Source organism: Phascolarctos cinereus, unplaced genomic scaffold, assembly GCF_003287225.1.
Source record: "Phascolarctos cinereus isolate Bilbo 61053 unplaced genomic scaffold, phaCin_HiC Scaffold_2;HRSCAF=192, whole genome shotgun sequence".
Classification (NCBI taxonomy): domain Eukaryota; kingdom Metazoa; phylum Chordata; class Mammalia; order Diprotodontia; family Phascolarctidae; genus Phascolarctos; species Phascolarctos cinereus.
Window position 1 is genome coordinate 139,142,195 of NW_027555625.1, and position 144,179 is coordinate 139,286,373.

General features: G+C 40.3%; 2 protein-coding genes across 2 annotated transcripts; one reads left to right on the forward strand and one right to left on the reverse strand.

Annotated features, from left to right (window-relative positions):
• Positions 1–3,280: 3,280 nt before the first annotated feature.
• On the reverse strand, positions 3,281–115,010 carry LOC144455599 (uncharacterized). The gene is made up of 4 exons (XM_078149062.1): positions 114,834–115,010; positions 51,188–51,302; positions 44,617–44,796; positions 3,281–3,492 (listed from the first exon to the last, which is right to left on the reverse strand). Exons 1-4 carry the CDS (start codon positions 114,841–114,843, stop codon positions 3,420–3,422), a joined length of 378 nt encoding a protein of 125 aa, XP_078005188.1. The 5' UTR covers positions 114,844–115,010; the 3' UTR covers positions 3,281–3,419.
• LOC110200437 (tripartite motif-containing protein 43-like) lies at positions 96,975–98,183 on the forward strand. Its single transcript, XM_020975779.1, is given in 1 exon segment — positions 96,975–98,183. A coding segment is annotated over 1 exon segment (1,209 nt).
• Positions 115,011–144,179: the final 29,169 nt, after the last annotated feature.

Below are 144,179 nucleotides of genomic sequence, written 5' to 3' on the forward strand. Positions count from 1 at the left end.
GAGTCCTTGGGTCACTTAAATTCGTCTTCAGTTTCTTCCTCTGTAAAATGAAGGGAAGGGACTGGATGGCCTTAGAGGACCCTATCAGTTCTAGATCCGTGATTCGAAGACCTGAAACCTCTGCTGGCAGCACATTCTACTGAAGTCATCCTAGGCCTGCTAAATCCCATCTAGTAGAATTTCATTTTGCTAATTAATCAACAAGCACTTCTTAAGCTCGTTCTCTGTGCCACTCACAGTGCAAAGGGCTGGCGATACAGAAAGGCAAAGACAGTGTGTGCCCTCAAGAAGCTCACATCCTAATGGGAGAGACAGCATGAGAAAAAATTTACATAGAAGATATTATAAATATATGTGTGCAGACATCTGTGTACATATACACACATAAAAGTGTATCTCCATATTGCGGTTCTTCTTTCATTTCAAGGAAGACCAATGACATCATGGATGTCTTGACTTGCTTGTGATTTGTATTTAAGTGAGGCAGAGTTGTACAAAGTCGTCAGCCTTACTTTCTCAATCACCAAAGTCCAGTGGCAAGATAAAAGTCAAGACCCCTGGTGATGGTGAGGGGATGTAATAGATGGCCTTGAAATATTCAGTGTTTCTAAGCACTCCACAGCACCTTCTTCAGCTGCCTTAATGGCCATTGGGGGAAAAAAATGTTCTCATCCACCCATTCTGTCAGGGGAAGTTTTCGTATAGTTGGCGTAGACATCCCTCTGACTTACTGACAGGTTTGAGGCCGATTGAGTACTCTCAATTTGGTTTAACCCATCTGCTGAGATGGTCTTACTGGAGTGTGGGGACTGTACTTGCTACAGGGTCTTGGAGCCACAGGTGAGAGTTGGGTGAAGGTGGATACCAAAGGTGGGTGAGCAATCCTGAAAAAAGCTTGGCAAGCCCTCCTATCAGAGCAGCATGAACACCACATACATACATACATGCATATATATGTATATGTATGTGTGTTTTAATTAAATGGGAAGTAATTTTAGAGGGAAGGGATGGGCAGAGGGTTGAGAAAGGCCTCCTGCAGAAGATGGAATTTGAGCTGAGTCTTGAAAAAAGGGAAGATAGGAGGTAGAGATAAGGAGGGAGGACATTCTAGGCATGGGGGAGAGCCAATAAAGGCACCAAGTGGAAGTTGGAGTGTTGTGTTCAAAGTACAGCAAAACCTTAGACCCCTTATTACTCTTGATCAGCACTGCTCCCTTGCACTCCCCTGGGTGTCTTTCTCGGTACTGTCTCACTTCAGTTCCGTCCTACCACTCACTACAGATTAATTCCATGTCCATGTCTAAGACTTTGACTCTCTCTACCTTGTCTAGTCATCAAATTAGGCTACTTTGGGTCAAAACACTGAGGAATCATTGAAAAATTCAGAAAAGTCAAGGAATGTTATAATGAAAGGGATATTTAAGGAAGAGTATTCTGGAATCCTTAGGCAGAAAGGATTGGAACAAGTGGCAAGTAGTAGCAGTACTACTAGTAGTAGTAGCAGTAGTAGTAGTAGTAGTAGTAGTAGTAGTAGTAGTAGTAGTAGCAGTAGCAGCAATAGTAGGAATAGGAGTAGTAATAGTAGTGGTTGTTGCAGCAGAAGCAGCAACAGTATTAGCAACAGCTAGCATTTATAGAACATTTTAAGGTTGGTAAAGCATTTTACATATTCATTCATTCAATAAACACTTACTAAGAGCCTGTGTGCCAGGTATTGTGCTAAGTGCTGGGGATACAAAGAGAAGTAAAAGACAGTCCCTGCCCTCAAGGAGCTTATAATTTGTCATCTCATCTGATCCTCAGATCTACCTTATGAGGTAGGTACTATTATTATGCCCATTTTACAGATAAGGAAATTGGGGCTAAAAGAGTTTGGGGAGATTATTCAAATAGTCTGAGTTTGAGGTGATAAAGGATACTCTTTTCCTTCTTTCATAACTCCCCTTAAAAGGCAAGCCTAAAGAGGTACTATTGAACAAACCTTTATTAAGCATCCACCCTGTGACAGGTCCTTGACACTGGTCTACATAACTTCAGCCTAATTGCCTCTAGTGTTGGTTGAGGCCAGACTTTTAACTCTTTTCTCCCACTACTGCTTTACCCTGCAACCTTTACTCCCTTTGGGACAACATCTGTTGACTGTGTTTATGGCACTACCCCAGGGAGTATGAACTGGTTTACTCGTTGCTAGCACCTATACTTTGGAGAAACGTGGGATTTTTCTATTGCCAAATGTGGCCAATTAGAGCTGATCATGGGCTGAGTTATGGTGGTGGGTCTTCCCTGTCAGGCACAAAATGTAGGCAGGAATGAAATTGGGGAAAGCAAAGCTAGGGTCTATTTGGGAGAAGGTGACAATACTCAGAGAGGACTTATCCAGGGATTCTTTTAATTACAGGAATCCTAGGTACTGCCAGTAAGCAACGAATGGTCTACAAAACTAAGGTGGAATATGTAGATTTTTAGATGGACCCAATGCACTTTGGACCTTTTATGAATTCAAAGTACTAAGGCCAGGAAGCATATGCAATGTGTTGCTCGAAAAATTAGAAAACAACAGCAAAGGTAAGAAGTAAAGATGATAAATGCTTAGAAGACAGGGGTGTCCCCCTTCCCAAATGAACAGACCTGACATCTGTCCTATCTTAAAGACTCAGCATGCATTTGGCCTCTATATGATAAGCGTCTGCTCAAAACCCTTTCTCACGTCTTTGGCTTCCTCCTGTTACTGGCTGGCTTCGTCCACGGAATTATCAGACAAAGGGAGGGAGTTAAGATTGAATGCTTTCTACTCCCTCTCAATCACAGGGCTGCCCTTTCCAGAGGCAGCTCATGAACATGCCCAGAAAAACACCTAAATGCACATTCTGCATTCTGCAAGGTTCCTAGGGATGAAAGAGCTTGCTCACTAATAAAATAGAAACACTCACTATGCAAATAATGGTCATTGTTTAACACTCCCTCTTTCTTCATATATGATATACATGTGTTTATCTGTATTTTTTTTACACATCAACAAAAACATAGTCAATGCACATGTCCTGAACGGCTGTATTATCATTTAATTCATTGTGTGTATGTATGTATAGTATGTATATATTTCCTGTCTCTCCAACTAAATCATGAATGTGTAAAAAGCAAACACAAGCCCTAATTTTTTTGCCTAGCATAGATTTGGGTATACAGTAGATGCTTAGCAAAGGAGGTAGGAGGCCAGAAGAACACAGTTGAGGTCACACCAGGAATAAGTCATACAAGCTTTACTGAGCCTAGGTTGGGGAATAGGAAATATGTAAGCCAGGTTCCGATTTTGTTCAGCACTGGTTTACAATTGTTAAATTGGTCCACCTTTAATGAGATTTGTACTACAGTATGTGGGAGAGCGCTGGAATAAATGATCAAAAAAAGTTTGGGCCTGTTTACAGCCACTTGGCTATAGTGGTCTGGGTCTTCTTTCCTGTTTTTCTCGAAGTTTGTACTATGAATCCTTTCCTGTAAGGAAAAATTATACACATAAGAGCATATACATACACATGTTTGTGTGTAACAAATATTTGCAAACTTGGACATGCATATTTTTACTAGCCTCTGTAACATAATAAAATTCCTATTACCCTATATAGGCAAAGCATGGGGTAGGCTAGGAGAAGCAATGTGAGCTAATGGAAAGAATACTGGAGTAAAAAGCCAGTGGAAATGAGGGAATATGGATTCCAGTATTAGCACTGTTCACAGACTCTGCTGCCTTCAGACAAATCCCTTTCTTTTTCTGGTCTCAGTTTTCTCCTCTGTAAATAAAGGTGTTAGCCTAGATGGTTTTGTAAGGTCCTTTTCCAGTTCTCATAATATATCTGCATCCACACAGGTACCAATCATAATCTATCTGGACACACTATAACTGACCGGTGCCATATGTGTGAGTGAGGTAGGGTGCTCTCATCCTGCTGCGATGAAGCATATCAGTCAGGCAAAGTTCTATAAATAAGTGATGGGTGGCCTAGGGGAGAGGGAGGAGAGAAACAAGGCAAGTGAGATGAGCTATTGAAGGGACAAATTCAAGTTCAAGGTAACACAGTAAGGTGGGCTGGTTGATTATTCATGAATTTAGCTTACATAGGTAGGTACATCCTCAGGCTAAAAAGAAATCCGCAGCTTCTACCTAATCCTTCATTCTCTGGCTGTCCGTCTACATTTTCTTCTCATTTCTCTCTGTTTGCTGTTGGGTCAAATCTGGGCTTTAGACTCCTTGGGCAGGTGCTCTCTTGAGGTCTGAAGCCCCAGGGAGAGTGAGCCTTTAATGGCACAGTGCAAACAGTGATAGGATTGGAAATCCAGCCCCCCATACAGAGAACTCTTCCAGGCAAAGTATAGGCAATGTGGCTGTGGCTAGAGCTTTTACAAATATGGATTAAAATGGATTTTTCTACCACTGCTCAGAAATTTTCAGTAGTTCCTTATTCTCTACTAAAAATAGTCCTTCACCTATTCCTTCATCTAGCTTCAAGGCTTTTTACAGTTTGGCTCCAGCTTGCCTCACCACCTACTCCACCATCTTATACTCTACAGACAAAGTAGACCACTGTTTGTTCCATAAACAGCCTATGTTCTCATGCCTCTAAACCTCTTATCATTTCACTTCCTATGTCTGGACTACCTTCCCCCTTCCCTGTCTCCCACCCTACCCCACCTGTTGAACTCCTACTCATTTTTAACTGACCAGTTCAAATGGCTTCTGTTACATTTTTAGGATTTTACTGATTCTTCCCCCTCAACACTGGCCAAAAATTATCTTTGCCACTAATAAATTATCTTAGCATCTTCAATAAAGAAACATTTAAGTGCTTGCTCTGTGCCAGACACTTGTTCTCATTGATGAAGATACAAAGACAAGGCAAAAACAGTCCCAGTCATACAAAGTAGATACAAGATAAACTTGGAGAACTCATGAGAAGGAACACCTTCATTTCCCAATATATCCCTAAGTTGAGAGAGAGAGAGAGAGAGAGAGAGAGAGAGAGAGAGAGAGAGAGAGAGAGAGAGAAAGAAAGAGAGAGAGAGAGAGAGAGAGAGAGAGAAAGAAGAGAGAGAGAGAGAGAGAGAGAGAGAGAGAGAGAGAGAAGAAGAAGAAGGGGTAAGGGATGGAGAGGGAGGGAAAGGAAGAGGGAAAGGAGAACAGAGAAGGAAAGAGCAGGGAGGGAGAAAAGGAAAGTGAGAGAGGAAGAGAGAGGATGTGAGGAGGGAGGTGGGAAAGGGGAAGAAGAGAGGGAGAAGCATATCAGTAAAACTAATCAGTATACCAACCAAACCCAACACCAAAGGCAATACTTCACATTGATGGTATGTCTGGTTTTAATATCATAATAATTCCTGATATATACTCCACACCACCTACCACCACTAAACCCTTTCTACAAAGGCAGCTGTGTGGCTGAATGTATGGACCATTAGGCCTGGATTCAGGAAGACCTGAATCCAAATCCAGCCTCAGACACATTCTAGCTGGGTGACCCTGGGCAAGTCACTTAATCTGTGTTCGCCTCAGTTTCCTGAACTATAAACTGGGGGTAATAACAGCAGCCACCTCACAGGTCTGTTGTGAGGATTAAATGAGATAATATTTGTAAAAGCACTTAATGTCTGGCACATAGTAGGTGGTATATAAATGTGCTATATAAATGTTCCCTTCCCTTCCCCTCTTTTGAAACACAGAAAAACAGTTAAGTAAAACCAAATGAGAGAGACTGTATCTGATGCCAGTCTCTGGACTCCTTTTCACTGCTTGTCTCTGCTGTTCTGTGGTTTTTGCCCCTACGTCCTCTGTGTTTAACTAAAATGTAACTGCTGCCCTGTCTCCCACTACCAGTTGTGGTCTTTCCCAGTTGTCCCCTAAAGAACCAGGTGTGGCTGTCCCAATTTCATAAATTAATTATCAATTAGCTCTCCATTGCCCTGTCTAGGTTTTCCCTCTATCAATCATCACTCAGTAACCTCTCTTATTTTGAAGGTCATTCAATACATAAAAATTCTGGTAGCTGTTGTCTTCAGACCTCCAGGATGCTGGCGGTGTTTTCTTTCTTCAGAGGTCATTGCCTGGATCACAGTCTTCTCTCCTCACCAACTTTTACACTCATCCTAGAGGACTTCAAAATACATATTGATACTCCCTCAAATACCCTAATCTCCCAATTCTTCAATTTACTAATTTTTTTTTGTAACTTACATCTCTACTCTACCTGAGCTACACAACAGAGATGGTCATATTCTTGATCTTGCTATTACCTGAAAATGGTCCATTTTCACATTTATGAATTCTGAAATTCTTTTGTCTAATCCTAGGTTGTTATTTTGCCTCTTACAATCCCAAACATGAGTTTCATCTTAATCATGACACCAATCCCTCAACCCCTTAGTTCTTTCCAATGCTATCACTTCTGCAATGGCTGCACTCTCTTCCCTTCTTCATTTTGATCCCTTGGTGAACTAGTTCAATTCTATGCTGCCCTCTTCTCTTGAATTCCTTGTCCCCTTATTTATTGAAGTTCTTGTCCTGCCAAACCTCAGCAATGGATTACTCTCACCACCTGATAGCTTCACTTCTAGTCATGGTCTGATGAATGAATATGGAGAAAAAAATTAAGAAACCATGCTGATTAGGTCCAGTACAAATTAATGTTACATACTGCAATCTCAACTGGACCCTCACTGAATCATTTTAACATCTCTATAATTGATTCACTATCCCATTCACTACAGCAGTTTTTCAAAACTTTTTCACCTCTTCTCTAATCTCTCATACCTTCCCCTTTCTTCCCCCATCCTCTCAGCTGCTAACTTTGCCTCATATTTCACTAAAAAAAATAGGGTCATTCACTGAGAACTTCCTCTTCTCTCCTCCTCAATTTACATTTCCTAGAGGTCTTCTGCCACTATCTCTGCCTTTACCCCCATTTCACATAATGAGATGAGTCTTCTCTTTGCCAAGGCAAATACTTCTTCAGGAACAAGTGATTCCATTCCATCCTGTCTTCTCTAGCAGATTATTCCCTCTATCATCTCCATACTTTCACTTATTTTCAATCTCTTCCTGTCTACTGGCTGCTTCCTTATTGCTTAAAAACACAGGTATCTTAAAAACTTCACTTGATCCATCATCCCTGCTAACTGTTGTCCCATATCTCTCCTCCCCTTTTGTGGCTAAAATACTCGAGAAGGCCACCTACAACGAGTGCCTCTACTTCCTTTCCTCTCACTTTCCTCTTACTCTCTGCAATCTGGCCTTCCTAATTCATCATTCAGCCAAATCTCCTCTCTCCGAACTTATTAATGATTTCTTAATTGCCAAATGTGATGGTTTCTTCTAAATCCTCATCCTTCTGGACCTCTCTGCAATCTTTAACATTGGTGAGCACCCTCTTCTCCTTCATAATTTTCTCTCTCTAGGTTTTCATTACATTGCTCTCTCCTGTTTCTCCTCCTACTTATCTGACCAGTCCTTTCTAGTTTACTTTGCTAGCTCTTCACTCATGTCATGCCCACTAACTGGAAATCCCAAAGGGCTCTGTTCTACGGACCTTTTGTTTCTCCCTCTGTAATATATCACTTGGTAATCTCATCAGCTCACATGGATTCAAACACCACCTCTGTGTAGATGATTCCCAGATTATTTATCCAGCCCTAACCTCCAATTTCATATCTCTGTCAATTTTATCTTTAAAACATCTCCATCTTTCCTCTAATACTGCCCTCCTGCTGGTGCAAGCTCTTATCACCTTACACCAGGAATATTATAATAGCCAGCTGGTTGGTCTCTATGCCACACAAGTCTTTCACTCTTCCAGTGTTTCCTCCATTCATTTACCAAAGTGATCTGACTATGTCATTCCACCCCACCACTCCTAACTCAATAAACTCTCTATCATCTCCAGGATCAAATTTAAAATCCTGTTTGGCATGCAAAGCCCCTTATAACCTGTCCCAGTAATAAGATCACTGAATCTAAGGGTATGAACAGTTCAGAGAATTTTTTCACATAATTAATTTTTTTTTACAGAATGGATCAATGCAACATCAACAGTGTATTCATTGCCTATTTTCAAATGAGGATCAAAATGTGATATTAACTGTTTATCTTCTGTTTTGAAGAGGACCAACAATATCACAAATAATGTCTTGACTTTTGTTTGAATTGGATTTAAGTGAGGCAGAGTTGCACAAAGTTATCAGCCTCACTCTCTCAGTCACTGAAGACCATTGGCAAGATGAAATTCAGGATGACTGGTGATGGCCCAGGATGCGATGGATGACCTTGGAGTCTTTGACATTTGACCAAGCTCTAAGCGCTCTACAGCACTTGCTTCAGCCACCATCATAGCTGTCATAATAAATTGTTCTTATCTGCCCATTCCACTGGGGGAAGTCTTCACATGCTTGAGGAAGACATCCCCCTAACTTACTGACAGGTTTGAGACCCACTAATTACCCTCAACCTGGTTAAGCCTGTCTGCTGAGATGGTCTTACTGGGATGTTGCAGCTGCACATGCTACAGCTTCTTGGAGCCACACGTGAGAGTTGGGTGAAAGGTGGACACCAAAGGTGGATGAGCAGCTGTAAAAAGAGTTCACACCAGAGGTTCTAGTCCTCCATAAACACCCCATATGCTTTATTATTTGTAAGGCACTTAGCACAGTTCCCAGCCCATAGTAGGTATTTAGTAAATGCTTTTCTCTCCCACTTCGCCTTACTCCCCACTATCGTAGCCCTTCCAATATTGGTTCTTTCCATCTTTCCTTATCTTTGCCACTTTGATGGGGATGAGGTGAAGTTTCAATTATTTTGATTTGCATTTCTATTATTATTAGTGCTTTGGAACTTTTTTTTTCATATGGCTGCTGTTCATAATTTACAAATCTTCTTTTCACACAGCCACTTCTAATCCACGGTCTTAAAGTAAACACTGCATAGGAATCTTGAATCTTGACAATTCACAATTGAACTAGTTTAAGGTTATAGTTTATATCTGAGCAGAAGGTTAATCTGGATACAAAGAGGAACTATCAAAGCATAAACGTGTGCCTTTCTGCACTGTGTTTTTCTCAAAGATGAATAGAGACTGATGGAGAGTAGTTTAAACATTCGATTCCTTAAACTATGACCAGCACTTATTCTTATTTTCATTCCAATTCAATATGTTGATGACTCAAGTACGTACGATCTGCTGCTAAGCAGTGTACATTCTACCATGTGCCTAATGTGGTGGCAGCAGGAATCAAGATATCCAAGTTGAAATTGGGGCAAGGCAACTGGGACCATACCTCAGAGATGACAAATTTGAACATATGCACTACTTCAGCCTAGAAGGCACTAAAATAATGAATTCTTCTTTCTCCTCTACCTAATTTGTCTTAATTACTTTTTTGTATTATTTTTACATAATAAATTGCAAAGTTGTTTTGAGTGGATGTCCCATAGTACTTACTAGGCAAAAAGGAAGGAAGGAAGAAAGAAAGAAAGAAAGAAAGAAAGAAAGAAAGAAAGAAAGAAAGAAAGAAAGAAAGAAAGAAAGAAAGAAAGAAAGAAAGAAAGAAAGAAAGAAAGAAAGGAAAGAAGAAAGAAAGAAAGGAAGAAAGAAGGAAGGAAGGAAAGAAGGAAGGAAGGAAGGAAGGAAAGAAATGCTAGCTATAGTTCTATAAATTTCCCCTGCATTTCATTCCCTAAGGATTTCCTCCTCTCCTCTCCTAAACCTAAGCCCATCCTCTCTCTTCCCAATGGGAAGAAAAATAATCCTTATAAGTATGTCATGTAGAGAGAGGAGAATTTCATTCCAACCTAAAACTACAGAAATCTAAGGCAATAAGTTCTATTACATGAATTGCTAAGTTTGCATGGAAAAAAAATGAAACATCATCACATAAAAAGAGAGAAACTGGTAGGAGAAAATTAATGCAAGCTACAAGAAAAACATCTAATAATAATATTTGAATATTAGTGTTCTGTTTGCAAAGTGTTTTCTATGCATTATTTCAACCTCATAATAACTCTATTAAGTAAGTAGTATATTTATCTCCATTTTATAGATTAGGAAACTGGGGCATAGAAAGGCTAAGTAACTTAACAGACTGTTGATACAGTACATATAACTGACACTCCATCCCAACCCAAAAGGATGGACTCCACATTTTGTGCTATTTACACTTGATTGCATTGCCTCTCAATGAAGTACCATTAGGGATAGGATCAACCCATGAATCCCTTGAATGGAATCCAGGGTGAGCAGCATTTCTCCTTTGTACTTTTGGGGACAAAAGAGAGAATTGCTGAACAGATAAATCATCTACCACCCAGACGGCTTAAGCCTCTGCTCAAAATTCCTCCATTGTCTCCTCTGAAAACTCCACTGGATGCTGTGTCCCCGTAGACCAGGAGTTCAGGCACACAGGGACGCTAGGTAAGTGTAGAAGGATTCCAGTTGCTTATTTAACAGGCTGTAATATTACAGATTTGTATATGTCATGAGGTCTCAAGTTACAGGGGAAAGGAGATATATGGGCCTCCTTCCTAAGAGGGAAGAGAACAATCCTTTTCAATGCTCCAGTACTTTTACTTAAGAGGACACAAGAATATGCCAAGATTCAGTTCAACGAATTCAGTAAGCATTATATATCAATTCAATTTGATTCAGTTCAAGGCCCTATACTTAGTTATTTAGTGATGGGGATAGAAAGATGAACTATGTGTGTGTGTGTGTGTGTGTGTGTGTGTGTGTGTGTGTGTGTGTACACACACATATATGTATATACACATGCATATGTACATACATATATGTATGTATATGCATACTATATATGTATGCATATGTATAAACATATTTGCACCACACATACTATATATGAACATGCATATGTGTATACATACTATATGTCTATGTATATAAAGAAAAATATTGCCTCTATATACTGCACATGTATAAATGTACATATGTATGTGTATGTACATGCAATGTATGTGTACATATGCATATAGCATATAAGCTATATATACACATGTATGTATGTATGTTGTATGTATGTGTATGTGTGTGTTTATATTCTGGCTTCAAGGAGTTTTTACATTCTAAGAGGATACCATGTTGGCCTGTGATTTCATATTTTATGCAGCCACCTAAAGTGCCCTCCTTTATAATATTTCAATATTTTAAAATATGTATGTTTTCATTATGTGTATTCCCTCCACTGTTACAGATAACAACCCCTCCATGCCTTAGTCAAAAATTTCATGAATTGCTCTGGCCAAAAAATTTTATCACCTTATGGCCAGCTTTATGGTAACTTGCTCCTTTGGTCCTTGGAAGACAGACATAATCTATCACCAGGTCTGTATTAAAAGGCACAGCTTGTCATCAGCTGGCATAGCAGCATCCTTCTAATCCAAAATGAGTCAGCAAGGAAACCCTCAGTGGAGATTGGGAAGGCAGGATGTACCTAACTATAGGGAAGTGGAGGAAGAGTAAGAGCAAAAGCAAAGTGGAAGGAATATATATACACACACACACACACACACACACATATATACACATACACACACATATACATATACATATGTATGTATGTATGTATGTATGTGTGTGTAAATATATATATATACACACATATACTAAAAGTCTGATTAACCATCTAAGTAAACCCTTGACGGTTCCTAAGCCAAGGAAACAGTGGCAAAGGTGCAGGGAAGGGTGTCAGAGAAGCCCATATGTTATATTTTCTCAGAAGTCTTGAATTCAATACATGCTATTGGTTGGATACATTTTGAAAACAAAGTGCCCCTTGGGTCATTAATTTGGTTGACTTATAACTGAGAATCCCTGATTTGTTTTAACTTTTCTCCTCAGATATAAATGAAAAAACTTTGCTTCTTCCTCTCCCAGGAGAGAAGGCAGAGCAGATCCCTGGCATCTTAAGGCCTAGGCTTCAATGATGAGGTGACTTGGAAACCTAGAGACACAAACTCTGATGGGCAAGGAAATGAGCATTATGAGTGATTCCTCAGTGGCATCTCTCCTCAGTGGGTTACTGTAACAGGACTGAAGGCCCTTTGTGAGTACCTCACATGACATTATCAGACATTGTTTAGAAATTGGCACGGTGTAGTAAATAATATCTGTTAATGGACATACACATACATGTATAGAGTTCATATAATTAAGTTGCATTTTGTTTTCCTGTTTCATTTCTCTTTCTGTCTCTATCTCTCTGTCTCCCTCTCTGTCTCTGTCTTTCCGTGTCTTTCTGTGCACCTGTGTGTCTCTGTCTTCTCTCCTCTCTCTGTCTCTGTCTCTGTCATTGAAATTCTCACTTTGATAGTCATTTCTTTTTTAAAATTTTACTTGTAATTTATGGAATAAAACATGACATAGTACAATAAAAAGATGATTGTACGTGAAACTTCAAATCTACTATCAAATATACAACAAAATTATCGTGTAAGTTTCTTTCTTCCCCCCTCACCCTAGACATGGCAACCATTAGACACAAATAGGTATATATGCGTAAAATTATTCTATATATAGTTCTATTTGTCAGTTCTTTCTCTAGATGCAGATAATGTTTTCTTCATATGTCCTTTATTGTTAATTTAGGTATTTATAATAGTAAAAATAATTTATTTGCTCAGTTATTCTTAAAACAATATTGCTGCTGCTGTATACAGTGTTCTCTTGGTTCTGCTCATTTCGCTCTTAAGTATCCAATTTGATGTTTGATATATCATTATTTGATATCCATTTCACAGAATGTGAAACTTGGAAGGGATTTCAGTGGCTATCTAGACTTGTTTCCCTAACAACCCCCTAGTTAAGTGACCAGAAACACCCATTCTGGCCAAGTCCCTCCCAGGCACCTTCCAGCTCTTAAAAAATGTGTGAACATATGATGGAGAATTGTCTGGTGGAGGAACAGTGCTTAGAGCCTTCTCAGAATCAGAGCCTGAGCCTGAGTCTGTCATTCCCTTCCGTCCCACTTGTTCTGGTTACGTGTATCTCACAGACGCTCCAATTTAAGCAAAGATAGGGAGGAGCATAGTCATACCTTGTGCCAGCAGAAAAGAGACAGAAAGCTAAACAAGTCTGTTCTCTCAAAGCCATTTGCTTCCTTTATTTTTGCTCTGGCTCAGCTCCTGCCCTTCCCTTAATATCTTTCTTTGGAAACATTGGCATCTATCTCTTGCTTGTCCCCTAGCTTGTCCCCGACTGGACCTCTTCCTACTGCCTCTGCTTTCATATCTGGTAGCTAGCTGCCCTACTTTTAATGGACAACCTTCAAATTTGGATAAATACCTTGCTCTGCACTGCCTTTACATAACCCAAGCTGTACAAGACAATATATTTGTGCATGAGAAAGAGCTGTGAATTTGGAGTCAGAGGACCTGAGTTCAAATCCTATTCTTTTACAACCTTCCTAAGCCTCAGTTTTCTCCAGCGTTGGGCTAGACAGCCTCTCAAGTCACTTCTAGCTCTAAACCTATAACCCTTTGGCTAGAGACTGCTTTCCTCCTGACCCAGCTCCAACTGCCTCATTTTTAGAGCTCAAAGCCAATAGTCCAGGCTCTCACCAGCAGGTAGCTTAATTTGTCCGGCTTCACTTAAGCCATTAACCTGCAGTAACGATCCAGGGGGGTCCAGGTTATAACAAGGACATTAAAATTACAAGTAAGATTCACCACTGACTTCATAGCCTCTAACGGTGTGGTTCCCGCCACAAACAGATGGGAAGGAAGTCTGAGTCTGGGCAAAGAAAGCGTCTGGATAGTCTGCCACCCAGGAGGCCTCCGTCCCAGCCGGAAACAGGCAAGAGCTCTGATAAAGAACCCCGGCAAAATGAAACATTAAAACACCCCATAAAACCTAAGTGCTTCATCACCATCACTAATGAAAATATATGATTGCCTAATAAAATGCTCTGCACAGGCAGGCGGCAGGAGCAGGCAGCGGGCGGAGGACCCTGCTCTTATGAGCACCTGTTAGTTGGCACGCGCTGGCTGTAGCATCCTTCCCTGCAAGGGTAGCCTCGGGGCACGAGGCAGAGGAGAGGGGTGGGAGGCAGGGCAGTCAAGCTCCAGGGCCTTGGTGAGTCTAGGGAAGGAGGGTCATCCAGGCGGGCGAAGGTGATGCCCAGAGGCCAGGCAGACAGACTCAACTGCAGGCCTTCACCTCCTGCTATGCTACAGCCATAAAGAGACAAGCGCAGGAGTTGCGGAGGAAAGCAGGTTAATAAAACCGCCGCAGCTTCCACCGCGGCCGCTGCAGTCTGGCTCTGCCGTGCTCGCTCCCCTGGGATCGGGGCCGCCTGGCTGCGTTATAAAGCCAGGGAACAAAAACCTCGGGTTTTTCATGGCGCTTTAGCAAGGGAGACAGGTTTCTTATTGGGCATAAAAGAAATAATTGAATTTGGCCCCCTCCTCCCCCTACATTTCCTTTTATTTGATTTTCATTCATTGTTAACACCAGAGTGAATCCACAATGTGAATGCTTTTAATGAAGTGGATTTAGCCTAGCTATGAAAGTTGGACATGTTCTATTGTTCACTGACACCACTGCCTTTCACTCTGATCTTATCTACTTGTTATCACTCTAGTCCCTTCCTTCCTTCTTTCCTTCCTTCCTTCCTTCCTTCCTTCCTTCCTTCCTTCCTTCCTTCCTTCCTTCCTTCCTTCCTTCCTTCCTTCCTTCCTTCCTTCCTTCCTTCCTTCCTTCCTTTCTTCCTTCCTTCCTTCCTTCCTTCCTTCCTTCCTTCCTTCCTTCCTTCCTTCCTTCCTTTCCACCCTCTTTCCCTCTCCTTCCTTCCTACCTAACTTCCTTCCTGTCTTCTTTCTTTCCCTCTCTTTCCTTCCTTCCCTCCTTCCCTCTCCTTCCTTCCTTCCTTTCCACTCTTCCTTTCCTTCCCTTTCTTTCCTTCTCTTCTTCTTTCCTTATCTCTGTTTCCTTCCTACCTAACTTCCTTCCTTCCTTCTCACTTCATAGATAAGCAATCATGACCCAAAAAGACAGTGACATCTACTAAAAAGAGCTTTGTCTGCCATGTGCTGTGATATGTACTAGGCAACAGAGATACAATGTCACATCAGTAGTCAGCTTCAAAATAGCACTGGATTCAGTCCTAGAACCATTCTGACTTCAAGTCTATTGTTTCTCCTCTTACACTAAGTGAAGTGACTTGTCCATGGTGATAGTCTTCCTGTCAACAAATTCTGCATGTGATTAGCGCTTACCATGAGCAGAAACACTGTACCAAGTAAGCATCAGGATACAAAGAAAGGCAAAAATAGACCCTGGCCTCAGGTCAGTGTCACCAAAGTGGGTGAACCTGCACTTGTTCCGAAGTCCTTATGTGGGAATCTACCTATATTCTTTGCTTTATCAGACAGTAGACAAAACAGACAAATATTTACTCATTTTTATGTTCATACTCTGGTGAGGAAGGTGTGTGTGTGCATATAATTTTACAAGTTTGCAATAGGTGGCTTTTTCTGTAGTACAACTTAAAATAAAAGCACATATGTACATATACATACATATAATATATAATATAATTATATATAATGTTTATATGTGTGTATTTCCTCTTTTGACACTTATTCTTTGCTATGAGGAATTCCAGAATACCACTGGAGAGCAGGGAGTCATGTAATAGATTGTAAATTTTGTATAGTTTTGTGGCATGCTAGTCTTTTGTGTCATATCCTTGAAGAAAAGAACATTGGGTAAGATCTTCCTCCCTGCCTGCCCTGATCCCTGTCGAGTTCATGCCAAGAACGATCATTTCTTTTTTTCCCTTTTATTTTTTTAGTATAAATTTATTTACTTTTAGTTTTCAACATTTACATCCACAAGATTTTGAGTACCAAATCTTCACCCCATCTCACCCCTCCCTCACCCCAAGGTGGCATGCATTCTGAATACCCCTTCCCCTAGTCTGCCTCTCTTCTATCTCTCTCCCCCTTCTCTTATCCCTTCCCTTTTTCCTGTAGGCAGGATAGACTTCTGTACCCCATTTCCTGTATTTCTTATTTCCCAGTAGCATGTGAAAACATTTTTTTAAACATATGTTTTTAGAACTTTGGGTTCCAAATTTTCTCCCTTCCTCCCTCCCCACCCACCCTCATTGAAAAGGCAAGCAACTCAATATAAGTTATACATGTGCAGTTATGTAAAACACTTCCATAGTAGACATGTTGTGAAAAACTAACTCTATTTCCCTTAATCCTATCCTGCCCTTTCATTTATTCTATTCTTTCTTTTGACCCTGTCCCTCCTCAGAAGTATTTGCTTCTGATTACCCTTTCCCAATCTGCCCTCCTCTCTATCATCCCCCTGCTCTCTTGTCCCCTTCTCCCCCTATTTTCCTGTAGGGTAAGACAGATTTCCATACCCAATTGAATGTGTATGTTATTCCCCCTTAAGCCAAATCCTATGAGAATAAGATTCTCATTCCTCTCACCTTCCCCTTTCCCCTCCACTGTAAGAGCTTTTCTTTTCTGTTTTTTTTGTGAGATAATTTACCCCATTCTACCTCTCCCTTTCTTCTTCTCCAGTATAATCCTCTCTCATCCCTTAATTTTATTCTCCAGATATGACCCCTTAATCTTCAACTCACCCTGTGCCTATCTATCTATCATCTATCTATCTATCTATCTATCTATACATATAATTTTTTTCCTCCAACTACCCTAATACTGACAAAGGTCTCATGAGTTATAAATATCATCTTTCCATGCAGGAATGTAAACAGTTCAACTTAATAAGTCTCTTATGATTTCTCTTTCCTGTTTACCTCTTCATGTTCCACTTGAGTCTGTATTTGAAAGTCAAATTTTCTATTCAGCTCTGGTCTTTTCATCAGAATGCTTGAAAGTCCTCTATTTCACTGAATGACCATTTTTTCCCCTGAAGGATTATACTCAGTTTTGCTGGGTAGGTGATTCTTGGTTGTAATCCTATCTCCTTTGCCCTCCGAATATTATATTCCATGCCCTGCGGTCCTTTAATGTAGAAGCTGCTAAATCTTGTGTTATCCTGATTGTGTTTCCACAGTACTTGAATTGTTTCTTCTGGCAGCTTGTAATATTTTCTCCTTGACCTGGGAACTCTGGAATTTGGCTACAATATTCCTAGGAGTTTTTCTTTAGGGATCTCTTTCAGGGGGAGATCTGTGGATTCTTTCAATTTCTATTTTGCCCTCTGGTTCTAATATATCAGGGCAGTTTTCCTTGATAATTTCTTGAAAGATGATGTCTAGGCTCTTTTTTTGATCATGGCTTTCAGATAGTCCAATAATTTTTAAATTCTCTCTCCTGGATCTATTTTCCAGGTCAGTTGTTTTTCCAATGAGATATTTCACATTGTTTTCTAATTTTTCATTCTTTTGGATTTGTTTTACAGTGTCTTGATTTCTCATAAAGTCACTGCTTCCAATTGCTCTATTCTAATTTTTAAGGAAGTATTTTCTTCAGTAATCTTTTGGACTTCCTTTTCCATTTGGCCAATTTTTCTTTTTAGGGCATTCTTCTCCTCATTGGCTTTTTGGACCTCTTTTGCCATTTGGGTTAGGCTATTTTTTAAGGTGTTATTTTCTTCAGTATTTTTTTGGGTCTCCTTTAGCAAGCTGTTGACTTGTTTTTCATGATTTTCTTGCATCACTCTCATTTCTCTTCCCAGTTTTTCCTCTACTTCCTTACTTGCTTTTCAAAATCCCTTTTGAGCTCTTCCAAGGCCTGGACTGATTCATATTTTTCTTGGAGGCTTTGGATGTAGGAGCTTTGACTTTGTTGTCTTCTTCTGGTTGTATATTTTGATCTTCTTTTTCACCAAAGTAAGATAACATAGTCTGACTCTTTTTGCGCTGCTTGCTCATGATCCCAGCCAATTACTTGAGTTTTAAACTTTGTTAAGGTAAGAGTCTGCTTCCAATGTGGAGAATGTACTGTCCCAAGCTTTGGGGGTTTGTATAGCTGTTTTCAGCGATACTTGTAGGGACCTGTAAATTTTCAGTTCTTCCAAGGTGGTATGATAAGGGGTGAGGTGTTTACTCCTTTCCTGGCCTGTGCTCTGGTCTATTAGTGACCACAAGCACTCCTTTCTGTCCTGGAACTGTGAGGAGGGTTTCTTCTTCACAGCCACTACAAGCTCCCCCATGCCAGTGCTCCTCCTCACCCCAGGACCGCTGCCCAGAACTATGACCCAGATCCAAGCACAGGCAAAGCAAGAGATTACTGCCTCAGCACTGGCAAAGAGATTCCTGCAATCCCCCTCTGATCAGCCACTGGATTCCCCTTCAGTTTGTGGGCTGGAAGCTCAGGAGGCAGCCCTTGCCCCGGGCCATGCTCGGGGAATGGAGCTGAGACCCCATGCTTCTCTCTCAGCATGGCAGAAACAGATTTTTCCCACTGACCTTCTAAGTAGTGTTTGGTGTTTGTGGGTTGAGAAGTCTGGAAACCACCACAGCTGCCCATGATTCAGTCCTCTGAGGCCTGCTCCAGGTTCGCTGTGGCCTGCGTGCCCACATCAAGCTGTGCTCCCTCAAAGCCCGGCTCAATATACCTTTCTGAACAATCATCCAGGTTGTCTTGGGCTGGAAATTTGCTACACTTTGTCTTTTTGTGGGTTCTGCTGCTTTAGAATTTGTTTAGAGCCATTTTTTGTAGGTATTTGGAAGGGTTTGGGGGAGAGCTCAAGCAAGTCACTGTTTTCACACCACCATCTTGGCTCTGCCCCCTCTAGAACCATCATTTCATGAAGAACTCAAGCCATCCATGCTCTCTTATATCCCAGTTCCACTCCTCTCTCTCTCTCTCTCTCTTCACTTTTCCACCTTCCCCTCTTTCCAGTTCCACTCTATGAGTTGTCTTCCTCTATGAGAATGTAATCCTTTTGAGGATAGGGACTAACTTTTTGTTTGTATTTGTATTCCCAGGGCTTATCACAGTGTCTGACACATTAATAAATCTATCTGTTGGTCTATCTATCTATCTATCTATCTATCTATCTATCTATCTATCTATCATCTATCTCTCTATCTATCTATCTGTCTATATATTTTCTTATTAGAGATTTATTCCTTGGAGTATTTTGGGAGCTGGAGGGGATTCTAGAGATTTTTAGTTCATTTCACAGTTGAGAAGATTAAGGCTCACCAATATTATCTTGACAAAGGTCAAGCAATCTGACTAATGGAGGTAGCTAGGTGGTGCAGTGGGTAGCGAGTTGGGTTTGGAGTCAGGAAGACCTGACTTCAAATCCAGCCTCAGACACTTACTAGCTGTATGACCCTGGGTAAGCCACTTAACCTCTGTCTGCCTCAGTGTCCTCAACTATAAAATGGGGATAATAATAGCACCTACCTCCCATGGTTATTTTGACAGTTTTTGAATGAGATAATTTTAAAGTGTTAAGCATAGTACCTGACACTTAGTAGGTACTTAATAAATGCTTATTCCCTTCTTTCTAATAAAGTACACTAATCTATGCTAAGGTGTTGATGGCTCGTTAATGTGTTCATATATTTCTCCTTCCAGGGATATTTGCATTTTAATTTGGGCCTGTTGGAGGAATGATACTTAAACTGAAATAACAGATCTCAGGTAATAGAATGTTCGGCAGGCTTGTTCAGGACACATTTGGGTCTTTTTAGCAGGATCCCTCAGATGACATGCATAAAATCTCCCTGGTGCTGAAAGCATTCAAATGTTTGTTAAAAGAATAACTGGATTATCAATCGACACCCAATCCAAATGTGTTTGAAAAATAGAGAATGAATTTTGGTACTGATTTTTACTTGTTCCCAGTTTGGGAAATCAGCCTTTTGGAAGCTATATTCCAAAGTATGCATTGGGCTGTCCTTCCTTGGTCAGGGCACAATCACTACAGAAACCCATGTGCTGTCAATTTGGGAATCCAAAGTGGATGGATAATAGCTGACATTTACATAGCATTTTATATACACTATCTTGTTTAAGACTCACATCAACCCTGTAAGGGAGATGCCACAGGGATCATTGTCACTCTCATTTTCCAAAAAAAGAAATTGTTACTCAGAGAGATTAAGGGACTTTTTCACTTCACCTTTACTAGGTCACCTACCCAACAAATGTCAGAGTAGGATTCAAATCTAAATATTTCTCAGTTCCAATTCCAACACTTTGCCCTGACTGAATGAATATCTGTAGTGAGGAGTGCATCGTGGGGCTTTGGCAATAGGAATCCTTCGAGGATATGCATAAGGAAAGGGGATGGTGTCAGTGTTATAGAGTCAATGAAAATGAAGCCCAGCTGAAGAAATGAGGCTGACAACTCCTTTCTGTTGTGAAACGGATAGTGGCCAGAAAGTAAAAATCACAGTTTTTCACTGAGCATACAGTCAGTAATAAAGTGCCTTCACCAGGAAATAAGCTGTGAGAAAAGAGACATCATAAGATAGATAATAGTGTAAGAGATCCAGCAGCTACTCTATCAGAGACCAGGAAATTCAAGATGGGAATGTCAGAGGATGATGCGCAAGTATATATGGGAGGAGGGGAGGAGGGACAGTAGTTCACTGGACTTAACTGGACCTAACCCAGGACCAAGATATAACAATGATCCCCTCCCAGCAGAATTGGGAAATAGGCAAATTTTACTTTAATTATCTATCCCACCTCCCCTCTACCCTTCCAGTCACCTCCGCTATGTCCCAGTGCCATAAGAAAAGCTTAGGTTGGATTCTTTTCAGAGATATTTTTATTTTAATAGGAGACTCTTGAAAACAGAAAAGTCTGGATTCTGACTCCAATGAGATCATGTGCACTAAGAGGCAATAGCCATAAGATGTCAGAAAATTGGGGAGAAAGACATCAGGGGAGGAAGGAAAGAAAGAGATGGGCTGTATATGATAAAATGTAACATTCAGGAATACGATATTTGACAAGGATGATCGCATAGCTAAGGGGAGAGCAGCAGGGAAGACACATGGAAATCCAGAACTGTCAGGCCTAGGGCAGAACTGGAATGATGGACTGCTAAACTCCTGGCTTTGGAGATGCAATCAGTTACCATGTAGCACAGAGACAAGAGCATCAGGGTGAGGAATGTGAGTCAGATCCTCACCTAGAGCATTTTCTTTTCTTAAGAAATGAAGAGAGGATTAGAAGTGATCAAAAAAGCTGTGAGACTTATGTGGGAGGTAGGATGGTATAGCGAAAAGTGAACTGAAGTCAGCATATGTGGACATCCCAGCTTTTCTATTTACTATCTGTGTCTTTGGGCAAATTACCTTAGGCTTCCAGGCCTCATTTTCTTCATCTGCCCTATTTTGGTCTGTGATCCTATGACATGTAAAGTTGAGTATCTCCTTCTTAAGTCTATGACCATTAAATAATAATAACAAAAATTATTGTTGAGTTGTTTTTCAGTTGCATCTGACTCTTCATAACCCCATTCGGGGTTTTCTTGGTGGAGATACTGGAGTGATTTGTCATTTCCTTCTCTAGCTCATTTTACAGATAAGGAAATTGAGGCAAACAGGGTTCAGTGACTTGTCCAGGGTCACCCACCTAGTAAGTGTCTGAGGTCAGATTTGAAATCAGGAAGATAAGTCTTCTTGACTTCAGGCCCAACACTCTATCCACTACACCACCTACCTGCCCTAAAAACAAAAATGCCTAACATTTATATAGTGTTTTTAAGGCTTATGAAACACTTCATATATCTAATCTCATTTGATCTTCACAACAATCAGGGGAGGTATGTGCTATTATTACTCCCATTTTACAGATGGGGAAACTGAGGCACAGGGGGAGGAGTATAAGGGGCTTGCCCAGAGTCACACTGCTAGTAAGTGTGTTAAAGGCTGGATTCAAAATCAGGTCTTTCTGAAATCAGAAGGAAACCTATCTCTTATTTTACAAACAAGGTAACTGAGGCCCAGAGAGGGGAAGCAACTTAGTAAGTTAGGGAGGAAGTCAGGATTAGAACCCAGATCTTCTGACTCCTAAGCCCAGGGCTTTTTCCAACTGTTTCTTTAATGATTCCCTCACCTCTTCCTAAGCCGCCCTTCACTTCTTTGTAAGGATATTAAAATTGTATCATTTAAAATCCTGGAAGCCTCTCCATGAAGTTACTACATTCTCAGATGCTGGGCACCCCTCCCCACTCTGGTCACTGCCAGTTCTATGAGGACTTGTTAGCTTTATTTTTCTTGGCTGGACTGACCATGGGTAGGTCTCCAAGGCACTAAGAGAGGATGAGAATGATTTCAGAGACCATTCAGTCTATCTTTGTCTTACAAATGAGGAAAATGAGGCCCAGAGAAATTAAGCATTATGTCCCAGTCACACAGCTAGCTGGAGCCAAAGACAGTACTAGAACCCTAGACTAGACTCCCAGTTCAGCATTCTTTCCATTCTATTGTGCTGCCTCTCAATGACGGTGAAAAACAGCTCACAGAGGCAAAATATTATGGGCTTGTGAACTCACGGGGCAGGAGCTTTGCTTGTTTCTGTGCTGTGCATGGCACCACATGCCCTGTTTTGTGCTTAATAAATGTTTATTATTATTATTGTTAATAATAGCAACACCATAAAACCGCAGCACAATGGAAGCAGCTGCGTTGCAGGGTTTGCTCTCACACCTGCTTGAATGGCAATGCATTCTACAGCCATCCCCCAGGACCACTGAAATTTCTGAGCCTTGGAAAGGGCCTGGGTAAAATCTCTGGATAGAACTGTAATTAGAACAGTTGCGTGTGGGGCCACTCACTCAGAGGGTTAGGGAATGGCATAGGGGCTGCAGACCAAATCTCTTCAACGAATCTTTGGAAGAGGAGATGAAGTATCCAGGCTCTTCAAAACTGTGGCTTTTTCCTCTGGGCTCTGTGATTGGTCCAGCCTGGGGAGGACTATAATGTAACATATGAACATTCTTCCTTGGATAGAAGAAGCAGATCTCACCCAGTCTCATCTCTCAGACAGCCTGCAAGTGGTCAGCCAGGTGCATCAACAAAGGCCTCAGCCAGATGTCCCTCTCAGCAAAAGCAAACTATATTTGGTCTATACCCCTACATGCAATGAGAGATTTGGAAAACCATGCAACATTCTCTGCCTGCTCTCAAGTACAAGCATGTAGGTACACACATACACAGACAAACTTTTGTCAACTTGCGCAAATGATGTATCCTGACTTTTGGGAGCGATTTCACAAAGCATCAGTGGTTTTCTCATTTGTATTTGGTCCAGGGAAGGTGGAGAAAGTAGTCGTAAAACAAGTAAGTTGAGTTCATAAAATAATTACCCTTAAGTGTTCTACCTCAACAAGAGGGCAGGAACAATATCTGATATTCCCAAATCACCTCACAGTAGATGCATATGTGCAAGAATGAATGAACAAATGAGTGAATGAAAAATACTGTATTAAGTATGTAATATGCCAGGTAATATTCGAAGTGTTTAGGACATAAACCCCAAACCAAGACAGTTCTTGCCCTTGAGAAGCTTATATTAGAGGGTGACCACATATATTCCTATTTACCCCCTCCCCCTGATCCAGGACCTTTAGAACTATCCAGGATGGAAGGGAAGTGGGAAGACCCACTGCCATTGGGAATGCCTTCTCCTCTTGCCTCCTTACTCATTCCTGGACCAGAGTCACCCAGAACCCAACTAGGCATCTTGAATCTTCACGTGGCTTGTGGAGGTGAGAGCAGAAATTCTATTCCTTCCAATGGATCACCAGGCCTTACCCTCTGCCCTGCCTCTATACCTTCTAGTCCTTGGCATTGTTATCTATTCCAAGGACCCCTATACTGTGCTATCATCCCAGTACTATAACAACATGCCTTTTTGACTTTTCCATTCACCTAGAAGGTGAACATTCTTTTATGTATTGTCTCTTCCAATTAGACTTCCTTTTTCTGTTTGTATACCTAGCATTTAGTACAATGATTAGCTCACAGTCAGCACATAACATATGTTTTTCCATTCATTCATTCCTTCATTTAGGAAAGAGAGTCTGGTCTGAAGAGTTACAGGGATGGTGAGTTAATTCATAGGCAGACCATTGGCATGCCCTTTCCAGAGGCAATGGTACCATTAGTTAGAATACTTTGCTCAAAGCAAAGGCAGGTAGGGGCATGTCACTCATGTACTGGCAGGTGCAAGGTCTGGGATCAGCTAGGTATAATGTTGTTCAGTTGTTTCAATAGTGTCTGACTCATTGTGATCCCATTTAGGGGTTTCTTGGCAAAGATACTGGAGTAGTTTGTCATTTCCTTCTCTAGTTCATTTTACTGATGAGGAAACTGAGACAAACAGTGTTAAGTGACTTGCCCAGGGTCACACAGTTAGTAAGTATCTGAGGCCAAATTTGAACTCAGGAAGATGAGTCCTCCTGCCTCCAGGCCTGGCACTCTATCCATTCTATCCACCTAAAACAGTACTTTGGGTAGTTTTGTGTGTTATTTTTCATTTTATATTGTTTTTCAGTTAACAGATAGCAATTCCTTCTCCCTCCCACTTGCCCCCAATTTCAAAGAAAGAAAGAAAAACAGAACCCTTGTACCAAATATGCACAGCCAAGCAAAACAAATCCCCACATCATCCATGTCCAAAATGTATTCATTCTGTATCTTGAATCCATCACCTCTGTGTCAGAAGGGGGGCTACCCTGTTTAATCTGTAATTGTGCTTGGTCAGTACATTGATCAGAGATCTCAAGTCTGTCAAAGTGGTTTGTCTTTACAATGCTTTTATTTTATAATTTGTTCCCTGGTTCTGCTTACTTCTCTCTGTACTGGTGTATACAAGCGTTTCCAGGTTTATCTAAATGAATTCCTTTCCTCATTCCTTAAGGCACAATAGTATTCCATTACAGTCATATATCATAATTTGTTCAGCCATTGCACAATTCATGGACATCCCTTTAACTTGCAGGTTGTTGCCACCACAGAAAGGGCTATGTATACGTATAGCTGGTGCAGAGAATAGAGTACCGGTATTAGAGTCAGGAAGACTCATTTTCCTGAGTTCAAATCTGGCCTCAGACATTTACTGTCCATGTGACCTTGGGCAAGTCACTTAACGCTACTTGCCTCAGTTTCTTCATCTATAAAATGAGCTGGAGAAGGAAATGGCAAACCGCTCCAGTATCTCTGCCAAGAAAACCCAAATGGGGTCATGAAGAGTCAGACACAACTGAACAAGTACCTTTTTACAGTAATAGAACTGAGGTCGAATCTTTGCCCAGCTCCTGGCTGGTGAAATAACTTTGGGCATAAGAAGGCAGAGGCATGTATGTATGTGTGCATGCATGTATGGATGCATGCATGTATGCATGTGTACATATATACACACATGGGTGTGTGTATATAGGTGTATACATGCATGCATTCATGCATACTTACACATACTTGAGACAGTGAAAATATATAGACATTCATTTATGTGCACATGCATACATATACATACAATACCTACATGTATATATACAAGCCTACATGCATGCACACATATTAGGGTAATGCTAAGTCTTAAATTGGGTATAAGTTCAGCTCTAGCATATATTTTTCCTTTTTCAAAAAGAAAATTCTAGATATGGCTTGAGAGTTAGGGTGGGGAAAATGTGTTTTTGACTGGCACAGAGGGAGAGAAATCCAATAACCTATTTTGCCTTTTAGCTGTGAAAAGCTTGAATTAAAGTGATTGAACACCACACAGTAAATATAAATATAAAGGGTCTATGGAAATGTGAGAAAACCATCCCAGAGCTTTGATAACAATGGGGCATTCAGAGGCAGATTGGTGTATGTTTTAAACAGGACAGGCAGGTGACTTGAGAAAAGGAGGTGGCCCTTGCTCGCTTACTGCTCCCGTGGTAACACATAGCAACCTGTTTGTTTTGACTGAAAGGTTTAACAAAATGAAGCGGGGGTGGGGAGGAGGCAGTTCAGTGATTCCTTCAAATAGAGTTGTGCCTGTGTGCATGTTGTGTGTGCCATAATACCAGAAGCTCTGCTCCTGCCTCAGCCCAGGTCAGGGTTCACCTACAGCTTTCCTGACCTCCTCCTGGCTATAGTCAACATCTGAGTCTACAGAGTGCAGACAGCCTAACACCAAATAGAAAGCAAATAGTCTCTGGCCAAGGTTCAGAAATCACCAAACCTGTCACTTAAAACCTTTTTCCTGAATCACTGACTTCACTGATACTGGTGCCTGTCTATACCTATAGGATTTACCCATTCTTCTCTGTCTTAAGAGGCATCTAGAAGCTTTTGCAGTTAGTTAGTTGATATCCTTTGTTCTCGAAAAGGACCAAAATGACATCACTGTGTTAGAATCAAGCCACGGTATGTCCGACTGTGGCTGATTTGACCAATACAGGCTCAATGCTCTACCACAGGTCAGGCACAAATAGTCCACGTGAACATTTGGGGTGGATTCTCTAAATCTGAACATCTCCCATTTCTTTTGACCTCCTTCAGTTCTGCTTTGCTCATAGAACACAGCACTTTCTCTGATGAGGGCATACCACACTACTTAGTCCTGTGCTAGTGTGGCATTCAAACAACATGGCCAGCCCATCAGAGTTGCACTGTCTGAAGCAGAGTTTGAATGCTTGGCAGTTTAGTTCGAGAAAGGACCTCAGTGTCTTGTGTCTTATCTTGACAGGTGATCTTCAGAATCTTCTTAAGACAATTCAAAGGGAAGCGATTCACTTTCCTAGCATGGTGCTGGCATACTGTCTGGGTTTCACAGGCATTACAGCAATTAGGTCAGCACAGTAGCTCCGTAGACCTTCAGACTGGTAGTCAGTCTAATATCTCTTTTCTTCCACGCTTTCCCTTGGAGCCTCCCAAACACTGAGCTAGGTCTGGCAATGTGTGGATCAACCCCATTATCAGTGTGTATATCCCTGGAAAGTACACTGCCAAGGTAAAGTGAACGTATCCACAGCATGCAAAACCTCTCCATTTGCTATAGCCGATTGTTTCGCATATGGATGGTGTGGTGCCGGCTGATGGAGCACCTGTGCTTTTGCAGTATGGCACAGTGGTAAGAGTCCTGACTCTGGGGTTTCCAGATTGTTCAGTTGTTTGAGATGTTTCTGATTCCGTGACCCCATTCAGGGTTTTCTTGGTAAAGATACTGGAGTGGTTTGCCATTTTCTTCTCCAGTTCATTTTACAAATGAGAACAATGAGGAAAACAGGGTTAAGTGACTTGCCCAGGGTTACGTAGCTAGTAAGAGTCTGAGGCCAGATTTGAACTCTAGAGCTGTGTGACTTCAGGTTTAAGATAGGCACAGGAGCCTGGGAGTGGGAACACATTCCAAACCCACACACTGCTTCTAGCCCAGCCCTCTTAGCCATCACCCTGAGATGCAACTGTTGGTGGAGAAAATGCCAGCCAGCCCTACCAACTGCCACCTCTGTGCCACCTCCAGCCTTGATGAAGCTTGGAATTCAGCCACTCCTTACCCCTGTCTCCATCCTTAAAAACAAGGACTTTTTTTCTTCTTTCTTTGTATTTGCATCACTTAGCGCAGCCCCTGGTACACAGGTGATGCTTAATAATTGCTTGTTGGTTCCTTTCTTCCAATCCATATCGATCTGCTTTTCATCTCACCTCCAAGTCACCATCTCCAGGTTGGTGTACTTAAAACCATGATCCCTGGGTTCGAGTCCTGCCTTTTGAGGGATAATAGGGAATAAGGGAAAAGCATAAACATCTGTATGGCTCCTACCATAGGCTATACACTGTGCTAAGTGCTTTACAAATTTTATCTCATTTAGTCTTCACAACAACCTTGGGAGGTAGATGCTGTTATTATCCCCATTTTGCAGTTGAGGAAACTGAGGAAAACAGAGGTTAAATGACTTGCTCAGGATCATACAGCTAATAAGTATCTGAGGCAGATTTATAATATTAGATAATAAGATTGAGATCTGGAAAGGACTTTAGAAGCCCTGTAGTCCACCACCCCCCACTTTTCACAAATAAGTAAACCAAGGCCCAGAGAGGTTTGGGGATATAAGACCATAGATACATGCTTGAGGTCACATAGGTAGTGACCTAAGAGGGACAGGAAACCAGATTCCTCCAATTGTAACAATGTACTTTTCTTACTATCCAGTACTGCCTTACTTTGACAATATAGGCCTGAAGAAATAATTTAATCTTATTGACACTCAATGACCTCATCTCTAAAATGGAGATACAAGATTGTTGTGAGGAAAGGACTTTGTGAATCTTAAGGTGCTGTGTGGATGTGAATTATTATTGTTAGCACATTATTATTAATAGCATTAATAACTCAAATTATTAATGATGTAATTAACCTCACCAGACTTTACATCCATTCATCACTTGAGTATTCAGTCTGTGCACGTTAATTCACACCTGCCAATATATTTCTCTGTGAAGATTCATTCATTACTTGTTTTCACACGTGTTCCATCTCCCCAGCTGAATTATAATTGTAAGTTCCTTGAGAGTGTGGGACATACTAACACCTATTCCTTCACAGTACTATGTTCAGATATCTGATGTCCTGCTCAACAATTTTTAATGTCTTGCCATGCCCTACCAAATATAGACCAAATTCCTTACTCTGTGATTTGCCAGCCTTAGGCTCTCTGTCCTTAACCATCTAGACTTATTGTCTGAGGTTCCCCGAATCAAAAATGCTTTGCACATTTTTTTCAGTACTTTTGCTCATGATAGATAGGTGGTACGGTGGATAGAATGCCAGGCCTGAAGTCAGGAAGACTCACCTTCCTGAGTTCAAATCTGGCCTCTGACTCTCACTAGCTGTGTGATCCTGGGCAAGTCACCTAACCTCTGTTTGCCTCAGTTTCCTCATGTATAAAATGGAAATAATTACAGCATCTATCGCACAGGGTTATTGTGAGGATCAAATGAGATCATATTTGTAAAAGTGCTCAGTTAGCATAGTGCCTGGCACTTAGTAAAGGCTATATAAATAGTAGCTAGTGAGTGTTCGTAGCAGAATTTGAACTCAGGTCTTCCTGACGCCAGGTATGGTCCTCTATCCACTGTGTCACCTAGCTGTCCTGTGGGTACATAATAAATGTTTTTGAATTTAATTAAATAGCTCGAACTATTCCATTGACTGGTTAACTGGTAAAGGAATACATAGGGGGAAGGCCAAGGAAGAAAAAGTGAAATTCTGTAGGAAGACAAACTCATGATACAGTGTTCAGTGACTGAAACACTGCTAGAATTGACGTTAATGTCAGGCTTGCCTAGGTGAAAGATACTTCTCCCCTTTCTAAAATGTCTTAAAGTTTCAGTAGCTCAGAACATCCTCATACTCACCAGTTTACAATAACCTATTTTACTTCATGGGTGACTCAGTGCTGGCAGCAAAGAAGATGTAAAAAAGAAAGAATAAGATGTTTTTTTAAAGTTTCATTTTATACATTGCTGCTAATTCCATTAATTATGTTGTGATGCAGTTAAGCATTTCATTTCAAAGCTATTAAAGCTTAAATTATTTATTAATAATTGCAGATCATTACCTGACAGTGTGTGCTGTGCAGAACAGGAGATGAATAATAGATCAGCTTTTGACATGGCTCTCTCCTATTACCCTTATCCTGCCCCCATCAGATTTTGTCTCTTTCTGGGGGTATGTGTGCTGGTAGGTGAACCTACCTGGGGTTTCATTCCATTTAATTTTAAGGAAGGAGATATTGAATAGCTGGCATGTGAAAGGCTTTATGCCAGGTGCTGCAGCGGATACACAGGTGAACCAGATTCAGCCCCACCCCTCACAGAACTTGCAAACAGAACATGGTAAATGCATGTTTTAAGTACCACACAAATTGGGGAAGATCATTCCTGTCCAGGCAAGGGTAGGGGGCTGGAGCACAAAGTCTTGGTACAGTTTTCAATCTCCAGACTTCTAAACTATAATAATTTTGGTTGTGGGTATGATAGAAACATACCAGCAGTAAGACAGAAACAAAATGGGACATTTTCTTGGAGAAGCTGATAAGGACTACAGATCTTCCAGCCTGAGGGCACAGCATAATTTCTCATCTACCTGAGCTAGTTTATGTTTGTTACAGGAATGAAAATACACATACCCCTGGCACGAACGTATAATGCAGTTGTCACATGGGATGGCTCTCTGAGAGAGGGAAAGGAAGGGACACAGGAAAACTATGTGATACAAAAAAATAAAAAGCAAAAGACATGATTAAAAAGATTATTTTTAAAAAGTGAATGCATTTGTTTAATGGGTTTCAGAAGCACTGGTTAGGGTGCTAGATATGTGGTCAGGAAGTTTTGCCTTTGAATACTGCTTTTGAGACTTATAAGCAATGAGACCATGACAAAGTCACTTATCCTCTTTAAGACTCAGTTTCCCTATCTGTAAAATGGGGATAAAAATATACCTAATCCCTCACAGGGTTGTTGTGAGCCTAAAATGAGATAATCTATGAAAAACAACTCTTTAAACCTCAAAGCTTATATAAATGTTCATTATTTATGCAATGATGATGAACATTTTTTTTTCTGTTGATCCTATGACCCAAGTTATTAATGATTTAAAATGAATAAGGGCTTTATGAAGATCCTGTATGACTTGTGTCTCGCATCAGATGTAGATTAATGAGAGGAGGGGGAATCTAAAGGCTAGAGAGGAGCATGGGTGCCCTTTAGTCTAGAGCTCCTTCTGTTCCCATTGGCTTTTGGGAGAAGGACTGCTGCCATCAGAGAAGCTGTGTCTGGGCAGACAGATGGAAGAGTGCTGGCTGGCAAATATATTGGCTGGGACCACTCCCTACTCTCCAGGATGAGTGGGAGGGGAGAAGCTGGAAAAGCAGGGACTGGAAAGTCCAGATTGCACCTGAGGCATAGGAGGGAGTTGAAGATGAGACAGGATGCGGATGGGAGTGGAAACAGCAAAACAAGAAAGCTGATTGGTGCAACGATTGGACCCTGGGCTATGCCACTCCTGATGCTCTCCATCTTTCCCGAGAGTGGAACCTTGAAGAAGTTTTCTAATACTAAAGCAGGGGGTTGTTTCTTGTTTGCCAGGCAAATTCACTCCCTTCCTTTGCCTCCAGTCCAAGTGTTTAATATATACTCAGATAATAAATACTATACAGGTGTGGAGGTGAGAAATGACCTAGATAGTGGGCTCAAGGCAAATTTGAAGAAGGAAAGATATGGATGGGAGAGAGAGATGGTTATTATTTCTTCTCTGCTGCCAGCCAAAGCAGCCAGCTTTTGGAAGAATTAATTCCCTTACTCCTTACGTTCGTTTATTTGCTCTTTAAAATGTTATTAAAGAAACTAGATGGCCATCTACCATAATTCTATTTGTCTATGAATGGCTAAACAGATATTGAGAGAGAAGAAGCCTCAACCCAATAAGGAGAGGAGAGTTGTGATTGCTTTTCACATCAGACTCTAGGTGAGGGTTAAAGAGAACCAATTAAAGAGAAATTTATTAGCAATATGTTAAAGTCTATCAATACTCTAAACTTATATCCTTTTAAATCTCATATAAGAAAAATAGGAAGAGATTCCAAACACCCAATGTGTGGGTCCTGGAGCTGTTTTTTACCTGAGGGCATTTTTGGCTCTAGCTGTCCGTGCTAATATCTTGGGTAGGTTAAAGAAGGGAATGAGTATATATGTTTGTACTTTGTTGTGGAAAGCGGACTGACCCCAGCTTAAAGGACTCCTGGTACTAAACACACACTCTTGTGGGCTCTTTCTTGTGAACCTCATGATGCTTAGCACACAGTCTTTTACTTTGGAGTTCTTTACACCTATAAAATATAGTTTTCAACATTTTAATGGGTTTATGATATCTTGGAAGTGGGCACTACCTTCAGTGGTACAGATCTCAGTTCTTTTACTATTTCCCATTCTTTCTAACTCCTGTTCATATCCTCTCATAGATTCCCTTTATGGGCACCAGAAATCTGGAGGTCTTCTTCTAGATCTTCCAATGTTATGTGGGCACCAACGGCTGCTCAGTTTGTCTTCCTTTTGTCCCTCACACTCTTGGTAGATGATTGGCCCACCTCATTTTCCTGTGACACATCTCATGAATGATACCTTTTAAAAAATTTCTTGAGCACAAATCACAGAATTAAAAAGGGCCATTAGAAACTAGGCCAAGGCTGATCCATCTTTGAATAAGAATCTTCTCTACACCACAGATCAAAATGGATCAGTTAGCCTCTGCTTATCTACCCCCCAACCAAGTGAGGAGATAGTGAATGCTCACCAATACGGCCCATCGTACTTTTGAATGGCATGGATTGTTAGCAATTCTTTGCTTATATGATGCCTAGATCTGTGTCTCTGTAACTTCTATGAGGGATTCTTAGTTCTGGGTCCAAGCAGGACAAGCCTAGTCCATCTTCTGTATGATAGTCCTTTAAATATCCACCGAGGTCTTCTGTTCTCTGGGCTTCTCATCTTCCATTGCTTCAGTTGAACTTTATTCAGCTTAAACTTGAGGCCTTTCATCAACCCTTCTCTAGACACTCTCTTGCTGTATCAGCATCCTTCCTAGAATGTGGGGCTTAGATAAATATAATTGATATCATTTCCCTTGCCTTCACAGTGGGTGGAGAAGGGGTGAAAGGGAGGGAGAGAATTTTGAACTCAAAATTTTAAAAGAAAAGAATGTTAAAATAAATACTTAATTGATTTTTTTTTAAAATCAAGTGTGGTTCTTACAATGGAGTATAATATGTCACATCCTGATGCTTATTTCTGTGACCTAGGGTAAGTCACTTAGCTTCTCTGGCATTTAAATGAAAGAATTGGACCAGATGGCCTCTGCAGTCCCTTCCAGCTCTAAGTCGATAGTACTCTGTGGTTATGTCAGGGCAGTACAGAGTAGAACAAAGTCCATCCAGTCCTAGAGCTTACAGCTGAACAAAGGGCATGAGAGAAGTCCACAAGCACCTACAATGCAAAGCAGAATGGGACTAGTGTCATAAGAACAAGTCAAATGAACAGTTACAAGAGTTAAGGTATGGCGGCAGGGTAGAAATAATTCCTGCCTAGGGAGATCATAAAGTCATTGTTTTGACTCTGTTTTTGGCTTTGCAGACAATTTACACTCAGCATCTCTCCATTGCCCACTGGCTCACCCAAAATTTTGATTCTCTGGAGATTGTGGTGTTATATGATTTCCAGCCTTATAGAATCTCCAAAAGACTATCGGTGCTTAAAAAAAGAAGATGCATTTTTCTGTAAGAGAATTGGGATTGGTGAAAGCATCACAGTTTCCTAAGTACAATGTAGTATACTCTTCTTTGGCTTCCATCTCATTAGCTATACCTTCTGTCCAAGGTATATAGACATAGCCTAATTCAATAGTCTAGAGTCTAGACGATAGGCATTCTTCATCTAATTGTCTGGTTTTTTTTTCTGCCTATGTGGATGATTAGGTCAAGCTCTTTTGAGGAATAATAGATTTCATTAAGGATGGTCGAGTGTTCCAAGGCCAGATGCCATCAGCCCAGAATAATACAGTAATAAGGAGCATCTGGATGACTTCATCATTTACAGAGGATTCCTCCCTCATTATCGACTCTGGTGCCAGACATCCTTTATGGCAGGGGCAAACGGTCCTTCACAACCTGACCCCCTCCTTCCTTTCCAGTCTCCTACCTTACTCTCCTCCATGTATTCTGTGACCCACTGGCACCAGCCTCCTTGCTATTCCTAGAACAAGACACACCAGCTCCAAACTCCAGGCATTTTCTGTCTATTCCCCAAGCCTAAAATGCTCTTCCTCCTATTTTTCACCTTTTGGCCTCCCTGGCTCCCTTCAAGTCCCAGCTAAAATCCCATCTTCTACAAGAAGCTTCTCTCAATGCTAGCTCCTTCCCTGTATTGAATATTTCCAATTTATCCTGTATACATCATGTTTGTACATAGTTGTTCACATGTGATCTCCCCCATTAGATTGTGAGTTCCTTAAAATAAGGGAAAAGAAGGCAAAAGAAACACTTTCTTTGTATCCTCAAGGCTTAGCACAGCCAAGCCACTGGCACATAATAGGTGCTAAATAAATACTGACTCCCTTGTAATATCATTTAGTATTGATAATCAGAAGATTATGGAATGAAGTTTTCTCTTCTTGAAGCTTTCAAGGAATTAAATTTTAAAGGAAAGTTATGAGTAAGCAGCTCATGGTAATGTCAGCCATAATTGGGACATTTCTGTGACGTATGTTCTGAGTGTTTATCCATGTCTATATGACTCACATGCAACCTCTGTAGACATGACAACTGTTATTTCAGGGTGGTGTTTAGAGTGAGGATAGGCTGAGTTGAGATGTTTTGGTAGTTTTCAACTGAAATGGTGAATTACATCATAAAGTCCTACTTCTGTTCAAGATTGTCTCACACCTTCCCACCACCATTGTGTGAGTGACTCTTCCTTTGGATAAGCCATCCCCCTGACTTCTTTCAGGTGAAGCCAAGTAAAAACCAGCCTGTGTGCTGTTTTTCTTCTCTCTCTCTGATCTGAATGTGCACACACACACATACACACATACCCTGTAGACAGTAACCCTCTATACTAGTGTGCGTGTGTTGGCACTATAAAGGTGCTTATCGAGATCCATGTTATTCATTATAGGTTCTTTACTCTACCCCAGGTGGGGGCATAAAAGAAGATGTACCTTTCAGGCAATTGCAACTATTTCCCAAACTCTCGCAGACTCAGGCCTTTCACCCGGCACGTCTGCACTCACACTGTGATTCTGTCTTCCTGTACTTCACAGAGTCCCACAGAGGATGAGAGGCTCATTCTCATCTGAAAGAGATGGCATGACAGGAGTGCTGTGGGGCTTCAGGCAGTCCTGGCAACCTGATTCTCCAGAGATGCTTTCTCATTGAAGCGGCCATCACCCCAGGATTTCTCACCAAGCTCTAGGCTTATTTTAGTGGTGGTACCCAGCAGCTTGGAGAGCTATGGAGGCATAAAGAAAGGCTGTTATAACTTTACAGTTAGATATGCTTAGATGTCAAAATACAAAAGAAGGATGGGAGTCAAGGCCTGATGAGAATTTAAATTCCTTTCAATGGTGACTCAATCAAATCAATATCTACTGTATTCCAATATGACTGTTCACTGCGCAGGATAGAAATAAGTCCTTTCTCCTGGCTTCCTTTAAGACAGCTCAAATTCCACCTCCTGCACCAGTCTTTTACTGGTTTTCTTCCCACACCTCACACCCTACCCCCAATACTTTTCCTCTGAGATTACTTCCCATTTTTTCTATATCTAACATGTTGTCTTCCTTATTAGAATGTAAACCCCTTGAGGATAGAGACTGGGCCTTTCCCTTCCTTTGTATTCATACTGTTTATTTAGCTCAATGCCTGGGACACAGTAAACAAACTTAGGGAATACACTATCTGATCTGTGAGGTAAGACAAACACTTGTGGATAGTTAACTAACAGCGTGTCAGCTCATTTCTCCACTTCCCCCAGACCTCACGTTGTACTTTCTTTTTCAGTTCTGTAATACGCCTTTTATGCAGTATTGTACATTGTAGCCATCTCTCCTGTTGTCTTAGTTAATAGACAACAAGTCAGAAAGCATTTATCAAAGTACTTATTATGTCAGGTACTGTACTGTGATAAAAGCTGTGGGATACAAAGGGAGGTTTTCTTGTTTTCTTTTGTTTTCTTTTTAAATGGTGTCTGCGGTTCAGTAGCATACACACTAATGACATGTAAATATCTCGGCATCCACAAGATTTATATGAGTATAATTCCCCTCCCAGCTGTGCTTCTGACTTCCCAGGCTTCAGCACCATGCCTCACCTGCAGCCTCACTCTGGGACCTACCTCGACTCCTGGAGCGACCTCACCCTGGAAAATCCCTTCACCTTGGTGAGCTCCTCCAGATGCCTCCATCTTAGGCAGGGGCTCCCCCTGGCCAGCCTTTGTTCTCCTCCTGACAGCCCTTTGGCTTTATGCACTTCAACATTATTTCCCCGCTTGGATACTCTGCCATCCCCTCAGGCTATCACCCTAAAGCCCCTCTCCCTACTACAGCCAAATTCCCAGCAATGGTCGTCTGTAACTCATGCTTTCAATTTCTCACCTTCTCCAATTTCTCAACCTCTCAAAAATCTGACTTCTAATGATGTCCCTTAGCTAACTGAAACTGCTCTTCCCAAGGTTTCCTCTTCTCAACATTCATTCTTACATGACTTCTCAGAAAATGTTAACACTATGAAAGATTTTCTCTTCCTTTACGTTCTTTTTTTCCTTTGGTTATAATGATGCTCTTGGTTTTCCTTCTACCTGTCTGGACACTCCATCTTAGTTTCCTTTGCATGATCATCATCTATGTACTGAGTTCAAATCCAGCCTCAGATACTTACTAGCTGTGTGATCCTAGGCAAGTCACTTAACCCTGTTTGCCTCAGTTTCCTCATCTATAAAATGTATTTTTATATATTTGGCAAGAAATACTATATTGTTTTCCAGTCATAACAATTCAGAAAGGCTATGTCCTAAGGTGTGGGGAGGCTCTGGCTCTATACAAATGGGGGCCATTCCCATGAATCATGTGTTCATCCAATACTGAAGAGCTCAAGACAGTTCATAAGATTCTAGGTTTAGTTGGAGCTTAAAAAGGACCTCAGAGGCCCCAAATTTCTCTTGATAGTCCAACATGCTTCATTTTGCAGATGAGGAAACTGATGCCCAGAGGATGATGTGACTCATACAAAGAGACACAGTGAGGCAGGATTTGAACCCAGGATCTTTGCCATTTCCTTCTCCAGCTCATTTTATAGTATTTTTGCCAAGAAAATCCCAAGTGGGGTCACAAACAGTTGGACACAACTAAACAATAATAACGACAAGATGGAAAGAAAACCTTGAAAAAATTACCAGAAAGCATAACTGAATGAGGGCTTGTTATGGGTAGAATCTGAGGCAGTCAGACGTGGAAATTCAGGTGCTAGACTCAGTCAGGAAGACTGTAATTTAAATCCTGACATTATGTAATTACAAGCGGGTAATTTAATCTCTCTATACCTATTTCCTAATATTTAAAATGGAGGTAAGAATTGTGAGGATCAAATGAAATCATGTTTGCAAAGAACTTTCAAGCATCCTGTAGATGTAGATAGAGCACTGGACTTGGAGTCAGGAAGACCTGAGTTCAAATGCGACTACAAACATTAATCACTGTTTGACCCTGGGCAAGTCACTTTACCACTGCTGCCTCAGTTCCCTCCCAAGGCAGTTGTGAGGATCAAATGAGATAATATTGTAAAAATGATTTGTAAACTTTCAAATGATATATAGATATAGATATAGATATAGATAGACAGATAGATAGATAGATAGATAGATAGATAGATAGATAGATAGATAGATAGATAGATAGATAGATAGATATAGATATGGTAACTTTCATTTATCTCTCTCTCTGTCTCTCTCTCTCTCTCTCTCTCTCTCTCTCTCTCTCTCTCTCTCTTCTCTTGATTTATTTGGAGAGATATTGGAGAGGATCATAGACCTGAAGCTCAGAGACTGTCTAATTCAAATAGCCTCATCATGCAGACAAGAAAAGTGAGGCCCAGAGATGTTAAGTAATGTGCCCTAGGTTACATAGGTAGGAGGGAAATAATAGAAAGAAGATATGATCTAGGACTAATGGGGGGAAAATTCAGAGTCACAAATTGGAAGAGACCTCTGAAGCCACAAAATCCAACTCACACTTCTATAACATTCTTGGCAAGTGGTCATCTAGCTGGAAAACCATGTCCCCCCAAATCTTCAGGGGGTGCTCACTACCTTGCAAGGCAACCTGGATAGTTTTTTTTGGTTTTTTAGGTAATTGGGGTTAAGTGACTTGCCCAGGGCCACACAGTTAGTTGGTTTGTGGTGGTCTTTGAACTCAGGTCGTCCTGACTTCAGGGCCAGTGCTCTATCCATTGCATCACCTAGCTGCCCCCAACCTGGATAGTTCTAATCCTGTGTTTGCATCTAGCTGAAATGTGTCTGTCTCTGCAGCTTCCACCCATTGCTGCTAGTTTGGCCTCTGAGGCCAAGCAGAATAAGTCATCTACGTGACAGCCCTTCATAAACCTGAGGGCAACTATCAGCCCTGCCCTTCTTCCCCTTCAATCTTGAATTGACTCTTCTCCAGGCCAAATATCCACATCTTTACCAGACATTCAGTTAAAATGCTCATCTTTCTCATTTATTGTGTGAACCTGGGCTGGTCACATGGAGCCTTTACATCCCAGCTCCATTGGGCAGATGAAGTTAGAACACAGTAACTTCCCTATCCATCGGATCTATTTTACTAACTCATGAAAAGAATTCCTTATGTTCAGGAGAGGGAAAAAATAAAATACCTTTCAAGGTCTATTAGCTCCCAAGTGTATAATTTTATAGAGGGCAGCTTTGAAGTACATGATCTCATATAGGGAAAAGTCTGTTTTCCCCTAATTTTGAATTTTCACAAATATGTAAAAAGTATCTACTGTGTATGAAACATTGTGCCAGAAGAGATGGAAAGTTACCTAAGATACCTAAGACACTATTCCTGACCTCCTGGGGCTTAGAGTCTAGTAAAGGGATGGGCCATTCAGTTATTTTTCAGTTGTGTCCGACTCTTAGAGACACAATTTGGGGTTTTCTTGACAAAGATACTGGAGTGGCTTGCCATTTCCTTCTCCAGCTCATTTTACAGTTGAGGAAACTGAGGCAAACAGGGTTAAGTGACTTGCCCAGGGTCACACAGCTGGTAGGTGTCCAAGGCTAGATTTGAACCCAGGAAGAAGAGTCTTCCCATTCCAGGCTTGATACTCTAGTCACTGCACCACCTAGCTGCCTGCAAGCTTTTGTTAAGCACCTTGTGTCTGCTAGGCTCTGGGAATATAAAGATAAAAATGAAACAATCCCTGCCCTCAAGGAGATTATATTCTTTCAGCCCCATTCCTTGGTCCTTTACATGATATGAATATTCTTTTGGCCATCACAACTACTCCTAGTGTAGGACAAATTATATCAATTGTCCCTGTTATGGAGATTTAGGAAATGTTTCTGTGCTACAGTCAGGGGCTTAGTGAGCCTTTAGTGAGGCGGCCAATGGGGGAGGAGGAAGTATCCCTGCATGATGACTACACATAGCAAGTGAGGCTTATAGACTTATGATCAGTCACTAAGCTATCCCTACTTCACAGGAAAGCTAGGTTAGCATAACAGAATATAATAGATGCTTAACAAATGTTTAAGGATTGATTAATGTAGAGAAGTCCCCTCAGGGAAGAGGGCAGAGGTGCTAAGCCATTACATATGCTATCAGACTCAGCTGATGTTTTGATGGGGCAGGGCTCAGACTGGTTCACACTGATATCTCCCTGGTCCAGGGTCATCCCTAAGAACAAATCGATCTTACTCAGCTAAAAAAAGAAAATTGGGAAGGGGGAGCGCTTGGAACTCTATCCATCATGCCACTAAACTGTCTTTCCCTCCTTACTATTTTCCTTTCCTTCTCATTCATTCTGGGTAAATAAGAAATTCTTTGATTCTGTCTACCCTGGACAAAGGAAACATAGCTAACTAAGCCCAGGAACTGGTGAACATCATCAGTATATGCAATAAATCCAGGATTCTGCACATCAAAAGCCCCACTTTTCCTTTTCATCAGGAGCAAGTTTTTTTTTTAATTTGTTTGCTGTATTTACCTAGCTAATTGGTTCAGCTGTACCTTCTGCCAGTTTAGCAATTCAGTACTTCAATGGATTCATTGTCATAATAATCCTGACCAGTTATAGGTACTCCCTTCACCAGTGCAATTAGTGAAATAAACAAGTATTTATTAAACACTTACTATGTGCCAGAGGCAATGTCCTAAACACCGAGGATACAAAAAGAAGCAAAAAGAAAAATAGCCCCTGGCTTCAAGTAGCTTACATTCTAAGGAGGGAAGACTCCACATGAACAGAAGCTGAAAAGTTAGGAGGTGGTGGAGGAGGGTCTGGCTGGGAGCTGGGGGTGCGGGGGGAGGGGGTGGGGGAGGGAGAGGTACCTGCAAAGGAGCAAGGTGGCAAAGTTCACAGAGTCAGAAACAGAGCCGGAAGAGGAAAGAAAGATGACTATCCTAAGGCTCTTTCTCAAAATCGAGGCTGTGGGAGGAAGTCTACCGTGGGAGGAGGACAAATGGGTGGAGAGGAGTTTCAGGATGAGAAGGCCACAGAGGCACAGGGGTGTTCCTGGGTGAGGGGACCACAGGTGCTGAGGGACTTCTGGAATGAGAAGGCCCCTGAGAAATGGTGGTGACATCTGAAGAATCATAAGCATAACTAAGAGAGTTGTCCATATTAATGCCACCCACCTTAGAATGTGAACCTCCAGAAAACAGGATGGTGATCTAAGTCATTTTTTTAGGTACAGTGGCCTATGCAGCTAGATGTTTTTTTAAAAATGCTTCTTGGTGCTTATGATGATGGTAATGATAATGAAAATGGTGAAAAGACTTTAGCCAGCCTAAAAATGAAAGATATTTGCAAACTTAATGCTGCAATCTCCCATTCTTTTCTCTCCCAACAGTTAAGAGATTCTGACCCAGGCCAGGTGACCCGATTCCCCCAATAATGACTGCACACGTCCAGGCCTCGCTCCCCAGAGGTACTGCCACTCAGCCTGGGAATCAGCATGCTCTATTAGCTAATGAGGATGCAAAGGCGGAGATAAACACCCGTTAGTCAGGTCACCCACAAGGCATCAGACTTTCCCAGGGGAAGGCCAGGCCCCTTACTGACTGTGGGGCAGGAAGGGTGGCTGGCTGTGAGGCAAAGGGAAGGAAAAAGGCAGGCACAGGGAAAGCCAAGATAAAAGCACTAATGCCTAGGTAAACAGCCAGGCCTCCTCAGAGAAGATACCATAAAGCCATGCTCTGTAGCTCAGCAAACAGAATTTGATGCTGTTTGAATTTCCAAGCTAATGATAAGAAATAATTGCTAAATAGCTCAATAACTGACAGGAAATTACCCTTGTTTCTCCATAACAATGCGGCAAGACAATTCAATTAGGGCTACTGTAGATAAAAAAAATGTTTTGTTTACACTATTCATTTCCAAAATGACAACAGACAGGAGAGATTCCTTTGGCTAGCAGGCGGGGCAGTGGGGCAGAGATGGGTTTGTATAGTGCTAGATGTTGCGGGTATGTACTGGAGCCAGGAGGAGAGGCAAGGCAGCAGCTCACCCCAGAGGGAGGGATGGCTGCCTCCTGGCTGTGGGGTCTGGTTAAGAGCTCAAAGGGGAGGCAGCCTTGTACAGCATCCCTGTTCAGGACAAAGAGGGTCACTTGATGAAATTAAGTGGCAGGTCCACTGCAGAGCACTATAGGGCAATGATACCCACTGCCTCTGCCCTGATGGAGCTCTCCAAATTGTCTGCCCCAGGGTTCAGAAAGCAGCCTGCTGACCCTTATCACTGCAGCACCACTGGCTATTCCACAGTGGCTAAACATGCTCTGTGGCTATATTCTGGCTATGTTCATGAGAAGCCACTGAATAACTTCAACTGAATAGAGAGAACTGGGTCAGCAAACTCATTTGTCTTCTGCATTGCTCCCACTTCATAAGGCCAGGTAACAATTGGGGGCTCAGTGACTACCAATATGCACAGCACATATTGCAATACTGATCTTTCCTCTTCTGGCTCAGTTCTCTTCCCTCCCATACCTCCAGACACATATGTGTCCCTTGGCATTTAGTATGTCAGGGACAGTTGGGCTCAGACTTGGCTCTTAGAAAAATTATGAAATACAACAATTTGGCCTTTAACACCATCTTGGCTTTCCTCCCTCCCTCCCTTCCTTCCTTCCTTCCCTTCCTTCCTTCCTCCTTCCCTCCTTTCCTTCCTCCTTCCTTCCCTCTCTCCTTCCTTCCCTCTCTCCTTCCTCCTTCCTTCCCTCCTCCTTCCTTCCTTCCTTCCTTCCTTCCTTCCTTCCTTCCTTCCTTCCTTCCTTCCTTCCTTCCTCCCTTCCTTCTTTTCTTCTTTCCTTCCCTTTTGTCTCTCTGTTTCTGTCTCTGTTTCACTCTTCTCTCATTTTCTTTCTCCTTTGGGGACTCCAATGTTAAATATGTATAAATTTTGCTTTTAAATCACCTTAATTCCCAAATATATACTCCCCCCATCCTACTCAGATAGCCATTTCTTGAAAGAATGAAGGAGGAAAAAAGAGTAGTTCTACAAAAGTAACCAGAATAACAACTGAGTCTGACAGTGTATGTGGTATTCCACACCCATAGTCCCTCAACTTTCCAATGAAGGGAGGGAAGTATATTTTTTCATCTCTTCTTCAGAGGTTAAGCTTGACCATTATATTCAGACACTCAGCTGCCAGAACCCCAACCCTAGGTCTTTTCCTAGGTTCCTTTTCAAATAGGAAGCAGATGAAAATATAATCCTTTAAGATCTAAAGGAATATAGCTTTAATGGTGGTACTTCAGGCATGGTGAAAGAATAATTTTTGGTTTGGGGACAAGAGGTCTCCTTGACTCCCCTCCATTGTGCTATATAGGTGGACACCTATTCCAGTTTACCTAACTGGCTAGGCTGAAACAGACACCTGAGTAGGTAAACAGGGGATGAAAACTGAACCTTTTAAATCCAGCTTAGTTAGTAGACACACACCTGAGTCTTTTTGGCCAACAAACTTCCTCAGACTTAGGAAATATTAGATAAAATGAAGCCTGAGTCCAAGGCGAATCATGTACAATTTCCTGAATAAATCAAAGCAACCAAATACTGTTCAGCTACAGTGCCCAGCTATTCTTTTAATACCTGTGGGATTCTGACTCTCTCTCCAGATTCACTCCCTGCTCTGTGAATGATCCTCAGTTTCTTCACCTGAAAGTGAGAAGATCGGACTAGATGATACCAAAGCCTACTTCTAGCTCTGAATCCTGTGGTTTTATGGTCCATATACACCATACAGCAGAAAATGGTCTTTACTCTGGAAATCACTGGAATGTATGTGAGACACAGGGTCAGGGAAAATGGTACTTGAGGAAGATCAGCACATAATATAGTGTCTATATTCACTTCCCTTTCATAGCTTGAGATTCCCTCAGATCCAAGGCAGGATTTTTTTCCTCTATAAACATCCCAGGGAGCCCAGCAGAAGCCTCCTTGAAGCTACTCTATACTTGCAGAAGCAAATTGGCAGGGCGATTTATTGTTTCTCACTACATGAGTTTTTAGAGCAGAAAGTTAAACTTTTTATCTGCACATTCACATTCGGGTGAGATTCAATCAATTTTTGTCTCCCCCCCTTCTCTCCTCATGACACCTCCCACCTTACCCTACATACCAGAGAGGCAAAAACTCAGGGAGACAAGACTCTGTTTCTCCTGCCTTAGAACCCAATTACAGTCGGCTGTTGCAAAATTAACGTTCACAGCCATGAAATTATGCTATAGACCCTTTATAGAAATCACTCAATCAAACAGAGTGAAACCTTTTTTATATGGTAATCATTTCCCACCATCAAATTTCATAGGAAAGAACAGTTTGATTGAACCACCTAGTTAAACTGTGTATGAAATTAGTCATTCTCATCATAAACAGTGTTCTGCAGCTTTCCTAGACAAAAGTTAACAGGAGTGAGGCAGTCATTGGTAAGGAAGCAATGGCCCTGAATTCCACCTGGATCTTATTCCTGTTCATTTTGTCATAGAATTACAAATCCTAGAATTGTATGCCCCATTATTTGGGAATTTGAGCTCTTTTTTTCATTTTGGTTTTTTTCTTCTTTCCTTCTTTCGATTTTTTTTCCTCCCCATCAAGATGGTGGGAATAGCAAAGGACTGAGGACTCCGTAGATTTGGATTCTCATCTCAATTTCTCCACTGACTTCAGTTTCTTCATCTGTAAGATGGAGGGCAAATTGAACTAAATGATCTCTAAGGTCCCTTCTCAGATGTAAAATAACAAAACCAAAAACATTCTATGATTCTATGCATTCTCTTTCTCCACTGCCTAAGACACTTATTCAGTGGCGTTTGAATGAGAAGCTGAAATCAGAAGTATTTCTTGCCACAGGAAGGAACATATGAATAAATGAATCAAGAAATCAATATTTATTAAGCACCTACTATATACCAGACATTGTGCTAGTGTAGTGAGACTCTAGACTTCTACCCTAGAGCTTCACTCACAGGTCAGGTCCCCAGATTTGGCTACTACACCCCCTTGGGGTTCTAGGGAACCCTTGAGAACAATAGGGTTCTTCTAATGCTGTTGTACCAAACTCCCACTCTGGAGTACTTCTATCCATTGTTAATTACCAGTGAATTAATTTCCAATGTCATTTAGCTTGTTGATATCTCCTCACTATTGCTGACAGCCAGTTAACATCAATGAGCTTTTACAAAGGTATATTTACTTAAAAAAAAAGATAAAACAAGAGCAAAAACACAACCATCTCTAAAACTGGAGCAGCCCTTTTCTTTCTACACATTCCTAAGTCCCTGAGGAGGGGAGACTCAAACTTAAAGCATTTACCACATACATTCCCACCACTGAGTACATTTCCAGGTGCTACCTTGCATATGGAGGAGTTACTCTCTTGCTAGGAAGACATGGTGTCTCAGCTGCCAGGTCGATCCATTGCTGGGCTGGGTCAAGCAGGATGCTCCTTAGGACTGGCTCCTTCCTGGGCTTTTCAACAAGATCTTCTGCATCTCTTCTGACATTTTCAAGCTTAGCCTGGTCTATTCTATTTCTGAGCAAGAAAGAGGAAACACATTAGGGACAGAAGAGACAGCAGCACCATGGGTTCAAAAAGCCACATTGACCTAGGTGGAAATGTTCTAAATGTCTCCCCACCCAGAGGCTTATAGCCCTGATTTCCACCAGGGAGAGAGAGAGAGAGAGAGAGAGAGAGAGAGAGAGAGAGAGAGAGAGAGAGACAGACAGACAGACAGACAGAGAGAGACAGAGACAGAGAGAGAGACAGAGACAGAGACAGAGACAGAGAGAGACAGAGACAGAGACAGAGAGATGGCAGGGAAGAGGAGAGAGAGAGAGAGAAGAGAGAGAGAGAGAGAGAGAGAGAGAGACAGACAGAGAGAGACAGACAGACAGACAGACAGACAGACAGAGAGAGAGACAGAGAGAGAGATTCCACACTTGAGGCTTTTCTATTCATTCTCAGTCCCAGCTCAGAACCTAATTAAAATCTTTTCTTTAGTACACAATAGAGTACAGCAAATAGTTATAGACTACATACACATACACTCCAAATCAAGGGGAGGGCCTTTGCATTGCATGTCATCATGTGCTTCCAGAAGCAAACTCACAAAATTCCTCACATGATTTGGGAACAGGCAGAGAACCTCTCTGAAATAAATGATCTGAGAACTAAACCTCCCCATCACTGCAGCCACCCGGACCATTATCTAGTTTTGCTAGGCTCTGAGGATACAAATTCAGGGAATAAAGCAAGCCCTAGGAATGTGAAAAGATAAAGAGAGAACCCAGGAGCTCAACTTATTTAACAAGAAAGCTTGTTAAGAAGTTATGACTGGGATGAGTTAGAGAAAGAAGAGGGCCTTGATGAGGATAATGGAGGTGATTCAGAGTACATGAGTGTTCAGTGGGCGGAAGGCAGATATCATATATATATATATATATATATATATATATATATATATATATATATATATATATATATAAAATTCAAATCTTATTTCTGCATCATACTAGCTGTGTGATGATGGAGAAATCTTTAGCTTCTCTGAACTTCCATTTCCTCATATGAAAAATGGGCATAATGGCTACAATATCTACCTCATAGGGTTGTTGTGAGGATCAAATGATGTATGTAAAGCACTACATAAATTTCACTGATGACTATGATGATGATGATGATAATGATGATGATGATGATGATGATGATGATGGTGATGATGGTGATGGTGATACATATAGCTGATTTTCAAGACCAGCCTTCTGAATAGTTGTTGGTATTAAGCATGTGGAACAGTTTTCCTGGGCAAGCATAGGCAAATCCAGGGTTGAGAAGCTGAGGCATTATGGTGGTGTGAAAACCCCCCCCATGAAATCTGAGTTGTACAACTGCTCTTGTCACCATCTAGCTGTTTAAATGTGGGTAAGTCACTCTGTCTTTCTATATTCCAGTTTCTTTGTCTATGAAATGGATATAATAATGACAATCGTGCCTTACTTTCATGCATGTTATATCAAGTGAACGAATGGATGCAAAAACACCTTGAGAGGCAGAAAATTTTATACCAGCCCAAAGGGTTACACATAGCCTTGAAAATAGGAATGTGAAATGAACTCAAGGGGAAACTGAGGCAAGAGTAAACAGTGTAATGTACAGTCCCCTAGAGTCCACTATACATCTCATTCATAGGCGATTTTATAGGATCTCAAACTCAAGGGCAATAAAGAGGTCAATGAGTTCAACCTTCTCATTTTGTAAATGGGGAACCTGAGACCTAGAGAAAAGTAACTGGCCACAGATCTCACAGGTAGCAAGCAGCAGAGCTGAAAATTTAATTCAAGACTTCTGATTCATAGACTATAAACTTCTTGGGGGCAGAGAATGTGTCTTATCAAAACTTCATATCTCTGCCATACCTAATACAGTGTTTTTGCTCAAATTGAAAACACTTTATGAAATAGCATAATTGAAAAAGTGGCAATAGAACTTACACATCTCCCCAATAAATCTGAGACACACGCTCCACACATATGTATATATATATATATATATATATATACACACACATATGTGTGTGTATATGGTATGCATATGTATATATGTATATGTACAAATTTGTATACATATGTGTATGTGTGTATAGGTGCATGTGCATTCATATGTGTATGGAGAGAGGAGGGTGAGGAGAGAGAGAGAGAGAGAGAGAGAGAGAGAGAGAGAGAGAGAGAGAGAGAGAGAGAGAGAGAAGGGATAGAGAAAGAGAGAGATAAGAATAGAAGCAGGTAGGGGACACATATGACCAGTGAATGTGTATGGAAAGGCCCATTGATTTCAAACAGATGGTGCTGGGGGCACATTTGGCAGGACGGTTACATTGATGTTTTCTGGTGATATCATGGTGATGATCATCCTGGGCATAGCACAAGAGACTTCAATGACTCTCTATTGCTTCTGGGAACCAAAACGAACTCCTCTGTTTGGTATGCAAAGTCCTTAATAAAATGGTTCCAGACTTTCTACAGATTTATTTCACATTACTCCCTCTAATGCAGTCAATATTACTGCCAGTTGGCCTCCTAGCTATTCCCTGTACGTGAAATCCCATCTCCTACCTCAGTGCTTTTGTACCAGCTATAATGCATGTCAGGAATGTTCTTCATTCTTCCAACTCTTGGAATCTCAAGCTTCCTTCAAGGCTCTGTCAAGTGCCATCTATCACACAAGGTCTTTTATGATCCCAGTGGTTGTTAATGTTCATTATCCCACCCATTACTATGTATTTACTCATTTGTGTACATCTTGTAAACTCCTTGAGAGCAGGGATTATTTTATTTCTTGTTGATACCTCAAATTGGGATTCAAACCCAAGTTCTTGGACTCTGAGCTAGCTAGGTGCTGCAGTGGATAGAGCGGTAGGCCTGGACTTAGGACGACCTGAGTTCAAAGCAAGCCTCAGACACTTACTAGTTGTTCAACCCTGGCCAAGTCATGTAACCTATTGTTGCCTCAGTTTCCTCAACTGTAAATGGGGATAACATTCACACCTACCTCACAGGGTTGTTGTGAGGATTAAATGATATATTTGTAAAGTGCTTAGCACACAGTGTCTGGCACATAGTAGGGGGCTATATAAATGCTTCTTCTTCTCTCTCCAATTCAAATCAAGTGCTCATTCTGTTATAACATGCTGCTGGTTGTGTTGGGACAGCACAGCCTTCCCCCAGAAAGTCCTACCCTTATGTTCATAGAGGGGTGTGTTTATGTATGTATGTACATGTGTGTGTGTGTGTGAAACCATCCCGAGAGTGGGTGCCACACTGATAGCACTCTGGGGGTGGGAGCTAGGGAGGGATGATTTGTACCCCACACCTACAGAGGACAGCAAGACATGGTGTGGGGTCAAAAAGGAGAAACCTCTCACACTACATGTCAGTGTACTAAGCCAGGGTCCCATTCATCCCATGCAGGGTTCAGACTTCTCCAGGTCACTCAGAACCATTGTACTGCCATTCCTAAATGTCACTAATGTATATGGAGTTTGGAAAAGAAGGTTCTGCCCCAGGCCTTCCTTAGCTTACAGAATATCACCATTGTCTGTCTACCTCGAACCTTTATAGGAAAGAGGAGGAGACCCATACTGGGCTGAGACCCTGAGGGGGTCCTCAGGATAATAGGGTTACTTTGCAGCTCTGGGTGTCACCGTTGCTATGTCCTTTGGAAGCTCTTAAACTAAACAAAATGTTCCATCAGGGACTCCTACTTCTTCCCACTCCTCAGGAAAGAACTATTTGAACTGGAAATGTTAGGACCAGTTATGTGTGGATGGGGGGGGGGGCTGGTATAGATCAGTCACCATAGTGGGAGATAAAACTGGATCTTAGGTACTATGGTCTTCAGGGACCACCAGGAGGAGGAAAGGGATTGGTGATGGTCCCTTGGAGAAGATAACCTTGGACTTAGCACAACCAAAGGCCCTGCCCATCTCTTTATTACTTTACCTAGTTAGTGTGTGGTATTCCTGGGCTGTAATTACCTTCACATCAGAGAGGGGAGAGAGAGAGAGAGAGAGAGAGGGAAAGAGAGAGAGAGAGAGAGAGAGAGAGAGAGAGAGAGAGAGAGAGAGAGAGAGAGAGAGAGAGAGAGAGAGAGAGCGCACACTGGTTTTCACTCAGGCATCTCTAGTGGTTTTTTTACTCTCCAATATTACAGACAAGGAGACATTTTCCCCAGTCCTTCCTACTGCTAATGCCTTCTCTACGCAATTATTATCCATTTACACTATATTGATCTTGTATACACATTCTTGTGTGTTATCGCCTCCATTAGGATATGAGTTCCTTGTCAGTAGAGACTATGTTTTTTATCCTCCTTGTTTATATCCACAATGCTTGACACAGCACTCAGGAACTGTACTCAGCAAGTGCTCAATAAGTACTTATTTACTGATTGACTTACTGATTGGCTATTTAGGGAAGCTCTTTGAATTAAATATGGAATATGGAAGTTTCCAGAAAAGAGAAGGGTAGGCTTGTTAAGTAGAGAACAAAGGATAGCCTGCTTCAGGTGAGACTTCTTAGCTTCATTATCTCCATGATTTGATTTTTGGGTTTTGCTTCATTTGATTTGTTTTGTTTTGACTATCAAACTAGAATGGACTGCCTTGGGAATGGAAGGCATTTCGCATTGCTGGAAGTCTTCTAGCAAAGGCCAAATGACCATTTGTCATTCTTGTGCAGAGATTTGTCAAGTTGGCTAAATATCCTTGTCAGCTCCCTTGTCCCACCTAAGAAAGGCCACTGTCATCAGGGCTTTAAAGATTCTAGGAAAGCCCTCCCTCTCCACTTCAGGTAGGAATATCTCTGCCATCCAGTGAGGCCACAGTACCTAAAATGTCATCCTTTGAGCTAGGTCATTGAAGATCCTAGTTTAAAATGTCATCTTAGCAGGAGAACACATTAAGTTACAGTTGCTTATTAACAACCTCAGGTGAATTAGTATAACAGATGAGCATCAGCTCCACAGTAAGAACCTCAGGAGAATAAACACGCTCACGCAACTTTAGGTGGGGTGAAAAGTCCATATCACGAGTTGCTGACCAAGAGGGCAGTTGTAAGTGGGGCACTGCCTGGGGGGACACCAGACTCCCAAGGCATAGCATGAATGCCCTGAGAAAGGCTCTGTAAATGACAAAGTGGGGGACCAGAAGGTGGATGAATCAATGTGAAGGATAAACCTCACTTTTGTCAGTTTTTCCTTTAGATGGCCCTCTCTGTCATGATTTGTAAGATGGACTAGCAGGGCCTAGATTCTTCAATGATGCTAAATGGCAGGGATGACAGCCTCTCCAGGGCGCCAGACATTGGAGCTGTGATGCATTGTCCAATTTAACTTGGATAGACGTCAACACAGTAAGGGCAGACAAGACGACCCAGCTGAGACAGTGGGGACTTTGAACATGTGCGTGTGTGTATATATGTGTGTATACACACACACACACACACACACATATACAAACACATACACGTATGTGTATATACTATTTCCTACTGTTATTGTATACATAAAAATATATTCAAGAACAGAAGAAATGTATGTGTGCATATATATGTATGTGTATATATAGAGACCTATATATACAAAAATATACATGTACAAATTATAATATGTTAATGCTATATCAATTATATTATTAATTATAATGAACATATTTATATTGTATTATTAATAAATATATATATATATATACCTATATATAAACAGTAGGAAAGGCCTCCAACTGGGGTTTGAAGAACTCAGTCTAAAGGGCAGAGTTAAGGCATTTCTGACAGAAAACAACAGGTTAGCTCTTAGGTCTCTCTGGGCTGTGAGATGCTATAAATTTAACCGGACAGTAGACATACACCACCTTGATGGACTGATAAAATCCAAGGGGAGTGGGGCTGTGTGGAAAAGAGAACTAACCTTAGTACAACACAGGCCTTTCCTGTGGATGCTGTGGATGTGAATGAGCATGTCCCAGAAATGATGGATATTTAGGAGAGATCGCATCTGCTCAGCTAGACCAGCTGTTTTCTCCATGATTCTCTTTGGAAGCTATTTCTAAGATTGAGGTGAATGGTCGGGATGGTGGAAAGGCATGCAGGATGAATTAACCGACTAAGAAAACAAGGCTGAGGAGACATCAAGGGCTCTGCTGCAGCTCCAGATACCTCAGGCCAGAATGAAGTATCACCGAATCAGTCTCTAACTCACTCCATAGAGCTGGGAGTCTGGGTCATCGGCTGTAGTGCTCACTGAAGCATGCAGTTTCTGTTTGGGGTTGGTGGGGGGGGAGTAGAGAGGAAACCCTGACAGTATGGATTTAAGAGGAGAGCCAAGAAATTCAAACTCTTTTATATAGATGTAAATATCAAAACTGGCAAACCGTGTATTGGGGCTGAGATCAATGTGAAGAATCAATAACCCTGGCAGGGATCTCTGTTGTTTCATTGTTATTTCCTTCGTAAGTCTCTTCTTTGTCCACTTTGGGGCGTCACAGCCTAAGAAGGAGTACAAAGAATAAGAAAATCACGAGTGGTTTAGAAAATAAGACCTTCAGAAAATGATTAGAAGAACTAGAATTATTATCCTAGAAAAAGCCTTGCTCATTAATTTGCTGTATAACCTTGGGCAATTTTGGATTTGTCACCACATCTAGAAAAGGGAAGAGGGTGTGCATTTGGTGATACCAAGATTCTCTTTCAACTCTAATATGCAGGCTTATAATTGGGGAAGGGTGGAAGATTTTTTTTTTATGTTGCTGAAGTTATACCTAAATCCTACTTGATTAGCCATCCACCTTATGTTTAAGGTTTGCCCTGACAAAGAAGCCAAGACAGAATGAAAAGAACCGAAGAGTGGAGGAGTCAGGAAGTGACATAAGATGTGGGTATGCAGGAGTGGGGGTGCAAGGTGGAGGAGGAGGAATGATGGCTGGAGGGGTTTCTGTCTGTATTTGTCCTGCCCTTGACTCCATTTTGTTGTTCTACTAGTGATTAACAGGCAGTAAGGATCAGTGTGCCATAAGGTCCAGCCAATAAGCCAACCTTGCCAAGAAGCAGTTGGAGGCCAAGATCATAGGGTTGGCAAGTGCAACAGAACATTGAGTGGAAAAGCAGAGGCTGCAGGAGCCAACTCTGCTTCCTGAGCTCCCCAGTGAGTAGCCTTTTACCCTTCTGGAGACTGTGAATGGAAAAGCAGATGGAGGATGTTTTGGCCCTAACTGGAAAAGAGATGAAGTAGACTTGTGATTGATGGTGGGAGCAACTGAATCTAAGCACCTAAAGTGTGTGTGCATGTGTGTGTGCATGCACATGCTTGCGTGTGAAACTCCTTCAAACTGGTTGTGGGTTTCCTAAATCTTAGATAAAATCATGTAGCCTGCACAATAGTTGCTAAAATTGTATTTCTTCTTGATTCTATGATGGTGAGCAAATCACTGTATACAGTCAACCCATGCTTGGTTGGTGGACTCCAATATATCCTGCTCATATGATTAGGGCCCAGTGAAATTCAACACAACAGGAAGAGGACAGAGTTTTGCCAATGAGGGGGAGGGATCATTCATTATGACAGTGATTGGATAAATCTATGGAGCCCAACACTCCATGAATTAATGAGACCAGTACTGTCACCCACACCATGAAGGGAACTAAGGAATAGAAGTCAACAATATTTCTGAGAAACATGGGGAGATTGTCATTTTCTCCAAGTGTTGGATGAAGCACATAATTGCCAAGGCAAGGCTATGACTAATCAGATTCTTATTATTGGACAGCATCAAATGAATGGCTAGCAATACTCTCTGGTGAGTTCAACATAGGATTATAGGTTTTAGAATTGGAAGGCAACTTAGAGATTATCTAGGGCAATCTCTCTCAATTTATTGACAAGGAAATTGAGACCCACAATATTTTATAGATAGCAAGTAGCAGATTTTAGATTTGAAACTGCTTCCTCTAACTCCAAATTCACTCTTTGCTCCATTTGACTTCACCAACTCAAAAGCCAAGTAAAATGGGAGGAGATTAGAGAAGATGAGGCTGGACTTGGATGTAACAAAATATGGCATCTGCATGACCTGAGAAAATGAACTGGGTCTTCGTTGCCTCCTAGGCAAGAATCCTACCACTGAACCGCCCACATAGCCTGCAGCAAAGGATGAAATAAGAATGAATTAGAGGAAGTGACTGCTTAATGTATCATGATTTTTTTAAAGGAAGTATTTCATTGGAATGAAAGGTATAAAATTAAGATTTCTGAGAAAGATTGGAATCTCTCTTTTTATGGAGGTTTAGGTGAGATAGTAGAATAAATTAAATGACTTCTCAAGGATACTTCCCATTTAGGCATTAGATGCCAAGGTCATCCACTGCATCCTGGGCCATCACCAGTTGTCTTGACGTTTGTCCTGCCACTGAACTTTGGTGACTCTTGAAGAGAGAGTGAGCCTGACAGCTTTGGGCAACTCTGCTTCTCTTAAATACAATTCATGGGTGAGTCAAGACATCACTCAGTGATGTTATTGTTCCTCTTCAGAAAGAAGGACGAATAACCTAATCCATTTGAGCAATTCTGTGACATTTAACAAAGTTCTTAATGCTAAGAGAGTCTACTCCTACTCTATAACTTTCCCCTTTCCCTACCTGCCTCTCCCTTTGCCCTCTCTAAAACCCACAGTTAAAGAAACATACGGTTTCTACTAGTGATGGTCTAAGCTGGTGTTTTAGGAAAAGAATAAATGTTTTAGTACTTTTTTTCTCTTCCTACAAGTAGTACAGGCTTTCACTTTCCCTTGAGATTTCTGTAGATCCCAGAGGACAATTGACCTTTGCTAGATCTTTTCATGATTTGGCAATAAAGCAGCTGTGGTGTGGAAGGGGAGAAATAGAGTCCATCTTTAAAAGCCATCAACATATTTGGGAACCAAGGGGTTGGGAAGCAGAGTAGAATGAGAAACTGACAGACAAATCTAAGGTCAGCAAGATCTGGGTTCAAATCTGGTCTCTGACACAAGCTTTCTAACTTAATCTCTCAGTTAAATTTATAAAACAGGGATGAGGATAACTGCATAGTAGTAGCTATCTCACAAGGTCTTCATGGGGTTCAAATAAGATAATGTATTCACTGTACCTTATAGCTATTGTTTGTTTCTTTGCTTGTTTGTTTTTTTAAATCTGCTCCAATTTCAGGTTGGGATGGAGGTTTTGAAAGTCCTTATTCAGTCAGACCTGCCCAGCTCCCAACTATATCTTGAAATCATCTCTTTCTTGAGTCATGCATTTGAATAAGTAAACCATAAAGCTAAGTCTAACCAGTCTGGTGTCCAACTTCATGGAGTATACCCCATCTTACCCACATGACACATGCATGTCTCTATACTTCAGCATTTGTGCATCCCTTACAGCAAGGCAAACATTCACTTGTTAATTTAATTTATTTATAAACACAACCTGCCACCTTTTTTGAGATGATGGATGATTTAGGGTGTTAGTAAATCCGATATTGAATGAGCCCAAGAAATTGTCTGGTGTCAGCTTTTCACTAAATGCAATTAGTCATGTGGAAATATTACATATATAGAAAATAATCTCGGGTTGAGTTTCCAACTCTGGGTGCAAAAGGGAAAATTGCACCTGCCCTCAAGATTATACTGAAGCTCTTGTTCCTTTTAAAACTAAGTATAAACAGCATTAGTCTCTGTGTACTCCCTGCCCAGCATATATTTGGGGTTACGGGTAAGTTATTTACATCAAATCACTTTGGTGACTGCTCTGCCTCTCCATTTTAAATACCTCTCGCTTCTCACTTGCTGGTATATGGGAAGGGCAGGATAACCTCTACAAAGCAAGGGCAAATTCCCATGAAGCTCCAGGGCTACTGTTGCCTCTCTCTTCCAACCTCCTCCCTGAGAAAAATGAGCAAATGACAGCCACTCTCCATAGGCCACTGAAAAACTGTCCATTGTCCTCTAGAGTTACCCATCTCTGCCAGCTTGTAGGGCTTTGATTTAAGGATCCCAATCAGAATCATCCCTTGGAAATTAACTATGAGGATGATAAAGGCTACCTTCTGTTGCCTCTTGCCTCCACTTTCTGGGCCATTTTCTCCCTTTCCAGACCCTGCTTCCCCCTCTACACATAGCCCTGCCCCAGTGGGTTCATAATACTTCTGTTCTCTTGGGACAGAGATCTGATAAACTAATTCACACCAGGGGATAGCATCTTTTAAAAGAGTATGCTGGGAGAGAAATATTAATTAACTTAGAAGGGACACTCAAATGCAAAAATTCTTAATCTGGAATCTGGGGATAGATTTTGGGGCATCTGTAAACATGAATGGAAAAAATAATTACATCTTCATTTTTCACTAACCTCTAACTAAATTTTATCAATAATGACTTAATAATATTCTGAGATGGGTTCTATAGGCTTTACCTGGTGTTCATCACACGCACACGAAAGGTTTAGAATCCTTGTTTGAACGGTTGAATTTCAGGCACTGCAGCATCTAAGTATGAGACACATGACCAGGAGGATGCAGGGGCTTTCCTGTTGCCCCTACTCCATACTACGAAGGCAGCCAGCTATTCTATACACACATAAAGGCTGTTTGCCTCCAGAAGAATTCGTATGCCTAAAGCCTACACTTTGCTCTCCCCCTGTCTCACTGGTCGACCTTGTGATAAGTGATTTACCTGTTCTGTGCCTTGATTTATCAGTCTGTAAAACAAGCATGAAAATCCTCTTTGCCACTCGTGGGAGGTTTTATGCATTCTGATAAAAAGCATTTCCTAGAGAGGATGCTGGTTTCATCGCAGGCCTGGTGGTGGTGTGCTGTCAGGGTGTTTTTTGTTTTGTTTTGTCTTAATCCGGCTCTAGAAATAAGTATAATGAGAAGAACTCTCCCCATGGAGCCTCAAGATCAAGGGGAAAAGACAGCCATTAAGACAGCAGCAGAGAAATGCCTTGTAAAGTTCCCATGACGCTGATTCAGTGAGTGTGGGGTGGAAATCCTGGTAGCAATAAACAGAATTTGTTGCATAAACCATGATTTGAGGAGCAGGTCCTGCAGTGGAGTTGAGGTTGGCTTTTAAACTTAATTATGCACATGTTTCTCCGGCAGAGTTTATTGAATCATATGGTGTAAACCATAAACAAACACTAAAAACCTGGCTGTGTTGACGGCTACAAGCAACAAAATGATCTTTAAAGATCAAATATTTATTCCAAAATCCCAGGAGCCAACCTCTCTGCATAAAAGACAAAAGCAAGTGATCCATTTCTCCTCCACTGGAGCTTATGAATCTACTCCCTGATTGGAATGTGCATAAACAAATTACCATCCTCCTGAGCTGCCCAGATCCCGGAAGCCTATTTGGGAGCTGCACCAAATGCATAATCTAAGGATTAGTAGGTTGCCTTGGCAGTGAATTATTTATGCATAGTTTGACATAAATCAGTCTGGTGATTCACCATTAGGAGACAACAAGTGTCTAGGCTCCCTAATAATTTTCTCTGGTCCCTCTGGCATGTTCTTCTTAGACCACGAAAGGTGGAGATCTCTCAGCAGAGGGTGTTTGAAATAGGGCAACAGGAAAAGGAAGCTTCATTTTCTAGCCTCTGCCTCCTACAATCCATGGAAGGACCTGGGTGGCTTCTGAGGGCCCTTCTAGTTCTTTGTTTGAAAATCTCCAGTGAAAGGGGATCCATTACCTCCTAAGGTAGTCCTTTCCATTTTACATAGCTCTATTAGGAAGTATTTCCCCCCTTTATGTCATTGCTAAATATTCCTCTTTTCAACTCCTACCTATTTTACCCAGTTCAGTCTTCTGGAGGCAAACAGAACAAGTCCACTCCCTCCTCTCTATGATGGCCCTTCAAATAGCTAAAGACAGCTATCATATCCCCATTAAGTCTGCTCAAGAGGCAGCTAGGTGATTCAATAACTAGAACCCTGGTTCTGGAGTCAGGAAGACCTGAGCTCAAATCTGGTCTCAAATGCTAGCTATGTTGACCCTAATCGAGTCATTGAACCTCTGTTTGCCTTACTTTTCTCACTTTTAAAATGGAAATAATAAAAGCATCTACCTTCCAGTGTTGCTGTAAGGATCAAATGAGAACATATTTGTAAAACCTTAGCACAGCACACAGTACATACTTAATAAATGCTTGGTTCATTCCTTCTCTTTTCTAGGATAAATAGTTCCTTCAACCAGTCTTCTTGTGGGATGATTTTGAGACTTTTGAATATTGTGATGACTCCTCACTCCCATTTTCTGGATTCTTTCCAACTTCTTCAAATGTGGCACCCAGAGCTGAATTCAATATTCAAATATGGGGTGATTAGGGCAGAGTTTAGCAGGACTTTTACATTTTCACTCCTACGCCCTGTGCCTCTCCTGTTGCTACCTAAAATTGCATTAGCTTTTTTGAATTTCAGATTCCACAGTTGACATAATGAGTTTGATGTCTTCCAAAACCACTAGATATTTTTCAGATGAATGGCCATTCAGCCATGCCTCCCTCATCTTGTATTTACAAAGGTGATTTTTAAAATCCATGTAAGATTCAGCATACATCTCATTAAATTTCATGTCATTAATTTTCATTTTATTGTGAATTTAACAATCATCAACCAAACATTTTAATCTACAAAGAACATGAAAGAGAATTTCCTAAGAAACTGAATACTTCTGTTACATTTATTTTCTACACAGTGCACGTGTACCTACATATATATACACACACACACACACATACACACACACACACACATATATACACATACATATTTAGTATATGTACATATACTATATATGTATACACACACATATGAGAGTATATATACAAAGAATAAGAAATTTAACAAGGTAGTAACAAAATCACTCCAGTTGAGATTTTTGGATCTTGGCTATCATTCTATATACTAGCTATCCAGCCTAGTTTTGTGTCATTGAGGTATTTGATAAGCATGCCATCTATTCTTTTAACTTAATCCTTGAAAATAAATAACATTAGGCTAAGCACAGATCCCTGGAGTTGGTTGGAATTTTCTCTCTTGTCCTTTTAAATATCCCTCCACCCCAAGTACCAGGATGATTCTCTTTTTTCCAAAATTTCTTTTTGATCATTTTCTTTTTCCTAATTTTAGCAAATTATCCCCTTTCGACGTCCTTAGATTACCTTGACAGACTCAGTTCATTCTGATCTATCCTGACACTATTAACGACCAAGCCATGCTTTTCCAGTCATCTTCTGTTGACAGCCTCTGCTTTGAACTACTGTACATATCTTTCAAACATCCAAGTTGGTTGATGCATTCCCTGAGCATCTACAATGGTCTTTTTAAAAAAATACAATGCCTATTTCTTCTCTACAAATTTCTTTCTCTTTCTGCTTTCAGAATTTTACTCTTTGAGCTTCTATACTCGCTAGACTAACTCTCCATTCCTTCTGGGATAATTTGCCCTGAATAATTTTAGATGATGGAATCTTACCTATCCTTTTCCTGAACTGTTTGAAATCCCCTCTCCCCAATCAGGAGGTATTTCCTGGCCATCAAGACAAATTTAGAGTCTAAGAATCCTAACAGACCAGAGTTCTCTAGCTCAGAGAGGTGTTTCATTTATGGGGCTGGTCCTAATTTTCAGCTTCCTGTTGATCAACAAGGCATTCCAGCATTTTGACAAACTGAAAAATATTATATTGCTTTTGAGGTTCCATAAGCACTCAGGACACAGGTACTTTGTTTGTAGTTCTCTAGAGGTCACAACCAGAGTAATTTCCTTATACACATTCCTTTTTATGTCCTTTGATATGTATTATGTTCATAAAATTCATCACACCAATTAAAAAAAACACAGTTCAGGGAAATCAGATTGAATCCAACAAATGGCCCACTTTCACCCAATAGTCAAGGCTCACCAGCCTGAGCAACTGGATTAACCATTTATTTTGGCTCCTTAGAGCCTGTGCTGTAGAGATGTCCTGGAATGAACTCAGCCTGACTTGTTAGGATGCTTGCCATCCACCCAGCACAGAGGACATTTTCTCTGGCCTGGCTAGAAATCACCCTTCTCACTTTGCTGGAGTGTGCCTAACCCCTGGTACGTGTTGATCCCAGCCTTTGCTAAAATGTGCTGGGGTTGTCTGACTCTCAAAGAGATGCCTTGCAGCTGATAATGGAAGGACCATAACAGACTTCAGAAAATGAAGAACTCAAACAATGGTATTGTTCTAGGGATCCAGCAGGGCAGCTAGGTGGCACGATGGATGAGAGTGCTGAGCCTTAAGTCAGAAGATCCATCTTCATGAGTTCAAATGTGACTTTAGACTCTTATTAGCTATGTTACCTTGGGCAAGTCACTTAATCCTCTTTGCCTTAGTTTCTTCATCTGTAAAATAAGCTGGAGAAGGAAATGGCAAACCACTTCTGTATCTTTGCCAACCCCAAATGGGGTTATGAAGAGTCAGACATGACTAAACAAGACTTTTTTTGGGGGGGAGGTTCTCTGAGCATAGAAATTTTCAGGGCTGTTGGTTCAGTGACCATTCCTTTTTGTACCTGGGCTATTTCCTAGGACTGGTCCAAAGAAGCCTTCATGACTTGCCAAGTAGCAGATCTTTGAAAAGCCTTCTGGTTGAGAAAAGGGCTTTCTCTAAGAGCTCAAGTGATATTTTGAAAAATTCTTTTGTAAACTAGATTGTTAACCTGAACGCTATAATTGCGACTAGAATTTGCAAACTCGTTGATGCCTTTTGTATTGGGTTATTTTGTTGAGTTGTTTTCAGGGTACATTTGGAAAATGTAATAAGAACAAAAGCAAAACTTGAATTTTGTCGTCAAAAAACAAAGAAAAACAGTTAAACATACAAACTCTTTCTGGACCTTAGGTCAAAATTTGGCATGTTATAATGAGAGACAAAATGGTGTCATCAACAGAGCACTAGATTTTGACTTAGAAATCCAGGATTTGTATCCTGGCTCTGCTATTTATTACTCATATGACTTTGGCAAGTAACTCCCTCTAGCTGTATCTGTCTCCTCATCTGCAGTGAAGGGGCTGGATTAGAAGACATTTAGGATCTGTTCCAACTCCAAATCTATGGTTATCCTCTATTCCAAGTTCTAAAATGGGGTGGTCCCTTCCTTTTAAGGTTTCCATCATGGCAACCCCATCAACCAGCTCATATTTGTTGGTGAGGATCAGGTCCAGAACAGAAATTTCTTTCATTGTTTCCTTCATCTTTTAGAGGGTGAATTTTACAGATGAGAAAACTGAGGCAGAAAGAGGTCAAGCGACTTGTCCTGAGTCACACAGTTAGTAAGTGTCTGGGGCTGGATTTGAACTCAAGCCATCCTGAGTCTAGGGTTCTTACCCACCATGCCACCTATCTGAAGCTAGATGATACAATAGAGTTCTGGGTCTGGAGTCAGGAAGACCTGAGTTCAAATCTGGCCTCAGATATCTACTATATGTGTGACCCTACACAAGTCACTTAATCTCTTTTAGCCTCAGCTTCCTTATCAGTAAAATGTAGAGAAAAATAACACCTCTCTGATAAGGTTCTGCCAAGAATCAAATGAACTAATACTTGCAGAGCACTTACTATGGCACTTAGCATAGTAAGTGCATAATACATGCTTAGTTCCTTCCTATTCCTTACCAGTCCCCTTTCCCACTCCCCACTTTTAATCATAGATCTCATTCTATCAAAAATCAGTGATAACTAGGAGGTGAAATTTTTCTCTTTGCATTAGGATTTCAGTTTGTTAGTGATATTTTATAAAAAACAAATAAAAATGGTTAACATTTATATAGTGCTTACTATATGCTGCACAATTGTTATCTCATTTGTCTTTGTATAAGCATTTGAGGTCATGGGGTTTTATTTGGGGTCCTTTCTTTTAATTTTATCTGTTCCAAATTCCTCAGCATTTCTAGTACTGTCCTTCTTCCTATCCTACTACTGAGTTAGGTATCTAAGTTGGTGGATATGTAAGCATTTTTCCTCCTTTTCCTTATGAGCTTAAAACCCTTTTGATTAGATTTTCAATGCTCTAGGCAAATATGTTCTTACCAGACCTACCTATATGCTTCCAATCCCTGGCCACAAGTCTGCCATTCCTCTATTTTAAGTCACAATTAAGAAATCCAAATTCCATTCTCAGACACCATGATCTTTACCTGATGTCCATTTCCTAAACTTCCCTTTCTCTTTTAAAGTCCTTAACTTCATTCAGCAGCAGGGATGAAAATACTACCTGCGCTTTGTCTCTCCACTGTCTTCGTCATTTTGATATTCCCACTCCATTTTAGCCAAAAATTTCTACTGCTTTATATTTTAAAAAATCACAGTTCCTAATGGACTGATTTTGAGTTTCCCTTCCTCTCCTTGACCACTGTCTGGCAGAGGTGCTAAAGGAATAATGAAATGCCCCACAGGTAGGCCGCAGCCGGAAGAGAGAGCTAAATTGAAGGGGGGCAGATAATCCACAAATTGGACAGTCTGCTCCTGAATACACACAAATTGATCGAATTCATTTAACTACTAGTATAACTGCTTATGGGGAGGGTGGCCTGGTGAAAAAAAAATTGATGAGCTGGTTAATGTGGTCTTATTGGCTAGACAGTTTTAATGTCATGTGGCTTTAAGGGTCTTGTTTAAAAAAAATAATGTGGAGATTGCATTATAATGGGTCTGGGTCCAGCTGCAGAGATGTGTCTCTGGGGGCCTTTCTTGCATTAGGCTTTCTGTTCTGGGCTCCTTTGGGGTGGAAGAGGGTAACATATCATATCGAACACTGTTAAGTGCTAACAATGCAGTGAGTCCTGTCCAACACAAATAATGCTGGGTAGGGGCTTTAGCCTGAAAAAGGATAATCTTTTCCTTATCCTGAACTGAAAAGAAGAATAGGATGTCTTGAGTTTGGGGGTAGGGTTAGAAAGTGGCTGGAGTGGTTCCTGCTTAGATAAGGTAAGAAAAGAATATATAGTAGGCATATAGGCATATAATAATATATATATATGTGTGTGTGTGTGTGTGTGTGTGTGTGTATACATGCAAACATATATATGCACATTCTATATACACAGATACATATAGAGACAGATAAGCTTTAGTAGCTTAAAACTGCACTAAAACTTTTGGAACACCCCGTATATTCATATATTACACACATATACATATATAGACACTAGTAAGTGTCTATTGCAAGTAAGATTGTGACATGACTGGGACAGTCACTTAACCTGCCTTTCTAATTTTTCTCAACTGTAAAATGGAGATTAGATTGTTGATGAAGATCAAATGAGCAAACATATGCAAAACACTTTGCAAACCCTAGGTGCTTTATAAATGCTAGCAATGATGATAGGGATATTGATACTTATAATCTATGAAAGAATACATCTATATACATATATGTATATGTACACACATATACATATACACATATGTACATACATATATACACATGTATGCATGTATATGTACACACATGTATGTATACACTTGTATGCATCTATCTATCTGTCTAATCCAATGGAGAAGAAAATGGCTAACCATTCCAGTGTCTTTCCCAAGAAAACGCCAAGGACAGTATTGGTGTACCACAGTTTATGGGATCACTAAGAGTTGGGCGTGGCTGAACAGCTACGTAAACTAACAACTGTCAAACTAGACAGCCAGCTAGCTAGCTAACTAGCTATCTCTCCAACTTGTTCTATGAGACTCCTGGCCTATTCCAGAGGTAAAAGAGAAGAAATTAGCCAAACTTATGTTTTACATTCTACCCAACTCAATTTGAACTTACCCAAACTTATTTTAGGATGTGTCCTTCCTGAAACCCGCCCTAACCAGGCACAATGGTATCTTCTCTGCATTCCTAGATGCTGACGTTTTGTCTGTGCTTCCTTAAGTGTTCTCAACCATCACACTCCCTATAAAGCCTTTCCTGAACCCCCAAAGCTGCTGATGTTCTCACCTTCCTCCATCAAAATTGTTCATTTCCTCGAAAACTGAAAATAAATAATTTATATAATTAAAAAAAAACTAAAGAGGACCTGGACTAGGGTAGTTACATTGTGAGTAGAGAAAAGAGAACAGAAGGGAGAGATGTTAAAGTGGAGTGGAGAAGACTTGGCTAAGGATTAGATACTAGATAATTATATAACCTTTTTATGTTTAGCTTTCTGCTTTAAGCTTTTAATCAAAATGTAAAGATAGATAGCTATATGTATGCATGCAAATATAATAAAGATGTGAAATATGAAAAAAATTATTCATTTCCATTGAGACTTTAATGTTTACTCCTCTGTGTAGAAGATAAGTTTTTTTGAAGGCAGGGAATTTCATCTTTGCCTTTGAATCCCTGGTGCCTAGGATACTGTCTGGCACATAGTAAGCACTCAGTAAATACTTATTTAAATGTACTATAATTGTCCCACCATTTCAGCAATGCTTTATGCTTTTGTCTTTGTGATTTCTTACGTAGTAGTGTCGCTCTTTAGCTACTCACGTAGGTTGCAAGCATCTGGAGAACAAGAACCATAACTCATACTCCCAGGATAAATCTGAGCACACAATAGGTACACATTTCAATATTTATTGATTTGAAATCCATGTCTCCTGGGAACCTTAGCACCCCCAAGGGATTGCTAAAGTCCCAGAAAACCTTGAGCCCTCATACATAACTTTCTTAATCTTTCAGGGTTGTTTTGTTTGTTTAATCCTCAAAAGATAATTTCTGCATGAAGACAGAGATGGTTTCATTTTTGTCTCTGTACGCCCTACTCCAATATACACAGAGTACAATGTCTAGTACATAATGGAGACTTGATAAACACTTACCAATTGATTGATTGAACTTTATTCCTTGGTGACTCATCTATCATTTGGACAAGGAAGGATTTCCCAGCTTCCTTAAAGAAAAACATTTCTCTGGCTTATGAACTCCATTTCAAGAAGCTCAAGTTGCTGTGGCTAGTGGTCCTCTCATTCTATTTTGTATTTTTACAGCACTCTGGTGTCTCCTGGGGATTTGGCACCAGTCAGTTTCTCAGCTTTCTTGGTATATTTTTGCAAATTGATCATCATTCCATGATCTTTCTGATCACTCTGCTTTTTGGACTTTTTCACACTCTGAGCAAGTCCTAGTTCTACTTTATTTTATTTCATTCTATTATCCCAGTTCTATGAGTCATCCCTCATCCCTTGGATTTAATTTTCCAGTAGACCCTTCAATGGGTCACAGGTTAGGCTGAAAAGCTGGTCAGTTTTATAATCCATTTTTTTTCCAATTAAAATCCCTAGTAGAGTAACATCTGCTTTTTGGTCTTCCCTGGGAATGGACACATCTCTCTCTCTCTCTCTCTCTCTCTCTCTCTCTCTCTCTCTCTCTCTCTCTCTCTCTCTCACACACACACACACACACACACACACACACACACAGATTCAATTGACTCCAACTTATTCCTTTCGTCAGGACACTGGGGAAGCAGGTGGCTAGACACACAGAGGTTGGCCTGGGAGCCAGGGCTGAGGTGGACAAGAAAAGCTAACACACTGCCAAGTAGTTAAGGCCTCCAAGCTTTCTGCCTGCTATGACTCTGCCTCACTCATCTTTCCTATTTCAAGATGGCAGCCTGAACTATGGGGCTTCTCTTTTCCCTCCTAACCCTGGCTTAGCAGCCTGATTATGATCTCCACTATTACTGACCTTGCTTCCTTCTCTCTACATCTGTGTCTTTCCAGGACCTTTCATCTGTCTCTGCAGTGGGGCTACAATTGTGCTCCTAGTCTTAGCTTGTAACCTGAATCTGGTCAACACTGGGCCAGGCAGGTCAGCAGAGAAGGTCTTAATCCTGACACCTTTGATAAAGCAGATAAAGCAGATTCATAAAGAGGAAGAATTGGGATCAGATGACACCCAGAGCCCTATTTAGGGCAAGGTACATAGAGATTGAACTCAGGGAACCAGCATCTGAAGGGGGTGCCTCCTTCCAGAAGCAGTCTTCTCTTCAGGGAAAGAAAAGAGAGGAAGACACCAAGTCTCCGCTGGATTAGCTCTTGAATAAAAAGTAGGTGAGAATAGTGTCCATTGGAGGGATAATGTTCCTATAAATCCAGTATGGACCTGGGCAGTAGGGAAATGAAATTCCTGGGAAGTATATAGAAGAGCATCAGTTTCTTCTACAATCTACTGGACCACTTTTCACTTTACAAGAAGGGAATTTCAGAGACTTCGCTTCTCCAGGGAAGGATGTATTTTTGTCTGGGAAGAGAGGGAATGCTTGGGAAGAGAAGAGATGGCAAAATGCCTGGGTGGGGATGGTCAATGGAATGTAAAGCATGGTCTGTGTGGCCTGGACATGGTGGATTTGGTGACTTGACACTCACTTACCATTCAAGAAAACTCAGTCCCAAGGTAGGAGTTCTAAAGATGAGTGGACTAACTCCACCAAAGAGAGAAGAACTGGGTGAGTAGAGACAGAGTCCCTGAAGGTCCAGTCCAAAGGGTGCTTGAAAGGTAGAGAGAAGAGAGGCATCAGCAAGGTATGTAGGATTTCTCATAAAGAAGGGAGCCTTCAGAACTTCTTCAAGAGTTTCTGCCTAAGGAGAGGGAGGTATTTGTGGGGCATGGGCCCTCCAGAGACAGGATCCTAATATCCTCTGACTCCTTGAATTGAATATTCCTTAAGAATTCTCTGTCATTGCTCTAAAGCCACAAAGACCACTAGCAATGTATGACTCTATGAACATTTAAGGTTTATAGCCTGAACTCAGAACAGTACGTCAGTTTTCTTCATGATTTCTTATTACTAAACAAATCCCATTAGGATGGCCAATCCCTCCTTTTCCCACAATGCCACACGGTGTAATTTCACATCTTCAGTCCACAGGATCAGCAATGAATTGTCCTGTAAGGTCTTTCTCGTCTCTAAATACCCCATTTCTGAAGTAACTTTTGAACCTGCACTTTTCCTTATGTTTGACTTAATAACAATCCCTTTCATCTGTATGAGGCTTTAAAAATTTTCCAGAGCACGTTCTCAACTCATTTGCAGTAAGTAGGTAGGAAAAATATCATTAGTCCATTTTATACATGAAGAAACATGCTGGGAGAGTTTAAGTGGTTTGACTAAGGTAGCACATCCAGATGCTAAAATGCAGGTCTCCTGACTCCTAGCCCCGTACCCTTTCCAATACTGTGTAGGCTTAAAGGTCACCAGAGACCTGATTCATTTGGACATCTTCATTTTAAGGACTGTTGAGCCTGGTCTAATGTAAATGGTCAGGGAGGAGGGAGAGGGGGAGGAAGCCAGTGGAGAAGGGAAAAGCTGCTCTTGCAACTATAGATATCAATAACTGCTCGTTAGTGAGGGAGAGGTCAGGGCACCTGCCGATAATGATCCCTGCATTACAGTACTTAATGGAAATGGTGCTGTACCTGCCCCATCAAAAACTAATCTGCCCGGGAGAGACCCTAGCACAAACACAGCAAGAATACAATCCCCGCTGGGGCCAGCCCTTTGAACGAAGTCCAAAGCCATTAGTACCAGAAGGCTCAGGCTGGAAGTCCTGTGGGTCCTGCTGATTTAGGCAGAGTAGTGGCACCAGCCATTACTGGGTTCAGGCAGGGGGTAGGGAAAGCAGCTCAGGAACATTTGCCTGCACTTGCAACCAAGCTCTTGCAACCCAGGCAGGGCTGGGATATGGAGGCAAAACTGCCTCAGAGGGAACTTTGAGAAGATTGAACCTGCTGGGCTCAGATAATCTTTGGGTAAGAAACTCTCCCAGACCTTCCCTCCCTTAGTACCTACCCGTAGAGCTGCCATACTTTCTGTTCATTCAAACCTTTTTCTGGGACATAGCAGAATAGCACCATCACATAACAGAAAGATCAAGAGAAAGGCAAACCAAGCTTTGGTTCTCCCTTTGCCAACATGTGTGCATGTGTGCATGTGTGTGTGTGTGTGTGTGTGTGTGTGTGTGTGTGTGTGTATGTTTGTGTGTTGGAAAGTGTATATATACTAACGAGTGGGAGTTAAGATTGGTTGATTTGTCCTCCTAGACTATGAAGCTTTGACATAGCCATCCTTCCACCAGTGATCTCTGAGCTAAGTAGACACGTACTTGAGCAGTTCACTGAAAAGAACTCAAGATGAAGAATAAGGAGACCTGGGCTCCAGCACACTAAACTTTGGAATCTCAATATGGGTCTGAGTCCTAGCTTTTGTAATTTAGCTGTATGATTTTGGGAATGTCATTTCTGCCCTCAGAAGACCAGGATGGGTTAAAAGGTGATCCCTAAAGTTTCATGTAGCACGAATTAGTCTGTGATTCTTAAGTTCCATGACACTGTACCAGCTCTGCAACTAGCTTATTGTGTGATTTTGGGTCAAGTCAATAAAGACTTCTTGACTTCAGTTTTTTCGTCTGTCAAGCAGGGATAATACCGTACCTGGTGAAAATTGTAAGTGTGAGAATCTGAAAACAGTAACATATGCCAAAGTACCCTGAAAAGTAAATTTTTTGACAAGTAAAATGTATGAAAAGAGGGCTCTCAACTCCTACTTAAAACAGCCCAGCCCAACTAGATTTGTGTCCCCAAAGTACCAGAAGACTGCTCTAAACCAGCCTCCCACACCATCTTCTTCCCCCACTCTCCCAGCTGAGTACTTTCATCTCATCCTTTACTGAGAAAATAAATTGTTTTCTGTGAGCTTTTTCAGTGTAATGGATAGAGATCTGGGCTTGGAGACAAGAAGCTGAGTTCAAATCCTACTCTGTGACACTCTGGTACTTAACCTTCTTAGTTTCCTTATTTTGTAAAAGATGGGTGGGACCAGCTGGATTCTAGGGATTCTAAGTTCCAGCTCTAAGTCTATGATTCTATACCTCTAAACCCCTTAACATTCTCCTTGACTTTTACCTCAGAATAAGACATGAGCCTTTATCAAGTCCAATCTTTATAAACACACCCTTGAACCTATTGCTTCCTATCTTGTCTAGCACATTTTCTCCATAACTCTCCCTCTGCCTTCTACCTCTCCTTATCAACTGGCTCCTTCTTTGCTGTCCACAAACATGCCTCCATGTCCTCCATTCTGAAAACAACAACAACAACAACAATACCCTCGCTAGATTCTACCATCCCCTTGAGCCTGCCATCACATTTTTCTTAAAACTCCTGGGGGAAGGGGCAGGGAAATTATCAACCTCCATTGCCTCCTCTTCCTCTTTTCTCACTCATTTCCCAAACCTCTGCATTCTAGCTTTTGACCTCATCACTCAACTGAAACTCCTCCCTTCAAAGTTACCAAGGATGTCTCAATAGCTAGACCTGGTGACCTTTTCTAAAACACCACCCTCCTTGGCCTCTTTGCATCATTTGACTGGATTCATTGTTCTTTTTTTCCCCAAAAAATCATTTGCCTTTTCCAAACTTCCCTGTTTATGTCAAGGGCATAACCATCCTTCCAATCACCCAGATTCACGACCTTGGTATCATTCTTGACTGCCCTCTTTCCCTTACTCCACATATCCAATCAGTTAACAAATCTAGGCTTTTATAACCCCACCACATCTCTTACATCTATTCCCTGTTCTCTCCTTTCATGGCCACTGCCATAATTTAGGTTCCCATCCACTCTTTCCTAGATTATTTCAATAGATTGTCAATTGATCTTCCTATAACAAGTCTCCCCATTCCAATTCATCCTCCACACAGCTGCCAGAGAGATTTTCCTAAAACATAGTTCTGACCATATCACTATTCTACTCAATAAACTCCAATGACTCCCAATTGCCTCTAGGATAAAATATAAGCTAATCTGGCTTTAAAAGCCCTTAACACTCTGGCTCCAAACTACCTTTCCAGCCTTGTTAAACATTACTTCCTTTTCTTCTACAGTTGAGTCAATCTGGCTGCTTGCTGTTCTTCATGCACAATCTTCCATCTCTATGCCTTTTGACCTGGCTGTCCCCCATATCTAGGAAGCATTCCTCCCTCACTGCTTCCCCTTAGATTTACTTCAGAATTCTCTCTCTGTGTCTCTGTCTTTCTCTGTCTCTCTCTGTCTTTCTCCTTCTCTCTCTCTCTCTCTCTCTCTCTCTCTCTCTCTCTCTCTTTCTCTCTCTGTCTCTGTCTGTCTGTCTCTCTCACATATATGTATATATGTGTATATATATGTATGTATGTATATATACATATACATATACATATATATATATATATATATATATATATATAAATTTCAGTACACTTATTCATGTATTTGTCATCTCCTCCAATAGAATATGACTTCCTTAAAGGCAGAGACTGTTTAATTTTTGTCTTTGCTCAGGACAATGCCTGCCATATAGAAGACAAATGTGCATAGATTGATTCATTGATTAGGTTGGCTGAATTTTTCTTGCTCTAGTACCTTTTTAAAGCAGATTACTCCAGAGACACTTCCACTCCTTTTCTAAGCCTCTTTTCCTTTTCTTTGCCCAAAATATGGGACGTCTGCAAAGTCTTTAGCCTACCCTGCCCACACCTATCTTTTTCTGAATTGCTGCTATCTAAAGGTGAAGGGAAGAAGTATTTATATAACATCTACTGCATGTCAGCCACTGTGGTAAATGCCTTACAAATATCCTATTTAATCCTCACAACAAGCCTGTGAGGAGGGTGCTGTACCTAGCACTCTATATACTGTACCACCTAACTGCCCCCAAATTAGTTTTTCTAAAAGTCTGCCCCATAATTCTTGCCTGTGGCTTCTTTATCCTTTCATTTTCTTGAGATCACAGAATCTGAGAGTCAGAAGGGATCTCATACCTGCAATTCTTAAAAATGGTATCACTAATACTACAGCTAGAAGGAATATACATAGACTGAGAGTACAGGTATACGGTGAATTTGAAGGAATGACAAAAAAATTAAGGGGCGAGAAAAAGGAGTGCACTGGGTAGAAAGGAAGGGAGAGGTAGAATGGGGTAAACTATTTCACACGAGGAGGCATGAAAGACCTGTTACAGTGAAGATGATGAGAGGGTGGGTAATGAGCATCGCTTGAACCTTACTCTCATCAGTATTGGCTTAAAGAGGGGATCATACACACAAACAGTTGAATATAGAAATCTATATTACCTGACAGGGAGGTAGGAAGGGAGGAGATCAAGTAAAGGGGGCTCAAGGGAGGGCAGATCAGGGTAGGTGGTAGACAGAAGCAAAACACTGGTGATGAAAGAAAGGGTGAATGGAGAGAGGATAGGTAGGAGGAACAATAGGGTGGTGGGAAATACATAGTTAGTCATTATAACTGTAATGTGAGTGGGATAAACTCTCCCACAAAATGGAAGTGGGGATCAAAAACCAGAATCCTACAATACGTTTCTTACAAGAACACATTTGAAGCAGAGAGACACATACAGAGTAAAGGTAAAGAGCTTGAGCAGAATGTTATGCCTCAGCTGAAGTTAAGAAAAAAAAAAAAGCAAGGATAGCAATCCTGATCTCAGACAAAGCAAAATTGACCTAATTAAAAGAGATAAGGAAGAAAACTACTTCTTACTAAAAGGTATCATAGACAATGAAGCAATTATCAATATTAAACATATATACACCAAATGGTATAGCATCCAACTTCTTAAAGGAGATACAGGAAGAAACAGATAGCAACTACGAGGGACCTCAACTGCCCCCTCTCAGAACTCAATAAATCCAACCAAAAATAAATAAGAAAGAAACTAAGGAGGCAAATAGAATATTAGAAAATATGACAGACGTTTGGCATAATTTAGACATAAAGAGTGACACCATAAGCAAATTATTAAAGCAAGGAATAGTCTACCTGTCAGATCTATGGAGAGGGGAAGAATTCATGACCAAACAAGATATAGAGAGCATTACAAAATGTAGATTAGATAATTTTGAGTATATTAAATTAAAAGGCTTTTGTGCAAACAAAACCAATACAACCAAGATTAGAATGAAAGCAGAAGCTGCAGAACAATCTTTACAGCAAGTGTCTCTGATAAAGGCCTCATTTTTCAAATATGTAAAGAACTGAGTCAAATTTACAAGAATACAAGCCATTCTCCAATTGATAAATGGTCAAAGGATATGAATGGGCAGTTTTCAAATGAAGAAATCAAAGCTATCTATAGATATATGAAGAAGTGCTCTAAATCACTTTTGATGAAATAAATGCAAATTAAAACAACTCTGAGGTACCATCTCACATCTATCAGATTGGTTAATATGACAGAAAAGGAAAATGATAAATGCTGGAGAAGATGGGGGAAAATTGGGACACTGATGCACTGCTGGTGAGCTGTGAACTGATTCAGCCATTCTGCAGAGAAATTTGGAACTATGTCCAAAGAGCAACCAAGCTGTGCATACCTTTTGATCCAGCAATATCACAACTAAGTCTGTATCCCAAAGAGATCATAGAAAGGACAAAAGGTCCTACATGTGCAGGGGTATTTATAGAAGCCCTTTTTGTAGTGGCAAAATATGGAAATTGAGGGGATCAGTTGGGGAATGGATGAGCAAATTGTGGTGTATGAAAGTAATGAAATATTATTGGAAATGATGAGAAGGTGGATTCCAGGGAAACCTGGAAAGACTTGTATGAACTGATGCAGAGTGAGGTGAGCAGAACCAGAACATTGTACACAGTGTCAGCAGCATTGTGTGATGATGAAATATGAATGACTCGGCTTTTCTCAGCAACACAGCAATCCAGGGTAAATACAAAGTACTTATGAGGGGAAACGCTATCGATGTCTAGATAGAGAACTGATGGACTCTGAATGCAGATCAAAGTAAATTTTTTTCATTTACTTCATTCCTTGTCATTTTTTCTTTTGATCTGTTTACTTTTTTTCTTTTTCTTTCTTTTTTTTTTTTTAAGGCAATGGGGTTAAGTGACTTGCCCAGGGCCACACAGCTAGTAACTGTCAAGTGTTTGGTCTGAGGCCATATTTGAACTCAAGTCCTCCTGACGTCAGGGCCGGTGCTCTATCATCCACTGTGCCACCTAGCTGCTCTGACCTCTTTCACAATTGTAACTAATATGGAAATATTTTTACATGAATGCACATGCACAAACTATATCAAACTGCCTACCATTTTCAGAGGGGTGGAAAGGAAAGTTTGGAACTCAAAATCTTGTAAGAATGAGTGCTGAAAATTTTCTTCACACGTAACTGAGGGGAAAAAAAATAACATACTATTTAGAAAAAAAAAGGGATCTTGGCAGCCATCTACTCCAACCTATACATGAAAGAAACTCTCACTATAACACATCAGATGAGTGGTCATCTAACATTGGCCTAAAGACCTCCAAGGAAGTAGAAATTAACACCTCTCAAAAGACAGCAGATTCAATTTTTGTGTATCTCTAACTGTGGAAAAGCTTTGTTTTTCATTTTTCCTGATATCAAGTCTAAATTTCTCTTTTTAATAAACTTCCATCTCATAGTTATTGGTTCTGCCCTCTAAACCCAAATAGAACATGTCATAATTTATATAACAACTCTTCAAATCCTTAAAAAAAGTGATCATGTCACCTCAAATCTTTCTCTTCTACACACTGTGCAGTTCTTTCAATAGATTCCCACATGGTGTTGACATAAAGCCCTTTACTACCCTAGGTCATACTGCTGACCTATTGAGTTTGCAGCCCACTAAAACCCTGAGATCTCTTTCAGACACACTGTGATCTCACCATGCCTCCTCCATCTTATATTTATGACACTGTTTTTTTTTGTGCCCAAGTGTGAGACGTTACATCTGTCACTACTAAAATTAATTTTATTATCTGTAGTTCCATATTCTATCCTGTGAAACTCTTTTGGGATCCCAAGACAGATATGCTACTAGTTTTATGTCATCTGCAAATTTGATGAACATATCATCTAAGATTTTATGTAAGTCATTGAAAAAAATGTTTAAAAAGTACAGGGTCCAAGTTTAGGACCCTGGGGGAAGGCTGCTGGAGGCTTGTCAAATTGACATAGAACCATTAATAATTACTTTAAGTTCTGCCATCCAATCAGTTCTGAATCTGCTATTGCCTAGAGGTTCCCAAACTTATTTAGCCTATCACCCCTTTCAAAAAAATTACTCCATAAACCCCACCCCCCAAAAAAACTACTTTCTTTAACTCTTTAACATTTTTTTAAAAAATTTGCATCACCTGAGGCTACTACTGCCCCTCCCCTCATTGTTCCAATGTCCCCCACGGACGGTATCTCTCACTGTGGGAACCTATGTCTGTCTATCTTTTGCATAAGCTTACTATGAAATACTTTAACAAAACCCTGGTGAAAATCCAAATGCTTTATGTATGGCATTCCCCCATTTGCCAGTTTAGCAATCCTGTCAAAAAAAGGAAATGAGCTTAGTCTGGCCTTACCTGCTCTTAGATGAGCCATGCTGTCTCTCTGTAATCATCATTTCTGTTTTTAGGTGTTCACTAATCATCTCTTTAATAATTTGTTCCATAATTTTCCCCAAAATGTAAGCCAAGTTCACTGGTTATAATTTACAAGCTCTGTTCTCTGATCCTTAAAAATAAAAGTCAGGACATTTGCCCTTCTCCTTCCTGCGGTACCTGTCCTCTTTCTCACAGTCTTTCAGATATTACTGGCAGGGGCTCAGCATTCATAGCTGCCCATTCTTTCAGTACCTAAGGATGTATATCATTCACCTGGGTCAGGTGACTTGAATTCATCTGGGGTCACTAGATCCTTCATCATTTCCAGTTCAAAGGTCATTCTCCACTCTATTTCTACTGGGAAGCATAGAACCATAGACCTGAAATGGCCCTTAGATATCATGAAGTCTAACCCCATCATTTTGAAGATGAGGAAACTGAGGCCCAAAGGGATAAACTGGCATGATTAAGCCCACAGACATGATAAAGTCTGGACCAAAATCTCAGTTACCTGACTTTGAGTCTGTGACCTTTTTAAATACACAGAAGTGTTATAGAATGAGAAATGTTGGGACATCCCTTCAGTAATCACCTAATTCTTTCTCACTATAATTAATTTATGCAACATACTTTAAGATGCATTAATAACTCATAGGCAAGATCTCCTTAATTTTTGCAATCAAGGGAGGCTGGAAATGACAGGACTTTTCTTCTATTTTGCAAATGGGGGGATTGAGATATAGGAAAGGGGAAAAAAAGCTTGTCACAAATCATACTTCTAGCCAGAGAAGGAAATAACATAATTTCCCTAATTAATCCAGGACTTTTACCACTAGGAAGCAACAGTTGGTGTCCCCTAAAGGTCATTGGATATTTGCCTAGTGGCCTGTGTATTGCCTTTTATGCTTTTTTCCATGTGAGGAGGGGAAGAGAGCTCAGTAATAGATTCTCTGCCTATTTGCCTGACATCCTAGGGAACTATTTAAATTGCTTGTAATAGGGTGTCCAAATCTTGACAGTATTACTCTTTCATTGCTAGGAAACTGTTTTAAATGAAAATCCTTGTGTCATTCAGACACAGTGAAGCAGGAGGTATTTTTGTTTGTTTTTGTTTTATAAATGAACATTTAAGAAATTATGAGGAAAAATAAGTTTGGGGGACTTTGCCTTTTCCTGACAAGTCCTGGTGAGAAAGACATCTCTGATTATCAGACAGTGCTGAACACAGGGGGTTTACTTCCCTGCCTGGCTGCCATGTGGACCTTATCTAATCTCCACTCTCATGCCTCCAGTGATGCTACTGCTGATGCAACTCCCTCCTTTGAGTCTTTGACAAGCCACATGCCTCCAAATGCAATTTAAGATAAGTAAACCAATGGGAGTGATAGAGAGGTCTCACAGCTCAGTTTCCAAGTCCATGTTCAACTTTTTAGAAGAAAAGAAATTGAAATCAAGGAACAGCTGACAAAAATTTTCACCACTTTTCCTTTTCATCCCCATATTTGGTCATTTCACTGTATATTCTGTTCTCGACTGGGCAGAACCTTAAGGAGAAGGAAAGGTAGTGTGGTGGAAAGAGTCCTACACCTGGAGTCAGAAGACCTGAGATCAAGTCTGTTTGATCTAACTGAATAACCCTGGACACATAGACTTTTTCTAGACAGCATCATTAAATAAAAGATTTAAGAGTAATTAGAAAGGGAAGCCATGATCAAGAAGAGAGTCAACAAAGATTCATCAAAAACAGGTCATGTCAAAGTAACCTTATTTCCTTTATTGGTATAATTATTAGACTGGCAAATCAGGGAATGTCATAAACACAATATACTTGGACTTCAAGAAGTCTTGGACAAAGTCTCAAAATCTCCTTGTAGATGAGATAGGAAAAAAAAGGGATAAGATCATTGGGTGGATTCAGAGCCAGTTGATAACCAGACCCAAAAAGTGATGATTAATGGATCAATGTCAGACTGGATTTAGTTTTCTTCTTAACTTTCTTCTGTTTAGTATTTTAATCAGCAGCTTTGATAAAGCTACTGACATAATAATCAAATCTGTGGATGACACAAGACTAGAGTTTGAGCATTGAAAGGAAGAGAATATTTAGCATATTTAATGACAACATCAAATTCCAAAACATATCTCAACAAAATATAAAAATGGACTTCTTGTCCAGTTGTTTTTCATTAGTGTCTGACTCTTTGTGACCCCATTTCAGATTTTCTTGGCAAAGAGACTGGAATACTTTGCTACTTTCTTCTCCAGTTCATTTTACAGATAAGGAAACTGAGGTAAAAGGGTTAAGTGATTTGCCCAGGGTCACACAGCTAGTAAATGTCTGTGGCTAGATTTAAACTCATGGAACTTTCTAATTCCAAGCCCAGTGCTCTATCTACTGTTTCACATAGGTGCCCCCAAAATAGACTAGATTTAGTTTAAAAAATTAGTCAGAAATCCCAAATCTTTATATGTAGACTTAATCTCTCTCCTGAGTTCTGATTTAATATCACTGACTGGCTATTTGGCATTACAAACCGAATGTCAAACTGAATGTCAAATTCAAGATGACCAAAACAGAACTCATTGTCTTCTTCTCAAAAACCCATAGTTCTTCTGAATGCCTCCATTTCTATTGAGTGCAACACTACAACCTTGGAATCATCCTTGATTCCTTACTCTCAGTGATCCCATATATACAATCAATTGCCAAATCTTGTCCTTTCTGTTTCCACAACATCTCTTGTACCTGTTCCCTTCTCTACTCATGCAGCCATCACCCTGGTCCATCCTCTCATCTCCTTTTGCTTGTACTATTGCAACATCTGCCTAATTGGTCTCCCTGCCTTGAGTCTCTCACTTCTACAAGCCCTCCTTCAGCTGCCAAGGCAATTTTCTTTTTTTAGGCAATTGGGGTTAAGTGACTTGCCTAGGGTCACACAGCTAGTAAGTGTCAAGTATTTGGTCTGAGGCTGGATTTGAACTCAGGTCCTCCTGACTTCAGGGCCAGTGTTCTTTCCACTGTGCCACCTAGCTGCCCTCATAAAGTGTTTTTCTTAAAGTACAGATCTGATATGATCGCTCTACCACTCAATAAACTCAAATGACTCATTATTTCCTCAGTCTAATACAAACTCCTATGTTTGGCATTTGGTATCCTTCATAATTTGGACCCAGTCTATCTCTCCAGCCTTATTGTACATTGCTCCCCTTCATGTGCTCTGTGGGACAACCAAACATGCCATCTTGCTATTCCTCACACACAACACTCCATTTCCCATGTCTAGGCCTTTTTGTCCAGGTTATATATCCAATGCCCAAAACTTAACTTCTTTCTCCCCTTGACCTCTCAGAATCTCTAGTTTCCTTCAAGGTCCATATTAAACGTCACCTTCCACGTGAAACCCTTCTTGATCCCTTCAATTCCCCCAAATTATTTTGTATGTATTTGCTACCTGATAAAGTGTGAGTTACTTGAAGGCAGGAGCTGATTTTGGGGTATTTTTGTTTGTTTTTTGTTCTTTACTTTGTGTCATCAGTGCCTAGTTCAGTGTCTGGCATGTAGTAAATGCTTAATGAATGTTTGTTGACTGATTAAGTTCTAATCTTGAGTTCTAAAAATTCAACCCCACAAGAAGAGGATGTGAGAAGAATAGTTAGATAATCATTCGTGTGAGAAAGACTTGGTGGTTTTGTTGACTACATGTTCAATATGAGCAAAAAGCATGGTGGGATATCTAAACTAGTCAATGCCTTCCTTATTTCCTTCCTTCCTTCCTTCCTTCCTTTTCTCTCCTCTTTCTTTCTCTCCCTTCTTTCCTATCTTCCTTCCTTCTCTTTCTTCCTTTCCTCTTTTCCTTCCTTCCTGTTTTTTTATCTTTTCTTTCCTTCCTTCCTTCCTTCCTTCCTTCCTTCCTTCCTTCCTTCCTTCTTCCTCCTCCCTCCCTCTCTCCCTCCCTCTCTCCCTCCCTCTCTCCCTTCCTTCCTTCCTTCCTTCCTTCCTTCCTTCCTTCCTTCCTTCCTTCCTTCCTTCCTTCCTTCCTTCCTTCCTCTCTTCTCTTCTCTTCTCTCTCCTCTTTCTTTCCTTCCTTTTTCTGGGTACATGATTCATCAACATAGAGAACTCTCAGTGATTTTCCTAAGCATAGATCTGCCCATGCCAACCCTCTACTTAAACTCCAGTGTCTATCTATTACCTCTAAAATCAAACATAAGAGCCTTTGTTTGCCACTGAAGTTTTTCATAACTTGGCCCCTTGCTACCTTTCCATCCTTTTGCACCTTATTCCCTTCCATTCACTTTATGATCCCTCTATACCGAGCTATACTGAACCTCCTACCTGACACTCCATCTATCTTTTTTTGTGCCTTTAACATTGGCTGTCCTACGTTCCTTCCTTACCTTTACAACTTAGTTTCCCCGGCTTCCTTCAACTTTAAGCTCAAAACTCAGTTTCTAAAGGTGGTCTTTTCCCCCACTCTTTTATTGATAATATCTGAGATTACCTTCCATCTACTCTGTAGATATCTTACATTTATTTAAATATTTACATGTTATCTCTCCCATTAGAATGTGAGTTTCTTAAGGCAACTTCCTTAAGGCAGTTCCTTGGGTTTTGTTTGTTTGTTTTCTGTTCTTAGCAGGGTGCCTGGCACTTAGTGAGTGCTTTCTGATTAATTGAAGAAGCATGTCTTATCTAAACCTTATCTATCTCCTCTGATATCTAGTAGGGTGTGCATACTGTAAGCACTTAACAAATGCAGTGAATTGAATTGATGCTAACCTAAATCTACCTCAGGTTAGAAGTTGGATTAACTCTCCTTAGCATCCATTCCAGACAGAGTTGGGGCAAAGTAGAGGAATGGGGCCTAGGTCCTGAGAGCAGGGACTATTTTTAACCTTTCTTTGTATCCTCAGAGTTTAATGAAGACATAGAGTAAGTGCTTAATGAAAGTTTGTTGACTGATTGACTGGATGACCACTTATCAGGGATAACGGAAGTACTAGATGGCTTCTAAAGTCTGAGGAGAGGGATGGTATGACAGGTTCGTCACACATCTGACAATGTATGTAAACCAAGTTGCTGGCACAAAGCACTATACACATAAGTGTTATTGTTATCATCACAAAGAAGGAGAGCAGCCATTCCTTACTCCATAAACCCTATGGAGTAAGGACCTAACTGCCCTGGATTTTTCAATTAAGGCTCATCCAAGAGGTTAAACTATTTAGTTAATCTTTCCATCTCAGGAAATCTCAATTCCTGTTTGGAAAAATATCTCCGATTCAGCAGATAGACATCAGCATTCTGCTTAGGAAGTAATAGGCACTATGTTCTGAGGGCATATGAGACAGCCCAGTCTTCAGGGCGGAAAATGTCATTTCTTCACTTGATGGTTACAGGGCCCAGGAGATTCAAGGAAGCAGCTCACCAACTGGCACTGTACCCTTGAGTTAATAACCTCTTCCCGCTGGAAAGGTCCCTCTAGCTGAGTTCACAAAATAATCACTAGCACATCCAAGCCTTTCTGTATCAGCCTTTCTCTCTACATGAGTGAAAAGAGGCCCCACTGGCTATGGAAGCTGGATGCAGACACTTCTCCAGTTGTGTGAATTAGGAATGGAAAAGTGAATGGGGTTAGCTCTGAGGATCCAAAACCTATTATCATTTGTAAAACTCACAGCTTGTCTATAGGATTACTCTGCAGAACATTAGGTGATATTGTATAATTAAAACAACAGCAGCAATTACAACTGGACCCCAAGATTTGAAATTCCATGCTGCCTGTAATCACTATATATCAAATATTCTTGCTCTTCTTTCTCTACCTCGCCAGTATATTATATGGATCCCAGGTTGTATAGAAAGAAAGAAGTGGCAAGCAAATTGTAGCAAATTCATATTAACTTTCAATAAGACTCAATTAAAATTTACTATCCATTTGTGATTGTATCATGTGAAAAAGATATGGGGGAGGGGTGTTTAGTGGAATGCAATTTCAATTTGAGTCAACAGTGTCATTTGGTGGTCAAAACCTGAATGAGACTCTAGTGGCATTAAGAAACATAGTACTTACATTCCCCAATTGATAAATGGTCAAAGGATATGAACAGGCAGTTTTCAAATGAAGAAATTAAAAGCTCTCTGCAATCATATAAAATGCTCTAAATCACTATTGATTAGAGAAATGCAAATTAAAACAGCTCTGAAGTATCACAGCACACCTGTCAGATTGGCTACCAAAACAAAACAGGAAAATGATAAATGTTGGGGAAGATGTGGGAAAATTGGAACACTAGTGCATTGTTGGTGGAGTTGTGAACCGATTTAAGCATTCTGGAGAGCAATTTGGAACTATGTAAAATTGTGCATACCCTTTGATCCAGCAATACCACTAGTAGGTCTGTATCCCAAAAAGAGCATAAAAAGGGAAAAAAGACTCACATGTACAAAATAGTTTTAGCAGCTCTTTTTGTGGTGGCAAAGAATTAGAAATTGAAAGGATACTCATTAATTGGGGAATGGATGAACAAGTTGTGGCATATGAATGTAATGGAATACTATCGTGCTATAGGAAATGATGAGCAAGAAGATTTCAGAAAAGCCTGGAAAGACTTACACAAACTGTTGCTAAGTGAAGTCAGCAGAACCAGGAGAACATTATACACAGTCACAGCAACATTGTGTGATCAACTATGAATAATTGAGCTCTTCTCAGCAATACAATGATCCAAGACAATTCTAAAATACTCATGATGGAAAATGCTATCTACATCCAGAGAAAGAACTAGGGAGTCTGAATGCAGATGAAAGTATACTCTTTTCACTTTTTTTCTTTCTCATGTTTTTCCTTTTCATTCTGATTCTTCTTTCTCAACATGACCAATGTGGAAATATTTTAATTGTTCATGGATAGCCTACATTAGATTGCTTGCCATCTTGAGGAAGGGGATGGGGAAGGTGGGAGGGAGAAAAAAAGTTGAAAGTCGGAATCTTATAAAAGTAAATGTTGAAAACTAAAAATAAATAAATGTATACGTATGCATGTATACACATATATACATACACGTACATAGAAAGAAAGAAAGAAAGAAAGAAAGAAAGAAAGAAAGAAAGAAGAAAGAAAGAAGAAAGAAAGAAAGAAAGAAAGAAAGAAAGAAAGAAAGAAAGAAAGAAAGAAAGAAAGAAAGAAAAGAAAGAAAGAAAGAAAGAAAGAAAGAAAGAAAGAGAAAGAAAGAAAAAGAAAAAGAAGGAAAGAAAAAGAAAGAAAGATAGTACTTAGAATGGAGGTCCTTAACCTGGAACTCACAGACCTCTGGGCCTTGGATAGGTTTTAAGGCTTCCTTGAACTTGAACTTGAAAAATACCTCTTCTTTTTCACTAACCAAAATTTATAATTTCTTTCAATTATTTAAAAACATTATTTTGAAAAATTCATAGGCTTCATCAGTCTACTAAAGGGATGTATAATTTCCCCCCCCCACCAAAAAAAAAAAGGTAAAGAACCTCTAATTGAGAAGATGATAGCTATACTCCCTTCTGTCCTGGTCAGAACTCATCTGGACTCCTGTGGTCAGTTCTGGATCTACATTTTAGAAAGGATATTGATGAGCTAGAATGTATTTAGAGGAGGGTAAAGACAACGATGAAGGAATTGGAGACCATGCCATACCTAAGACTGATGAAATACCTGGGGATGAGTAGTTTGAAGAAGAAAAGATTTAGGGGGCTTGGGGTGGGGGAATAGCTATCTTCTAGTATTTGAAAGGCTGCTGTATGGAAGAGAAATTAGACTGATTCTGCTTGACCCCCAAATATAGAACTAAGATCAGTGGTTGAAATTGAAGAGACATATATTTAGGCTCCATTTGAGGGAAGGGGGAACTTCCTAATTCCTTTCTGAAGTGGAATAGGTTATTTTTTTTCCCTAGATGGTAGAGCTTTGAGAGATAAGCTAAATTTTGGTGATGCCAGGTGCATTTATGGGTAGGGGCAAAACAAGTCACATAGATTGTTTTAAGCCTAGCATTGAGAGGCCTTCAAGAACAAAATTAATCTACATAAGTCAACATTTTGATAATAGGATGTGTTATGAACCTGGATGTAGATCCTAGCTCTGCTACTTACTACGTTACTATGGGTAAATCATTTTGTCTCCCTGGGCCTCAGTTTTCTCTTCTGTAAGATGTGGACCTATATAATTGCTAACTTCCTTTCTAATTCTAAATTATATCCTAGATTTGTATCCTTATCCTAGATTTGTATCCTTAATTATATACATAATCGCTCCAATGACACAGATTGCAACCTATCTATATCCTGTTGGCTAGGCAACTCATCCATGTGAGCTTATAAAAAATGGTCCATAAGAGATTCACCCAATGTGGCAGGGCCTTTGTATTGTTCTCTCTTTATTATGTGGATGCCAACTAAGCAGGCAGGCTGTTATCCCTAGTATGTTTTGACGGTGCCATAATAATAGGATCACAGAGGTGGAAGGAGCCTTCCAGAATCTAACACCTTCATTTTACAAATGAGGAAACTGGGCCACAGAGCGGTAGTGTGGATCACTATTTGAATAGCCTCAACCGAAAAATGCCCTAGACACCAAGAATTCTCCTTCTCTTGAACAAGTTAGAGGTCAGAGGCCACAGAGTATGATATGGTGGTAATGGAATGGACACTGGATTTGGAATAGAAGGATTGGGATTAAATCCTGGCTCTGCTTGGTATCATCTCTGTGACCTTGTACAAGTCATTTAGACCCTTAGAGCCTCAGTTTCCTCATCTGTAAAATAAAATATGTAGACTAGGTGCTCAATTAAGTCCCTTCTAGCTCTAAATCCTTTGTGATAATGCATCTGCCTTCAGAAGGCCTGGTTCCTGAGAAGCAGTGCTTGATATTCATGCAGAAGCCTGACAGCTTTATTGAACATATCCAGCACAGCTGACCCAGGGTATTTAGCTCCCTCTAAGTAGATAAAGACCTGTCTCAGCAAGTGTTCCATCTCCTATAAACTCTTGGATGGAATCTCCCAAGCTGCCAGCTCAAGGGAGCAGGGAGTCTAGTGCACTTTACCTCCCTCTCTTAGCCCTCAACCATCAATTGACAAGTATTTATTGAGCACTTGCTATGTATACTCTTTGGCTACAAACCCTACATCCAGGTCAGGTCTCCGAGACCATTGATGAGTAGTTGGTTAATAAATATTTTGACCCTTGAAAGTAGCTATTGTCAACTCCACAGACCATTTTATAGGCAGAGGTACTAAGGCCTAGACAATCTGTGTCCTATCTATAGCCCACAAATCCAGTCAGTGGCAGATTTTGGGACCAGAACCTATGTTTCCTGACTTACAGGCCAAGTTTTGGTTGGGTTTTTTTTTTTTATTGTTAGCCTTGATTATTTACTGCTTCCACTAAAGGTGACCTTTAATGCCTGGTGACCTAGGCTGTCAAAGGCTATGAAAGTATAGACTATGTAGGGTCTACTAAGCAGGTTGTTGGTGGGCTATAGGTTTGTTGTCTGGAGATCAGTTTAGATAAGGAAAGAGAAACTTATCACCTGGAATGGCCACTGTAACTCCTGAAGACAATTAACCAAAGTGTGGGAAAGTATGGATCTCTAAAGGAGGGAGGATCCAAACCAAGAGAACCACAGAACCATGTATCCCTTTCAGCACTGCCTGAGATGGTTTGTTCTTCATACTTGGAAAAATGGGGATAAGAATCAATATACTGCCTAGCTTCTCAACTTCTTATATAGCTTAAATAAGATAAGACACGTTAAGTGGGTAATAATAATAATAACCATTTACACAGTGTTTTAAATTTTGCAAAGTGCTTTACATATGTTATCTCATTTAACCTTCACAACAACCTTGGTTAATTAGATCATAAATAATTATTATCCCTATATTAAAACAAAGAAACCAAGGCTGAGAGAGGTGAAGTCAAGTCAGCAAATCAAGACAACAAGCATGTATTAAGTTATTACTCTGTGCCAGGAACAGTGTTAAGTTCTAGGGATACAAAAGAAAGAGGGGGGAGTAAAGGTCCCTGCTTTCAAGGAGCTCACAGTCTAATGGGGGAGACAATATGTAAAACAACTAGATACAAACAATAGATACACACATACATATATATATATATATATATGTGCATAATACATATATACACATATAATATAACATATCTATATGTATGATAAATTGGAGACAATCAACAGAGGGAAGGTACTAGCATTAAGTGGGATCTGGAAAGGTGTTTTTTTATAGCAAAATAAATTTATTCTGATTTATTTGAATCTTAATATTTTTTCCTAATTACCTGAAAACAATTTTTAACTTTTTTTAAAACAATTTTAAACAATTCCAAATTCTCTCCCATTCTATCCCCCCTCCCACATCATTGAGGATGCAAAGCAATTTCATATAGGTTATACAAGTACAGTCATGAAAAACACATTTCCATATTAGTCATACTGTGAAAGAAAATACAGACAAAAAAAAACAACAAGAAAAATAAGGTTTAAAAACAGTATGCTTTGATCTGCATTCAGATTCCATCAGTTCTTTCTCTGGAGATAGATAGCATTTTTCATCAAAGGTCCTTCAGAATTGTCATGGATCTTTGTATTGCTGGGAATAGCTAAGTCATTCACAGCTAATTATCATACAATATTGCTGTTACTGTGTACAATATTTTCCTGGTTCTGCTCACTTCAATTTGCATCAGTTTATGTAAGCCTTCTTAGGTTTTTCTGAAAGCACCGTGCTTATCATGTCTTATAGCACAGTAGTATAGAAAGACTTTTTTCTGGGACCTGAAAGAAGTAAGGAAAGCCATGAGACAAGGATGAAGAGAGAGAACATTTCAGGTATGGAGAACAGTCACTAAAAAGGCAAAAGTCAGGAGGGTGGAGTCAAGATGGTGGAGTAAAAGCAGTAACTTGCTTGAGCTCTCCCCCAAACCCCTCCAAATACCTATAAAAATAGCGCTAAACAAATTATAAATCAGAAAACCCACAAAAAGACAGAGTGAAACAAATTTCCAGCCCAAGACAACCTGGATGGTTGATCAGAAAGGTATATTACGCCAGGCAGGGAGAGGAACACAATTCAGCATGGGTGCATAGACAAAACAGGCCTCAGCAAACCTGGAACAGCCCTCAGAGGACTGAATCATAGGCAGCTGTGTCAGTTTCTAGACTTCTCAACCCACAAACGCCAAAGACGACTTAGAAAGTCAGTAGGAAAGGTCTGTGACTGTGGTGAGAGAGAAGCTTGGTCCCTGTCCCAGCCCCAGGCTCAGAACAGCTCAGTAGCTCTTGGCCTACAGACTGAGGGGGGAATCAAGTGGCTAATCAAGGATGAATTGTCCGGATTTCTTTGCTGGTGCTGAGGCAGGATTCTCTTGCTTTGCCTGTGCTTGGATCTGGGTCGCAGTTCTAGGTGGCAGTCCTAGGGTGAAGAGGAGTGCTGGTGTGGTGGAGCTTGCAGTGGAGGTAGATAGGGAATCCTCCTCATAGTTCCAAGGCAGAAAAGATTGCTTGTGGTCACTAATAAACCAGAGCACAGGCCAGGAAAGGAGTAAACACCTCTCCCCTTATCATAACACCTTGGAAGAACTGAAAATTTACAGGTCCCTACAAGTATCTCTGAAACAGCTGTCCCCAAAGCTTGGGAGAGTATATTCTCCACACTGGAAGCAGACCCCTACCTTAACAGAGTTTAAAATGTAAGTTATTGGCTGGGAACATGAGCAAACTGTATAAAAGAGGCAGACTATATTGTCTTACTTTGGTGACAAAGAAGATCAAAACACAACCAGAAGCAGACAACAAAGTCAGAGCTCCTACATCCAAAGCCTCCAAGAAAAATATGAATCAGTCCCAGGCCATGGAATAGCTTAAAAAGGATTTTGAGAAGCAAGTAAGATAAGTAGAGGAAAAACTGGGAAGAGAAATGAGAGTGATGCAAGAAAATCATGAAAAACAAGTCAGCAGCTTGCTAAAGGAGACCTCAAAAATACTGAAGAAAATAAGACCTGAAAAAATAGCCTAATCCAAATGGCAAAAAAGATCCAAAAAGCCAATGAGGAGAAGAATGCCTTAAAAAGCAAAATTGACCAAATGGAAAAAGGAAGTCCAAAAGCTTACTGAAGAAAATATTTCCTTAAAAATTAGAATGGAGAATTGGGAAGCTAATGACTTTATGAGAAATCAAGACACCATAAAACAAATCCAAAAGAGTGAAAAAATTGAAGAAAATGTGAAATTTCTCACTGGAAAAACAAATGACCTGGAAAATAGATCCAGGAGAGATAATTTTAAAATAATTGGACTATCTGAAAGCCATGATCAAAAAAAGAGTCTAGACATCATCTTTCAAGAAATTATCAAGGAAAACTGCCCTCATATTTTAGAACCAGAGGGCAAAATAGAAATTGAAAGAATCCACTGGTCACCTCCTGAAAGACATCCCCAAAGGAAAACTCCTAGGAATATTGTAGCCAAATTCCAGAGTTCCCAGGAAAATATTACAAGCAGCCAGAAAGAAACAATTCAAGTATTGTGGAAACATAATCAGGATAACACAAAATTTAGCAGCTTCTACATTAAGGGACCACAGGGCATGGAATATAATATTCCAGAGGGCAAAGGAAATAGGATTACAACCAAAAATCAACTATCCAGCAAAACTCAGTATAATTCTTCAGAGTAAAAAATTGTCATTCAGTAAAATAGGGGACATTCTTGATGAAAAGACCAGAGCTGAAAGAAAATTTGACTTTCAAATACAAGACTCAAGCAAAACATGAAGAAGTAAATAGGAAAGAGAAATCCTAAAAGACTTATTAAGGTTGAACTGTTTACATTCCTCCATGGAAAGATGATATTGGTAACTCATCAGACCTTTGTCAGTATTAGGGCAGTTGGAGGAAAAAATTATATGTATGTATATACACAGATAGATAAATAGAGGGCACAGGTGAGATCGCCAAATAAAATAGTATAGAGAGAGAAGAGAACATGGCCCAGGAAGGGACCTTGAGGAACATCTACTGTTAGGGGTCATGAGTAGATGAAAATTCAGCAAAGGAGACTTGAGGAGGGGTCAGAAAGGTTAGAGGAGAACCAGTAGAGATCAGTGTCTCAAAAACCTAGAGAGAAAAAAGTATCAAGAAGATGAAGGGGTGATATCTGCAGAATAAAATTAAGGGGTGAGAGAGGATTATACTGGGAGAAGGAGAAAGGGAGAGGTAGAATGGGGTAAATTATCTCACATACAAAATGCAAAAGTCAGGAAATAGATTGGCCAGTTCAAGGAATAGCAAAGAGGCCAGTCTTTCTGGATTGCAGAATATACAGAGGGGAATAAAACATGGGAAGACTAAATAGGAGTCCAGGCCATGAAGGGTTTTAAAAGCCAAATAGGAGGGCTTTCTAATTGATCTTCGAGGTAACAGGGAGCCACTGGATTTTATTGAATAGAGTGTGATGTGACATGGTCAAACCTGTATTTTAGGAAGATCAATTTGACAGTTGAGTAGAGGATGCACACTAGCAGGGACACACTTGAAGCAGGGAGACTAGCAGCAGGTTATTGCAGTAGTCCAGGCGGAAGGTGGTAGTACTAAGAGAGTAGTAGTGTCAGAGGACAGATGGGGGTATATATGAGAGATTACAAATATAGAAATAACAGGCCTTCTTAACAGATTAGATATGAAAGATGGCACCTACATTGTGAGTGTGGGTAACTGGGACTTTGGAGGTGTGCCCACAGCCATCTTGTTATTTGTCTTTCATTTTCTTTTACATATATACATGTACATACATATATTTATTAGGCGATTAGGGTTAAGTGACTTGCCCAAGGCCACACAGCTAGTAAGTGTCTTTTCATTTTCAAAGAAGACCAATGACATCATGACAGGTGATATCTTGACTCATGAATGAACTGGATTTAAATTTGAGGCAGAATTGCACAAAGTCATCAGCTTCACTCTTCCAGATTCATTAAAGTCTAGTGGCGACACAAGAGTACAGATGACTGGTGACCCAAGATGCAGTGGGTGACCTCCAATATCTAAGTGCCCCCCATTGCCCTCATCAGCTGTCTTCATGGCCATTGTTATCATCCACCCATTCCACCAGGGGAAGTTTTCACGTCCTTGGGGTAGACATCCCCCTAACTCACCGACAGGTTTGAGAGCTGTCAGTTATCCTCAACCTGGCTTTAGCCCATTTGTCAAGAGGGTTTTACTGTGCATGTTACAGCTTCTAGGAGCCACAGGTGGGAGTTGGGTAAACCAGGTGGACACCAACCATGAATGAGAAGCTTTGCAAATGGCTCAGCAAGCCTCACACCAGAGACGCTATTCTTCTCTGAACATCTCATTCATTCTACCAGTCATCACAGGAAAGTTTGGAAGAGAGGAAAAAGAGAAAAGTATTAAGTCTAGTTTGGGACTTGTTGAGTTTAAAAAGTCTATTGTAAATCTGATTCAAGATGTTCAATAAATAGCTGGAGACTTGAGACTGGTGGCAGGAAAAGAGTTAGAGATACATAAACAGATATGAGAATCATCTGCATAGAAATGATAATTGAATCCCTAGGAGCTGGTGAGATCGCCAAATAAAATAGTATATAGAGAGAAGAGAACATGGCCCAGGAGGGGACCTTGAGGAACATCTACTGTTAGGGGTCATGAGTAGATGAAAATTCAGCAAAGGAGACTTGAGGAGGGGCCAGAAAGGTTAGAGGAGAACCAGTAGAGATCAGTGTCTCAAAAACCTAGAGAGAAAAAAGTATCAAGGAGAAGAAGGTGATCAACAGTATCAAACACTGCAAAGAGGTCAAAAAGGATGAGGATTGAGAAAAGGCAACTAGATGTGGCAATTAAATCATCATTGATAAGTGACTTGCCTAGAATCACATAGCTAGTAATTACTTGGGGCAGAATTTGAACTGAGATCTTTCTGACTCCAAGAACCACAGCCCATCTAGCTGCCTCAAAGCCTAAGTAAATGTTGACTATTATCATCTGTTATTTTCTAATTGTTTCTTTCTTTTAAATTGCTCTTTCTTTTATTTTATGTTATCCTTGTTTCTGAATATATGCCTGCTCACTTGTAAGCCATCCCCTGTAACAAGAGGAAAAAAAGAGTTGTTCAATAAAAACCAACAAACTTTTCCACTAAGGCTGACAATATATACATTTCCATACCTATAATCTTCTTGTGTAAAAAAAGGGAGAGTCACATTTCCTCATTTCTTCTTTAGGGGCAGAGGGGATGGGAAGGGAATAAGCCTTTATGTAGCACCTACTATATGCCAAGCATTTCAAAAATATTATCTCATTTGATCGTCACAACAACCGTGGGAGGTAGATGCTGTTATTATCCCTATTTTACAGTTAGAGAAACTGGGTCAGGCAGAGGTTAAACAGCATACCTGTGAGTATTGTGGGTTTTGTTCATAAATATATTCTGTGGCATAAACCAGTACCTGGCATATAGTTGGCTCATAATAAATGCTCAATGAATGGTAACTAATTGAATTGCTAGTTATCTTCTAATTTTTTTTTCCAAGAGAGTCTATTGTTAAACATCAACCTTCACACCTCTGCCACAGGCCATCATGCTTGCAAAAGTCCCAGGTCCTGAGAATATTAGGTTGCCTTGGAAGGAGATTTGGAAACTTCTCTATACATTTCCATCATGGCAGGTGCTCCCCAAAGCCCTCACACAGTGACATGTCTGTGTACATATGAGGTCTTGATTATACTATCTTAGAGACATGGGCTACTTAAGGAACATGTGATTTTTAATGGTTTGATATCTGAGCAGGGAGGTGGGGAGAGAAGAGGGGGAAGTAGGAAAGGAGGAGAGAGAAAGAGAGAGACAGACAGACAGAGACAGAGATACAGAGAGAGAGAGAGAGAGAGAGAGAGAGAGAGAGAGAGAGAGAGAGAGTGAGAGAGAGCGAGCACTGAATATCAATGGGGAGCACCCATCTGACTCCAACCTTGTTCTCTCTTGCTCCCAGCTCAGGGCCCCAGGCATCTATACTACTGTGAGCCCCAGGCTTACTAAACAAGGTGTACCCTGAGGTTATCTCCCAAAAAAGGTTTGTCAAACGCCTTGGCCAGACCACCTGAGAGATTTTCTGTGATGTATGTGTATGCTGGTGGGAGGCTCTGGTCTTGCCCCATCTCCCCACAAGGCAGCAAATAGGAGACAGTCTGCCAGATCATAAACTAGAACAGAATATTAGACAAGGAAGAGACCTCAGAGATAATATGAATCTAACCCCATCATTATACAGAGGAAGAAAAGGAGGTTTAGGAAGATAATGGGACTTACAGGCCACTTACAAGGTCACAGGACTCTTTTATTGAAAAGGTGGGACTGAAACCCAGATCCTCTTTTCACTGTCATAGGTGCTCCTGATAAGATATATCAGGGATATACTGGAACAATTTCAAACTGGCACCAGAGAGCGGATTGTTAAATTTTTGGTGCGAGCATTTACACTTCAGAAATCAGGAAATGTGACAACTCAGGGCTTATTTTTTATTTATTGTCTAGACTTTAAAAAGTGATGGAAAAATGTTAATGCACATGAAACTTTAAAGTGTGTTCTGCCTGTGTGTGTGTGTGTGTGTGTGTGTGTGTGTGTGTGTGTGTGTGTGTACTTATTAGCTGTGTGACCCTGGGCAAGTCACTTAACCCTATTTGCCTCAGTTTCCTCATCTGTAAAGTGAACTGGAGAAGGAAATGGCAAACCACTCCAGTATCTTTGTCAAGAAAACCCCACATGGGGTCACAATGAATTGGACACGACTGAAATGACTGAACAAGTATATTTATCTCTGTGTGTGTGTATATTTTTATATATACACACACACACATATACACACATACACACACATATACATACATATATACATGTATGTCTATATACACATGTGTGTATAGATGTATATACACACTTATTCAGTCATATATGTGTATATGTATGCATATATGTATATACATATATACTTGTTCAGTCAATTTCAGTGGTGCCCAACTCTTCAGGACCCCATTTGGAGTTTTCTTGGCAAAGATACTGGAGTGATTTGTCATTTATATATATATAATTGTTAAATATTTCCTAGCACACTGCTGTGTATTCTATAGTGCTCCACTGATTGGGCTTTATATGTACATATAGTTCATCTTCCCAACCAGATTTTAAGCTCACTGAGAGCAGAGATAGCATGTTTTCTGCTTGTCTGTATCATTGGTGATTATCATATAATAGACATACTAGTACGTTCCATAAAAATCCTAATAGTTGACATTTGCATAGAGCTTTCTATTCACAAAACCCCCCCCCAAACTTTCATTTCATTACTTGGGCTAATCACAAGGGCTCTGCAAAGCAGACAGACTAGCTATAATTACCTCCATTTTGAAGAGGAGAAACCTGTAAAACTCAAAGATACCACTGCCAATATATGGGCTCTTGAGCCAAGGATTACATTACATCCTACCATTATTCCAGTAGGTGAGAGAACCCAGAACTCTTCCCAGAGCACCCTATCATCAGCTGCCCTAAAAAATTGTAGCAAGGAGAAGTGGGCTAATTATGTATCAAGAGCAAGGGATGCTCAATTCAATTATGATGCCAAGACCCACATGATTTGGGGAAAAGCCCAGAAGAAGACCATCAATAACTTCAGGAAATCTACTGTGGAGGATGCATCAAATAATAATTTCCCCTAGAATCATGCAGAATGGAAAGATGTTATAAAATATAAATATATTTACACATTTGAATATAAATATAAGTAATATATCATGTTATAGAGAATTTCAAAAGATATAGAAATTATATAATATACAACATGGTAAATATGTAAAAATAAAATATATGAATAAAATATAAAAATCATTCATAGCTCACAGGCTATATATGCAAAAACAGGCAGTGGGTCTGGATTTGGCCTGTGGGCCATAGTTTGCCAACCCCTGATCTAGCTTCATAGAACCTCAGCCTCTTTTCTTCATTTAACTCTTTCACTGATGATGGAATCTAATGAAAGACAATGTTTTAAGATTTCTAAGAAGAGAGGGCTGAGGGCCCTCTCCTTCACAGTTGACACTTGATCCCATAATAATGGACCTAAATTCTTTGTCTTAGCATTTCATTAGGGTTCATTAGTCTGGCTCCAGAGAGGGTTAAGTGTTAGGTGAGTTACAACCTTGGGAATACCAAGAAGTTAGAAGAGGGAGGCCAGAGAAGTTCTTATTACACATATTACCCAGTTATTTTGACAAGAGTGTAAATCTCTGTACTTTTAAAAAAAATTATTGATTTTCTACAACACAAAAAGGATTATTGAATAATCAGTATAAAAAAGGACTCTAGGTTAGACCACATAGCTCCCAGGCAGTCTGCCTCCTGACATCCAATGCCAATGAAGATATTGCTTCATATGGATGCCATTTGACTGTGTAATATAATGGAAAGAACTCTGATTCTGGGAATCAGGAGATCCAGACTCTGGCCTCAGCTTTTTCATTAATTAAGGGCAGCTAGGTGAAGCAGTAGATACAGCACCAGGCCTGTAGTCAGGAAGACCTGAGTTCAAATGTGACCTCAGACACTTATTAGCTGAGTGACTCTGAGCAAGTCACTTAACCTCTTTCTGCCTCAGTTTCCTCAATTGTAAAATGGGGATAATAATAGTACCTACTTCCCAGGGTTGTTGTGAGGACCAAAAATATCAAATATACAAAGCAACTATCACAGTGCCTGGCATATAGTAAATGCTATATAAAATCACTATTATTATTATTATTATTATTATTATTATTATTATTATTATTGTTAGTTGTGACCTTGAGTCAATCAATTCACCATTCCTAGGCCTCAGTTTCCCCATCTGTAAAATGAAAGGACTAAATAATGTTGAAGGCCTCTTCCAGTTTTGACATTCCACTTTCAACACGTGAATCAGTGTGTTTCTTCACATCTAATGCTTGCCATCCTGACCTCGGACTCAGTGTTTCCTATTATCCCATCTCAAGAGGATTCACCTAAGTTTTAGAATGTGGTAACAAGAAGACAAGTTCTCTTTTTTCTCCCCCAAATCATTTAAATTAATATTTGACCGTTGCTACTGAGCTTATAAATCTCGTTGGGAGGAATGAAGCAGACTGGCTGATGGGCTATAGGAGAGATTTTTAGATTTTTTTTTCCCTTTCCCTTTTTTTCCAAGAGCGGTGTTACCAATACTGTAATGCACAGCTTGATATTTTAGCATTTCAGATATTTTACAGTAAATTACTTCAGTTTATGGCACTTTGCTTCCTTATATAATTGTTATAAATAACCTTCAAATGACATAAAAGCTATAAACATTGCAAAACTGAAGAGTAAATTATAGACATTTCAGCGCATGCAAGCAAGAACCCATACACGATAAAGCCAAAGAGGAAGGTAAGTTTGTTTGTTCTTTTCTTCCCTAACCATCCATCTCGTATTTCCACAATAAATACTCTATGGTAAATAAATGTCACAGAGCAAGAATGCTGGATGACGTACTTTCACACCCATTCCTACGGTGCTACCATGAGGCTGCACTGCCCTATAAAATAGGGGAACAGCCCACTTTGCAGAGAAGCCCTTTTAGAAAGCTCAGTGGCTTCTGGAATGTAATCAGCACTAAAAGGAAGGGGAGCAGCAGGTAAAGAACGAAGGACTTGGGGTGGGGGATAGCAGCTGTCTGTTCAAAGGAGGCCTCATTATTGTTGTTGTTCAGGCATTTCAGTAGTGTCCCACTCTTTGTGATCCCATTTGGGGTTTTCTTGGCGGAGATCCTGGAGTGGTTTGCCATTTCCTTCTCCAGTTCATTCTACAGCTGAGAAACTGAGACAAACAGGGTTAAGTAACTTGCCCAGGGTCATACAGCTAGTAAGAGTCTGAGGCCAGATATGAACTTAGAAAGATGAGTCTCCCTGATTCTAGGCCCAGTGCTCTATCTACTGAACCACCTAGCTGCCATTTTTTAAAAATAGGTATTTTTTTTCCAATTTCCATGTAAAGACAATTTTTAACATTCATTTAAAAATTTTTTGAGTCCCAAATTTTTCTCCCTCTCTCCCTCTTCTCCTCCCTCCCTGAAGCAATAAGCAATTTGATATAGGTTATATATACATATAGGTGTATACACACACACACACACACACACACACACACACACACACACACATATATATTCAATCATGTAATCATATATATGATGCATGCAATCAAAAGGGAAAAAATGCAAAAAAATAAAGAAAGTGAAAATGGTACAGTTCAATCTGCATTTGACTTCATCAGTTCTTTCTCTGGATGTGCACAGCATTTTCCATCCTGAGTCCTTTGGAATTGTCTTAGATCACTGTACTGCTCAAATGAACTAAGTCATTTATAGTTCATCATCTCACAATGTTGCTATTACTACGTACAGTGTTTTTCTGGTTCTACTCACTTTTCATCAGTTCATGTAAGTCTTTCCAAGTTTTTTTTTCTGAAATCTACCTGTTCATTATTCCTTAGAGCACAATAGTATTCCATTACATTCATATACCACAACTTGTTCAGCCATTTCCCAGTTGATGGGCATCCCCTCAATTTTTCATTCTTTGCTACCACAGTAAGAGCTGCTATAAATATTTGTGTGTGTGTGGGGGGGTTTCCCCATTTTTATGATCTCTTTGGGATACAGACCTAGTAGTGGTATTGCTGGATCAAAGGGTACACACATTTTGGTTGGCCTCTGAGCGTACTAATTGCCATTTTTAAGGTAACCTGAGGTCAATAGGGCTGACCAAATTTTAGTCCTGGGGTTTGCTTATACTGTTTCTTCTGTTTGTTGTTGTTGTTGTAGTCAATGCAAATATATCTCCCTTTGTTAAACTGGCATGTTACAGGATAGCAAATTCCCTTATGTTAAATCCTACTCTCTCTTTGACTTTCATTATTAAATAAATTGGTAAAAGACATAAACAACCCAGCAAAACTGAGTATAATGCTTCAGGGGAAAAAATGGTCATTCACTGAAATAGAGGACTTTCAAGCATTCTTGATGAAAAGGCCAGAGCTGAATAGAAAATTTGACTTTCAAATACAAGACTCAAGTGGAACATGAAGAGGTAAACAGGAAAAAGAAATCATAAGAGATTTATTAAGGCTGAACTGTTTACATTCCTGCATGGAAAGATGATATTTATAACTCATGAGACCTTTGTCAGTATTAGGGTAGGCGGAGGGGAAAAATTATATGTATGTATGTATAGATAGATAGATAGATAGATAGATAGATAGATAGATAGATAGATAGATAGAGGGCACAGGGTGAGTTGAAGGTGAAGGGGTCATATCTGGAGAATAAAATTAAGGGGTGAGAGAGGATTATAATAGGAGAAGGAGAAAGGGAGAGGTAGAATGGGGTACATTATCTCGCACAAAACAGACAAGAAAAGGTTCTTACAGTGGAGGGGAAACAGTGGAAGGTAAGAGGAAATGAGGGAATCTTATTCTAATAGGATTTGGCTTAAGGAGGGAATAACATACACACTCAATTGGGTATGGAAATCTGTCTTACCCTACAGGAAAATAGGGGAGGAAGGGGACAAGAGAGCAGGGGGATGATAGAGAGAAGGGCAGATTGGGAAAGGGGTAATCAGAAGGAAGTACTTCTGAGGAGGAACAGGGTCAAAAGAAAGAATAGAATAAATGGGGGGACAGGATAGGATTAAGGGAAATAGAGTTAGTTTTTCACAACATGTCTACTATGGAAGTGTTTTGCATAGCTGCACATGTATGGCCTGTATTGACTTGCTTGCCTTTTCAATTAGGGTGGGTGAGGTAGGAGGAAGGGAGAAAATTTGGAACCCAAAGTTTTAAAAACACATGTTTAAAAAAATGTTTCCACATGCAACTGGGAAATAAGAAATACAAGAAATGAGGTACAGAAATCTATCCTGCCCTATAGGAAAATAGAAAGGGAAGGCGATAAGGGAAGTCAGGGGAGAGATAGAAGGGAGGGCAGATGAGGGGAAGGGGTATTCAGAATGAATGCCATCTTGGGGTGGGGGGAAGGGCAAGATGGGGTGAAAATTTGGAATTTAAAATCTTGTGAAAGTAAATGTTGAAAACTAAAAATAAATAAATTTATATTTAAAAAATAAAAGACATAAACACAATTTATTTAGTAAACTTTTCAAAAATAAAAATAAGGAAATAATTTTATAATAAAGTATTAATAATGCTGAAAATAAAACACAATATAAATGCAGAGGAAATAGGGTTCTTTGTTAGGTTTTGCATGATAGCTTTGAGATCTAAAGTTAAAACAATGGTGACAGCTTAATTGAACAAGACTCACTAGGCTGAAAAGTTCCTTAGTTCCTGTCAAACTTATTCCCAATATTCTATGGCTGGAAGACATTTGGTGGCTCAACCTATGTCACCTAACACTGAGTGGAAACTTCTGCCTTTTAGAGATGATGGTACCTGAAAAGAAAAGATGAGAAATAAAAAAAAAAATCAAGAGAGTTTTGTTTTGTTTTTAATACCCCATTATCACCCCTTATTCAAAAAATTCCAGTGGCTCCTTATCACTTTTGGAATCAAAAACAAAACTCATATTTGGTGTTCAAAGTCCTTCATAACCTGCTTCTTCCATTACTTTTCCAATCTTCTTGTAGATTACACCTCTGCCACTTCACACACACTGAGAACCAGTGACCCTGGACTGCTTGCCTTTCCTCGAATATGATGCTCTGTCTCCTGACTTTTGCATTTCCCTCGGCTGTTCCCTAAACCTAGAATGTTTTCCCTCATCACTTCCCCCTCTTAGCTTCCCTGGCTTCCTTCACATCTCAGCTAACATCCTACTTCCTAGAGGAACCTTCCCTGGCCCCTTTTAATTCTAGGGTCTCCCCTCTGTTGATTATTTCCAATTTATTCTATATGTAGGTTGTTTATACACATCTGTTTGCAAGTCACCCTCCTTTTCCCCATTACAGTCTGAGCCCCTTGAGAGCAGGCACTATCTTTTGCCTTTTGTTTTGTCGTCAATCCTTAACAATGACTTGAAAATGTAGGCATTTATTAATGTTTATTGACTGACTTACCAAACTCTTGCTCTGTTTACACCTCACATGGAATTCACTGTAATAGAAGAGCTGGGCTTTCAGGAAAAAAAAATGCACACACACACATATGCATACATATACACATATATGTGTATATGTATATATGTGTGTGCGTGTGTGTGTATATATATATATATATATGTACATACATATGCACATATGTATATATTTGAAATTGCCTAAGTGTGCTACTGATACTTTGTCAAGTTGCTATTTTTTGTTTTTGTGAATAGTCCTCTGGGGATGTGTTTGAAAGGACAAGTCATGAGCTTTCCCAGCCCCTTAGAAAACTATCTAAAATTTTGGAATATGGAGCTAGTTAACCGAGCTGAGTAGTGGGGCATTTCAGGCAGCCAATGTAGAATTCTGTTTCCACCTAATCAATGTAAATAAGGAAGGGGAGGGTTTGCCTGGGGAAAACATATAAAAACCCAGCACTGGATCAGTCTAAGAACTTTCCTACTGGGAGCTAACTCTCCTGCCGCTGGAGTTCTTGGAAGAAAGCAGCCAAACTCTGCTATCAAAGGATCATGGCTTCTAAAGACATTATTGAAGGTCACCAGAATGTGCTCACCTGCAACGTTTGTCAGGACCAGCTCACAGACCCAGTGGTGGCTGATTGTGGACACAGTGTTTGCCAATCTTGTCTCAGTGGCACCAGCAAAGATTCTGAACCTTCCTCCTGCCGCAGGTGCAGGGCAATCTTCCACTCAAGCCTTTTAGTTGCCACTTTAAGGAGAAGAAGAAAACTCCCTCCAAAGAAACCTATTACCAACAAACAACATCAACAGAGGCCTGAGGGACCTAACAAGTGTGACACCCACCAGGAGTTTAAGAAGTTGTTCTGTGTGAATGATCAGACCCTGCTCTGTGTGCCCTGTTCATAGTCCCAGGAACATGAGGCTCACACAGTCCAACCCATAGAAGAAGCTACTAAGCTGTATAAGAAAAAGCTCCAGGAGAATCTCAAACTTATAAATGGGAATTTAAAAGATATTCAGAAGCTAATGTTGGAGGAGAAGAAGATACCTCAGACATGGGCTGTTGTGTGGACAGAACAAGTAGAAATGACAAGACAGACCTTTGAGGAAAAATTTCAAGAAATAAGTGAATTCCTGAGTGACGAAGAAGAGGAGATCCACAGTCTTGTGGAACTGGATGAGGAGGAGGATAAAATGTTTGAGCAGCTGAAGGAGCAGGAGGCCCAGCAAGAAATCCTCAACAGAGAGAAAAAGAGGATGAGCCACTTCCATCTGTCCCATTACAGGAATCAGCTGAGGGAAATGGCCTCCAATTTGGAAGGAAAGTCTCAGATGCCAGACACCAAGCTTCTGAAGGATGTAGAAGACACACTGTGCAAGAGTGATTCCCTGTTGTTTCGAATGCCAAAACCTTTCACACCAAAACTGAGTGAGTCTTATTGCATAGAGTTAAGAGAATTTCTGAGGAAATTTCGAGAATCTCAACTGTTGCAATGTCACTATCCTTATGAATTACCTGATGATGACCGAAAGAGGACTTTCACATTTGCAGATATTTCCTCAGGTCAGATGTATGCTATTTATACCTCTGGAAGTCTCCACTACATGAATGGGAGAGACTTGTCTGTTACAGAATTGAAAATGGATAGCCTTTCTGAAGAACAAGATTATCCTATGTTCTCCTGTTACTGTTTGCCAATTGAAAGGGAGTACTCACCTAGTGACTTCCCTCCTAACCTGTCTATAGAATGGCATTAGGTCAGGCCTGGGCAAACTTAAGTGCTATTTCAGGATAATCCTAGAAATGTATCCCACTTTTTAATCTTAGGTAACATCCAAAAGGGTACAAAGAAGTTGATAGTGATTCTACCAGGGCAAATATTGATACTGTATTTTATGTTGATTTTTTTGTTAATTAAGAAACTATAGGGGAAAGCTAGGTGGCATAGTAAACAGAGCATTGGCCCAGGACAACCAGATTTCAAATCTGGCCTCCCAGATACAATACTTCCCAGCTGTGTGACTCTGGGCAAGTCACTTAATCCCAATTGCCTCACTTAAAAAATTTTTTAAAAGTTCAAAATAAAATTGGTTTCAAATAAAAGGTTTAAAAAAAATAAAACTGTAAATACACTGGGATTTTGCATTGTCTGCACAAGTCAGCTATGTCTGACAAGCCTTGTTGGAAAACCCATTCCTCCAATAGCTGCTAACTGGCTGCGGACAGACTGTTGTAACACAGGTTTAACTCATGCAATACATATTAATAAATACTTTTCTGTTTTTCCAAAAAAAATTTTTTTGGAATATGAACAAATGTGTCCATTGATTTATCAGGAGCAGCAAATATTAAACTGCAAGGGAAGCATAGCAGGAGCTTGTACTGGGGTACCTCCCATTGAGTGTGGGAGGGACATACGTTCTGGCCCTTTGCTCAAAGACATGCTTGAACAGAGTCCTTTGGTCCCCTGTGATGCACAGAAGAAAGGCAGTATGTCAAAGGAGGTTAATGTCATTATTTAGGTGTCAAAGTGGTGGGCAATAATGAACAAGGGGATATGGTTTATGTTATCTTTTGAGGTGGCCCTTTTATTGGGAAACAGTAAATGCCAGCTATCCTTTGGAATTCTAGCAAGGGAAGAAAGGAAGATTTCTTTTCCTTTCCCTCTCTCCAGAAGGAGCTTTGATGGGTACACACATAGCATCATGTGAATGCTTAGTCAACCCTGAGGCTCAAATCCCTGGCTGACTCTTCTGCGTGACTTTGTGCCTCTTCTTTCCATAAGCACAGGTGACTTATAAATAGTGCCTGGGGTTGTCAATCGTACAGTATCTTACCAGAGATCTATTTAATCTTTCTTCCTGATATGTCATGTTATGTTATGTATGTGTATTTGTGTTTGTGCTTGTGCTTTACAGCATCAGAGTCTGCTCCCCAGGTTGAAGAGGTCAGGGGTTCTTAGACTCTGACTGGCAGTGGGACGTAAGAGGTGTGCTGGAGGCAGCTCAAACCCTTTGATGTGTGAGCACTTAAAACCTTGGAAATCAGTAAATGATACACATTGGGGCCTGATTTATTGTTTTATTAATTGTCTAGAGTAAATAAAGTAATAAAGAAAATGTTAATGCATATTAAACTTAAAAGTGTGCTCTGCATATTATATATAGATAATAAATATGCATGTATAACGTGTGTATATAGATACATGTGTGTATATATGTTGTATATGTAAACACACACCTACACACACCTACACACACACACACACACACACACACACACACACACACACACACACATATCCCCAAGGTTGAACACCTGCCCAGCAGGCTTACGAAGTGGTTCATGTTTTAAGTATTTGTTAATGATTGCTTATGAACCTTTTGTATTTTAAGCATTTCTTTTGAAGTAGAAGAAATGAATAGCTGTTCTGTACCTGATATTTATTTCTCTGTACAGTGAGTACTTTTTCTGGAGGGACCCTTTTAATACCCTCTAGGGGAGACCATAGACATGAGTTATATCTAAGCTTTGTTAATGGGATTTTCTCCATAGTTCTACTCCAGGGCGGGTTAAACATATCAAGCCAGAGGCAGTATAGTAGTTAGTAAAGCATAGAATTAGAGTCAGAAAGACTTAAATTAGAATCCTTTCATAATTATTTCCTAGCTGTGTGGTCCTGACCTCTCTTAATCTCAGTTTACCCATCTCTAAAATGGAGATAATAATAGCACTAATCTTCACTGGGATGTTGTGAGGATACATGCTTAACAATTATCTCAGGAAAAAATGTATATGCAAACTTGTAGGTTAAATGTGCATTTTTTAACATTTTTCCATCATTTTTTCAAGTGTAGACAATCAACAAAACAATAACTCAAGGCTCTATTTGCAGCCTTTGATGATTCCTGAAATGTAAATACTCACACTGAAAATTTAACAAGTAAGTCTCTCTGCCAGCACTTTGAGCTGGCTCCGGCACACCCCAGATAATATATGGAGTGTTTTCTAAATGGATTATTATGTACATTGTTGTTGTTGTTGTTGTTATTACTATTATATAGTGCATAAACAGAGCACCAGGCCTGGAGTTAGGAAGACCTGAATTCAAATTCAGTTTCAGACACATAGTAGCTGTGGTACCCTGGGCAAGTCACTAAACCGCTGTTTATATCTGTTTCCTCATCTGCAAAATGGATTTACTAATAGTACCTACCTCTCAGAGCTTTTGTGAAAACAAATAAGATGATCATTGTAAAGAACTTAACATAGTGCCTGGCATATAATAAGCACTATACAGATGTTAACTATTATTATTATATTTCATATTTTATATTATCATTATTATTATCCAATCTTCTTTCTGAAGTCAGGCTGCCTAAAATTGAACCTCAGTCCATCTATGCTCAAAGTTGGGAACCCTTTTGGGGAGAAAATGTTCCCTGGACCAAAAGGGAATATCACTATAAGGTGAGCCAGTCTTGAGTCCTAAGTAGATCTTTTTAGTAAAAATATATTTAGGGGAAGCTAGGCGATGGCAGTGGATAGAGCACCAGCCCTGGAGTGAAGAGTACCTAAGTTCAAATCTAGCCTCAGATACATAATACTCATTAGCTGTGTGGCCCTAGGCAAGTTACTTAACCTGAATTGCCTCACCAAATATATATATATATATATATATGTATATATATATATATATGTATATATATATATATATATATGTATATATATATAAATATGTATATATATATATATAAAATTAAATATTTAATTATATATTGATTATTTAATTTAAATATATACATTTTAAAATCAGTATATGTAATTATATGTTATATTACATATAACATATAATTATAATATATAATTATATATGAATATATAATATATAATATATTTATTACTATTTATATATTAAAAGAAAAATTTTATTTTTACCCACAAAGTAGCCTGACAGTGCAGACCCCAAAGTCCTATACTTCTAATCTGGTACGAGAATTAGCCAGTAGAATAGTCATCTAGCAATCTGCAAATGTTATGCACACAGTGCATTTTCAGCAGTAAAAATAACTAGTAATCTGGAGCCTAGAACTTTCTGTTATAGTGGCAGTCTGCTCTGTCCCTACTTGGGAATGTGAGCTTGGCTAAGTCTCTTCTCTTCTTTGGCTTTTAGCACTGTCATCTGTAAAATGAAGTGGCCAGACCAGATAATGTCCCTTCCAGTCCTAACATTTCAAAATTCTACAAGATTTTGTTATTATCAACCATAGGCACATCTACCCACTTGTTTGTAGCAAGGCAAGAGCACAGCTGCCACCTTTGAATGGAAACTCTTTGTTTAGACTGTTCAGTGGACTTGCTAAGGGATAATGACAGGCTACAATATGTTCCATGGTAAGCCAACATTTATTCCCAGTAGCTTGAGGAGACAGGATTTCATCTCTTCCCATTAACTACCTACTACAGCCAGCCTCTAGGCTAACATGCCTTTGATAAATGGGCTAGTCTGACAGCTGCACGTAGTAACAAGTCCTGTGACCAGAAAGTAGCAAAAAAAAAATAGCTGGGAAATCCCAGGACTAACCCAGGGACCAGGAATCCAGGAGACTCCTGAAAGCGAGAATCCTAACCCTGCTGCTAGAACCTAGAGGCAAGGGTTTCTCTGTACCAAGTCTCAGGCTACCCATGCAGAAAAGAAAAAAAAATCCTTTTCTAATGGCTGACAAATGAATAAAGTTTGAAGCACGACTATCTCTACATATAGGTGGAAAAGGCTACAACCTACATGACGTCTAATAGAAAGTATACGCTTCGAGGACAAAGAGCTGTGTGGTTTGTATTATCTCTGTGCCTAGCACAGTGTCTAGCACGTTGTAAGTGCTTAGCAGATGCCTGTTAATTGGTATGGTTTCAAGATAACTTCAATCTGCACTTTCTCACCAAAAATCCCATCCCCATCAGCAACTATATAATAGAAAGAGGTACAGAGCGACTGGAGTTTTCTCCTTGGGAATTAGTTAAAATGAAAATGACCTATCTGAAGGGAGTACTAGACAGCAGCTCCCACTGATAATGTTGAGTCAGATGAGCAGACAGCTTGCCTGATAAGACCATGAAGTCACAGGGCACAGGGGATTGGAGTGGAGACAGAGGAAGGAAATGGAAAGGACATGTATGTTTGGAGGAAGAGTCAGGAGAGGGCAGGCCAGGCATGGTTTCATAATGAGGACCCTGTATACAGCCAGAAGGAAAAAAGAAAGGCAAAGAGTAGGAGGTAATACGGGGGATGGACGTTCCTGGGTTCCTATCCCTGCTCTGACACGTACCAGTTCTGTGATCTCGGTCAGAATGCTTTCCTGCTCTGAGCCTTCTAATCTGTAAAATTAGGGAGTGAGACTGAATGGCTGCTCGAGTCCCTTTTTGGCTTTGGTAGTCAATAGGTCTATTAAGGCAAGCAGAACAAATACAAACATTCATGGACACAAATGAACTCATCACAATGAAAACCTATGCTTGGTTTGTAGACACCCCTGAAAGAGCGGCCAGGAAATGCTGACACAGCTCTCGCTCACCACAACAATTTCTCTGTCATTGGTTCATCCTCGTCCTTGTGTCTGGCTACTCTCACAAACTGCCTCCTCTTTGTTGTTGCTGTTGCTCAGTTGTTTTGGTCATGTCTGAACTCTTCATGACCCTTATTGGGGTTTTCTTGGCAAAGATACTGGAGTGGTTTGCCATTTCCTTCTCCAGTCCATTTTACAGATGAGGAAACTGAGACAAACAAGGTTAAGTGACTTGCCCAGGGTCACACAGCTAGTAAGTGTCTGAGGCTAGATTTGAACTCAGGAAAATGAGTCTTCCTGACTTTAAGCTTGGAACTCTATCCATTGTGCTACTTAACTGCCCTCCTCCCCTTTTATTCCCCTCCAAAAGCAAACCAAAGCTGTCTCCAAAGGCATGGAAAGTAACTTAAGGTGTTCCAAGGAGGGAAAACACCTAGTCTTTTCCTCCTGGCATTCTAGAAGCCCACTGACATATCCTAGATAGATGAATCAATGGGGCTTCTAAGGAGAGAAGGAGGAGATGCCACTGAGTGGGGGAATGGTCATGAAATTCTAGGCAGAGAGAGTCCAGGTTGGACAACATATTACTCTATAGTGTTGTCTTGACCAGTCCTGTGGCCAAGCCCACTCTCGTGAAATAGAAGTCTTAGTTCTAAAATCATGTGAGACTTTCCCTCCCTGCTCCAGTAGCCACTTTATGTCAGCAGTGACTTTAGTGTACCAAGAACTGGCCTTGCTGTTCCTGGAACAGGATCTTTCACTTCCAGAGCCCATGCTTCCCCACTGGCTAATCTCTCATATCTGGAACATTCTTCTTTCTCACCTTTGCCTCCCGGCTTCCCTCAAGAATCAGCTCAAATCCCATTTTCTGTTGAAGGCTGTTCATTATTTTCCTACTCCTAGCACCAGTCTCATCCTCCTCCCCCCTTCCCCTTTTCTGCTAATATAATTTGCCCATAGCCACTTCCAGTTCCAAGAATTAGGAACAGCCTCTTATTTAGTAAGACTAGAGAGGAGAGTTGGGTTCCAAAAGTAAGACTTAATTGGATCCCTTCCCTTTCAAGACACAGAAAAAAGATTTAACCTTGTTTTCTCAATATGACCTTGGAGTACCTTCTCATATCCACACTCAGACTATGTCTTATTCCAAGGCTTCTTCCTAATTTACACAGAAACATAAATTATATGTAGGGACTAATTGCTAATCAAGTCCTTTCCCTCCACCACCTTCCTTTCCCACTTCTGAAATGGTCACATCAACATTTGGGGGGGTGGGGAGTGGGGAGCTATCTAAATGGCCAAACACACTATTAGTCTTGAATTCCAACTCAACCAAGATGTACCAAGGAACTCCTATGTGTCAAGGATGAACTAGGCTGAGGTATACTCCTACTGAAGCTGCAGAAACAGTCATACAGCTGAGGCTGGCCTTTAGAGAATAAAGGAGGTAGAGAGGATTTACCCCCTAGTAAGGTCTCAGCCAACTTTCTTTCCTTTGAGGAATTTCCACCTCCAGCAACATTGTGTTTTTAAGCATTTCAAGGCAAACCACATACGTGGGAAAGTCCCTAAGGGGGAAATTGAACATACAATGGAACTCTTGGAATCAAGGTGAAGCACAGAGCAGAGAGGCCAACAATTTCACTATCATTCTTTCTCCCTCCTTGTTCCTCTCCCAAGGCTTGCAAGGAGGTAAGTTCCTGTAGGATATGATTTGAGCCCTGGGGAAAAGCCCAGTCATGCCAATAACCCTCCCCATTCCTAAAAGTCTTAGAATGCTAAAACAAAAAATGATCTTAGAAGTCTTTGAGAACAAAATCATCTTACATATGAAGATGCTAAAACCTAAAGAACAGAGGTAACTTGTTAAGGCTCTGTAGTTAATTTGCAGTCCCTAGACAAAAGCTATAGCCATACCCTTCTTCCTACAGCAATTCATTAAAATAGGTTAAGGTAGAGATGGCCAAGTTTTTCAATAATGTGCCACCTGATTAGAAATCCATATGTGTACAGGCTACATTAGCTTTTTCGCAATTACCATTACTGATTGATGCAAGCCTGCTAGCATGACATCTGGCAGCAGTCAGTTATACAACAGTAGCAGCGGACAGATGGTTCTTACTAGCCTACCAGTTCCTATATGTTAGCTAAAAGCATAAATTTTTATTTTATTTTATTATACTTTTAAAAATACCCAGCTGGTATACCTGGCTGAATTTTGGACCTTGGGGTTAAGGCAATATCTGGGTCCTCTTTAAATTAAAAGGTCAATATCACTAGAGTAATGACGCATTGTAATTATTGGTCATTGCTTCCCTACCCCACCCCTGGCTCACTGGTGCCACCTGTTGTTCTTTTATTCCTAAGCTGGGTTCTCCACCACCCAGATGAGGCTAAATGGAAAGATCACAGCTATCTTCCCTTCTCCATTGCCCTGCTCCATTAAAATAGCACAAGACAGTTTTGGCTTTTTTTAAAGGGCTTACTCCTATGTATCACAGAGAACCACATTAAAAGGGACAGAACAACAAATGAAGAGGTCTGTAGCTTGGATGACAGGGAATTTCTGAAGTTTTGTCAGACCTCATAACTACTACTCATTTCTGGTGAGCACAGATGAGGTGCCAGAGGCATAAATGAGACCACCAGAAGGAATCTGGAAAGAATTGCTAAAGATTATTGGTCACAGACAAGCAACTGAAGACCTCAGGAGCACAGGTGGTGTTTTCATGACTGCTGATGATTGAAGGGTTTCAGAACAAATATGTAGGAAGGTTTGGAAAGGGAACAACAGCTGGTTAAGAAGATGATGATTAAGTAGAGGCTTTTGAATTTGGGGACACAGCTTAAAATATGGGACTTCAACCCTCTTGATCAGGGATGGAATATACCTATGAGTACCAAGGAAAATGCAGTTGTCTAGAATCTTGCAAATTTAACCAAAGGGGCTTTAAACTGAAAAGGATGAGGTAACCCAGGAAGACTTGTATGAACTGACGCAGAGTGAAGTAAACAGAACCAGAAACAACAACATTGTAAAGATAAACAGCTTTGAAAGTCTTCAGAACTCTAATAAACACAGTGGACAGCCAAATATGATTTCATAGGACCGATGATGAAGCATTGCTACCTGCCATCTGAGAGGTGATGAACTCAGAGCAAAGATTGGTAGATATAATTTTTGGACATGGTCAATTGGGAATTTGTTTTGTTTGGCTAGGCATATAATTTACAAGTTGTTTTGTTGTTGTTGTTGTTTTTCAGTGAGGAGAAGGTGAAAGGGAAAGAAATATATTTTTCTTAACCAAAAATATTAAATTTGAAAATAAGAAAGATGAGGGAGAGGAAAACTGCTATATATATAATATATGTACATATATATATATGTATATATATATGCACATATACAAACATATATGCATATATGTATGTAGCCACCAAGTTGTAGACCATAGTGCAAAAATGAAAAAAGAATATCGTGCAAATACCCAGAAATTAACAAGAGAAAAATCTAAGCAAAGTGACAGGAATAAAACCCTTGGCTACATAAAAACTCACAAAACACAGGTAGCAAGTAAGATGAACTTGAGATCCTAATACAGGCAGTAGATTTTGATCATCTTACACATATCTCACACACAGGACTATTCTATGGTTCTGAGAGATCAAAATTTATTCAAAAAGAATGGGATGGATTTATATTAGTAAAAATAATAATGACAATGATCATAACAATAACTTTCATTTATATAGCATTTTAAAGTTTGCAAAACTCTTTACAAATATTATCTCATTTGATGCATCAAGATCATAGGAGATAGAGAGAGTATAACTGTATATGAAGGAGATAGATTCATGTGAGGAAGTCCAGGAAGTATGGGGAAGTATGGCAGGAAGCATTTGGGTAAAAGTCAATGGAATCAGAAACAGAAGCAATATTGTCGTTGATGTATTATACAGATTATTTTGGCAAAAAGAAAAAATTAAGAGGAGTTTTAAAAAAAATCGACAGAACACAAGTCTGGCATAGAGGTATAATATAGTAGTAGTCAGAGATTTCGATTAACTCAGCCTTAAGAGGAGTTCTACCAGAAACAGGAAAGTTAAAAATGGCTTGTCTTAATGATGACTTCATCATTCCAAAAGCTGAAGAAGCTGTGAAGAAAATTGCTGTTCTAGAACTAATTCTCAACCACAAGGAGGCATTGGTAGTAGGTTGGACATGATGGTTCCCACCCTCTCTCTTGAGAGAAAGTGACTGCTCCATCTGAGAATTTGTGATAGAGAAGGAAAGGCATGCATATAATAGTTGGACATGCATACTAGACATTTTGGGGAGCAGATTTCAAAGGGCTCAGAGAAAGGATAGGTAGGACATGATGAATTAAAATAATACAGAAAAAGTCGCCTGGCTCAGGAGGGGTGAGAAGCTCCTGAGAATGAAATGCTGAAGATACAATGAGAACCAATTCTGACAAAGAGCAAAAAGGAGAGTTGTTTTTTTAATACCTGAAGCAGACACAAACTGGCACAAAGCAAAACAAACAGAGCCATGAAAATGCTATATATGCAAAGACCACAGTAATATAACAAACCACCACAAAATAACCAAACGTGAATGTTGCAAAATTATAAAGATTAAGCTTGGCCTCAGTGAAGAAATATGAGAAAATACCTCCCCACCCAACCACCATGTAAAGGTAAGAGGTTCACAGGTGTGGGACATTTCATATAATTCCATATTAGGGGGAAGGGAGAGATGTATTGATTGATTTTCTTGAAATTTTTCTCTTCCTTTTCTTTTCTTCTTTCCATTAAAAAAATCTTTGTTTTAAATGATGGATCTCTGGGAGGTAGGAGAGGCAGGGATAGAGGGGGAAATCTAGGTAATGTAAGATATAGCAACAAAATATACAATAAATAAAATAAATCAACACAATCCATTAAAAACAAAATAAAAACCTAATGCGGATGCTCAGAGAATTCATTGACCAGTTTAGATTTTTTAAATACCTACAGAAGATGGAATCAAGGGCAGGTAAGAGAAGATTAATAGAAAAGTGTTTCATGGTCCTGCAAGTATATTGACAAGAGCACTGAAGTTCAAGATGAGTTAAAGAGATGGATAAGAATGCCAAAGACAACCCAAAGGGTTGCATGCATGTGAGTGTTTTTAAGCTGTATTGGAGAAAAGAGGAGGATCAGAGGAGGCACAGAATATCTGCTCAGGGTAGACTGCATGATGACAACAGACAAGAAAGAGAAGACAGACCATATTCAAACTATTTTTCTTCTTTGAATTATAAACTTTATATTAGAAAGGACAGAACAAAAATGCCTAAAAGAGAGTTGAAATACAAAGTAGAGGGATTGTAAGAAAATACCTAGCTGCCTTCATGAGTTAAAGTCGCCAGACCCAGAAAAACTACATCTCAGAGTACTAAAAGAACTTACAGAGAGGAGGACATAGCCTAGTATGGTATATAAAAGTGGGGATTTGCAATTAGGAAGATCTAGATTCAAACATCATCTCTGGCACTCACTCACTCATTAACTTTCTGATCTTACAAAAGTCACACTTTGATCCTGAATTTCGATGTCTGTTAAATGAGGCTATGGGGGCATTTAGGTGGCTTCCCTTCAAAGCTACATGGCCATCTGGGGAAAAGGGAAGAGAAAGAAATTTCCTTCTCTCCCTCTGCAGGGTCCTTCTCCATAGGCAGCTCCTGACTTAACCATCTCTCCCATTCTTGAACTCCTGAAATGTATTCAGGACTTGGCTATTTAAAGCCTCAAAAGGCATGGCTAGTTTCTTTGTTCAACCAGTCATGTTATTCCCCACTTGACTCAATCAGAAAGGTATCTGTACCTCATAAAGTTATCATAGGACATTTCATCTTAACATGCTAAAACCTCATCATGTGTGACTATTTTGTGATTACATCACATGAGCCTGGGAGGGGCAGGGGAGCCATATCTAATTAATACAGTAGTAGCTAAGATTATTGTGATCGCTGAGCTGTTGTTGTGTGGTTATGTTCATCTCTTTGTGACCTCTGTGGATGAAGCACACCAATACTATCCATGGGGATTTCCTGGCAAAGATACTGGAGTGGTTTGCCGTTCCCTTCTCCAGTAAATTAAGGCAGAGGCCAAGTGACTTGCCCAGGGTCACACAGCTAGTAAGTGTCTGAGGCAGGATTTGAATTCAAGTCTTCCTGACTTCAGGCCCAATGCTCTTATCTAGTGAGTCATCTAGCTGCCACAAGGCTGAAGAAGACCAAATGTCCAGATTTTCAAAAAGGGGAATAGAGCGTGCTCTGTTAGATACATGTCCGTGAGGCTGACTTGGCGAAATTCTAGAATATATCACAGTGATGATTTAGAAAAGGAAGAAGTAATCACAAAGAAACAGCATGTTTTCCTTGAGACCAAGACATGCCAGTCTAATCTCTTTTCCCTTTTTGACACAGTACCTAGATTCAAGAGTACCTCGGCCAAGAGATGTAAGGAATGAAGGAGGTGATGGTCCCACAGTACTCTGTCCTGGTCAGGCATACCTGGAGTATTATGTCCTGTTTTACAAACTGCATTTTAAGAAAAAAAATGATCATGTGAAGATTATCCAGAGTAGGGAAGCCAAGATGGTAAAAGCATGGCGTGTGAGAACTGGGTGAAGGAATTAATGATTTTTAGTCTGGAGAAAACTGAAGGGTGGAAGGGGTAGAGGACATTAGTTATCTTCCAATATTTCAAGTGCTACCATGTTGAGGAGGGACCAGGCTTCCTCTGCTTGTTCTCAGAGGGCAGGACTAGTGGAAATTGTAGAGTGGCAGATACAGACTTCTTATATAAGACAGCTCCTAACAATTAAAGAAAGCTACCTAAGAGAGGAAGAGGATGCCTCCAGAGGCACTAATTCCCTCCTGCTTAGGTGATAGACAGCTGAGTTTGGACAATGAGATCCGACGTGTTAGGGATGCTCCAGGTTTTTATAGTCTGACTGAACTGATAAAGGGCTGTGAGCTCCCTGTGAGCAATGTGCCAAGGTTCAAATGTGGCCTTAACTATGAGCAGTCATCTCTTCCAGATCAGATACTCATCTTTGGCTTCTGATAACTGTCATGAAAAATACAGATAGGGTTGCAGCGCCTCAAGGTGAAGGGGGCAGCTTGGGATAAGACAGTTCCTCATATTATGTATGAGGACATCTAGCCCGATGCATACCTAGATCAGAATCACCACTACAACACAGCTGGCAAGAGAACATTCAGCCTTTGCTTGAAGCCTTTTGGAGAGAAGAGCTGCATGCAGAGACAACCCATTCTATTTTTGCCAGGCTAACACTGCCTTTGGGGCAGCTGGGTGGCACAGTGGTCAGAGCGCCAGGCCTGGAGTCAGGAAGACTCATCTTCCTGAATTCAAATCTGGCCTCAGACAGTCACTAGCTGTGTGACTCCAGGCAAATCACTTACCCCTGTTTGCTTCAGTTTTCTCACCTGTAAATTGAACTGGGGAAAGAAATGGCAAACCACCCTGTATCTTTGTCCAAGAAAGCCGATACAGGAGGAAGGAAGGTGGTAGAGTAGGCCAGAAAATTCCAAGCTCTCAAGATTTTCCCCCAGAAAAGAGATAAAATAGAACTTCAGGGTGAACAAAGTGTAGGTAAAAATGAATAAGAATGGGGGCACACAGGGGTCCTCCTGAGACAATCCAAGAAGATCAGAAGAAAAAACCCAGGACAAGGTTTGGTCCCTAAGAAGAGTAAACATCTCCAGACTAGGGACTATTAAACAACAAGCCGCAAGTCCTGGGGTTAGCTGGGTTGAGAGGCCACCTCAGCCCCCAGCACAGGAAATTTTCGCATGGGACAGTGAGAGGAGGTGGGCGTCTGAACCGGGGAACATCAAGGGAACCTCTGCTGATAAGGAACGCCAGACCCAGGCGTACTGAGGGAGAGCAGGAAGCATAAAGGAACCAGCACATGCCCTTACAGGAGGCTGGAGGCTGGGCTTTGATTCCAGGCTAGAGGGGAGAAGTGAAGATCTGAGGCCAGAGGTACCACCTGCCATGCCCCAGGACTAGACGTGATTTCAGAAATCTAGCTATTACTACCAAAACAATGCACAGGCAAAGGAGAAAGAATCCAACCACAGAAAGTTACTCTAGGAATAGAGAAGATTAGGGTTCATCTCCAGAGGAGGATACTAAAGCAAAGAAACCCTCTTCTACCCCAAAGAGTAGTGTCAAATGGTCATCTGCCCAAAAAGAATTTATAGAACTTAAAAAAAATCTTTAGAAATTAAATGAGAGAGATTGAGGAAAAATTAAGAGAGAGAGAGAGAGAGAGAGAGAGAGAGAGAGAGAGAGAGAGAGAGAGAGGGAGAGAGAGAGAGAGAAATAAGAACAATCCAAAAAAAACCAGTAAGGGTTTATGGAGAGTTGGACATGAGTAGAAAACAAGTGAACATCACTGTCCTAAAAGATCTTTCCATCAAGTCTAAATCTGCTTCTCAGTAATTTCTACCCATTGCTGTTAATTTTGTCCTCCAGGGCCAAACGAAGGGGTTTAATCCTTCTTATACATATTAACTGGTAAAATCATAATCCTACTAAGTCTTCTTGAGGTTCCTTCAACCAACCTTCCAACAGCCATTGAACCACGCTGCTCAATCTTCCTCTGGAGACTCTAGTTTAACAATGTCCTTTCCAAAATTCAGTGCCCAGAATTGAAATGATACTCCAGATTCAGTGTTCCTTAGATCTGTTTCATCTCCATTTCTCTAATGGCCCTTGATTAGACTCTCATCCCCTTGTCTGGACCACTTCACTAGCCTAAGAGACAACTAGGGGTTGGCAGTGGACAGAGCACTGAGCCCGGAGTCAGAAGACCTGAGTTCAAATCCTCTCTCAGACATGTCTTAGCTGTATGATCCTGGGCAAGTCAATTAACTTTTGTTTGCCTCAGTTTTCTCAATTGTAAAATTTGGAAAATAACAGCACCTCCCTCTGAGGGTTATTGTGAGGATTAAATGAGATAATGTATACTTTGCTTGTCACATGTTGAAGGTGCCAGAAATAAATAAACTCCTTTCCTTTTCCCTTTCTTCTCCTTCCCTTTTGTTGCAAGATTCTGCTTGTCTCTTTTCTCCTTTCCATCTTATAAACACTTACAAGATAGAACAGACTGATAGGCAGCATTGTACAGTAGAAAGGGTGGGATTTTGGAAGAAGAATATCTGAGTTCAATTCCTGGCTCTGACATTTACTAGTTGTGTGACCTTGGGCAAGTTACTTAACCTTTCTAAGCCTCAGCTTCCTCATCTGGAAAATGAGGGTATTGGATTAGACACCCCTGAGCTCATTTCTACTTCCATAGTGATGGTCTTCTAAGGTACTATATATGATCCTTAAGGAAAAGGGCTATGTCTTTCTCTTTGGTTTTCCCACGTCAGCTGAGGTCTGGGCACACATATAACTTCCAGCTCCAATTCTATGCTCCTATGATCCTGAGGAGGCAGAGATCTGATGATTTTACATGGATTCCCCTGCCTAAAAGATCTTGACCGAGCAAATAGTCCATTCTCCTTTGGATGGCCAAGTCCCTCTGTGATTTGGTCCTAGAATATTACAGAAACCTCATTCCCCAATGTCATCCTTCGTATAGCCTATAGTTCAGGCATTCTCTTTTGAGCAGACCCTGAATTTCCTGGCTTCTAAGTCTAGGCCCAATCTGTTCCCTTCCTCCCTAACTTCATCCTGTCTGGACCCTCCCCCACCTTTCAAGGTCAATCTAAAAAGCCATCTGTCTGTTATATCTAGTCATCCCTGATCCCTCTACCCAAGACCTCACAAAGTAATTTACAACTCCTCTGAGGTAACACAGTTTTTATATCTTGCATTCTACTTTCACATCATATCTCTCTTTACAGGTATACATGCCAAGCCTCATGAGAGAACTGAACATGTGTGTCTCCTTATATCCTTCAGAATAACCAGGACAGTACCTTGCAATACAGTAGCCAGAAGCTTCTGGAGGTAAATTCATAGAATGTCAGAGCTAGATGGGATTTTTGACTTAACCTCCTAATTTTGCTGTTGTTCAGTTGCTTTCAGTCATGTCCAACTCTTTGTGACTCCTTTTGGGGTTTTCTGGGCAAAGATACTGGAGTAGTTTTCCATTTCCTTTTCCAGCTCATTTTACAGATAAGGAAACTGAGGCAAACAAGGCTAAGTGACTTGCCCAGGGTCACACAGCTAGTAAGTGTCTGAAGGCAGATTTGAACTCAGGAAGGTGAGTCTTTCTGACTCCAGGTCTAGTTCTCTATGTACTTACTGCACCACCTAGCCGCCCACCTGCTAATTTAGGAATGATAAAACTGAGCTCTACAGTAAATAACTTACCTATAGTCACACAATTTGTAAACTAAACAGCTAGAACTTAAACCCAGGTCTGCTAATTCAATTTCTTTTATCATCCTGCACTGTTAGCAGGCACAAAACATTTGATGAATAATTAGAATCAGTGAACTCTCTTTACTATCCCAAAGCATAAAGCTTAACTTAGATAGCCTTGAGAATAAGGCCTGCCCATTCACCATAAACAAATCCAATTGTTCTTTGTGGCTAGGATTTCAATTAAATTTTTAGCTTGAATAAATACATCAACCTCCTCCCTCCCCAAACCTTCAAGTTAACTCTAATTTTACCCTGACAACCCAATAATTTTTAAAACAAAATTAGTTTTGTTTTATTTATGGAATCATTCCTTTCAGAGGACCATCAAATTAAAGTTGCACATAACCTTAGAGACCAAATTAAACTCCTTTTTTGCAGATGAGGAAACTGAGGCCCAGAGGTTAAGTGACTTATTTAATATCACAAAGGTAGTTAGTAGAAGAACCAAGATTTGAGCACATGTCCTCTGATTCCAACTCTAGCACTCTTTCCACTTCACTAAACTAATTATCTTCTAATTTCTCTTCAATTTCTTCTAGGTGGCACATTGGCTGGAGTACCCAGCCTGGAGTCAGGAAGATTCATCTTCCTGAGTTCAAATCTGCCCTCAGACACTTACTAGCTATGTGACCTGGGCAAGTCACTTAACCCTGTTTGCCTCAGCTTCCTCATCTGTAAAATGAGCTGGAGAAATGGCAAACCACTCCAGTTTTTTGCCAAGAAAACCCCAAATGAGGTCATAGAGAATCAGACACAACTGAAACAATTCTCTTCATCATTCCTAAGGGTCTCGATATGTTATCAGGAGGGTGGTGGTAGATTTCTTTCTTCAGTAGATGTATATTTTCTGTGGCAAGAATATAACAAAAGGTCTTTGGTTGCCTAAAAGAAGCCTTAAGGTGTGCAGCAGCTAGGACCCACTGCCATAGGATAAAGCAAGAGAATAGTCCACAAACCCAGGGACTTACTGGGGAACAATAATTCCATAACTCCACATTGCAATGCCTCCTCCATCTTTTATAGGCTGATATGCTCCTATCCATATCCCTTCTCAACTCGTAATATTATCAGTCCCAGCAACTCCAGGTCCTCTTGCTCAAGTTGCTATTTCTCCAGATTTTCAAGCAGGTGGTTTTGTCACAGATCATAGCACCACAGCATCATATATGTAGAGATGATAAGAACCCAAGAGACTATTAATGGCCAGAGGACAACCTTTCTCAAGGAAATCATACACACATCAAACTGCCTTTGAGATAGAATAATAGTAACTAACATTTATACAGCATTTTATGTATATTGGCTCATTTGATTCCCACAACAACTCTTATAGGAATTTTATTATCCCCATTTTGCAGAGGAGGAAATTGAATTTAATTAACTTACCCTGCATCATACAGATGATAGGCACCTAAGACAGGATTCAAATCTATGACTTCTTGACTCTAAGTTGAAATGCTCGATCCATTAGACCACCACCTAGCTGCTTCCTATGTAGACAATGGTAGGTAGCTTGAGTACAGGAAAAAACAGTGGATTTGAGGTTGGAAGAGTCCAGCTGCAAATTACTCTGTAAATTACTACTTGCATCAAGTTCTCTAACCTCTCTAGGCCTTTATTTCCTCAACTGCATTGTGATGTATTTGGAATGGATCTTATCCCTGAATTCCTTTTCATTTCTAAATCCACTTCCTTCCTCCCATCCTTGATCCAGGAAATACTGAAAGATGGAGTTGAGGAAGGGCCAGAAACTACAGAGGCAATGTAGAGCCTAATTGGGATAACTTCATAGTTAAACCAGCCTTTGATCAGAAATACCGCCTGCTCATCACCATCCTAATTATGACCAAAGTTGTGGGGTCTCTGTAGAGTCACAGAATCTCTAGATCTAAGGTCATCTATCCTAATGCATGTGTAAGCAGGAATTCCCTCTACATCAGGGGGGTCAAACTCAAATAGGAAAGGGGCCATGGAACCACACAAAAGGGCTCTATTAACTTACAAAACCACATACCAACATGATCTATGTTCTGCTGTATTTTTATTTATTTTGTTAAATATTTCTCAATCATCTTTTAATCTGATTTAGCCACACTCAGGAGTCTTGCGGCAGCCTGTTTAACACTATCCCAGAGCAGTGACTGTCTAGCCTTTGCCTGAAGACCTCCAGTGATGGGGAAACTAGTCCCTCCCAAGGGAACCTATTCCAGGGTAAGGGAATTTTCCCTGTACCAAAATGAACCTTGCACCTGACCCTTAGAATAATCACAGGAACAGGAGCAGCGTCGTGGGGTGGTGAAAAGTGGCTCGCTGAATTCGGAGCCTGAGGACCTGAGCGTGAATCCTATCTCTGCCGTTGACTCTCTCTGGGAGATTGGCCTATTTGATTTTGCTTCCTAGGCCTCAGTTTCTTCAAATAGAAAATGAGCAATTTGTTGGCTATGATGATCGATGTGGTCCCTTCCATGTCTTAATCTATGATTTAAGCACTTACTTCACAGGGCTGTTGTGAGAATCAAATGACAAAATATATGTAAATAATTGTACAATGTCATTTTGTTAATAATAATAATGATGATAATAGCTAGCATTTATGTAGTGATTAAAGGTTTGCAAGGTGCTTTACAATATTATCTCATTTTATCTTCACAATAACCCAGGGAAAAAAGTGCTATAATTCTCCCCATTTTACAGATGAGGAAACTGAGGCTCAGAAATTTTAAATGACTTGACCACAGAAGCTGAATTTGAACTCAGGTTTTCTGTACTCCCAATCCAGCACCTCATCCACTACACTATACTTACTCTCTAAATGTAACTTTAAAAATGGGGTTACTAGGAAATAAATTATCTACTACTATGGGGTACCTGGTTGCTAAGGTTGCACCTAGGCTGCAGAGTAGATAACACAGAAGAATTTGAAGTAAGGAAGGTCTGAGTTTGAATCATGCCTCATACACTCCCTAGCTGTGTGAAGCTTGCAAAGTTATTTAATCACTCTGTGCCTCAGTTTCCTCATTTGTAAAGTGGAGATGATAATAACAGCACCTACCTCAAAGGGTTGTTGTGAGGACCAAGTGAGTTAATGTATATCTATGTCCAACACTTCTTGCTGTTGAGTCATTTCAGCCTCTTCATGACCCCAATTTTGGGGCCTTTCCTTGGCAGAGATACTGCAGTGCTTTGCCGTTTCCTTCTCCAGGTCATTTTACAGATATGGAAACTGAGGCAAACAGGGTTAAGTGATTTGCCCAGAGTCACACAGTGAATAAGTGTCTGAGGCCAGATTTGTACTCAGAAAGATGAGTCTTTCCTGATAGCAAGCCCAGTGCTCGGTCCACTGTGCCACCTCCCTCCCTATACAGCACTTTATAACCTTAAAGCATGTATATAAATGCTAGCTATTTATTATTGTTATTGTTAGTATTATAGTTATAGTTATTAAAGTCAAAATGATTAGGAATCTCCCACTGAAGCAAATTCGGGAGAAGGTGGAGGGCGGGTCACTTTGTAAACTACATAACATGAGGCGGTTATTAGTGGCACCTGGTTATGTTGTAGCAGTAGTGGCTGTGGTGTGAGTCAATGATTTATAATTTTCTAACCTTGAAGTGCTGGGCATTCAAGGAGACAGAGTGCTGAGAGGTATTGGTTTGTGGCCTGACCATAGAAATTGCCCCTTTATTCATTATCCCACTGGAGGTCATGGCAGTCAGGAGCTACTGGAGGTCAATGTTATGATGCCCAAGACAAGTGCATTGCAGGGATTGGAGAATGGGTGGAGGGAATAAATCACATGGTATATCTATTGCCCTGAAGAAATTAAAACAGGAGGCTTGTGGGAGCTGGAGAGACAGCGAGCTATGGTACCATAGGGAGTTTGGCTGTTGTGGGAGATGCAGGCAGCAGGTGGATGTAGTGAGGAAGCACCAGCCTCAGTCTCACCGTCAGAGCCTCCATGTCTGAGCAAGGGAGTGGGGGGAGAGAGGTGGTTAGGTGCTGATTCTTCTTTAGCCCTAGCTGTTGTGGGCTAAAAGCTCCATTGCCTTCTCCTTCAGCTCCCTCCCTCCCTGAATCATTGTGCAAGTCTAACCTCCTGGTCCCCGCATCAGCATGAGATCCTGTCAAGCACAGGAACAAGGGTGATCAGTCCCCCACTCCGACTGGTGAGGCGCTCCCGGGATAGTTCTGTATGTGGAGCAGAGCCAGGAGTGTTAGCTCGAAGGCAGATCATTCAGACAATAAGCAGAAGCAGTTGGGAGATTTAAGAGAGGCTTGGAGAGAAGTAAACTGGATTTCTATTTCTTGTTGAAACAGTTAAAATGTTCCCTTAATGTGAAAGCCTTTCTGTTAAATGAAGGGGAAAGGGAGCTATACTATAAGAAGCAACCATAAAACAAAGAGAACAAAAGAAGAAATGGTCTCCTGCTGCTGAGATGGTTTTAGTTGCTATAGATATATAGACACAGGTACATAGAGATGGGCAGATTGATGCATTGCGATGGTACAAGTGAGGAAGGGACAAGGACAAAGAGAGGGAGACAAAATGAGGGGACTGACTTAGCCCCAGAGGGCATACCTAAGAACAATGAGTAGAAGCTGAAAGAGGTGGATTTAGACAACAAATAATAGGAACCTTCCCAAAAATTGCAGCTGTCCAAAAGAGAAATGGGATGCTTTGGGAGAGGCAGTGTTTCCCCCCACTCCCTGCTCCCACCCCCACTCTAGGTCTTCAAGCAATGATGACTGTGTGGCTATGTTGTAGGGGAGATTCATGCTCTGGTGGGTGGTGGTTTACATGGCCACCGAGGTCCCCTCTGACTCTGAGATTCATTGGGATTAATACTGTTGAAGAAGTCATAGGTGAAATGGGTAAATTGGAGACACCTCTGACCTTAGATGGGGGAGGTGAAGAGAGTGCCTGGAACATAGTAGGTGCTTAATAAATGTTTACTGAATGAATGAATGAATGAGGAAGAAGAAATGTATATGGGAGGAGAAGGAAAGGGGTCAGGGTATGTAACCAAATCCATTAGTTTTCACATGTTCTACAGAGTAAAATGTAATGGGAGTAGGTAGAGTGAGAGGAAAAGGGGAAACAAGGATATCTTGTGCTATTAGACAGAAAATGAAATTCATCGCTGACATAAAAATAAATGAAACCACCTTCCATACTCTGCTTTTCCTCATTCAACATCAAGCTTCAGAAAGCATGGAACAGGTACATTTAAATAGCTAAGCCACTCCAAAGTAAACCAGTCCTGTTGCAGGTGGACAGCGTTATAAATCTTCCAAGGGGCCAATAAATGGAACCCATTTTCCAACAGGAAATGGCACAGGTTATTACATCAGAGGTGACCCATGGCCCCAGTTGGGCTATAAATTCCCAAGTTTACGGAGTCTTCCTTAACTCCCACTGAAGGTAATTAAATTGTGGGGATGAGTCACATAACTCCAGGGGCTCCTTCATAAATTCCTCAGGCCACCAGATTGAGGGTTGGCAATTAAATCAGAAGCCCTGGGGCCAGGGCTAATGGAATGAACTCCCCAGTGAGTTACTAAAAGCACAGGCACCAACTAAGCCCAGTGAGGTCTCTCCAACTCGGCTGACACGATCCCAGGGGCTTGTCTATCTGTGCATGGCACAGCTCTGAGCTCAGCAAATTTGGAGAAACAATGCTGGTCTTGATGGAAATGGGAATCCTAGGATGGAAGTGTCTCATAGTTGTGGTTGGTAGGAGATTGGGATCCAATTTCTCAGAGAGTTTAGGCCTTGTTATATTGGTATAACTATCATCCCCACTGTGGGTCCTCCTCTTGGTAAAATTGTGAGGTCAGTAAAGTTGATTTGAGGGGCATCTGTCCATCTTCCTTTTGACACCTACCTCTCTTTGATGCATGCTTCCCCATAGATGCTTTTCTGTAGCTGTCCGAGGACTGATTATTATGCTGCTCCAATGGGCTGGATTAGATTTGACTGAATTAGGAAGAAGTGGCAAGTCCTTTAGACAAATGTTACCATCACCATTAGTCCTGGCTCTTAGTGGACAAACACTTATTAAGTGCCTACTTGTGCCAGCAAGGCAGCTAGGTGGCACAGTGGATAGAGTACTGAGCCTGGAATTCAGAAGACCTGAGTTGAAATCTAGCCTCACACACTTACTAGCAGTATGACCCCACAAGTCACCTAACCTTGTTTACCTCAGTTTCCTCATCTGTAAAATGAGCTAGCAAAGAAAATGGCAAACCACTCCAGTATCTTTGCCAGGAAAACCCCAAATAGGGTCACGGAAATTGGGACACCACGGAGCAACAACAATATGCCAGGCACTGTACAGTCCACAAACAGGAATGCTTCCCTTCTCTATAAGGGCTCTCCTCCATTACAAGAAAGAACCCTAGATTTGGAGACAGAGGACTTGGGTTCATTTCCCTGGCATGCTAATAGTGGAATGTGGCATTTGCCTAATCATCCAAAGCCTTCCTCTCCAACATTCCCTCTCCCGGGGCCTCGGTGCCACAAATCAGGCAGCCTCTGGGGACCCAGCTCATTGCTTCAGGCAGGGACATTTATAGTGCTTCTAGAAACAGAGTTCTTTCAGTGGTTTCTGCCTCATAAGCAGATCTGGCCACGTAGAACCTAGACATAGGTGTAGTTGATTTACACCCTTAATATTATGAGTTTCATTTAGCCCGTCTGGAAAACACATTTTGTGTAGTGAAACTGGAGGGTTTTTTTCCTCGTCCATTCCTCACTAGACATTAATTTCAACTCTGGGCTTTGTTGCTGCTTCCCCTTAAATGGAAAGTGCCTCTTCTCTTAGGATGAGTCTATTCCTCTGTCAGGTTCACTGTGGATGCCGGCCAGCTTCTCTACCTCCCTCCTACCACTCTTCCTTGCCCTAGGGAAAGAACAAGAGGTCAAAGGGAAAAGCCAATCAGTAAACAGTCAGTAACAACCATTTATTAGGAGCTTAATACATGACAGTCATTTGCTATGTGCTAGGGGATATAAATAAAGGCAAAAAACGCCTACCCTTTTGCCTTATATAAAGGCAAAACCCTACCTTTGTGCAAATAAAGGCAGCCTCTACCTTCAAGGAACTTATATTCTAATAGAAGAGACAACATGTAAGTTGTTGTTGTTGAATTGTTTCAGTTGCATCTAATTCTTTGTTATCTCATTTGGGGTTTTCTTGGCAAAGATACTGGAGCGGTTTGCCATTCCCTTCTCCAACTCATTTTTCATATGAAAAAACTGAGAAAAACAGGGTTAAGTGACTTGCCCAAGGTCGTACTGCTAGTAAGTGTCTGAGGCCAGATTTGAACTCAGGAAGATGAATCTTCCTGACCCCAGGCCTGACATTCTATCCACCTAGTTGTCCCCAACATGTAAATACTTAGGCACATATAAGATATAGAAATGGAAAATAGAAAAGAATTTGAGAGAGGAAGGTCTTTTGTAGCTGGATGAATAGGAAAGGCCTCCTCTGGAGTGTAGGATTTGAGCTGAGTCTTGAAGGAAGCCAGAGAAGCCAGGAGGTAGAATTAAAGAGTCATTGGGAACAGCCAGTAAAAAGAAACAGAGCAGGGAGATAGAATGCTGTGTTCAAAGAACTTCAGCTAAGACAGTATAGCAGGATTGCAGATTGCATGGAGGGGAGTAAGAGGTGAGAATATCAGAAAAGTAGGAAAAGGTCAGGTTATGAAAAGCTTTAAATGCCAAAGAGAGTACTTGATATTAGATCCTGGAGGCAATGGGGAGCCAAGGAAGCTCAATAAGCAGGGGGAAGGCCAGGTCTGCACTTTAGAAGGATGCATTGGAATGCAGAGATTCTTGAGGCAGGGAGATCAGTCAGAAGCCTATTGCTATAGCAGTCCAGGATAGAGTTGATGAGGACCTGAACTAAGTCTGTGGCTGCACGAGTGAAAAGAATGGGGTATATACAAGAGATGTAAAGGTAGAAATGACAAGGTTTGGCAATGGACTGGATATGTGGGGTGAATAAGAGTGCCCAAGGGGGCAGCTAGTTGGCACAGTGGATAGAGCATGGGGCCTGGACTCAGGAGACCAGAGTTCAAATCCGGCCTCAGCCCAAACACTTTACACTTACTAGCTGTGTGACCCTGAGCAAGTCACTTAACCCCAATTGCCTTTAAAAAAACAAAAAAAAAGAGTGCCCAAAACTTTGTGGTGAGGATAGAACTTAGAGATGGATTTTTTTAAACTCTTGGTCTCTCCTGGATTATAACAAGGAGATTTTCAATTCTCCCACAGCTCCTGAGACTCTTGGGACTAGAAGGGACCTTAAAAGTCATTCCATCCAAACTCCACCTAAATGAGAACTTCCTCTACAACACGCCCAACATCCAGCTTCTGCTTAAAGCTCTCTAATGATGGGGAACTCCTTATCTTCCAAGGCAACAGATTTCACTTTAAGACAGTCTTAATTCTTAGGAAACCTTTCCTCCATGAACAGTATGGGATAATGGAAAATAACACTGAAATTGGTATCAGACACCCTGAGTCTGAATAAGTATTTTTTCACTATCTCTCTCTGTGATCTTTCTCTGAGCCTCAGTCTCCTTAATTTTTTTTTAAATGAGGGAGTCAGACTAGATCTCTAAAGTCCCTAGAGTTCTAAAATCCTGTAATCCTTCTTATAGAGAGCTCAAGTCTGACACTATATATCTGCTATTCATTTCCAGTTAAGAGGCACTTGACTGATTTGAGTGATAACTGAAGAATATTATCATTTGCAAATATCCCTTCCCTTAAGATCATCCATGGTGTTTCGGTAAATGTTTAACAACCGGTTCTGTGGGAAAATAAACATACACATTTAAGTTTAATTTGCATTATTAAGATTTCTTCCATCTTTCTGAAGTTTAGACAACCGACAAAACAGGCTGATCACTGGGAAATTTAACTATCAGCTCTGTTGAGCTAGCTTGAGTTGGCTCCAGCACATCCCTGCTTTTAATTTAATGTCCATAGACCCCTTATAAAGTTAAGAACTGAACTATTAGAATCTTCACCCTCTTTTTCAGTTCAACAAGTACTAATTAAGCCCTTACAGTACCCTCAGTCACTGTCTTCAAGGAACTTACATTCAATTCATTTAATGAATTAAATTAATTCACTGGTTAATGAATTAAGTTAGAAAATTAAATATAAACCATCTATAAAGTAATATCCTGGGGAAACTAGCAACAAGAGTGTGGGATAAGAAATGGGGTAATAGGGTGGGTATCCTACAGAAGGACTGAGCTTTCAAGGAGGTTAAAGTTTCTAAAAGGTGAAGAAAGGTTTGATTCCAGATATGGGGGACATCCTGAGCAAAGACATAAGGATGGAGACGAAGGGGAAGAGCAATCTGGGCTGAAACATAGATTGTGTAAAGGAGAGTAACAGGCAATAAGATCTGAAAGGTTGGTTGGAGCAAGATTGTAAAGGGCTTTAAATGTCAAACAGAGAAGTTTATATTTTATCCTGAAGGCAAGAGGAAGCTCCTAGAGTATCCTGAACAGGAGAGTAACGTTGTCAGAACTGTGCTTTAGGAATATCAATTTGGCAGCTATGTGGAGGATGGATTGGAGAGGAAAAACATTGAAGGCTGGACAACCAGCAAGGAGACTATTACAACTCTACTGGCAAGAGGTGATAAAGGTTTGAATTAGAATGGTGCCCATGTGAGTCAAGAGACAGGGGAAGATTCGAGCTATATTGTAGAAGAAAATTGAAAAGACTTGGCAATTAATTATATTCAAAGGATGAAGGAGAAGAACCAGGGACTGTAAAGTTGGGTGACTAGAAGGATGGTGATATCCTAAAGTGAAGTAAAAAGTTAAGGAACGGGGAGGACTTGGGGTATAAAGATAATCAATTCTATTTAAGGTATCTTGAGTTTTAAATGCTTACAGGATATTTAGTTTGAAATGTACAACACCAAATTGGTGATTGGAGACTAGAGTTCAGGAGAGAGACCTATCTATGCAGATCTGGGGATCACCTCTACAGAAGGGGTGAGTTGAACTCTTTGGAGCTGATGAGATCATCAAGAAAGAATCTTTATTTTCCATGAGCTTCTCTGCTTGCTTCGGACTCTTTGAATATCATGTCTCCTCCGGGAAAAGTTCAATATGTAAAATCACAACATCTTGGAGAATGATTCAGTTCCAATACTCAATATTTCCTCAACACCCTCAACTGACTCTCCCCTGTGATTGGAGGGCTAGAGGGCAAAACACTGAACTCTTCCCAAATCCATCTTTTATGGAGAGCTCAGACTTTTCCAGATAATTTCATCAATATTAACTGCTCTCCTTGCTTTCTACTCCACAAAGCATCTTGTCCTGGTGCTGGATAGCTTCTGGTGGCCCTACCCTTTCCCCTTTCAGCTTCCTTTTGTGTACTGTTTTTCCTCATTGGATTGTAGGCATCTCGAGGACAGGAACTGTCCTTTTTCTTACCTGTAACCCCAGTGCTTAGCTCAGCACCTGACACATAATAGGCACTTAATAAATGGTTTTTTTAAATGCTTATTGAGAATATATTGAAAGATGAGGGCCCAGAACAAAGTCTTGGCATATATCCACAAAAAGGGGTGAGACAAGGAAAATGATTCAACAAAGGAAATTGAAAAGGAATATTCAGAAATTTAGAAGAATCAGGAGTGAGCACTGCCATGAAAAACCATGGAGGAGAGGATGTTGAACAGGTAGGAGCAGGAAGCATAGACAGTTCTTACTTTACATAAATTCACATTACATAAAATTCCTTTATGTAGAGGTCTGCAGAATAGTCCACTTATGTAAAGTAAGAACTGTTTTATTACAAAAACCAATCTGATCATGCAATTAATAGATCCGTGAAATGATGAGGTTAGAAGTCATATTGGAAAAACTTAATAACTAAATGTGAAGTGAGCAAATGGAAACAACCAGCTGTAGGCAGTTGGTTTTTTGTTTTCGTTTTTTCCCTAAGAATTTGGCTGTGAAAAAGAAAAGAGAGACGGTATGATAGCTTGATGGGACTAGAGAGTCAAGTGAAGATTTTTTTTTTTAATGATGGAGAATATCTGGGTATGTTTTAAAGCAGTAGGGAAGGAACAAGTTAATAAGAAGAGATTGGAAACTAGAAGAAGAGAGGATATTATTGAAGGGACAAGCTTCTGAAGGAAGGGTTGGATCAAGGGCACAAGCAGAGGGTTGGTATTTGCAAGGAGAAGAGTTGATAATTTCAATTAATAAATGTCAATTAATAAATAATTTCAATTTCTTTCAGCTGTCATTTCATGATTTTGTGGTTTTCTCCTTCTCTATTCCTTTCACCTCTTCTGCAAATAACCTTTTCTGTTTCCTCATGTCCAAACATATGCAACTCTCTTCTTAATTCTCAGTGCAAGTTTACGTCACTGCAGCCATAATACTGCCATGGAAAGATCACTGGAGTCAGGGAACCTGGCTCTGTCACCAATCAGCTATGTACCCTTGAGTAAATAACTTTACTGCTCTATTCTTTCATGTAAAATTGGAATTTTCAAAATGAGAATAAATATATTTACTATTTGTTCTCATAGCCTATTGTGAAGATCAGATAGAGAATAAGATATACCATTGATTAAAGAGCAATCTTGCAATTATCAACAATAATGAAGATAATATACAGAAACAGCCTTCACCATGAAGTTACTGGGCACTGTGGGGCCCTGAACAAGCAGAGATTCTTTTCTCATGGAGTCAGGGCTATTCCACTTGGCACTGGATAGGAAGTACGGAATGCAACTTCTGGGAACTGGAGAAGAAGACCAGGAAAAGAGATAATGCTGGTGCTTCCCTGTCCTTGGAAAAAGGCAGTCTGATCCTCTGGTCCAATCCAATGCCCAGAATTTCCTTTTGGTGGCAAAGTTCTAATCATTCATCAGTGTGTCATTTCCTCTTCCACCTGCGGCAAGGACTATGACTTAACTAAACTTTGTTCCTTCTTCCACTGGAGTTCCATGCTGTGCACACATAGCAGATAGGTGCTTAATGAATTTCCCTTGAATAATTCTCACAGCCAAAAAGAAATTCACACACATGGTGGTCAGAGATATAGGATTAGACCTGAAAGAGACTTCAGAGGTCATTTGATCCAACCTCTTCATTGTGCAGATGAGGAAAGTCAAATGATTTCCCCAAAGACACTTGAGCAGAAGTGACAGACCTGGGACTTGGATCACGGGATCCAAGATTCAGAGCCAGAAGGACCTTAGAGGCTGAGTCCAAAACCTCTTTATTTTACAGATGAGGTAAACCACTTGCCTGGTAAGTGTCTCAGGGAGGGTTTTAACTCAGATCTTCCTGACTGAAAATGAAGCAACTCTATCAACCACACCACACTGTCTCTATTGAACTGCATGAGTTGGGAAGATGGTACTCATTTAAAAATTCCTCCTTCTGTTCCATTAAAATCTAAGAAGATTAAGATGCAACCAAGAGGGATGTTGGAGGCAGAATTAGAGAAGAGATGTTCCCCAGAGAGACAGTGAGCAAGGTGAAAGGTAAAATTTTAGCTAAGGTAAACACATGGCTCTGTCTCTTCCCTGGAAAATTTCTGAGGAAGGAAGCAGCTGAATCATGAAATGCCAAAGCTGGATGGGACTTTAGAGATAATCCCCCTTATAGTAGAGATGAGGAAAGTAAGGTGCAGAGTGGGGAAATGATTTGCATGGGTCCATCAGCTGGGTTTCCCCTGTCCCCAACTCTGTTCTTGAATAAAAGACAGCAGTTGCCTGGCATGGCAGTCACCCTCCCAACTGATCCTTGCCCCTGACCATAGTGAGGAATGATGCCCATGGGAGACCTAGCTAATGGTTTTCTGTTTTTAATGAGAAAAGGGAGGGCAGAGAAGAAGCAAGCCTAGGAGATGAAAAGTGCTGTCCCTGAGCCCTCTTCCCCAAACCTAGATGTTTTAGTGGCTAAGTCTACCTCAATCCTTTCCCACCAAATTTTCTGTCAACCAAAGCTTCCTTAGACAGCCAACCCTCCAGTATTTTTCCTTGGGGGAAAAATCACTTTGTCACCACCCTGGGAAAGACTTTGGAGTGTGTGTGTGTGTGTGTGTGTGTGTGTGTGTGTGTGTGTGTGTGTGTGTGTGAAGGAGTTTGGTGGGCAGAAGGGAATAAGAAAAAGACAAAGAAGAAAGAGAGCAGCAGAAAGATCAGCTGACTTGAAGAAAGCTAGAAATAGAAGAGAAGGGAGAAGATGCAGAAAGATGAGGGGTGTGTGTGTGTATGTCTAGAATGGAGTGAAGAAATGGGAAGAGACAATGTCCTCAAAATAATATTCTGGGACACACTCCTTTCCTCCAGATGTCTGCCCTCCCTTCTTTTGCCTTTTTGTGGCACAGACAAACACCCTTATTTCCCTCGACCCCTGGTCAAATTCAGCTCAACTTCCCCTCTCCCTGATCTGCACAACTTATAAATGCTACCGTTTGTTTTCTAACAGAATCCAATTAAAAGAGCTTGGAGAATGAGCACAAGGTTTGGTATCGGGAGACTTGAATTTGAATCCCAACTATCTAACTTACTGGTGAGGAGCCACCCCCGACCTCCCAGTAAAAAGTGGGGCCCGACACTTAAGGTCTTTCCGCTTCTAAATTCTGTAGTTCTATGAATCCGCTTCTCCCCCCCCCAGTATGTAAAGGGCGTGAGAGGAGCAATGGGAGAAAAAGGAGTCTCTATGGCTCCCAAGGCCACAGTAGAGGACTGTTTCACTGGGGGCAGGGAGGGGGAATAGAAGGGAGCGATGTCTCCTCACTTGTTTACTTTGGCCCAGAATAGGGAGAGACTTATCTGGATGGCGACTCAGCAGGGCACTGTCTTCTGTCTGCTTTGCATGCTGTGCCCTGTGAATTGATACTGGGCTGATAATTTGGACGAGGGGAGGGGCAGGGAGCAGGGAAAATGTGGCAGGCATTGTGTGCTCCTGCAAAAACCACTTTGCTAAGAAATGATCTTTTCTGCCCGTACAATGGCAGGATGTTACCCTCCGAATCTTCCCCTGACAGTGGCAGTGGCTGCCGAGAATAAGGCAGTAATTTCCCGTGTCTCCATTGAGGCGGTGATATATACAATCTCTCTCTCTTCTCTCTCTTCTCTCTCTTCTCTCTTCTCTCTTCTCTCTTCTCTCTTCTCTCTTCTCTTCTCTTCTCTCTCTCTCTCTCTCTCTCTCTCTCTCATTCTCTCTCTCTCTCACTCACACACACATACAAAACATACACATCCTCTCTCTCTCTCTCTCCCACTCTCTCTCTCTCTTCCACTTTGCCGGCTGCTGTAGCTTTTGCAACAAAATAATTACTTTTGTGCCAACTACTTAGGTAACAAGATAAACAAGAAGCAGCGTAAAGGGAATGTAAATATGGTACCAGCCCTTGTGAATGAACGGCCTGCTGGAAGGAAGGAAGGAGGGAGGGAAGACAGGAGAGAGGAAGGAAGAAATGTATTGTCTTGGTTTGTAACATCCAGGAACCTCCTCTGCCAGTGGGCTGAGGATGAAGTTTGGGGGACGAGGACACAGGGCCAGAAACACAGCGAAAATTCTGCTTTGCTTCTGGATTTTTAAAAGAAGATCTTAGAAATCTGAATTGGCTTCCTAGTTCGTCTGTGATTATAGCGGAGGTCTGAAGCACCGGTCCGAAAATCAAACAATCTGGGTTCCATCTAGACCTGGCATCTGAATAACACACCCTGGAACTGCAGCCTGGGCCCGCTGTCTTCATCTGTCCAATGAGGGGTTTAGACAGGATCTGTAAAGGTCCTTCCAGCTCTGGAACTGCATAATTGTATCTACTATTGCCCCTGCCTGGGTTCATTTTAATACAGATTAGAATGATTGTTGACGTGCTTCCTAGCTCTAAAATGAGCCTAGGAAAGCTAGAAGAATTCCTGGATTCCAAGTATGGAATTCTTATTTTTTTAGGCCATGTGTCATTTTAGTTGCTTTTCCTGCTACATCTACAGCAATGGGGCAATTACATTTCAGGAACTTGAAAGCTCACTTCTGAGGCCCCATCTAAGAAATGCCTCAATGGACCTTGAAAAGACTAAGCCAAATTAGGTGGTAATGGGTTGAATTGTTCTGGTAGAATGGGGGGAGGGGGAAAGGCAGCCATGCTAATATATCCCATGATTAGCCAGGCAAACATCTTTCTCTGAAATGACTAGCTCCCCCATGGAAATTAAAAGTCACGGGTGCGGGTTTTCAACCAGGACCAGAGCTATTCTTTAAAGGTTCCCACTTGGTAAGAAAAGCAAATTGCAGAGATATTTCATACTGCTGGTATCTGACATCTGATTTGCTTATTAAAAGTGGGTAGCAGGGAGGGAAGAGGAAGGAAGAAAGAAAAGGAAAAGAAGGAGAGAGTGAAGAAGGAAGGAAGAAAGGAAAGGAAAAAAGGAGGGAGAAAAGAAGAAAGGAAGGAAAGAAGAAAGGAAGGGAGGGAGAGAAGAAGGAAGGAAAGAAAAGATGGAGGGAGGGAAGAAGGAAGAAAGAAAGGAAAGGAAAGAAGAGAAGGAGGGAGGAAAGAAGGGAAGGAAAGAAGAAAGGACAATATATAATTTAACTATTGTGACTATATCTTTGCTCTCTCTTGCTTAGAACTAGCAAGCTGTTTGGGCAATTCAATATAACAAACGTTTATTGGGTGCCTACTCTGTATAAATTCCAAATGGATAGGGGGTCTAAATAGTCACATATATCAAAGCCCTTTACATACCAACTCCAACCAACTTCTTCAGAGTTATTACATGTTATTCCTCCAGTCTAGCCAATCTGGCCTTCTTGCTGTTCCTTGCGTATAATTTTCTATGTCCTATCTCTGTTGCTTCCCACAGGCTATCCCCACTCCTATAATGCATTCCCTCCACCTCTGAGAATCCCTGGTTTCCCTCAAAGTTCAGCATACATGCCACCCCTTTCCTGATTTTGCCAGCTATTAGTGGGGGCCATCTCCAGTCTTGCCACTGGACCCAGATGGCTCCACAGGAGAAAGTGAGGCTGGTGATTTTGCACAGCCCTCCCTCACTTAAATCCAGTTCATTTGCAAGTTATAGCATCACAGTCCTCTTTGAGAACAAAGGACAAACAACAGGTACTAGTGCTTCCTCACAAATACTACATTGTATTTTTTTTCACATATTTTGCATATTAAAGGGCATTGTAATGTAACAGATAGAGAGCTGGCTTCAAATCTAGAAAAACTTAGGCAAGAATCACCTCTGACACATATTGGCTGTGTGACCCTGGACAAGTTATTTAGCCTCTTGGAGCTCTGGGAAACTCTCTAATACTGTAAGTTGCTGAGAAGGTGCCTTTATATGTTAGAAGAGGCAGCTCGCTTACACCAATGAAATTACGAGGCCAGTCCCTATCCCTATATTTTGTATATATGTAGCAGGGATGATCAGAAGAGCCCTTGCATGAGTTGATGAGTCCCTTCATATACATTTGTTTTTTTTTTTTAATTTCATATTCATTTGATGAGGGTACAGGGTGGAAACCTTTACCAGAGAGAGATGGATTTGGGGATACACTATAGCCTCATGCTGTAAGTCAGATGCCTTGCTGGAAAGATGCAATATCAATTGGCACCTGAGTGAGGCTCAAGAAGATGTACACTTGTCTGGCAGAATCATTTCCTCAATAGCCTGAAAGATAAAAGCTCTACCCCTACTTCTGGACTGCTTCAGCCTCAGGACTCTTTTTAGTCCTTTCTCTCTCTTAGATTTCCAACAAAGGAGGGATAATACAGAGTGGTGTGTTACAGTGGGACTTCAGTTCTAATTCTGGCTCTGTCACTGAATCCCTGGATAATCTTGGATGAGTCATTAGCTCCTTTGAAGCCTCAATTTTTTTCATCTATGAAAGAGGGCATTGGACTAAATGACCTCTCAGATTCTTTCTAGCTCTAGATAGGTGAACCCAGGAAACTTCTTCTCCCTCCCCAGTGGCTCCCCACCCACCCCTGTCCCCAGCAATGATGCCTTGCATCAGAAGGACATGGTATCAGCTAATGATTCTGAGAAAACCGTGACTCTAGCCTGGGCATCTACTTCAGGAATAAAGAGTTCATGAATTTGGAATATGCTTCTTAGAGAGGAAGAATACCACTTTCTTCCGGATCATACTGCACCAGGAGAATTAAAGCAAGAAGTTGTTTTCTAGCCATCATCAATTTTTGTAAAGTTTTAATGCACAGCTGATAAATATTACTTTCTATTTCTATTCAGTAATAGCCAAAGATCATATATATATGTGTGTACATATATACATATATATATATATGTATATATGTAACTCTTCTATAGTTCTAGTCAGCTCCTTATCTTTTTTTTTAAGTTTTGTCTGAGAGGTGATATTGAGTATTCCAGCTATTATATATTATAGTTTCATTCCATGAGGACAGGGGCTGTTTCATATGTGTTTTTGTGTCTTCAATGCCTATGACTGTGCCTGGAACATAGCAGGTGCTTAATAAATGCTTATTGATTGAATTTTCATAAAATTGAAGAAAACGGAAAAATGTCATTTATATTTATGGCTAACAGGAGAATTCTTAACTACATAAAAATTGCTGTTGTTCAGTCATTTTTCAGTCATGTCTGACTCTTTGTGACCCCATTTGGAGTTTTCTTTGCAAATATGCTGGAGTGGTTTGCCATTTCCTTCTCCAGCTCATTTTATAGATGAAGAAACAAGATGAAATAAGGTTAAGTGGCTTGCCCAGGGTCATATAGCTAGTAAATGTCTGAGGTCAGATTTGAACTCAGGAAGATGAGTCTTCCTGACTTTGGGCCTAGCACACTATTCACTGTGCCACCTAGCTGACCCACATAAGGGTTAGAAGTGACCATAAACGTTAAAATGGACAAGTTTAATGACATGAAAATGAGGGATTTCTGCACGTACAAAAATCAATGCAGCCAGGAAAATAAGTGACAGTGTTGCCGGGGGGGGGGGGGGGGGAGAAATTTTCATTGAATAATTCTAACAAAGGCCTGATCTCCAAAATATACAGGGAATTAACAAAAAAAAAATAAGAACAAAAGTCATTCCCAAATAGATAAGCAGATAAAAGATAATAACACATAGTTCTGAAAAAAATACCAAACTATCGTAAATTATGTGAAAGATATGCTCCAAGTTATTAACAGTGAGGAATGAAAATTAAAACAATTCTAAGGTTTTACCTCCCAATTAGGAAGTTGGTGAAGATGATAAAGGGGAGCAATAATAAATGTTTGAGGAGCTATAGGAAGATAAGCACAACAATACACTGTGGGTAGAGTTTCAAATTGGCCTAATAATTCTGGAAAACAATTTGGAATTGTGAGGGGGAAATGACTAAAATATTCATATTTTTTGACCCAGAGATAGCACTGCTGCCTATATACCCCAGGGATATCAAAGACAGACAGAAAGCTCCCATATATACTAAAATATACACAGCTATGCTTTTTGTGGTAGCAAAGAACTGGAAAGAAAGTCAGTGCCTATTGATTGAGGACTTACTAATTAAATTATAGTATAAAAACATAAGAGAATATAATCATAGTATAAGAAAAATGAGTATGAGTAGTATAGAGAAAGAGAGGAAGACTTGTGTGAACTAATACAGATTGACTTAAGTATAACCAGGAAAACAATATATACAATGACTACAACAATGCAAATGAAAATCACAATAGAATGAAACCAAATACAGTATAATTATAATAATTTTGGTGATAGAAAAAGAATGAGGAAATGTTCTTCTGCTCTTTCATTGGAGGGGTGGAGAAGTAGGGTATAGAATGATGTATACATTGTTAGCATTGATGTGTTGATTGGCTTTGCCTGACTATTTCTTTCAGTATTAAAAGGGAAATGTTACTGAAGGTTGGAGGGATAGGGAGGAGGCATAAATCCATAAATGAGTTGATATTTTAAAGACATCAATAAAACTTTCTTCAAAAATAGCCTACTACAAGCAAGATGTGGTCAACACACACTGACTGCTCAGTAAGTGCTTATGTGACTAATTCTATGGAGGAGAGAACAACAATAATAATAATTGCTGACATGTATAGAGTACCTTAAAGTTTGCAGAGTACTTCACATTATCTTGTAAGATCCTTTCAACAATACTGCTATATAAGTGCTGTTATTATTTCCCTCTTACAAGTGAGAGAACTGTGGTTTGGAAAGCTTAAAAAAGTTGCCCGTGGTAATAAGTAAAAGAGAATGGATTTGAGCCCATGGCTTCTTGACACCAGGTTCATCGCTATACCCATTGCAATATTCTGCCTCATAAGACAATGATGGAACTATGTGGTTAAAAAAACAAAAGCTCATGGACCACAAAGTATCTCAAATTTGACCTAACCTAAACAGAAGTCATCTTACCCTCCCCGCCAAAGCCAAATTTTCTTTATAATTTCCCTGTATTTGCTGAGACTACCACCATCCTTACAATCACCCTGTCATCCTCTTCTTTGCATTCTCCCTCACCTCCTTCCCATCTAATTATTATCACATCTTTTTGATTCTACCTTCGTGACCTCTCTCATATACATCCTATTTTCCTCATTTACATAGACACCACTCTAGTTCAGTCCTTCATCACCTCTCACTAGTATTCCTGTAGCAACCTCTTAATTGGTTCCCCTTCCTCTTAAGTTTCTCTACAACCCATCTTCCACATAACTGCCAAAGTGATACCTCTAAAGTATGGGTCTGACTAAATCATTCCCCTGTTCAAATGAAATCCTCCTTATTACCTCTATACTCAAAGACAAACTCATCTGTTTGTTTCTCAAACACAGGGCTCTATCTCCCATCTTTATACCTTTATACAAGCCTTCCTCCATTCCTAAATATACTGTCTCCACAACTTAGAAATCCTAGTTTCCTTGAAAGGTAAACTCAAATACCAACTTCTAAATGAAGTTTGTTCTTTTATCCCTGATTCCCTCTAGCTTCTAGAGTTCCCTCCTCTAATTGTCTCACATTTATTTTGTGAGTGTATATACATTTTATATATTCAGATTACATATTATATATTATAATATATTTTATATTATTCAAATTTTATATTTGTATATCCATATGCTGCCAAATGTACATTTGCCTAAAAGACTATTTTACAGAGAATTCACTCAAGGATGGCACTTACATAGGAGTCAGAAGGAACAATACAAAGACACTCTCAAGGTATCTCTGAGGAACTTTGGAATCAATTACATGACATGAGAGATGCTGGCAAAGGCCTGCCCAACACAGTGTGCCTCATGCCAGAAGGTGTTGTGCTCTATGAACAAAGCAGAATTGTAATAGCTCAAAAAAATGTGAAACGCACAAATTTAGAGACACCTTTACTCCAGATGTTCATATGGACTATTTGTGCCTGACCTATGGAAGAGCCTTCCGAGTTCATATTGGTCTGATCAGCCACAGTCAGGCACATTGTACCTTGGCTCCAACAAAGTTATTTCATTTTTGATCCTCTTCAAGAACTAAGATCAATAACCATATCCGTGTGTGTGTGTGTGTGTGTGTGTGTGTGTGTGTGTGTGTGTGTGTGTGTGTGTACATGCTGTTTCCCTGAGAGAATGTAAACTTCTTGAGGGAGGGAATTATTTCATTTTTATCTTATATCTCTAGCACCTGGCATATAGTAATTGCTTAAGAAATGTTAATTGATTATTTCTCTTCCTCATCTAAAGTGTTGGACCTGATTGGCATGGATCAGCTTGGAGAAGCTCAGAGTTCTTAGGGAGACTTTCTGAATTCAAGAGAGAAATTATGTTTCATCATTAACCAGTCAAAAAGGAAACTTACTTTGAGGAGGCAGGAGGTAATCAAGGAGGGATTCTAAAAGTTACCCGATCTGCAGCCTGGACTTCAATGGAGTTGACCTAAGAAAATAATTGAAGTATGAAGTTTTATCAGGCAATAGAACTGTTTGAAAATAAACTAATCACTATTGTGTGAGCAACGGGAGATTTTTGCAGCTCTAGAGATACCTGGGCATGCTTTCCTTTGATCATCTAGAGTCCAGATCTTTGAAGAGTGATGTAGTGGGGACAATGAAGGAACCAGTATCTGGACTACTTGATCCTTATTTGGAATATCAGGATTATGGGAGCCTAGATTTAGGGCTAGATGTGAAGTGACTTTTCCATGTTATTAAATGCCAGAAACAGGATTTGAAGCTGTTTTCCTCCTTCCAAGGCCTCCATATTATCCATTACCCTATACTCTCTCCAACCTTTTCCTGTAAGATGAAGGAGTTGGTCTGTATCATTGATTCTCAAAGTGTGATCCAAGCACTCGTGAAGGTCCCTGAAACCCTCTCATGGATACCTTGAGGTCAACACTATTTTCATGAGAATACTAATATGTTGCTTGATTATTAAAATACTCCTCTCTTTTTCAACAATTCACTTCTGTAGGGCCAGATTTTCTTCATATACTTCAACCAAAACAACATATCAAAATAGATTGAATGAAATAGACATGGTAAGTAAGCCAGACATTAAAGATATCTGCAAAAATATGAAATAATAACTAACATTTATGTAGTGCACTAAAGTTCGCAAAGTGCTGACATATGTTATCCCATTTGATTCTCACAGCAGTCTTGTGAGATAGGCTAGGGAGAATCTGAGTCAGAACATGAACTCAGATCTTTCTGACTCCAAGTCTAAAACTCTGTTGACTCTGCTAGACCTAGCCACCACCCTTGTGAAACACTGTCGCTCTTCATACTGATTTTTTTAATTTTGGAAAACATAATTATTTTTCATAAACTTTCATGGATTTATAATTTTAAATGGATAAATAAATACTTTATATGTTTGTCAGTTTTTCTTTCTAATATGGTAATTATTACTAGATGTACCTGACATAAAGAAAAGTTCTTTGAGATCCTCTCTCCCTTGCTCTCACTTTAGGAGTCCTGGCCTCACATCCTGAGACCAAAAGTTTGAGAACTACTTGTCCAGATTATGTCTGAGGTCCCTTCTAGCACAAAAATTACTCTCTCCAATTTTCCATTTCATACCTGTTGGAGGATTGTATCATTTCCATAGTTAGAAACCAAGGAACTGGAGAAAATGATTGCTTTAGGGGTTTAAAAATTCAAAGACTGGTAAAAATGGTAGTAGAAAATAAAAAAATTTTAAAAAGGACTTCTCCCATCCAAGTCACAAGGCAAGTGACCTAGGCCCAACTCAGCTTATGACCCTGGCCTTGTTCCCAACTCTAGTGGGTCTGTTTAGGTTAGCAGAGCTGATGGGAGACCAAGTATTCAAAGCCAGTTTTCTTGTTATTTACCAAGACATAGAATCATTGGGAAATTCCGGTCACTGTCTGTTCCTGTGGCCTGAGTAATTAAGAGGGACTAACAGGGCAGGGAAAAGAAGTGTGGCAGGCACAACTAAAAAGGACCAGATAAGAAAGTTATTGAGCCTGAATCCTGTAGTTAAGGGCAGATAAAATCCTATGGTATCCTGCTGGCTGGACAGGAAGCAGTTTAGAAGGGACTTTTGTGACTGACAGGATTCAATGGGGAAAAGAGATAAATTTCAGGCCCCACTGATCTCTCAGACATGAGTAGGAACCAAATCTTATTCCTTCCTTTCTGAAGGTAACTGTCACATAGTCCTTGCACCAAAACTCATGTGCTTAAGGCTGTGGGAGAACTGCGTAGACTCTCCCTGAGAGCTTATTTTACTCACATTTCTGAAAAAATGATTTCTGATTTGCTGATCTGATTTCCTAGCCCACAAGAGATTAAAAGTAAGTTCTAGAGGGGAGGTAAAGGAGGATGCTACAAGCAGGTGCAACTGAAAACGAGATATGACAGCATAGTAATGTGGGAAGACTGAGATTAAAAATTATGTATAGGAATTATAAAAACATAGCAGTCTTTGGTCATTTAGAGTATGGGGCAAATAGCCCTAATACATTTTTACAGCCCCGAGAGCAAATTCTCAGTGTCATAGCAAACTACAATATTCGATGTGCCAATTTCGCAAGTCATTCTGTTCTGTCATCTCCACCACTTACCTCCTTCCAACTCTAGTTCTGAGAACAGTAATTTAATTTATACGGCCATTCCTGAAAACAGATGTGTCAGTCGATTGACTTATGGCTCCAGTCACCTTTCCCTCAGGTGTGGGAAAGATATTGGGGTCATAGGCGCAAAATATTTTTCTGTCTACCACTTCCTGTATGTGCTATCTTTCCTTATTAAAATGTAAGCTCCTTGAGGGCAGAGGTTGTTTGGTTTGCTTGTATTTGTATGTCAAGTTCTTAGCATAGTACCTGGCATATAGTAAATGCTAAATAAATTATTTTTTTCATCCTTCATTCATTGATGTTCCTAAGAGTGACAACTCACATTTCTATAGGGATTTTATTTTTACAACATCCTTTCTTCACAGCAAATACTAGTGAGATAGCAAATACTACTCCTATTTTCCCTGATTTACAAATGAAGAAACTGACATGGAGAGAGATAAAGTGACTTCACTGGCCTTGCAAAGCTGGTAAGCATCAGAACTGGGAATAGAATTCAAGTCCCTTACTCCAAGTCCAATATTTTACTATATCACTTGACTCTTTCTGACTTTGAAGTGCCAATAAATGGTTAAATTAGGTTCAGTATAGTTCATTTACAAAAGGCAGAGAAGTGTGTAATACATTTTAGAAAGATTGCCATGAAAATGGCTACTTTAAAAAGAAAGTGGTAATGCTTAAAGACATAAGCTTTCATTCATTATCTTGGAGGTCCAATGATATGGAACACCTTATTCCCTGACGATACTGGGATAGATGAGGCATTTCTGTATTAGGCAAAGCCCTAATGCTGCAACCGAGTCCATTCATTCCACACTCCAGAAGGCAAGATCACTCTACCATGGAGGAATTAGGGATGTGTTGGGTAGGTATGTTTGAGCTCAGACACGACAAGAAGAATTAAGGGCACTAACTATAATAGGCCTTACTGGGATCAAGCCATTGGAATCCTTGAATTTCAGAACTGAGAGTCTGACCTGTAACTACACAAGAATTCTTTACAAAATGTATCTAACAGGTGGATATTTGGCCTTTTCTTTAAGACCATCAGTGATAAGAAACTCACTACCTTCTGTGACAATTTTGCCTTACTTTGGATAGAATTTGCCTCTATTAAATTTCTACCCATTACTCCTTCTTTTCTGTGAGGGTAAGCTGAACACATCTAATATGTCTTCAAGACAGATTTGAAGACAGGTCTTCAAATACTTGATAACTGTGACCATATCCAACTGAGTTTTCTCTTTACCAGATGAAACAACCCCAGTTCCTTCAACTGAGGAGTGGGGCAGCATGGTACAGTGAAGAGTACCCTGAATATGTTTTCAGTGAACCTGGATTCAAATCAAATTTCTACTATTGACCCACTGTGAGACCTTTGGTGAGCTATCTAGCCTCTCTGGGCTTGTTTCCTCATCTATAACATAAGGAGGTTGCTCTAAATTACCTCTGAAATCCCTTCAGCTTTAAGTCTAGGATCCTATGAACTAATCCTTTTGGGGAGACTGGGAGTGAGCACCTATTTGTCAATGGGCATCCTGCACATGGTGGGAAACAGACAATGAGAGAATGAAGGTTGTTGGAGGAAGGGAAATGTTTATTACTCTGCCCAGATGTTGTTGATCTGTCTTCTAGCTATCCATTGGTTGGTTGGTTTGGGATGAAAAGGGGAAGGTTCCAGGACTCCAGTGTGAGGTCAATGGAAGGACTAGGATCGGTAGAAGTAGCCGGTCCCAAGTTGTTGGTCTGCCTTTTGGCATTTGTGCTCCCTTGACCTTAGAGTCAAAACCTGGAATGATATTGGAAGATTTCCTGTTCCACAACACTGGCCCTCTTGACCATAGGCCCTTACCTACACCTTATTGAAAGTCAATTATTTTTTGATTCTGAAGCAAGATTTTTCCTCCACCCTCATGGAACAGGAACTGAAATTTCCTTCTGACTGAGTCTCTTACGCTTGCCAACTTACTGCCTCCCCCTATTCAGTCCTAAAGCTGTGACAGGCACTGAACCTCACCCTACTGATTAAGAAGACTCCCTGTGGCAAAACACTCAGCACCCCACTCAATCACTCTCCCACCTCCCCAGAGCTTCTGGAAATGGATTTTTTCCAGAGTTTAAAAAAGTAGCAGAATAGGAATTGGCTTCCTAAAAGGAAACTTTTCATCTTTTGGAATGAACATAAACCTAGTAAATCCATGTGTCCCAAGAATTGATTGCTTAAGACTCACTCATTGTCAGGGTCCTTGTCCCAAGGGTTAAAACCAAGAATCACTTTTTTTCTGATACAAAGGACTTATAACCTTCTGAGGGGAAATAAGTGGAAAATTGTATTTAGCCCAAAATCACACAAAAATCAGAAATTGAGCCATTTGTGAGCCAAAGGATATTCCTTTGGCATGTGGAAAATGAGGTACAAACAGATAAAAGTAAGTTTGAAACCAAAATGATGAGTAAAAGGAAAAAAAGGAGAACTGAGGAATGATAGAATCAAAAGATTTCAGAATTGGAAAGGAACACAAAGATCATTTAGTCCAGTCCATACCTTTAAAAGAATGCTCTCCACACCAAGCTCAAGTGGAATCCAGCTTTTGTTAAAAACCTTCAGTGAGTGGAAATCCTCTTCTGCCTGCTCTAATTGTTGTAAGGTTGGATTTTTTATTGGGGGGGATTGTTATTTTGTTGTTTGTTTTTTATTAATAGTATTTTTTTTCAATTACATGTAAAGATAGTTTTCAATACTCATTTTTATAAAATTTTGCATTCCAATTTTTTCTCACTCTCTCCTTCCCTTCCCTCCCCTTTCCTTGATACAGCAAGCAATTTGATATAGGTTACACATGTACAATCATGTTAAACATATTTTCATATTAGTCATGTTGTGAAAGAATAATCAAAACAAAAGAGAAAAACCATGAGAAAGAAAAAGAAACAAGATTATAAGGAAATCAGAAAGCTGGGAAGTAATTTTTATAGCCAGTGTTTTTGATAAAAGCTTCATTCCTAAAATACATAGAGAACTGAGTCAAATTTATAAGAATACAAGTCATTCCCCAATTGATAAATAGTCAAAAGACATGAACAGGCAGTTTTCAGATGAAGAAATTAAAGCTATCTGTAATCATATAAAATACTCTATATGCCTACTGATTAGAGAAATGCAAATTAAAACAACTCTGAGGTGCTACCTCACACTTATTGGGTTGGTTAATGTGACAGAAAAGGAAAATAATAAATGTTGGAGAAGATGTGGGAAAATTGGAAAACTAATGCATTATTGGTGGAGGTGTGAAATGATTCAGCCATTCTGGAGAACAATTTGGAGCTATGCCCAAAGGGCTATATAACTGTGCATACCCTTTGATCCAGCAATAATACTACAAGGTTTATATTCCAAAGAGATCATAAAAAGTTAAAAAAGACCCATGTGTACAAAAATATTTATAGCAGTTCTTTTTGTGATGGCAAATAATTGGAAATTGAGGGGATGCCCATCAATTAGGGAATGGTTGAACAAGTTGTGGTATATAAATATAATGGGATACTATTGTGCTATAAGAAATGGTGAGCAGAAAGATTTCAGAAAAAAACCTGAAGGACTTACATGAACTGATGCTGAGTGAAGTGAGCAGAACCAGGATAACATTATACATAGTGACAGCAACATTTTGCGATGATTAACTCTGATAGACTTAGCTCTTCTCAGCAGTACAATGATCCAAGACAAATCCAAAATACTCATGATGGAAAATGCTAACCACATCCAGAGAAAGAACTATGGAGTCTGAATGCAGATTGAAGCATGCTATTTAAATTTCTATACCCAACTGAGAGTCTTTGATCCTAATCCAATGATGTAAAGGTACAAACAATGCTCATCCCCTCTCTTCTTTGCCTCTACTGTAATAGGTCTTTTGCACCAATTCATGTGATATAATTTACCCAATTCTACTTCTCCCTTTCCTCTTCTTCCAGTACAATCCTTTTTTCACCCTTAAATTTTTTTGTATCATCACATGAATGTTAACTTATACCCATACCCTCTATGTATACTCTTTCTAACTGCCCTAATAAAAATGCGATTCTTAGGAGTTACAAGTATCATCTTCACATGTAAGGAAAAGAGTTTAAATCTTATTGAATAACATTTTTTCTTTCCTTTTTACCTTTTTATGCTTCTCCTGAGTCTTGTATTTGAAGATTGAGTTTTCTCTTCAGCTCTGGTCTTTCCATCAGGAAATTTTAAAGTCCCCCTATTTCATTGAATGTCCATCTTTTCCCCTGAAAGATTATGCTTCAATTTTGCTGGGTAGTTGATTCTTGGTTGTAAATCCAAGCTCCTTTGCTGTCTGGAATGTCATATTCCAAGCCCTCTGATTCTTTAATGTAGAAGCTGCTAAGTCCTATGTAATCCTGACTGGGGCTTTCTTTCTAGTTGCTTGCAGTATTTTCTCCTTGACCTGATAATTCTGGAATCTGTCTACAATATTCCTGGGTATTTTCATTTTGGGATATCTTTCAGGAGGTGATTGGTGGATTCTTTCGATGACTATTTTACCCTCTGGTTCTAGGATATCAGTTTTCCTTGATAATTTCTTGAATGATGTTGTCTAGGCTCTTTTTTTCTGATCATAGCTTTCAGGTAGACGAATAATTTTTAAATTATCTCTCCGGGATCTATTTTCCAGGTCAGTTGTTTTTCCAATGAGGTATTTTACATTTTCTTCTATTTTTTCATTCTTCTGATTTTTTTTAATTCTTGATGTCTCATAGAGTCATTAGGTTCCACTTGACCAATTCTAGTTTTTAAGAATTATTTTCTTCAGTTAGCTTTTGTGACTCCTTTTCCCTTTTTGGCCAATTCTACTTTTTAATAAGTTGGTTTTTTTCAGGCCATTTTTGTGCTTCCTTTTCCAAGCTGTTAACTCTTTTTTCATAAGTCTCCTGCATAACTCTCATTTCTTTTCCCAGTTTTTTTCTATCTCTCTTACTTGATTTTTAGGATCCTTTTCAACCTCTTCTAAGAGAACTTTTTGGGCTTGAGACCAATTCATATTCCCCCCCAAAATGACAAAGCAAGCAGAAGTTAGGTCAAACCCTATCATATCCCCTGGATAAAAAATATTTAAGGGAGAGATAGATACAATTCTATCTTGGTACCTCCTCCTAGCAAAAATTAAAGTCTCCCTTGGAGAAGGGTGGAAGGAGGAGAGGCTAGAGATGGCTATTCTACCTGCCTTAGAGCCACACTATGGTCTCTTACCATATGTGGAGCCTCTTTCTCCATGTGGGCATTCTTTATACTTGTGGGGCCCACTCTTCCCTACATTCTATTTTTTGTTTTTACATGAAAGCTAAATTTGCCCATTTTCTATTTCTCCCTTTGCTCCATGTTCAGACCTCTAAGACCAAACAGAATTCCTTTTTCACATGACAATATGTGACAGCAGTAGAGTACAGTTATTATGCCCCCTACTTCTGCAAATCTTTCTCTAGTTTAAACATCTCAGTTTCCTTCAACTGAACCTCAAATAGCATTAACTTAAGGCTCTTCACCAACAGACCTTTGACCAATAGATAATCTATGTCCCACCATGAATAACAGTGCCTTATTGGCCTCAATCAATCAATAAGTATTTATTAAATACTTACTATGTTCAAGGTACTGTACTAAGTACTGGTTATACAGAGATAAAAGAGGAAAAGTCCTTGATCTTATGTATACACATACATACACACATACAAACACAAACACACATGCACACATGTATATACAAAATAAATACGAGGAAATGGGGGGAGGAAATACCCTAACAGCCAGGGATGGGGATTGAGGAGAAGGGAATGAGGAAAGGGCTTACATAGAGAATGGTACTTGAGTTGATTCTTGAAGAAAAATAGGAATTCTAAGAGGAATAGATGAGTTATCAAGACATTCCAGGCATAAGGCCATCGCCAACGCAAAGGCATGAAGATTGGTGGAGTGTCATGCATGAGGAGCAGGAAGAATTCCAGTTTGTCCTGTACCATATGTGTTCTAAGGCTAGAAGGCTGGGGCCAAGTTGTAAAGACCTTTAAATGCCAAAGAGAGTTTATTGTTTATCCTATAGGGTATAGTGAGCCACAAGAATTGACTGAGTAGGAGAGTGACATAATTAGACCTATGCTTTAGTAAAATAATTTTGGTAGCTATGTGGAGGATGGATAGGAGCAGGACAATACGAGGTAGGTGTGCTAAAATTGCATCTTGTGCTGGTCCCTCTTAGTATTTCTCCTCTAGTTAGTATAGAAAAGTAGATAGTATAAAGTAAAAAGGAGGAAGTAAGATTGCAAAGGGGAACATAGAAATCACTTACAGATTGTCCCATAAATTAAGGGAGCGTAAGTGTTACTTTCAAAATTTCTTATAAGTTAGGGGATCATAGGACCCACTAGAATCTGTCTTATAAATTGACTAAGGCCACATCCTGAGACTATGTGCTAAATTAGGGGAAGTCAGCCAGGTCTTACTATAAGGTCCCCTTGGTCCTGCTAACTGTTCATGATCTTAGATAAGCTATAGATACATGAAGTAAGAACAGCAGAACACTAGAAAAGCTTTTTTTCTAATAAACTAACCCTAAGATGTTGCTGATAATTTTGAGATGATGTGGTTATGTTAATGAAGTAACTACAAAGTGCCATAGATGAGAATTAGTCCATCCCCCACCATGAAACCCTATAAAAGTGAGACAGCCCCCCCAACTCCTCCCCCCTGAGCACTCCTCCATCTGCTATGCTGTCCAAGTGCTCCCAACTCTGATTAACAGTTGCATAAGTAACTGTGCCCTTCCCCCTTTCCATTCTCTTCCCCATGCTGCCTACCTCCCTTCACTACTCCATCCCTCATCCCCATGCTGTCTGCCTTTGTACTTTCTGCGCCATTTGGTTCTGTACTCTCCATGCCTTATTAAAGTGTGATGGAAGCATTATACGCCACTTGCTGCATTGTGATCTTTCCCAGCAAGCAACCCACAGGGACACTCCTGCAGTCACATCTCCTTAGTCATAAATTGGGAAAACTGGAACTGAGACTACATGCTATTCATAGCCCCCCCTAACTTGAATGGGCAGGCCACAATGAATTCATGGATAAAATGCAAGGGTGGATAGCTGAACCTTGTGTTCCCTTCCAGGAGATTTCCTCTCCCCTCCTCCTTTTCCTTCTGGATCACAATCAATCCTTAATAATTCCAGAAATTCAATTGCAGGATACTCTATGGGAGGCAGCTTTGGCCAGCTAATTAGCCAGGTACATCTTGAAAGCCAAAGAGACTTTATTGTTTATCCTATAGACAATAGTGAGTCATTGTAATTGATTGAGTAGGATGGTGACAGAGTTAAACCTGTGCTTTAGGAAAACCACTTTGGTAGACGTGTAGGGGATAGATTGGAGCAGTTGATACAAAGTAGGGATACCAATTAGTAAGCTACTGCAATATTCTAAATGTGAGGTGATGAGGGCCTGGACTAAGGTGGTGGCTACAATTTTTATACAGGAGACTGCCACCCTGTTCATTTCTACCCATTGCTCCTAATTCTGCCTCCAGATCTACACAAAATTAAACCCAACCATACTTC

Excerpts from the sequence above, each read along its gene's own strand:
- LOC144455599 (XM_078149062.1), bottom strand. Across the intron at positions 44,797-51,187 it reads GATCTCAGCCCCAATACACG|AAATAGAATAGACCAGGCTA; the intron begins GTTTGCCAGTTT and ends TTTCTTGCTCAG. Across the intron at positions 3,493-44,616 it reads GTAACTCCTCCATATGCAAG|GAAAGGATTCATAGTACAAA; the intron begins GTAGCACCTGGA and ends TTTTCCTTACAG.